The sequence below is a fragment of the Lithobates pipiens genome, unplaced genomic scaffold (genome assembly GCF_037356315.1).
Source record: "Lithobates pipiens isolate NorthernLeopardFrog02 unplaced genomic scaffold, aLitPip1_a1.2 Scaffold_16, whole genome shotgun sequence".
Taxonomy (NCBI): Eukaryota; Metazoa; Chordata; class Amphibia; order Anura; family Ranidae; genus Lithobates; species Lithobates pipiens.
In genome coordinates this window covers 407,190,915-407,335,093 of record NW_027507748.1, presented here as the reverse complement: position 1 = coordinate 407,335,093, position 144,179 = coordinate 407,190,915, and the positions used below count along the sequence as shown (strand labels likewise).

At 45.2% G+C, this 144,179-nt stretch overlaps 1 protein-coding gene across 2 annotated transcripts; it reads right to left on the bottom strand.

Annotated features, from left to right (window-relative positions):
* Window positions 1–39,733: 39,733 nt before the first annotated feature.
* On the bottom strand, window positions 39,734–132,641 carry AKAP1 (A-kinase anchoring protein 1). Of its 2 annotated transcripts, XM_077482418.1 has the most exons (12): window positions 132,487–132,641; window positions 106,287–108,420; window positions 104,027–104,143; window positions 77,902–78,035; window positions 76,279–76,405; window positions 72,940–73,058; window positions 72,182–72,359; window positions 68,474–68,624; window positions 66,736–66,803; window positions 63,718–63,791; window positions 51,527–51,592; window positions 39,734–40,833 (listed from the first exon to the last, which is right to left on the bottom strand). In XM_077482418.1, the coding sequence occupies exons 2-12, from the start codon at window positions 108,394–108,396 to the stop codon at window positions 40,771–40,773; spliced, it is 3,207 nt and encodes a 1,068-aa protein (XP_077338544.1). In that variant the 5' UTR covers window positions 108,397–108,420; window positions 132,487–132,641; the 3' UTR covers window positions 39,734–40,770. The 2 variants fall into 2 exon arrangements, with proteins under 2 accessions (XP_077338544.1, XP_077338545.1); XM_077482419.1 differs by lacking the exon at window positions 104,027–104,143.
* Between the last annotated feature and the right edge of the window lie 11,538 nt (window positions 132,642–144,179).

The window sequence follows — 144,179 nt, the reverse complement described above, 5'->3', positions numbered from 1 at the left end:
CCCTTGTAATAGGAATATGGGGTGACAGGTCCTCTTTACAGTGAAATCTGGGGGGTCAATATGAGCCCACATCTCACCTCTAGGCTGGGAAGCCTGAAATAAAAAAAAAAAAAAAGATTCTGGCTTTGATCGTACTGGCGAGTTGGTAGAAGCACCGGAGGGCGGTGAGGGGTGGGGGGCGTCTATGGCTGGGTATTTCAGGGTATCACCGAGTATGGCTGGGTATCTCTGAGTATGGCTGGGTATGGCAATTTATGGCAGGGTATTACAGAGTATTGGCGGGGTATTGGCGGGGTACTACAGAGTAATAGCAGGGTACTGCAGAGTATTGGGGGGGTACTACAGAGTAATGGCAGGGTACTGCAGAGTATTGGGGGTACTGCAGAGTAATGGGGGGTACTGCAGAGTAATGGCAGGGTACTGCACTGTACAAAAGGTAAACCGCGCTACTCAAACAACAAAAGAAAGCAACCTATAAGCAGCAACCCTAATCGTAATACTCCGATATCAAACTAAATAGGTGAACAAAATGAGCTGCGCTAAAAACAATGAAACTAGAAAATAATCAAACACCAAAAAACCTAATCAACCTATACCAATAGACGTAAAAACAATATTAAATTGACAGAAAAATGTGATTAGTGAATAGTATACATGAATACTAACGTATCGTCATAAAGTGAATAAAGTGTATACTAGACCTAAAATGACATTGATGTGAATATTACAAAGAAAACCCCCACAATAATTAATGTAGATTGACACAAAAAAAAAGGGTTATAATGTGTGCTAGATTTAAACGAATAGTATTAACTAAAATAATATTCAAAAAACCATAAAAAGTTCATATGTGATGAAAAAAATATATTTATATATAGTCCCAAGATTAATATTGGTTCTTCAAACTTGACATAAAGGTGCAAAAATATCCGCAAATGCGTGTATATAAAAACAAAAAAAACAAAAAAAATTTTTTTCAAAACAATCCTCCACCAGTGAGAAGAGGGGCCGCTTACCAGAGCTTTAGATCCCAGTGTTAGTGAGATCAGTAAGGCAACAGCACAGAGGTTTCTGGGTGAACCGTCACAGGCATCCCACCATCTCCATCTCCAATATGAAGCCTCCAATCGAGAAACGAAGGTGTCGTAGATTGCTGACACCACGCTGTCTCTATCTCCAATACGAAGCCTCCAGTCCGGGAACGAAGGTATCGTGGATCATATAAAAAATCAAAGACACTCGCATAGCGTAAAACCACTTGGTTTAATAAAGTATAGTTTAAAAGATTTACACTCACATGCGTAAAGAAAAAACGATCATATAAAAACGAGCCGGCCGGACTCGTGTGCCGCCCGCACTTCCTGGTTGGGCGTAGAACGCGTAGAAGGCGTTCTGACGTCTCCGCGTTCTACGCCCAACCAGGAAGTGCGGGCGGCACACGAGTCCGGCCGGCTCGTTTTTATATGATCGTTTTTTCTTTACGCATGTGAGTGTAAATCTTTTAAACTATACTTTATTAAACCAAGTGGTTTTACGCTATGCGAGTGTCTTTGATTTTTTATATGATCCACGATACCTTCGTTCCCGGACTGGAGGCTTCGTATTGGAGATAGAGACAGCGTGGTGTCAGCAATCTACGACACCTTCGTTTCTCGATTGGAGGCTTCATATTGGAGATGGAGATGGTGGGATGCCTGTGACGGTTCACCCAGAAACCTCTGTGCTGTTGCCTTACTGATCTCACTAACACTGGGATCTAAAGCTCTGGTAAGCGGCCCCTCTTCTCACTGGTGGAGGATTGTTTTGAAAAAAATTTTTTTTGTTTTTTTTTTGTTTTTATATACACGCATTTGCGGATATTTTTGCACCTTTATGTCAAGTTTGAAGAACCAATATTAATCTTGGGACTATATATAAATATATTTTTTTCATCACATATGAACTTTTTATGGTTTTTTGAATATTATTTTAGTTAATACTATTCGTTTAAATCTAGCACACATTATAACCCTTTTTTTTTGTGTCAATCTACATTAATTATTGTGGGGGTTTTCTTTGTAATATTCACATCAGGGTACTGCACTGCAGAGTAATGGCATGGTACTGCACTGCAGAGTAATGGCGGGGTACTGCAGAGTAATGGCAGGGTACTGCAGAGTATGCACTGGTATTGCAGAGTATTGGCAGGGAATTGAGGGGTTAAATTCGGTGAGCAGCGATGTGGGCACTGCAGATGCAGCCCACATCGCTGCTGACACCGATCTCTTTCCCCTCCGCTGTACCGATCGGTACAGAGAGGGGAGGGAGGAACAGGCGTCATAACATGACGCCGGTTTGTTTCCAAGTGATCACTCCGTCATTTGACGGAGCAATCACGTGGTAAACGGCCGCTATGAGCGGCCGTTTACCGTGATCCGTGATGCGACCCGGCGGTCACGGATGCTCTCGAGTATTAACGGCCTCTCAGAGTTAAACAACCCCCCTGAAGCCGTTAATCGGCAATGGGCAGTTGTTAAGTGGTTAAAGCTAGATCACTAGCTATATAGGTGAGGTGAATATAGTGGTGTATACTGCAGTCAGGGCACAGACAACAACCACTACACAGCAGCAAGATAGGATATCAGCCAAAAACGATTGGTGTGTACTGTGTTGAAGGTACACAGAACACCCACTGCTTCAGATGCTAAGTAACACACTACACGAAGCCGCCTCAAAGGCGGCCTTATATAGTGTGGGGCGTGCACTACACAGCCTGAGCTATGATTGGCCACAGGCAGGATGCCTGTGGCCAATCATGGCTCTCCTCGCTGCCGGCGCTGCGATTGGCCAAGCATGCGGGGTCACAGTGCATGCTTGGCCAATCATGGGGCAGCAATGCACTGCGCCACCGCAGTGCATTGTGGTCCGCGCGCGCGTCACTCGAATTTTGACGCGAACGGCCCAAACGTTCGGAATTCGCCGAACAGCCAATGTTCGAGTCGAACGTACGTTTGACTCGAACACGAAGCTCATCCCTATTCCTGACACAAGCATGACAGCAGACACGTATGGGCTAGGCTCCACCACTCACCCAATCAGGACCGGTTATACTATATTTAAATAAGTCGCCTCCCCCTGGGCAGCATTCTCTTTTTGTTCCTCAAATGCTCAACTGGTTATGGCTTTGAATCAAAGAAGATTTTTATTTTTGCCCTCACCTTGCCAGATTTATCTGGCCAGCCATACAGGTTCAGCCTCTTTCCTGTGACGAAGGTTGTAAAACTTCCATATAAGAAAGACCCCCCACCCAGGCCCGGATACTGGGGGCTGGAATACTGGTCGCTGGATGCAGGTAAAACAGTTCTGCCTTGTGGTAGGTTGGGACTGGGGGTGAGCTTTGTGTTCGCGTTGAACCCATGTTCGACTCGAACATTGGCTGTTCGTGCGTTTGGCGAATTCCAAACATTATGGGTCGTTCGCGCCAAATTCGAGTGGTGTGTCACGGCTCATAATTCAATGAGGCATCTCAGTGCATTGCTGGCTGATGATTGGCCAAGCATGCACTATGACCCGCATGCTTTAGCCAATCACAGCGCGGAAATAACGGAGAGCCGTAATTGGCCAAAGCCAGGGTGGCTTTGGGCAATTATGGCTCAGGGGATTTAGTACATGCCCCACACTATATAAGGCCGCCTACGTGGCGGCTTGGTGTAGTGTGTTGCTGCAGGGAAGAGAGATAGACAGAGAGACATTGTGATTTAATTTCATTTGAAGCTGTTGCAAATACAGTCAGTGTATTGTGCCATCTGCACAGTGTACACCTAAAACTACCCAAAATGCTGGTGTTCTACTGATCCTATCCGCAGGCAGCTGTAGCAATTACAGTCGGTGTATTGTGCCATCTGCACAGTGTACACCTAAAGCCACCTCAATTGCTGGTGTTCTGATGATCCTATTCGCAGGCAGCTGTAGCAATTACAGTCGGTGTATTGTGCCATCTGCACAGTGTATGCCTAAAGCTACCATAATTGCTGCTGTTCTGCTGATCCTATCCGCAGGCAGCTGTAGCAATTACAGTCGGTCTATTGTGCCATCTGCACACTGTGCATCTAAAGCTACCCCAATTGCTGGTGTTCTGCTGATCCTATCCACAAGCAGCTGTAGCAATTACAGTCAGTGTATTTTGCCATCTGCACAGTGTACACCTAAAGCCACCTCAATTGCTGGTGTTCTGCTGATCCTATCCGCAGGCAGCTGTAGCAATTACAGTCAGTGTATTGTGCCATCTGCACGGTGTACACCTAAAGCTACCCAAATTGCTGGTGTTCTTCTGATCCTATACCACAGGCAGGCAGCTGCAGTAATTACAGTCTGTGTATTGTGTCATCTGAACAGTGTGCACCTAAAGCTACCCCAATTGCTGGTGTTCTTCTGATCCTATACCACAGGCAGGCAGCTGCAGTAATTACAGTTGGTGTACTGTGTACTCTGCACGGTGTGCACATAAAGCTACCCCAATTGCTGGTGTTCTCATACTGATAATACTACACGCAGTATATCAGTATATCCGTCCCAGGTTTGTGCAGCTACATCTCCCTGCAGGCCATTAGTATGTCTGGAAGGCCAGCAAGGAGAGGCAGACAGTGTGATTTAATTTCATTTGAAGCTGTTGCAAATACAGTTGGTGTATTGTGCCATCTGCACAGTGTACACCTAAAGCTACCCAAAATGCTGGTGTTCTGCTGATCCTATCCGCAGGCAGCTGTAGCAATTACAGATGGTGTATTGTGCCATCTGCACAGTGTATGCCTAAAGCTACCCCAATTGCTGGTGTTCTGCTGATCCTATCCGCAGGCAGCTGTAGCAATTACAGTCAATGTATTGTGCCATCTGCACGGTGTACGCCTAAAGCTACCCAAATTGCTGGTGTTCTGCTGATCCTATCCGCAAGCAGCTGTAGCAATTACAGTCAGTGTATTATGCCATCTGCACAGTGTGCGCCTAAAGCTGCCCCAATTTCTGGTGTTCTGCTGATCCTATCCGCAGGCAGCTGTAGCAATTACAGTCAGTGTATTGTGCCACCTGCACAGTGTGCACCTAAAGCTACCCCAATTGCTGGTGTTCTGCTGATCCTATACCGCAGGCAGCTGCAGTAATTACAGTCGGTGTACTGTGTCATCTGCACAGTGTGCACTTAAAGCTACCCCAATTGCTGGTGTTCTTCTGATCCTATACCACAGGCAGGCAGCTGCAGTAATTACAGTCGGTGTATTGTCTCATCTGCACAGTGTGCGCCTAAAGCTACCCCAATTGCTGATGTTCTTCTGATCCTATACCACAGACAGGCAGCTGCAGTAATTACAGTCTGTGTATTGTGTCATCTGCACAGTGTGCACATAAAGCTACCCCAATTGCTGGTGTTCTTCTGATCCTATACAACAGGCAGGCAGCTGTAGTAATTACAGTCGGGGGATTGTGTTATCTGCACAGTGTGAGTCTAAAGCTACCCCAATTGCTGGTGTTCTGCTGATCCTATACTGCAGGCAGCTGCAGTAATTACAGTTGGTGTACTGTGTACTCTGCACAGTGTGCATATAAAGCTACCCCAATTGCTGGTGTTCTCATACTAATAATAGTACAGGCAAGCAGTTGATTCTGCTAGCTGCAGTATATCAGTATATGCGTCCCAGGTTTGTGCAGCTACATCTCCCTGCAGGCCATTAGTATGTCTGGAAGACCAACAAGGAGAGGCAGACAGTGAGATTTAATTTCATTTGAAGCTGTTACAAATACAGTTGGTGTATTGTGCCATCTGCACAGTGTACACCTAAAGCTACCCCAATTGCTGGTGTTCTGCTGATCCTATCCGAAGGCAGCTGTAGCAATTACAGTCGGTGTATTGTGCCATCTGCACAGTGTGCGCCTAAAGCTACCCCAATTGCTGGTGTTCTGCTGATCCTATCCGCAGGCAGCTGTAGCAATTACAGTCAGTGTATTGTGCCATCTGCACAGTGTACGCCTAAAGCTACCCCAATTGCTGGTGTCCTGCTGATCCTATCTGCAAGCAGCTGTAGCAATTACAGTCGGTGTATTGTGCCATCTGCACAGTGTGCGCCTAAAGCTACCCCAATTGCTGGTGTTCTGCTGATCCCATACCACAGGCAGGCGGCTGCCGTAGTTACAGTCGGTGTATTGTGTCATCTGCACAGTGTGCGCCTAAAGCTACCCCAATTGCTGGTGTTCTTCTGATCCTATACCACAGGCAGGCAGCTGCAGTAATTACAATCAGTGTATTGTGCCATCTGCACGGTGTACGCCTAAAGCTACACCAATTGCTGGTGTTCTGCTGATCCTATCTGCAAGCAGCTGTAGCAATTACAGTCGGCGTATTGTGCCATCTACACAGTGTGCACCTAAAGTTACCCCAATTGCTGGTGTTCTGCTAATCCTATACCGCAGGCAGCTGCAGTAATTACAGTCGGTGTACTGTGTCATCTGCACAGTGTGCACTTAAAGCTACCCCAATTGCTGGTGTTCTTCTGATCCTATACCACAGGCAGGCAGCTGCAATAATTACAGTCAGTGTATTGTGTCATTTGCACAGTATGCGCCTAAAGCTACCCCAATTGCTGGTGTTCTTCAGATCCTATACCACAGGCAGGCAGCTTCAGTAATTACAGTCGGTGTATTGTGTCATCTGCACAGTGTGCACCTAAAGCTACCCCAATTGCTGGTGTTCTTCTATCCTATACCACAGGCAGGCAGCTGTAGTAATTACAACCTCCTTGATCCACGTTACAAGGGTAAGGTTGCGCACCTTATCTTGCCGTCGCAGAGGGAGCAGAAGATGAAACTTCTTCGGGAGGCCTTGCAGAAAGGTCTGTGCAATGCATTCCCAGAGACTGGGAGGTTACAAATTCCTGGTCCTGGACAACATTTTGCTGAGGCTTAGGTCAGTCACAGAAGGAGTGGTGGAGAAGGTGGCCGTCTGACCGATGCATTCAGACAATTTTTTAGTCTGCAGCCCCAAGGTATGATCGGTCCCAGCAACCATTGCCAGCGTCTGATTTACATGGTGCAGAAATACCTAGGGGCAAGATCAGACTTGGACACCTTTCCCACCGAAAATCCTCTGGCTTACTGGGTCTTACGGATGGATCACTGGCCAGAGCTTGCACAGTATGCAATTGAGCTTCTGGCCTGTCCTGCATTCAGCGTTTTTTCAGAATGCACATTCAGTGCTGCTGGAAGCTTTGTAACCGATCACAGGGTGCGCCTGTCCACCGACTCGATTGATCGACCGACCTTCATAAAAATGAATCAGTCTTGGATCACCACCAGCTACCAAGCACCTGATGCTGATGTAACCAAATTTTTTTTTTTTAAATGTCGGATCTCTTCAAGACTGCCTATGCTGATTCTGAGTGACTATCCTGTTATCCTGAGTGACTATCCTCTTCCTCCTCAATGATCATGCTGATAGCTTGTAAGAACATTTTTGGTTCTGGGCGCCGCCATCAGTGGCTAAGGCCCAATTTGTCAGCCCCTGTTTAACAGGGGCGTGTAATTACAATTTTTGATGCAATGATTTGCAGGAGGGTTCATTGCTGCACTCAACTACAATATTTGTGAGTGGTTGCAGTGTTGTGGCACCAGCACCAGTGCTTAAGGGACAATTTTTCAGCCCCTGTTTAACCACTTCAGGACCGCCGTATTGCCAATGTACGTCAACACAATGGCACAGGCAGGCACAATCACGTAAATCTACGTGATTGCCTTCCAGCGGGTGGGGGGTCCGATTGGACCCCCTCCCGCTGGTTACGGCGGTCCGGTTCGCTCCAGGAGCGCTCCGTGATGAGGGGATGGCCGTTGGTTTTCGGCCACCCCCTCTGGATCGCTCCTGGCCAATGAGAAGCTTCCTCCCACTGTGAATTGTTTACACAGGAAGGAGGAAGTGATGTCATTCTACTCGGGGCGGTCTTTTTGACCGGACTACGAGGAGAAGACTAATAGTAAGTGTGCACCAACACTACACTGACATGTAGGTACACACAGGCACACAAACCCCCCCCCCCGATCGCCCCCCGATCCCCCCCCCGCCCCCCCTCCCCCCCCAGTCACAGTGTCACTGATTGCATTGATCATTTCTTTACTGATCAATGCATTCAGTGTCAGTTGTGACAGTAAAAACTGTCAGGACAGTTAGTGTTAGGTCCAGGGTAGCCCCCTATCACCCCCCAATAAAGATTTAACCCCCTGATTGCCCCTAGAGTTAACCCTTTCACCCCCTTTTGCCAGTGTCACTAAGCGATCATTTTTCTGATCGCTGCATGTGTCGCTAGGTAGCTAGTTATTTTTTTAGGTTCACCGCCAGGTTTTTATATCGCTAGGTACCCCGATATACTACCCAATAATGGTTTTAACCCCCTGATTGCCGCTAGTTAACCCTTTCACCCCCTTTTGCCAGTGTCACTAAGCGATCGTTTTTCTGATCGCTGCATTAGTGTCACTACAGTCGCTAGGTAGCTAGTTATTTTTTTAGGTTCACCGCCAGGTTTTTATAGCGCTAGGTACCCCGATATACTACCCAATAATGGTTTTAACCCCCTGATTGCCGCTAGTTAACCCTTTCACCCCCTTTTGCCAGTGTCACTAAGCGATAATTTTTCTGATCGCTGCATGTGTCGCTAGGTAGCTAGTTATTTTTTTAGGTTCACCGCCAGGTTTTTATATCGCTAGGTACCCCGATATACTACCCAATAATGGGTTTAACCCCCTGATTGCCGCTAGTTAACCCTTTCACCCCCTTTTGCCAGTGTCACTAAGCGATCGTTTTTCTGATCGCTGCATTAGTGTCGCTACAGTCGCTAGGTAGCTAGTTATTTTTTTAGGTTCACCGCCAGGTTTTTATAGCGCTAGGTACCCCGATATACTACCCAATAATGGTTTTAACCCCCTGATTTCCGCTAGTTAACCCTTTCACCCCCTTTTGCCAGTGTCACTAAGCGATAATTTTTCTGAACGCTGCATCAGTGTCGCTAGTGTCGCTAGGTAGCTAGTTATTTTTTTAGGTTCACCGCCAGGTTTTTATAGTGCTAGGTACCCCGATATACTACCCAATAATGGTTTTAACCCCCTGATTGCTGCTAGTTAACCCTTTCACCCCCTTTCACCAGCGATCACAGTATAAGTGTCACTGGTGACGCTGGTTAGCCAGTTAGTTATTTAGGTTCCCCGTCAGGTTTTTATATAGCGCCAGGGACCCCCATATACTACCTAATAAAAATTTGAACCCCCTGATTGCCCCTAGTTAACCCTTTCACCACTGATCACCGTATAAGTGTTACGGGTGACTCTGGTTAGTTTGTTTTTTATAGCATCAGGGCACCCACCATTTATTACCCAATAAAGGTTTAACCCCCTGATCACCCGGCGGGTGATATCAATTAGGTTTTAGGGTCAGGGTCTGCGTCGCCCCAGGCAGCGCTAGGTTAGTGCCAGTACCGCTAACACCCACACGCAAAGCATACACCTCCCGTAGTGGTATAGAATCTGAACAGATCAATAGCTGATCTGATCAGATCTATACTAGCGTCCCCAGCAGTTTAGGGTTCCAAAAAAACGCATTGTTAGCGGGATCAGCCCAAATACCTGCTAGCACCTGCGTTTTGCCCCTCTGCCCAGCCCACCCAAGTGCAGTATCGATCGATCACTGTCACTTACAAATCACTAAACACATAACTGCAGCGATCGCAGAGTCAGGCCTGATCCCTGCCATCGCTAACAGGTTTTTTGGTAGCATTTTATATTCAAATCCGGAAGGCAGCGCTTGGTTTTCGGGGTCCCGTACGTGGCTAGGCTCCCAAAAAGTCCCCCACATGTGGTATCCCCGTACTCGGGAGAAGCAGCAGAATTTATTTTGGGGTGTAATTTGACTTCTGCCCATAGCATGTGTGAGCAATATATCATTTAGTGACAACTTTGTGCAAAAAAAAAAAAGTTTGTAATATTCCCGCAACTTTTGGCAAAATATAAAATATTCCATGGACTCAACATGCCTCTCAGTAAATAGCTTGGGGTGTCTACTTTCCAAAATGGGGTCATTTGGGGGGGTTTTGTGCTATTTTGGCATTTTATGGCCTTCGAAACTGTGATAGGTAGTGAGGAGTTAAATCAAAAATTTGCACCCTTAGAAATCCTGAAGGTGGTGATTGATTTTCGGGGTGCCGTGCGCGACTAGACTCCCAAAAAGTCCCACACATGTGGTATTCCCGTACTCAGGAGAAGCAGCAGAATGTATTTTGGGGTGTCATTTCACATATGCCCATAGCATGTGTGAGCAATATATCATTTAGTGACAACTTTTTGTAAAAAAATTTTTTTTTTTTTTGTCATTATTCAATCCCTTAGGACAAAAAAAATAAATATTCAATGGGCTCAACATACCCATCAGCAATTTCCTTGGGGTGTCTACTTTCCAAAATGGGGTCATTTGGGGGGGATTTGTACTGCCCTGCCATTTTAGCACCTCAAGAAATGAGATCGGCAGTCATAAATTAAAAGCTGTGTAAATTCCAGAAAATGTAATCTAGTTTGTAGACGCTATAACTTTTGCGCAAACCAAAAAATATACGCTTATTGACATTTTTTTTACTAAAGACATGTGGCTGAATAAATTTTGCCCTCAATGTATGACTAAAATTTAGTTTATTCGATTTTTCTTATAACAAAAAGAAGAAAATATCTTTTTTTTTCAAAATTTTCGCTCTTTTTTCCATTTATATCGCAAAAAAAAAAAATCGCAGAGGCAATCAAATACCATCAAAAGAAAGCTCTATTTGTGGGAAGAAAAGGACGCAAATTTCGCTTGGGTGCAATATTGCATGACCGCGCAATTACCAGTTAAAGCAGCGCAGTGCGAAATTGCAAAAAGACCTCTGGTCCTTAAGGTGTTTATTGGTCCGGAGCTGAAGTGGTTAACAGGGTTGTGGAATATATGCCATTTTTCAAAATTTCGCCAAATTTCGATGCAATACTTTGCAGCACGGCTTATTTCTGCGCTCCAACTAGAGTATCTGTGAGGGATTTCAGTGTTGTGGCACCAGCATCAGTGCCTAAGGCCCAATTTTTCAGCCCTGGTTTAACAGAGGCGTGTAACAACAATTTTTGATGCAATCTTTTGCAGGAGGGTTCGTTGCTGCACTCAACTACAATATTTGTGAGTGGTTGCAGTGTTGTGGCACCAGCACCAGTGCCTAAGGCCCAATTTTCAGCCCCTGTTTAACAGGGGTGTATAATTACAATTTTTGATCCAATACTTTGCAGCAGGGCTCATTTTTGCTCTCCAACTAGAGTCTCTGTGAGGTGTTGCACTGTTGTGGCACCAGTGCCTAAGGCCCAATTTTTCTACCCCTGTTCAACAGGTGCATGTAATTACAATTCTTGATATAATATTTTTCACAGCAGGGCCCGTTCCAGCCCACCAAGAGTAACTGTGAGGACTTACAGTGTTATGGCACCAGCACCACCAAAGGCCCAATTTTTCTACCACTGTTCAACAATGGCATATAATTACAATTCATGATATAATAGTTCACAGCAGGACGTTCCAGCACCCACCAAGAGTCACTTTGACGGCTTACGGTGTGTTACAGAACACCAACACCTTAGGCCCAAATTTCTGGTGAGCATATAGGGCAGGCCCCTACTTTCAAACATTCAACTTACAAACGTCTCCTACCTGCAAACGGAAGGAGACAACAGGAAATGAGAATAAATCTACCCCTAGAAAGGGAAATTCTCTCCTGTAAGTGTTGATATGGAAAAAAACGTGTCTCCTCTCCACTGATGCTTTATCCCAATCCTTGTTTTACTAAAAAAAAAACATTTTCCAAAAACATTTGTCATTGGGACAGAAAGTGAGGTGAAAGAGGTGCACAGACAGCAAAAAAAATGTTACAGGGGTGATAACCCTTCCCTATGTTTTCGAAAAAGCTTAAAGATTGATTTTTTGACTGGAGCTACACTTTAAAAATGCACAGTTCAAAATTACAAACAGATTCTACTTAACAAACCTACACAGTCCCTGTCTTGTTTGCACCACCTGTACATCGCTGTTCTGAGTATATAGGGCTTGGGGGCCCCACGCCTTTTTTTAATTTGGGTACGGGGTTCCCTTAATATACATACAAGACCCAAGGGGCTAGTAATGGGCAGGGGGGTACCCATGCCATTTTTCTCAATGGGACCAGACATTACATTAAAACCGCCAAGCAGTTTTAAATTACCTTTTTTCTGTTAGAAATGTCATTTTGTGCAGGGACTGTTCTAAACACGGGAAACACGTGCCACTTCACAGGCATACTATAGACACCCCCCAGGCCGGATATTTAAAGGAATATTTCACTTTTTTTAAGCATCATTAAAATCAGTGCTCCCAGAAAAACGTCTTTTTTTTTAACTTTTTTTTTTGCATTGATACTTGTCCCCTGGGGCAGGAGCCAGGTCCCCAAACCCTTTTTAGGACAATAATTTGCATATTAGCCTTTAAAATTAGCACTTTTGATTTCAAAGTTCGAGTCCCATAGGCTTTAATGGGGGTTCTAAAGCTGGTGCAAATTTCCAGTCCGTTCGCAGGTTCTGGTGCAAAATGAAACAGGGGTTGTTCGGCTCATCCCTACTCTGCAATCCCCAGCCATACTTGGTGATACCCAGCCGTACCCAGCCATGCTCAGCCATACTCGGCCGTGCTCGGCCTCTGTATGTGGCCAGGCTGTGGAAGTCTCACACACGTGGTATCGCCATACTCAGGAGGAGTAGGAGAATCTATTTTGGGTAGATGTTGATGGTGAATGCTGGAGATGCCGAACATGTCTTTTGGAGTTGCTCACAAATCCAGAGTTTCTGGTCTGGGATACAGTCCTGCCTATCGAAGGTACTCAGTGTCCCAATCCATACACCAAGAGTATGCCTCCTTGGCCTGGTAGAAGAGATGGTACCCTCTCCAGCACACCGCACCTTGCTAAATATAGGGTTGTTTTACGGTAGGAAGGCTATCTTATTAAACTGGAAGAAGCCAAATGCGACTATGATGTCATATTGGAAGGGACTGTAAACTCTCTGATACATCTCTACAGAGCAACGTACATGTCAAGGGGCTGTGGGAAAAGATTCCAAAAAGTATGGCAGGCATGGCTTGACTTCATCTACTGTGGGTTAAATGACTATGTAGGAGCAGGTGACTTGTTCCCAACCTAGATGACATGGAATAGATTATCCTATGAACGAATAGTGATTGCCTCAAAACATACTTACCTATCTATTCCCTCAGCTAGTGTTGAACATCCAGTTCAAAGAAGGGCATGGTAAAACTCTGTAGTACTACTGGGTGCTGTTAATTGAGATTTCCTGGATTTGGCTGTTGGTCAGAGTTGGGGGGTGGGGAACATTGACTTTTGGTAAGTTGAACTATGTTAGTTCCCAGATACTGGCCCTGTGTGGCTGCTCGTCTGAGCAGGTATGTTACCTGCTCCAGTTTTGTATTCTGTTTGTACTGTATGAAAAATGTAATAAAAAATAAAAAGTATGGGCTCTTTCCAATGCAGGTATGCTGGGGCAACCACAAGCCTGGAGTCATGGACTAGGGATGTTAGGGGAATGACTGCACTTTATTTCAGACAGACAGTTGTCTACATTTGTCATCATGGTAATGCTTTTGAAACTTTACCTTTGGTCTGAAGTTACTAAAGGGGTGTAATGCAAGTAAACAGTGCTTATAGTCTGTAGCTTGGGTCACTAAACACATTGGGGTATGAAGGTAATGGTACAGGAGTTCATACAGTGGTTACCAAAGTTAACAAAGGTCTATCTAGCAGCCTGTTGTGTGTACATGTGACAGGTAGCCTCTTGCAGCGAGGGAGATGTTCTCGGCACTCATTTTGCAGAAAACCATCTCCCATAGCAACAGGAGCAGATCTGCAGCACCAGGGGCCCTCATTCTGTACATAGGTACCGTAGAGAAAGAGTTAAGTGAAGTTAACACATGGCGTCCACACTTGGTGCACTCCTATATAGTTACTGAGTGAGGTAGCAGTGATACACTGCACAGGTGGAGAGAGCAAGGGCTCTGCATGCCCCCTCTAAATTCACAAACAACCATAATGCTGTTTAGTACATCAAGATTTTATTCAAGTTCAGTCATCTGTTCCAGTAAAGGTACCCCATGTGCGATGCAGCGACTCTAACCAAATTACCTATGGTGGCCCAGAAGAACCCACCCTGGGGTAGGCCTCTCATGTGACCTTTGCTTGGTGCCCAAGGAGGTGAACATGGAGGGCTTGACAACCCACCCCATAACCCTACCCCTTACAACCTGACCAAGAGATGCTGCTGTGTGCACTATGGTGTTCTGTAGAGAAAAGGAGAGACACAAGGCTGCTGTGTTGTGAGCTGTACTGTGATGAGCAGAGAGCCAAGAGTGATGGAGAGCTGTGCAGTGCTACAGAACTTCTTCTGAACTGTGGAACCCTGACTGACAAAGCCACAAAAGGACAGTGATAAAAATCTTCAGAGAAAATGCAGATGCCAGAGAAGGACACAGAATCTAGCTGGCAGCTGGCACTGGCTTCGGGGGGGGGGGGGGGGGGGGGGCACTCCGAGTGTGGCATGACCCCTTGTCTGGCCTTTGAGGAACGGGTTTGGACCAGAACTTGTAGTGAGAGACCTCTTGGCAACCTGAGTTTACTGCACTTTGCTGCCTCCAAGATTGAGTGCTCCAAGGGTGGAACCTATGCACCATTGCCAGACTGCATTTAAGACAACACTCTCTAGCGACATAGAAAGGATGTGTTGTTTGTAGATAGTGAAGACATTTTGTCCTTGATAACAACATTTGTACCTAAACCATTGCAGTTTTGGAGCTTTAACAAAATTCCTTTTGTGAAGGACTTATTGTTTGTGTTGAATAAAGTCCCCTTAATGATACAGATAGAAAAAGAAGAAATAGCCCATGGGACTTTAAATGAGTACCGTAGATCACTGAGGTTATAACAAATGAGTAGAGTAAATTAATTAGAATTTATTACAATTCCAAAGACATAATCATAAAGGAGCATAAAATCATCATAAGCCATAATACATTTGATACAATTTGGAAAGTACATAAATATACATAGACATCTTTTGCACTTGACACGTTTCGCAAGCGCTGCTCACTTCCTCAGGAGTAGATGGATGCATAATTATCTAAAAAATAGTAGATATCAGTAGGACATAAGATTCAGTGATGCTTGAAGTTGGAGAAAAAGCATGTGACCTCGAATGAGGTACCCCATACTTACATTATAGTTGGTTAATCCAAAAAAGCTGATCCCAAATGGTGACCATGGAGAATGATCCAACCGGGAGCTGAAGAGGCGTGACCCACATCAACCAATCGGGGACCCAGTGGGGGGCCGACCATGGCAAAAGAAGAGGTGAAGACAGCGTGTGTGTGTTTTGAATTGTCACATTAGCCATATATATCATGACAACTATAATAAAAGTATATATGTATCTAAATTAATAAGTAGTATACTCAGTAATAACCTATAGATAAAGGTAAAGTATTGCTATTGTATGATAGAGTCAATGAGAATATGGACAGGGATGCAAACAGAAGAAAGAAAGGGGAAGTGAAAAGAGTGGGAGAAAAGGGTGAACAAGTGAAATAAAAGGGGTGATGAGGGAAAGGAAATAAAAAGGAAATATGAGTCTCTTAATATGCCTTAATAGCCAAATGCACCATGATAACCATGGCATGATCAAGATGTATAGCCAAATCTATTGTAAGTAATCAATAATATTTTAACAGCACAGTAGTAGTAATGCTATAGGTATCTATTTCATGTACATATAAAGAGAGTGAAAGGGGAAAAAATATAAAAAAAGCGCAGGCTCCTCCAGCCAGTGGAGTGACGCACTGAACACCCAACGTGGAGACGCTGCGTCTTCGGAGTCTCACTCCGGGTGCAGAAACATGGCGCCGATGTACGGGTGGCCCCACCCGTCCATCATATAGAGGGGAGGGGACAGCATGGAAGTAATTCCCGCTTGTACATCGCAGCTCCCGGAAAGGAACATTTTTGAATGTAAAGCCAGGCAGATTACATGTTATGGGTATTGTTAACACCTTCCCCAAAAGAACAAACTTAAACATCCTCTGTTTGAAGTGATTATACCAGGACCTCGGTAGCAGTCCTTTCAACCAGCAATGCTCTACAATGTAAAAGTAATCCTAGCCACTAAAAAGCCACTGGATTGCTTTTACATGTAGCGAAATGGGTCCCCCTTCCCCTTCCTGGGCCACAGCAATAAAGGAAAAAAAAGAAGAGTGAAAAAAAAAAATCCAAAATAGAATAAAAACATTTAAGTGGCAATGTACTTCCTATGTTCGCACGCAAAGTCAAACCCCTATGTATGTCGTGCATATGTAAACCGCGTTCACACCACATGCGAGGTTTCGCCACAAACATTATAACGAGAGCAATAACTCTAGCACCAGGCCTCCTGTGCAACTTTAAACTGGTAACCTGTAGGCTTATAAAGCATTGCTTATGGAGAATTTTAAGTACCGCAGTTTGGCACTGTTCCACAAGCGTGCATAATTTTTAAATGTTAACCAGTTGACCACTGGGCACTTAAACCCCCCTCCTAACCAGACCAATTTTCAGCTTTCGATGCTCTCACACTTTGAATGACAATTACTGTACTCATAGGAAATGTTGGTCCTTTTTTCACTGAAATAGAGCTTTCTTTTGGTGGTATTTAATCACTGCTAGGTTTTTTATTTTTGCAAAAAAAGACTGAAAATTCAGTAAAACAAAATTTTATTGGCGAGTATTGGCAGAGTATTTCAGAGTATTGCAGTGTTGCAGAGTATTGCACAGTGTTGCAGATTATTGCACAGTATGGGCAGTGTACTGCAGAGTATTGGCACAGAGCAGCGCTGTGGGCACTGTACATCCACCCTACAGCGCTGCTGTAATCTCTCCCACTCTTCCCTTGCACTGTACCGGTCGGTACAGAGAGGAGAGGGAGGAACCGCCGTCATTACATGATGCCGGTTTGTTTACAAGTGATCGCTCAGTCATTTGATGGAGCGATCGTGTGGTAAAGGGCCGCTACCATCGGCTGTTTACCATGATGCGCCAGGTCTTCCAGACCCGAAGGTCATGGATATTTGCAGGAGCGTGCCCCAGGGGGCGCGCGAGAGCAAGATTCTGGGAGGACATCCAAGGACGCCCTCCCAGAAAAAGACCGCGCTGTAGCCGTCTTTCGGCTATGGCCTGGTCGGCAAGTGGTTAATTATCAATTTACTCTGTGTAACAATATATTTTAGCAAACAATTGGGTATAATATTGTTTTTGTGCATTAAAAATCACTAAAGTGTATTTCTTGATCATACATCACGGGACACAGGAGCTCATTACATAGTGGGTTATATAGGCACCTCTGGTGATTGGACACTGGTTAACCCCAATTAAGGAGAATTCCTCCCCTATATAACCCCTCCCATATGGGAGGCACCTCAGTTTTTTCGCCAGTGTCTATGGTGGTTGGTCACGTAAAACATGTGCTATGAAGAAAGCTCTGTGCAGGTCCCTGCGGCGGCCTAAAGGCTACAACAAAGACTCCCAAGATGGTATGGTACCCGGGCCTCGTCATCCGAAGAAACGAGGTTTGGCCTGTAAGTCCTCTCCTATTGGAAGACTGGGCTCTGGGAAAACCAGACTTGATGTACTGTTTACATAGTGGCACGAAAGTTTCTGGCAGAGTCTTTTACAAGGTCCAGGTAGGAGGTTCTTCTGAGAAAGAACCCCAGAAAAACCTGAAGGTTGGCACAACTCTTCCTGCCGTGATGGGTGAAGGCTGGAATCTGTCTGTTTTCAGCAATTCCTGCGGCGAGGACAGGTAAGGGAAGTTAATCCTATATATAATTATATTATGGATTTCTTCATTTGAGTAGTAGTATGTCTTACCTGGTTTCCACCACTAGAGGGAGTAAGAGCAGCATGATGCATACTTACATGCCTTTCAGTACACACGCTCAGTGAAGCCTGGTTCTCCAGAGGTCTCACATCTCCACTGCAGTCCCTGCCACAATAAGGTAATATAGGGGTCCCACATAGTCTGGGGGTCCCACGCAGCTCTGAGGAGATTCCTTTCCCCCCCTGGATTCCGGCGGTCCTCGCGCACGCGTGCGCAGAGCGCGCTCCCAGGCTAATGGAGGGGGGAGTGTGGTTGTGAGCCGTGCACGTTGGTGTGCACGGCGCTGTACTGCGCAGGCGCCAGTTTTAAAAGCCCAGAGCGTCAGGGGACTGTAAGTGAGAGACACAGGAGCTGTGGGCAGTAAGCATCCCAGGGGATTGGATCCAGGCAAACCTTAGACACCTACTCAGCATCAGGCTGTGCAGTATTAAGCATATATATTTTATTGTGAGACTTTTAGCACAACAGTGATTGCACTTTGTATTAGTACCTCTGCTCTGTAGCTTAGGACTATGTCTCCTCGTAAGAGGGTCTCAGGGGGAGGTAACAAGAGCACTGGTAAATCACCGCCTAGGTCCAGGGGTTCTAAAAATGCCTGTAAGTTACCATCCCCCCCTGCAAGACTGGAGCCAGCCTCACAGGATGAGTCAGTGCCCCTGTCAGGTTTTGCAGCCTCTCCTAATGTCTCAGCCCCGGTATACGTCACTGAGGACTCCCTTAGGGCTACATTGGAGGGTTTTGAAGGAAGAATCATGAATTTTATTTCTGCTTCCCTGAAAGATAGCAGGAAAAGGGGTAGATCCCCTCCCTCTGCTGAGATTCCTCTTTCAGATGATTCTTCTGACAATGAGGAGAGATCCCTATCTTGGGACAGGGATCTTGAGCAGTCGGAGGAATCAGAGGAAGAGGAGAGAGTCCCCTCCTCCCAGGCGCTCAGAAAGCAGGTGCAGTATTATACTGAATTGATGCGTACCACATTCAGAATGCCTGCTGCTGAAGTCGCTACGTCCTCTGTTTCTTCCCTGGGAGTCAGGAAAATCCCACAGACTGCTTTTTCCTTTCCAATTCATCCCTTAATGGATAAATTGATGTATGAGGATTGAGGACATCCCGATAAACTGTTTGCTCCTCCTAAAAGGTTTTCTATGCATTATCCTCTGGAGGAAAGTTTCACCAAGAAATAGGGGGTCCCATCTGTCGATGCGGCTGTTTCTTGCGTGAATAAAAACCTGACCTGTCCGTTAGATAATGCTCAGGTATTTAAAGATCCAACTGATAAGAGGTTGGAAACATTATTAAAAGCCTCCTTTTCCATGACTGGTGCTGTAGTGCAAACTACAGTCGCAGCCGTGGGGTTGTGTCAGTTCCTCAAGGAACAGGTTAAGCAGATGCTTGGCCTCCTTCCCAGTGAGGAAGTGAAGAATTATGCAGAAATACCTCAAATTCTGTGTTTTATGATTGATGCGATTTTGGATTCTGTTCAACAAGCATCTTGTTTGTCTCTCCTGTTGGTACACATGCGAAGGGCCCTATGGCTAAAGAATTGGGCAGCTGAGTTATCATGCAGGAAGCATTTGATTGGGTTCCCGTTTAAAGGGGAACGTTTGTTTGGAGAAGAATTAGACAAATTCGTCCAAAAAATTTCAGGGGGTAAATCTACTCTCCTTCCAGTCAAAAGGAACAAACGTCCATCTTTTAGGCGTTCTCTCTCTCCCGGAGCATCAAGCTCTAAGCAGTGGCGACGGCCTTCTTAACCCTCCTCTACAGGAAAGGTTCAGGGCCGAGCACAGGGGCAGAAAAAGACTTGGGGGCGAAAGCCTGCCAAGCAGAGCCCAAAAGCTTCCTTGTGAAAGGGCGCCCCCGCTCGGCCGAGTGGGGGGAAGGCTTCGGCAGTTTGCGGAAGCCTGGCAGGAAGAGATCCGGGACAAGTGGGTGATTTTTTCGGTATCTCTGGGCTACAAGCTAGAGTTTCAGGAGATTTCACCTCCTCACTTTCTAAGGTCAAGGATCCCCAGGGACCCAGTAAAGCAAAAACCGCTATTTCTGGCCTTAGATCATTTACTATCCCAGGGGGTGATAGTAGAAGTGGACCCAAAAGAACAGGGTTCAGGGTTTTACTCAAATCTCTTCACCGTTCCAAAGCCAAATGGAAGTGTCAGACCTATCCTGGATCTGAAGGATCTGAACAGGTTTTTACGCATCCGGTTCTTCCGAATGCAGTCAATTCGCACTGTGGTCTCCTCCCTGCAAGGGGGAGAATTTATGGCATCAATAGACATCAAGGATGCATATCTCCATGTGCCAATTTTTCCCGCACACCAAAAGTATCTAAGGTTCGCGGTAGAGCGGTGCCATTTTCAATTTGTGGCCTTGCCGTTCGCGCTCGCTATGGCCCCTCGAGTCTTCACAAAGATTCTGGACCCTCTCTTGGCAAACCTAAGAGCTCAGGGTATAGCCAACATGGCTTATCTAGACGACTTGCTTCTTATGGAGAAAACAGTAGCATTCCTGAACCACAGTGTTTCCACCTGCAGTGCCTAGGTTGGATTATAAACCTAGAAAAGTCGTCCCTACAGCCTGCTACCAGGTTGGAATACCTGGGTATGTTTATCGACACCGCTCAGGGCAAGGTGTTTCTTCCAAGGCCAAAAGCCTTGGCCATCAGGGATCTGGTGCGCCTAATTCTGAGCATGAGATCTTCCCCCATTCGCTTGTGCATGAGACTGTTAGGGAAAATGGTCACCTCCTTCGAGGCCATTCCATTTGCCCAGTTCCACTCAAGGCTTCTGCAAAGATGCATCCTTGCGGCTTGGAACAGGAAGCCCCAATCCTTGGATCTTCCTATGCGTCTATCCCCAGGGACACGCAAGAGTCTTGTCTGGGGGTTACAAACCGAGAATTTGCTGAAAGGCAAAACTTTTCTTCCTCTCCCATGGAAGGTTATTACGACAGATGCCAGCCTGACAGGCTGGGGAGCAGTGTTAGAGGAGACATGCTGGCAGGGGAGATGGTCTGCGATCGAGAAGCTATTGCCCATAAATGTCTTGGAGATCCAGGCAGTTTACATGGCTCTCATAAAGTGGTCTTCCAGACTACGGGGTCTCCCTGTTTGGGTTCAGTCCGACAATGCCACAGCAGTGGCCTATATCAATCACCAGGGCGGTACCAGGAGTCTAGTTGCGCAAAAAGAGGTGAATCGCATACTTGTCTGGGCAGAAAAGCATGTTCCATGCCTTTCTGCAGTCTTCATTCCAGGAGTGGAAAATTGGCAGGCGGATTTTTTGAGCCACCAGCGGTTGTGCCCAGGAGAATGGGCTCTGCACCCCGTGTTTTTGGACATATGTCGCAGGTGGGGTACTCCAGACGTAGATCTGTTTGCGTCCAGGTTCAACAGAAAACTGGACAAATTTGTGTCAAGAACAAGAGATACGCTTGCTTAGGGGTCAAAAGCTCTGACAGTTCCCTGGGATCAGTACAATCTGATTTATGCCTTCCCCCCGTGCCCGCTTCTGTCGCGGTTCCTGGGAAGAGTCAAGAGGGAGACAAAATCGGTCCTTTTGGTAGCCCCGGCTTGGCCCAGGCGACCGTGGTATGCAGAGATCATGAAGTTGGCAGTAGGCAGGCCATGGATCCTCCCTCTCCGGCCAGATCTGCTCTCACAGGGTCCGATTTACCATCCTGCTTTACACAGTCTGAATTTGACGGTTTGGCTGCTGAGACACACATTCTGAGAGACCGTGGCCTTTCGGGGCCAGTCCTTTCTACTCTGGTTAATGCCAGAAAGCTGGCCTCCAGGCTTATTTACTACAAAATCTGCAGGGCATATGTTTCCTGGTGTGAAATGGCATCCTAGAAAGTATGTCATTAGCAGGATCTTGGCCTTCCTCCAGTCAGGCCTAGAAATGAATTTGGCCGTAAGCACTATCAAGGTGCAGATTTCGGCCTTGTCAGTGTTTTTTCAGAAGCCACTTGCATCGCATTCCCTGGTGTGGGCTTTCATCCAGGGGGCTATGCGGATAAGGCCGCCAGTCAAACCTCCGGTATGCCCATGGGATCTGAATTTGGTTCTCTCGGGTTTGCAGGGGCAAACTTTTGAACCTTTGCATCTGGCTTCATTGGTTCTTTTGACCAAAAAATTGGTTTTCTTGGTAGCCATATCCACGGCTAGAAGAGTGTCAGAACTAGCAGCTCTCTCCAGCAAAGAGCCGTATCTACTTGTTCATAAGGACGGGGTGGTCATGCGCCCCAACAGGTCCTTTCTACCTAAGGTGGTTTCGGGATTCCATTTGAATCAAGATGTAATCCTACCATCCTTTTTTCCGGACCCACAGTCCGCAGAAGTAGAATCTTTGCACACTTTGGATGTGGTTAGGGCAATCAGTATCTATCTTCAAGCAACTGCTCAGATAAGGAAAACTGATTGCTTATTTATTTTGCCGGAAGGCCCTAGGAAGGGCCAGGTGGCATCAAAATCCACTCTCTCAAGGTGGATTAGACAGACTATTTCTATGGCCTATAGTGTTAAAGGGAAAATCCCTCCTTTTCAAGTGAAGGCACACTCTACTAGGGCTGTAAGTGCTTCTTGGGCAGTGCATCACCAGGCCTCCCTGGCTCAGATCTGTAAGGCTGCAACTTGGTCATCAGTCCACACATTCAGAGGGCAAGAGGATATCGCCTTTGGGCGCAGTGTACTGCAGGCTGCAGTTTAGGTCCTCCGGCCCATGGCGGTCTATAATTATGATCTGTGTCTCCCTCCCCTCAATCTGAGCATTGCTTTGGGACATCCCACTATGTAATGAGCTCCTGTGTCCCGTGATGTATGATCAAGAAAATAGGATTTTTATATACAGCTTACCTGTAAAATCCTTTTCTTGAGAGTACATCACGGGACACAGGGCTCCCGCCCCTCTTGGGTTTTACGTGGTTTCCTATTGCTTTGCTACAAAACTGACGTGCCTCCCATATGGGAGGGGTTATATAGGGGAGGAATTCTCCTTAATTGGGGTTAACCAGTGTCCAATCACCAGAGGTGCCTATATAACCCACTATGTAATGAGCTCCTGTGTCCCGTGATGTACTCTCAAGAAAAGGATTTTACAGGTAAGCTGTATATAAAAATCCTATTTTTATTTTGAAAAAAATTGGGCTGATTTCTACACCTATGTCAGAATAGACCCAGAATGTAAGTGGTTAAAAAAACTAGCATGAGAAAAGGCCTAAGAATTACCTGTTAAAACATATCATGTAAGCGGAACAGTAGGTGGCAACCTTGCAACCATGTAAGCAGAACAGTAGGTGGCAACCTTGCAATCTGCCTTCTGCTGAAAAGCTCACAATGCACTAAACAGGTCCAGTTGAGTGTGCTCGAACAGGTAAGGGGGAATCCTAGACCAATGGTTCTCAACCCTGTCCTCAAGTATCCTCAATAGGCCATGTTTTCCTTTATCTTGCACAGGTGCTTTAAATCAGAGTCAATGGCTTGGTATTTTGGACAGCTATTTTATGTGGGGGCATGAGGGGAGAGCCAATACTTTGCAATTCATTTCCTGGCCAAATATAACAGCCTCAGTATCGCTATGTATGTCTGAGGGAGATACAGGTCCTCCTCTAGTCCTCCCAGCAGGCTGGTGATTGGATCAAGTTGCAGCTGAGTAGTATAAGTAGGGTTAATGATGTCCAGTATCGCCTGCCAATATCTGACTAGTTTGAGGCATTGCCACAGCATATGAATTAATGTTCCTTTGTGTAACTGACATTTTGGTCATAAAGGAGAATCTCTTCTACCCCACCTGTGCAGTTGTTTCAGTGTCCTATAGGAGCGATGCAAGATAAACAAGTGCGGCAGCTGACACAGAGACTGGCCGTCAGTATTTGATCCCATCTATGGGGCCTATATCAGCCGCCCATTTTCCTTGACAGGACAGCAGATCAGGAGCATGAATATGGGTAAGTAAATAAGCATAGATGTGAGATAGAAGAGAAACTTCAGGCCTTAAGCCAATCTTATCCATATGTAACACTAAGAAGGGGTCTTTGTAGGAGAAGACCATTAACTTGGGCTCACCTCGTAGAGGAGAAACCAACAAGGAAGACAACCTTGTGAATACGGTTAGCCAGGAAAGAGAATCTCCCTGACAAGTTAGTGAGAGGCAATTTAGAAAGGTGGTCTTTCAAAAAGATAGCTAGGTTTGAGATCGGACCCTTGAAGGTACTCAGAGCCAAAGTTTTGTTCCAGACCTGAGCGAACACAGGATTCCTCCCATCGGGTGCATTCTTAGCCCTTGTACACACGGTCGGAGAATCCGTCGGAATGTGTCCTATCGGACCGTGTTGTCGGATAATCCGACTGTGTGTGGTATGCATCGGACTGATTCCGTCGGACCCAATTTTCCAACTTGTTGGAAATATTTCCCGACCAACTGGGCCGATCGGACATACTCCGATCATGTGTAGAGAATTTTGATCGGACCAAGTGCCACGCATGCTCAGATCAAATTCCTACATCAAAGCTATTGGCTACTAGCCTGAATGTAGTCCCATCGTAACGAAATTACGTCATCACGTTCTGAAAGATCGGATTTTTCGACAACTTTGTCCAACCGTGTGTATGCAACAGTTTCGGACAAGATCCGACGGACAAAATCCGACGGATTTGGTTGTCGAAATCTCCGACCGTGTGTACAGGGGCTAAGATGGAATTTCCTAGCCTTGCACCAAAAAAAAAGAAGCCTTCCAGGTATAATAGTCAACTTTTTAGCTTCCAAGAGCACAGAGATGGCAGAGTTTACTAGGCCCCACCCTTCAGCATCTGGGCTTCTGCAGTAAAGCTGTTGAAACCAGAAACCAAGGAGCAAGGTGGTGAATAGGTCCCTGAGACAGAAGATTAAGGAGGGTCCACTGATTGTCTGCAACAACTTTGTGTACCATGCCCTCTTGAGCCAGTTTACTGCAACGAGAATCACTGGAATGCCCTTTATCTTGATCCTGCAGAACAAACAAGGAAGGGACTATATTGGGGGAAAGATGTAGATCAGTTTGGAGTGATCAAAGAGTTGCCAGCGTAGCCCCCTGCCAAGGCCCATAGAGTCCTGGTCCTGTGGATATACTGGTCTAGTTTGTGAGTGAACATGAACACCATGTTCACTCACATCCAAAGTTGACCGCCTGTGAAAAAAAAACACGAAAGCAACTATTTCCCGGGTTTCAAATGTAGAGATTACTGCCTGACAATTTTCCACACCTGGAATATGCACTTCTGCTGCCTTCCTTTCAACTGACCGAGACCCTCATGCAGGCACAAAAAGAGGCACAACCCTGGGACCAAAGGGCCCAGGCATGAAAGTGAAGGGACAGATGTTTGTCCCAGGGCAGGAAGATCCATGCCCGGGTCCTATCGAGTCAGTTCCAGCAATGATTTCCAAAGATTCAGGATCCAAATGAATCCCTGCAAAGCCTGCACTGCTGGATATTAGTGCTAAAGTTTTTTTTTTTTTAATTACTAGTGCCACTACTAATAAAGAAAAAAACCTCATTAAAAAGTGTAGAAAAAAACAGCTGCTTCCCAATAGTGTAGGAGATACCTATACTGTACAACCAATAAAAGCGTAAGGGGGCACCAAAAAAGACAAAACAAACATATACTGTGGAACAATTGAAAAATAAGTAGAATACTTTCTTGGAATGTTAGGGGTATGAACAATGCTTTAAAAAGACAATCTATATTTGACTATATTGCTTTTTTTCGTCCTGCCCTCATCTGTCTGCAGGAGACACATGCCACATCTAACAGAGGGGGAGGTTTGTAACCAGACTAGTTCAATTATATCTATCTTTAAGTCCTATTATCAAGATGTATATAATTCCAGGGCAGATTTTACCCTTGCAGAGCTATCTAGTTACATGGCCAGTATTGATCTCCCAGCTATTTTAATAGAAGAGAGAATTTCTCAATGCCTCACTCACTTTAATGGAAGTAGAAAATGCAGTGGCTAGTTTTCCCAATGCCAAGGCCCCAGGGACCAATGGCCTCCCTATTGAGACCTATAAAAATATAATAAAGAATTACTTCCCGCTCTTCTTAGCACACTAAATGAGGCTTTTCATATGGGCCAGCTCCCAGACTCTATGGGACAATCAGTAATAGTAGTCATACCCAAAAAGGATAAAAATTTGCTACACCCTGAATATTATAGACCAATTTCTTTATTATCTACAGATGTTAAAATTCTTGCTAAGATACTTGCAACTAGACTAAATAAGTGGGGCTGTGGAAATTAAAGATTAATTTCTTGATTAATCGTTAATTTTTTTGATTGATCAAAATTCTTTTGATCTGTACTCACCTCTCCACCGGCTTCCGGGTCCTCAGGGAATTCTGTTGGAGATCCGGTGATGTCACGGACATCAACGTCACCGGACTCCTCCCCGTTCCACAAGTGCCTCCATCTGCTAACGGAGTCCAGTGACGTTGAAGTTCTGATTGAACGTAACGCATACAGGGGAGGAGCTACACATGACGTCACGCGCTGCTGCCCTACGGAACTAACACGATTGTCGTCTTTACATGCTGTGTTTTTATCATCTTTATGTGAGTAGTTTGCGTTTGAACACAAAAAATAAATCTTAAATCTTCTGGCTCCTCAGGGAGTTCCGTCGGAGATCCAGTGACGTCACGGACATCAGTCACCAGACTCCTCCCCCCCTCCGTCTGCTAACGAAGGGAAGGGGGAGGAGTCTGGTGACGTTGAAGTTCTGATTGAACTTGCGTATGCTGTGTTTTTATCATCTGTTCTGTGTTAAATCTTATACTTAAGCGGTGAGCACTTTGATCTTTTCTTTCTACCCATGACCTGGCGTCCTTGCTGAGATCTAAGGAGATGTGAGAGAAGTTTATGGTCCATGTTAACCCTTTTGATACCCGCTTGCATGACCACCTGTTTGCACAGGGTTACATGCCATAAGGTGAGAGTGATTAGTTAGACCGGAGGTGGAGGGATTGTCACTGTGGGAAAAAAAATTGCTTACGTCAGTGCTACAGTTTGAATGTAAAATGTATTTGTGTGAACTGTGAAGTTAAGTCATGGATTGTGGAAACTAACTAGTGTTGGGTGATTATATACAGTGTATGCCACATTTACCACTCACTAATGCAGAGTTGCAATGCAAGGAGATCAGCTAAAAGTAGTTGGATCTGTATGTGTGCTACAATTAATTGAAATTAGTTGATTAATCGATTTAAAAAAAAAGATTAATGGAACACGAAAATTTTAATCCGTAACAGCCCTATAAATAAGGTTATTAACAGTATTATTCATCCAGATCAGGTAGGATTTATGGGCAACAAATCAACTGCATTTAATATCAGACGTGCATATTTAACCACATTCAGACCGGACTATTTTGCTGGCTTAAGACCAGAACACTTTTTGCGATTTGGCCCTACGTCACTTTAACTGACAATTGCACGGTCGTGCGGCGTGGCTCCCAAACAAATTTGACATCTTTTTTTTACCCACAAATAGAGCTTTCTTTTGGTGGTATTTGATCACCTCTGCGGTTTTTATCTTTTGCGCTATAAACAAAAACAGAGCGACAATTTTGACTTTCCTCGCCCCCTTTCCTGACCAGCCTGAGTGCTCGGATAGGGGTCTGGTATGGACTTTGGGGGGACCCATGCCGGTTTTTTATTTAAAATTTGGCATGAAGTTCTCCCTTAAGATTCATACCTTTTTTTTACATTTTTTACTCTTTGCTATAATAAATATCCCCATAAAATATATAAAAAAACATTTTTTTCCTTAGTTTAGGCTGATACGTATTCTTCTACATATTTTTGGTAAAAAAAAATCACAATAAGCGATTATTGGTTGGTTTGGGCAAAAGTTATGGCGTTTGCAAAATAGGGGATAGTTTTATGGCATTTTTATTAATAATTTTTTTTTTACTAGTAATGGTGGTGATGAGCGATTTTTATTGTGACTGCAACATTATGACAAACACATTGGACATTTTTGGGACCATTGTCATTTATACAGCAATCAGTGCCATACAAATGCACTGATTCCTGTGTAAATGACACTGGCAGTGAAGGGGTTAACCAGGAGGTGACAGAGTAGGCATTGTGTCCTAGGGGCGTGTTGCTAACTGTGGGGGGGCGTGGCTGTATTTTACAGATCACTGATCTCTGCTCCAATCACAGGGAGCAGAGATCAGTGTCACTTGTTGCTAGGCAGAATGGGGAGATGTTGTTTACATCGGCATCTCCCCATTCTTCCTCCCTGTGAGACGGTAGCCCATTTGCCTGTCCGTGCCATTCTGCCGGCGTACATGGTCGTGCGGCGGTCGGGAAGCAGTTAAATATGTAGGTTCCGGCCCCAAGCCTTTCAAACTGTGCTTTCTTAGCACTAGACGCAATAAATGCCTTTGATTGTGTCGAATGGCCATATTTGTGGGCTATTCTTGATAAGTTCGGGCTTGGCTCTGGTTTTTGTAAGAGGGTCTGGTTGTTATACACTGCTCCGGGGGCATCGGTTAGGATGAATGGCTTTCAATCTCCTAGTTTCAGACTTTTCCGGGGCACTAGACAGGGGTGTCCGTTGTCTCCCCTGCTTTTTGCCCTGGCCATAGAGCCTTTGGCATGTCTTATACAGGCCTCTCCTGATGTTACTGGTCTGATTAACCACTTACAAACCGGACCATTTTGCTGGTCAAAGACCAGACCACTTTTTGCGATTCGGCACTGCGTCGCTTTAACTGACAATTGCGTGGTCGTGCGATGTGGCTCCCAAACAAAATTGACGTCCTTTTTTTCCCACAAATAGAGCTTTGTTTTGGTGGTATTTGATCACCCCTGCAGTTTTTATTTTTTACACTATAAACAAAAATAGAGCGAGAATTTTGAAAAAAAACGCATTATTTTTTACTTTTTGTTATAAATATCCCCCAAAAATATATAAAAACATTTTTTTTTCCCTCAGTTTAGGCCGATACATATTCTTCTACATATTTTTGGTAAAAAAAAAAAATCGCAATAAGCGATTATTGATTGGTTTGCACAAAAGTTATAGCGTTTACAAAATAGGGATAGTTTTATGGCATTTTTATTAATAATTTTTTTTTTTTACTAGTAATGGCGGCGATCAGTGATTTTTATTGTGACTGCGACATTGTGGCGGAGACATCGGACATTTTTGGGACCATTGTCATTTATACAGTAATCATTGCTATATAAATGCAGTGATTCCTGTGTAAATGACACTGACAGTGAAGGGGTTAACCAGTGGGTGGCAGTGTAGGGGTTAAGTGTTCCTAGGGCTGTGTTACTAACTGTGGGGGGGTTGGGCTTTCATTTAGTGAACACTGATCTCTGCTCCAATCACATGGAGCAGAGATCAGCGTCACTAGTTGCTAGGCAGAATGGAGAAATGCTGTTTACACTGCATCTCCTCCATTCAGCGGTCCCGTGAGACGATCGCGGGTATGCCCGCGGCGATCGAGTCCGCGATCGGACTCACGGGGGTCCCGACCGGCGGTGCGCTCGCGATGGCAGGGCGGCATTGAAGATTGGACGTACCTGTACGCCAATATGCCTGCCCGTGCCATTCTGCCGACGTACATCGGCGTGCGCTGCTTGGGAAGCGGTTAAGGGACACATGGAGGAAAAGATATCACTATATGCAGATGATCTTCTCTTTTTTTATGTCTAATGTCTGTTCATCCCTGCAGGTAGTAATGGAACACATTAAGGCGTTTGGAAGGTTTTCCAGATCCACTACCACCTATACTTTTTCATTCTAAGGTTGTATCATCTATAAAATACTTAGATATAACTATGTCAGACTCCCCACAGTCTTATATTGTAGATAATATATTTCCATTACTTATTAGATTTCAAAATCAGAGTAAAACCTGGACTAAGCTCCCTTTATCGCTAATAGGTATGATATGGATGCCTCAGCTTCTCTATTTTTTTTTACATAATTTCTAGATTTAGATCCCTATCCGGATCTTTATTAAGATAAACACTATATTTAGGCAATTAATATGGCAGAACAAAACCCCTCGTCTCAAACTGGAGACTACAGCATCCCACAAATACCGGCGGTATGGCAGTTCCTAATCCAAGGATATAATTTTATCACCCCCCCCACTTACAGCATTTTGCTGGATGGGAGTCTGAACAGATATCCTTTCCTGCTCAACGATTATTTTCTTTTGCATTTAAGGGTTGGTCTCCACTCTTTGTCCTCGATGGTGAAAGAGGGGGGTGTCTCGCTTGCAGATATGCCTACTTGTATGTTAATCTGTAAAGTATGGGATATAGTTAAAAAAAAAATGTGTCTCATATCCCAATAGATACACTCCCATATGGGAAAATGATAGACTTTCTCAAATTTCGACTCTTAGAGGCTTTCAGAGATGGGCAAAACTAGGAAAAATAGTATTTTTTGTACTCCCTGTTAAATCCTTTTCCCTGTAATTCACCGACCGACACAGCTCCTCCCTGTAACTAAATGGGTTGTACAGCCTGCCATTAGGAGAAACTAGGAAAAATTGTTACACAATACACAGAACTTTAATCCCGCCACAGGGGGGGAGGGCCCCATGCTATCAACCCTTCCCACTGCTCCTAGCAGCTTCAGTAGGTCAACAAGCAGTATAACGTATAAAAAAGGAGTGCTGTGTCGGTCAGTGAATTACAGAGAAAAGGATTTTACGGTGAGTACAAAAAATCCTATTTTCTCTTATATTCACCGACCGACACAGCTCCTTTCTGTAACTAAATGGGACGTCCCCAAGCAGTGCCAAACGAGGGGTGGGAAAATACAGCATAAAAACTTCATCCACCATGGCAAGTGGGAACTAGTGAAACTAAACCCACAAAAAAAACAGCAGTGTGTGGAAAAACACCACTATATAACCGGGTATCCTCAACAGGAGTGATCCCCAAGACCGCAACATTGCGGAAGTAATGCAACAGTGCATTAACCAAAACAGTACTGCGTTTTTATCGAAAAAGACAGGAAAAATTTAATTGCAACTACACGGCCGCCTGCAGAACTTTTCGGCCAAAACAGGCTTTAGCCGATGCACTGACGTCTACGTCTGTAGTGACCACCGTCCATTTCAGAAGGAACGATTTTACGGACTGAATCACCGGGGACCTCAACCACCAGATCAGGGAGTCCCTGACTGGCTGGCTCACCTGGATCTGCCGATCTAGGGACAACAGAGATTTGTCCCATTTTGTCAAGATCTCCTTCTGCAGGACTCTGGTGTGGAACTGGGCATAAGGTACTGCCTCGAAGGAGGCTACCATGAGCCCCAGCACATGCATGCAAAAGCGGAGTGACAACCACTTGCGGTTCATCAGTAGTTTGACTGCAGATCTGAGAGTCAGCAATTTGTCTGAGGGGAGAAAGACCCTCGCTTCCCTGGAGTCCAATAGTAACCCCAGGTACTCCAGATGCTGAGTCGGTACCACCACCGACTTCTTTAGGTTCAACAGCCACCCAAATGCTTGCAGGGACTGCAAGGTGATCGCCACCTCCTCCTCTAATTCTGAGGCAAAAGAAGCTCTCAGGAGGAGATCGTTCAGGTAACCCACAATCGCGATCCCACGTTGTCTCAACAACGCCAACACTGGAGCCAGTACTTTGGTAAAGACTCGGGGGGGCTGATGCCAGGCCAAAAGGAAGAGCCACAAACTGGCAGTGGGCTTCCCCGACTGCCAACTGCAGAAACTTTTGATGCCAAAGGCATATGGGTATGTGCAGGTAGGCATTTGTTCATCCATAGGGTCTATAGAACTCCGCAGTTTCTCTATGCAATTGGACTGAAATCTGAGCCAGCCTGTGCTAGATGCGGTAACACAGATACATTAATATACATACATAATTAATCTTTTGTGGCAATGTCCAAAACTTCAAAGATACTGGGTGGAGGTGATTGATACCTTAAAAAGGGTATTGGATATTAATATTCTGGTTGAACCACATATATGTATATTAGGTTCCTGTGACACCTCCCCTACTAGGTAATACTATAAGGTGTGCACTTTGTTGCCCGTAGACAGATTGCTCTTAACTTGGAAATAAACCCATCGATTTAAACTGTTTAAAAAAAAAAGGCATGCCAGGAATGCTAACTGCACATTGGCTATGCTCTCAGCCAAACTATCACACCATCCAATGGCTGGTGTCATAACGAATCACATGTGCTGCACCATAGCAGTTGAAGATTAAACACAGGCAAAGATGGCAGCTTCCTTGGCTGCAAACGATAGGGGAGTTTACTTCCACTTTAAGTGGACCTCTCCACATCCACCGACTGTGTCGGACTGGATTGTAAATCTCAATAGCATCATTCTTTTTGAAAAGCATACATAGTCCCTAAAAAAAACTCCCTGAATAAGTTTTAGGTCATCTGTGCTAGACGTCTTAAATCTGACTTAGGTATCATGTCACTCAATGTGTACTGTGTAATGCTGGGTATTGTTATTCCTTTTTATTTGTGTGTCACATATTCATATACACTCCAGGCTTGTTGAAGGGAAGTGGTTTGGGGTTTATTTGTTATTTTTTGGGGGTGGAGTGGTGTGATTTCTATTTTTGTGGTTCTATCTGTATTGTGTCAATGGGGTTTTCATATAAAATAATAAAAAAGATTTGAGTAAAAGAAAAATAAAGTGAAACCCACAATAAACCATTCAGTTCAAATAATGCCAACGTAAAGTCCTTCAAAATACATTTCATAATAAATCTATGGATTCCTTCTTTCTTCAACAGTAAATACTGCCGTGCACCATTACCATCTATTGCTTATTCACTCAATAGTATCCAACTGGATGTACACTCACCAAATAGCCATAACCTCTAACTAAAAAGGTCTAAAATCACCTTGATTGGAAAGTCTCTTTCAGGATCTTCTTACACCTGTTAGGGGTCCTACGTAACTCTCCACCATAAGCCCATGTAATAAAAAGGAAACTGATATAGTGCAATACCTTTTATTCTCACAAATACAAAACAAGTGCTTTCATTGTAATATCGCCCTCCCTGGGACTAGAATAACTTGCATGGATTGTTGTAAGGGAACGCCACTCTGCTCACACTCTAGAGCCAGCGTGTGTTCCACTGACTGAGTACTGGAAGGCAGGGACTCGAACGTGACATGACCAGTAATCTACGACTCAACGTACATTTCGTTGGACGTCATCAGAAAGTATCATTATAGGCCACATCTTTCCAGGCATTGTCCCAAAACACTCAGCTGAGGAGTAAATTTAATCTTTTGCAGATAAATAGTTAAGCTACTCAGTGTAGAAAGGGGATGGCCAACACGCAATGACACTTGTGAAAAATGAAGGCTAAAACACCTAATTATATTTGACATCACACTTCATTGTTTTATGATGTGTACTGGCTTATGCCACTTTGTGCCACAAGGTTCTCAATGAAGCTTCTATACTCTTGTGAAATGCTTAAAGTGATTACAAACCATCACATTCAACATAAAACTTACATCATCATAAATAGATCTAATTTAATAAATAAAAAAAACAACAATGTCGCCTCTCTAATGGAGCCGGTGTGGCTTTAAGGGTAACACCCCCCAAAACAGCATGAGGGGCCCCCCCCCCGAATACATTCCAGACCCCTATCCAAGCACACAGACCGGCCAGTTAAAAAAAAAAAAAAAAAAAAAAAAAAGGGGGGGTGGGGACAAGCTCATCCCCACCCCCTTTGCTGACCAGCCTGTGTGCTCGGATAGGGGTCTGGTATTGATTGTGGGGGACCCCCCCCACGCCACTTTTCGGCGTAGGGGGTTCCCCCTTAAAATCCATACCAGACCTAAGGGACTGGTACACCTCTGGAGGGGGAAACCATGCCTTTTTTCATTTAAAATTTGGCGGCGTTCTCCCTTAAGATTCATACCAAATACAGTGCCTGATCCGTGTCGGAACCCCGCACCAGTGTGAACCCAGCCTCAATGTCAGCAATGCTTGTCGCGCATCAGGAAAGGAAAAAAAAACATTTTCTTTTCCCGATGGGAGCCGGCTCCCGCAACGGGGCTCGCAGGGTGTCAATCTCGCTGATAAAAGCAGGGAGATTGACACAATATCGCGGACACCTACTGTAGCTGTGATTGGTCACAGTAATCACATGGAACAGATGGGGCCCAATCAAAGCTAAAACAAGTGTCTACAAACTGTCATTCAGTAAAAACATTTGCTTATAGCAATGAAATTCACCATTATAAGCAAATCAACTGTCCAGAGTGGGTACAGTGTTACTATGGTAACACTGTATTGCTCTGGTCACAGTAATTATATTTAAAAAAAATAGTTTAACAACATTTCCATTCTAACTTTTCAAACTATTAAAATATAGGATTTTTTTTGTACTCGCCATAAAATCCTTTTCTCTGTAATTCACCGACACAGCTCCTCTTAGCCATTGGGTTGTTATGCCCACCACTAGGAGAACACTAGGCATTACTTGTTATGCAACACTCAGAACTTTCCAGTTCCACCCAGGGGGCAGTCCCTTGAGTAACAATCCTCCAGCCTGCCATGCAGTCACGAGTACGTCAACAAGCAGTATAAAAACGGGGGGGGGGGGGGGGGGGGGAAGACGGAGGGGCGGGTGCTGTGTTGGTCGGTGAATGATAGAGAAAATTACAGACAAAAAAAAAAAATCCTATTTTCTCTTATATGCACTGACCGACACAGCTCCTCTTAGCCATTGGGACGTCCAAGCAGTGCCAAATAAGGGGTGGGAAAACAAGCATAAAACTTCAAGCCCCATGGCAAGTGGGAACTAGTGAAAACAAACCTTTACCCACAAAAACCAGGGTACACCTCAACAGGAGGAAATACCCTCAACCGCAACAAAACCTGTGTTACCTAATGCAACAGTGCATTAACTTAAAAAGGTACTGTGTTTTTGCCCAAAAAATAAATAAATATATATATATTGCATATTCAATTGGAACTATGCGGCCGCCTGCAAAACATGCAGCCGATGCACTGACGTCTACCTTGTAGAACTTGGTAAACGTGTGGACAGATGACCAGGTCGCCGCTTTACACACTTGAGCGACAGACACTTGGTGTCGGAAAGGCCCAAGATGTTCTGATTGCCCTTGTGGAGTGGGCCGTGACCAGAAAGGGAGGCACCTGCCCCTTCAAGGCATAGGCTTGCATTACAATCTATCTGATCCACCTGGAAATGGTGGCCGACGAGACCGCCATGCCTTTCTTTGGACCAGCCACCGAAACAAAGAGGGAGTCTGACTTCCGATAGGAAGCTGTGGCAAATACACCCTTAGAGCCTGAACCACGTCCAGAGTGTAAAGGCCACCTCCTTAGGGTGTTTTGGCTTAGGACACAGATGGTAACACAATGTCCTCATTGATATGAAAAGCCGAGACCACTTTCGGTAGAAAAGACGGTTGCGGACGCAACACCACCTTGTCCTTGTGAATAACCAGATAAGGCGACTTGCGTGACAAAGCCACTAGTTTCGAAACCCTCCTGGCTGATGTGATGGCCACTAGAAAGACCACTTTCTATCTCCCTGATATTTTCAAACAGCGTTCTTTTAAGCGCCGATAACACCAGGTTCAGATCCCACGGGGGTAACGGTGGACACACCGGAGGCACTACATGTCGCACCCCCTGAACAAATGTACTCACTAATGAGTGAGACGCCAGGCAAAAAAAACAAAAAACAAAAAAAAAACAAAAAAAAAAAAACAGCCAAGGCTGATATTTGCCCTTTAATGGTGCTTAATGCCAATTTCTGGTCTACTCCTTGTTGAAGAAACAGCAGGATCCTGGATATAGCAAAGGAGCGCGGATGCCATCCTTTCTCCTCACACATGGAGATGTAGGCCTTCCAGGTACGATGATATATCTTCCTAGATGAAGATTTCCATGCCTTCAGCATAATCCGACAGACCCCGGTTCCTCAACACCTGGCTCTCAATAGCCATGCCGTTAAAGCCAGTGATGGTAAAGCAGGATGGAAAAATCGGACCTTGAGACAAAAGGTCCTCTCGTAACAGTAGTCGCCAGGGGGCGTCTGCCACCAGGCGCACAAGGTCTGCATACCAAGGTCGTTGAGGCCAATCTGGGGCGACCAGAATCCCTGGGATCCCCTCGACTTCCACTCGTGTCGCAGGTGTGGTAACGGTTTCAGTGGAGGAAAGGCGTAGATCAGCTGGTACTGACCCCACAGAGCCACCTAGTGCGTCTGCCCAAGGATCTCTTGTCCTGGACACGAATCTCAGCACCTTCCGGTTGAGACTGGAGGCCAGAAGAGCCACGTCTGGAGTGCCCCACCTCAGGCACAGTAGCCTGAATACCTCCGTACGCAACACCCATTCTCCTGGGTCCAGCATATGACGACTCAGTCCGCCTGCCAGTTCTCCACTCCCAGGATGTAAATGGCCAACAGGGCCGGTACGTGTCACTTTGCCCGCCGAAGTATGCGAGTAAACTCCCGTGCGACGGCTGAGCTTCTTGTTCCCCCTTGATTGACGTATATGTCACAGCCGTGGCGTTGTCTGACCGGATCCTGATTGGACGCCCCTGTAGTCTCATCGACCATGTGGAGGAGAGCCATAGCCTGATCGCTCTTAGCTTAAGCAGATTGATCGGCAACTTGGATTCTTCCATCAACCAGAGACCCAGAGCCGACTGAACCCCCATCACTCCACCCCAGCCGGATAAGCTGGCATCCGTTGTGATCACAGCCCGTTTCAGAGGTAGGAACGACTTCCCGGAGTGAATCACCAGGGACCTCAGCCACCAGATCAGGGAATCTGACTGACTAAGTAGGTCACCTGGATCTGTCGATCTAAGGACAACTGAGATTTGTCCCGATTTGACAAAATTTCCTTCTGCAGGACTCTGGTGTGGAACTGGGCATATGGTACTGCCTCGAAGGAGGCTACCATGAGTCTCAGGACTCGCATGCAGAAGCGGAGCGATGACCACTTGCGTTTCATCAGCAGTTTTACCGCGGATCTGAGTCTGCAGTTTGTCTGAAAGGAGAAAAACTCTCGCTTCCCTGGAGTCCAGCAGCAAGCCCAGGTACTCCAGATGCTGGGTGGGTACAATCAACAGCCACCCAAATTCTTGCAGGGTCTGCATGGTGATCGCCACACCCTCCTCTAATTCTGAGGCGGAAGATGCCCTCAGAAGGAGATCGTCCAGGTATCCCACGATCGCAATCCCACGTTGCTGCAGCAACGTCAAAACTGGAGACAATACCTTGGTAAAGACTCAGGGGCTGATGTCAGACCAAAAGGAAAAGCCGCAAACTGGTAGTGGGCTTCCCCGACTGCAAATCGCAGAAACTTTTGGATGCCGGAGGCATATGGGTATGTGCAGGTACGCATCCAGGATGTTCAGGGAGTCCCCTTGGAGTGCAGCGACCACTGAGCGAACTGATTCCATTCTGAACCTCTGCACTTTCACAAAGTGATTGAAGGCTTTTAGTTACAAGATTGGACGTACCCCTTCCTTCTTGGGAAATACAAACAGATTTGAGTAGAATCCCTGGAAACGTTCCGATTCTGGAACAGGTACAACCACCCCGTGACTCTACAGGTCCCTTACTGCCCCCAAGAGGGCCTCCCGGTGAGCCAGGGATACAGGTATGCTGGAGGGGAATCTGTTTGGTGGCAAAGAGAGAAACTATCTTGTAGCCTGAGGAAATCAGATCGCAGGCCCATTGGTCGGATAGTCAAGAGAACCACCGGGCTGCAAACTCCCGAAGGCGACCCCCGGTGGTTGTCTTGTCAGGCTGGGGATGTTTAGCTGAAGCTCTGGTCAGACGAAAAAGCAGTTTGAGCTGAAAAAGAGGGCAGTAGCCTACGGCGTGGCTCCTTAGGCTTCCTGGCCTGTGGGAGTAGGGTACTCTTATCACCGGTGGCATTTTTAATAATGTCATTTAACAAGGCTCCAAAAAGCCGGTCGCCAAGGAAGGGAAGATCCGTCAGGGCTTTCTTAGATGCCTGGTCAGCAGACCAGCATATTAACCAAATCAGGTGCCTCAGCACCACTGCTGACACCGAAGCCCTGGATAACAGAGGAAGAGTATCCAGGGCCGCGTCGCAAACGTACTTAAGGCCTTGCACTAGTTGGTCTGCTAGTTCCAACTAGTTCTGCGCTATCCAGCAGGTAGTGCCTGTAGTCTGTTGGCTCCCAGGTGCAGAGGAAACAGTGCTGTGTGTCGGTGGAAGCAGCTGCTAATGGTACTGAAACCACTCTGAAGTGTGCTCAGGCTCCAATAAAATGCCTGCCCAGCATCCAGCATAAGGACAAATAACACAGGGAAAATGGCCGTCAGAGCACGGGAGAACATGCTGCCGCTAGAGAACACTGAAAAACATGTTCAGGCTTCAATAAAATGGCCACCAGCGTCCTGTATAGGGACAGTCACAAGGAAAATTGCCGCCGAAGCCCAGGAAAGCACGATTTCCCTTGCCCACACCCAAGACAGCCGCCGAATGCACGAGCCATGAGGGACAGGGAGAAACAATGGCAACGAGTACAGCACTGCACAGGACACCAGCATAGCCTCACAGAAAAACAGACATGAAAAACAGGACCCAGGACTCAGCCAGCCAGCGCCACCCCCCATGAGAGCCCCTCCAGAGAGCCCCTGCACAGACACACACACACACTGCTCAGTAGCATCCCCCCAGGGAGGGGGAAAGGGACAGGGAGAGAAGAAAGGGAGGTGAGGGACCCCGGATCGACCTCCCAGGGAATGCCCAGCCCCAGCGAAGGCAGGGAGAGCTGTACTTACCAGTCCTGCAGAGCTGGGAGACATTCCATTACAGACCCCCTCACTGATCAGTACAGGGTGGCTGCACACTGACGCATGTGGGGATACAAGGATAAGACGGTATCAAGCCCGTCACCCAGCCGGCTGTTGATAGCAGATCACAGGATCGATCAATCGTGTGCAAAAGTCAAGCTTCTGCAGAAAAAAAAAAAGCCCAGATTGGCCCGCAGGGTTCCTAGGTCTCTCTCCTTCACTAGGCAAAATAAAAAACTGATGACTGCATGGTAGGCTGGAGGGTTGTTACCCAAGGGACCGCCCCCTGGGCGGAATTGGAAAGTTCTGAGTGTTACATAACAAGTAATGCCTAGTATTCTCCTAGTGGTGGGCATAACAACCCAATGGCTAAGAGAGGACCTGTGTCGGTCGGTGAATATAAGAGAAAGCATTTTTTATTTTTTTAAACATACAGTCACCCGTCAGTGTCCCTGGTCCCCACCACACCAGTTCTGATGCTTTACTGCACTGGGGACAGTATGTTAAAAAAAAAAAAAAAAAAAGAAAAAAAAAGAAAATGTTTCTTAATTTTTTTGGTCGTTTTTTGGAAAATGAACACGACATTACTAAATACCTCCAAAAAAAAACAAACAAACAATCCTGTCCTGGCATCTTTAGGTCTCAAGAAATGAGGCCGTCAGTACATCAGGATTGATGTATTTTCAGAGACATAAATCACACACACACACACACACACACACACACACACACACACACACACACACACACACACACACACACACACACACACACACACACACACACACGGTTTTTGAGAAAAATATGCACTTTACAATACTTTTCAACCGGATTTATATTACTTTTACAGGTTCAAAAGTCCATTTGTCATGAAATAAAAAAGGGCACACCGATGCAATAATTCATTTTACTTTTTACATTTGTACAAAGTAGCAAAAAATGTAATAGATCACAACAACAGTCCATATGGCAAATCTAAATATTATACAGGTTTGTGCCCACAAAAACATTTAATATTCTGTAATGGGGTCAGTAGCATAAAATGCAGATCTAATTTAGGGCAACTATTATCCACAAAAGATCAATGTATATAATCTTGACATCAGATATTTTACTTATTTCCTATGCAAACGGGTGTAGCCTACTTGCTTATCTGCATAAACAGGCCAAGTAATTTAATGCAAAGTCTAAAAATGGGATTTAAACAGTACAACATCTGTGCATAGCAAAGAGTTATTTTCCGAGATCAAATATTTTAAATCGTGAAAAGCTCTCGACAATATGGATTTGTGAATGCTTTGCAGATTCTTCCATTAACAGAATTTGAATTAAGGCACGCTGGCCATTAAATGCATTTGTGCAACAAACTAGTTTGAGCAAAAGTTGTGTGGAAATTGTGACGTTCCCCCTTTTATTCCAGTGTTCTCATACAAAATATTAGTGATCTCACTTAATATATTTACAAAGATTTCAAAAGGTACAAAACGATAAATTACACATCAGGCTTGGCAAACAGGATGTTCAAAAGAGTACAACACACATGCCCAATTTAAGTGATGTCCTTTTAGTTCTAGCTGTACTCATAATTGTTAAATAGTTCATGTAAACTCGCTCTATAATCAAACCAGTTACTGGCGAATTCAGGATACAAGTCATCATACTGTGCTATTAGAAATGTAATATCTATAACACATGGGAGTAGCATTTGGTTCATGGCAGGTGAAACTTGCACAAAAAATTTAAAAAAACAAAAAAAAGTGGGGGGTATGGCTTTGTGATCTGTTCTCTAGACAGACTATTGCTGTGAATTTTCACTGACCAAAACAACCATGCCATCAGATGAACATGAGATGAGAGAGTTGATTTTTCAGTCATGAACAGTCTCTATGCCAAGCCTAATACAGTACAAAATGGATATACTGAAATGTCATTAATAATTGTCAACCCATTCAGCGAAGCCTCTTTCCACAAGCGTCCTGTTGACTGACACCATCTGTAAAAAAAGAAAATAAATAAAAAAAGTTTACAATCAAATTCTCTCCACAATACAAAATTAGTCAAGGTCACTCATTAAAGTGTCATTAAGCTCAAATTAAACTGTCAATTCATGCTATATAAACATTGTGTTCACTCACTTTACCACTAGAGCAGAGGTCTCCAAACTGCGGCCCGGGGGCCAAACGTGGCCCTTTCCTTGCCTTTATCGGGCCCTTGGACACAAAAAATGGGGCACCATTTTCTCCAATGACGGGGCACTATTCCATCCCCTTTTAATCAACAATTGGCAATATTCCACCTCCTAATACATGGGACTAATCCTCAGGCTGACACCAACAATGGCACACCATTCCTCCCACTGACACCAGTGATAGGGCACTATTCCTTCCCTTGATACCAACAATTGGCACCATTCCTCCTACTAATACCAATGATGTGGCACTGTATACTTCCATTGATGCCAAAGCGTTTCTACTCACATTGGCTACATTCTGGTCCCCAGAGAGTCTGATGGACAGTAAACTGGCCCTTTCCATACAGGGCAGCCATCTCCTTGTTACCAGCTTGCGCAATGTGACCGGAGAGGTGGCGACCGATGCAGGGAGGGAGGTGGGACCCCTTACGCTACCCACAGAAGCGATTGGCTAATTAGCCACTCAGATCCCTTCTGTAAGAAAATTGCTGGCTGAAAAATTTACATACTGTAATGCTTGTAGGCATCATTCTAGTATAAACCACTGAAACTGGGGGATGTCCTCCCGGCAGGAATAAAAAAAAAAATTGGATTTTTTGTACTCACCGTAAAATCCTTTTCTCTGTAATTCACCGACCGACACAGCTCCTCTCTGTAACTAAATGGGTTGTATAGCCTGCCATTAGGAGAAACTAGGCAAAATTGTTGTTGCACAATACACAGAACTTTAATCCCGCCCCGGGGGGGCAGGCCCAGTCCTATCAACTCTTCCCACTGCTCCTAGCAGCTTCAGTACGTCAACAAGCAGTATAACGTAGAAAAAAAAAAAGGAGGGGTGGGTGCTATGTCGGTCGGTGAATTATAGAGAAAAGGATTTTACGGTGAGTACAAAAAATCCTATTTTCTCTTATATTCACCGACCGACACAGCTCCTCTCTAAATGGGACATCCCCAAGCAGTGCCAAACGAGGGGTGGGAAAAACAGCATAAAAACTTCATCCACCATGGCAAGTGGGAACTAGTGAAACTAAACCCACAAAAAAGCAGTGTGTGGAAAAACACCACTATATAACCGGGTATCCTCAACAGGAGTGATCCCCAAGAGCGCAAAATTGCGGAAGTAATGCAAAAGTGCATTAACCAAAACCGTACTGCATTTTTATTGAAAAACCAGGAAAAAAATTAATTGCAACTACACGGCCGCCTGCAGAACTTTTCGGCCAAAACAGGCATCAGCAGATGCACCGACGTCTACCTTGAAGAACTTGGTAAACGTATGGACAGACGACCAGGTTGCTGCTTTACACACCTGAGCAACAGACGCTTGGTGTCGGAAAGGCCCAAGACGTTTCGATTGCTCTTGTAGGGTGGGCCGTGACTGGAAAGGGAGGCACCTGCCCCTTCAAGGCGTAGGCTTGGACTATAATCTGTCTGATCCACCCGGAAATGGTGGCTGACAAGACCGCCATGCCCTTCTTGGAACCAGCCACCGAAAAACAGTGAGTCTGACTTCCGAAAGGAAGCTGTGGCAGACAAGTACACCTACAGAGCCCTAACCACATCCAGAGCGTGAAGGACCACCTCCTTGGGGTGCTTCGGCTTAGGACACAATGATGGCAATACAATGTCTTCATTGATATGAAAGGCCAAAACGACCTCCGGTAGAAAGGAAGGTTGCGGACGCAACACCGCCTTATCCCCAAGAATGACCAGATAAGGCGACTTGCAGGCGGCTTCTGAAGCACCAACACTAGGTTCAAATCCCACGGAGGACGCACCAGAGGAACTACATGTCGCACCCCCTGCACAAAGGTACTTACTAATGAGTGAGACGCCAGGGGTCTTTGAAAAAAAGACAGCCAGAGCTGAAATCTGCCCCTTGATGGTGCTCAACGCCAACCTCTGGTCTACACCTTGCTAAAGAAAACAGCAGGATCCTGGATATAGAGAAGGAGTGCAGATACCACCCTTTCTCCTCACACATGAAGATGTAGGCCTTCCAAGTACGATGGTATATCTTCCTGGAAGATTTCCGCGCCCTCAGCATAGTTGGAATCACCGAGTCAGTCAGACCCTGGTTCCTCAATACCTGGCTTTCAATAGCCAGGCCGTTAAGGCCAGTGATGGTAAAACAGGGTGAAGGATTGGACCTTGAGATAGGAGGTCCTCTCTCAAAGGCAGTCGCCAGGGAGCGTCTGCCACCAGGCGCACCAGGTCTGCGTACCAGGCCCGCTGAGGCCAATCTGGGGCAATCAGGAGTACTGGAATCCCCTCGGCTTCCACTCTGCGAAGCAGACGTGGCAGCAGTTTTAGCGGAGGAAAGGCGTAGATCAGTTGGTATTGATCCCACGGAGCCACCAGCGCATCTGCCCACGGATCTCTTGTCCTGGACACGAATCTCTGCACCTTCCGATTGAGCCGGGAGGCTAATAGATCCACATCTGGTGTGCCCCATTTCAGGCACAGCAGCCTGAATATCTCCGGATGCAATGTCCATTCTCCTGAGTCCAGCATCTGTCGACTCAGATAGTCCGCCTGCCAATTTTCCACCCCCGGGATGTAAATGGCCGACAGGGCCGGAACGTGTCGCTCTGCCCACCGAAGTATATGAGCAACCTCCTGAGCAGCGGCTGATCTTCTTGTTCCCCCTTGGGGATTTATGTACGCCACGGCCGTGGCTTTGTCTGACTGTATCCTGGTCGGACGCCCTTGAAGACACGTCGACCACGTGTGGAGGCACAGTCTGATCGCTCTCAATTCGAGCAGATTGATTGGCACCGTCCATTTTAGAGGAAGGAACGATTTCCGGACTGAATCACCGGGGACTTCAACCACCAGATCAGGGAGTCCCTGACTGGCTGGCACACCTGGATCTGCCGATCCAGGGACAATGGAGATTTGTCCCATTTTGTCAAGATCTCCTCCTGCAAGACTCTGGTGTGGAACTGGGCATAAGGTACTGCCTCGAAGGAGGCCACCATGAGCCCCAGCACCCGCATGCAAAAGCGGAGTGATGACCACTTGCGGTTCACAACCGCAAGATCCGAGAGTCAGTAATTTGTCTGAGGGGAGAAAAACCCTCGCTTCCCTGGAGTCCAATAGTAACCCCAGGTACTCCAGACGGGTAGCACCACCGACTTCTTAAGGTTCAACAGCCATCCAAATGCTTGCAGGGACTGCAAGGTGATCGCCACATCCTCCTAATTCTGAGGCAGAAGCAGCTCTCAGGAGGAGATCTAGGTAACCCACGATCCCGCGTTGTCTCAACGCCAACACGGGAGACAGTACTTTGGTAAAGACTCGGGGGGGCTGATGCCAGGCCAAAAGGAAGAGCCAAACTGGTAGTGGGCTTCCCCAACTGCCAAAACGAAGAAACTTTTGATGCCGAAGGCATATGGGTATGTGCAGGTGGGCATCCCGAATGTCCAAGGACGCCAGGAAGTCCCCTTGATGGAGTGCAGAGACTACTGAGCGAACTGATTCCATTCTGAACCCCTGCACTTTTACAAAGTGATTGAGGGCTTTTAGGTCCAATATTGGACTTACCCCTTCCTTCTTGGGAACCACAAATAGATTTGAGTAGAATCCCTGGAAGCGTTCCGATTCCGGAAGTGGTACAATCACCCCCTGATTCAGCAAGTCCCACACCGCCCCTAACCGGGCCTCCCGGCAAACCGGGGACACGGGAACGCTGGAGAGAAGGAATCTGTTTGGCGGCCAAGAGAGAAACCATCTTGTAACCTGTGGAAATCAGATCGCAGACCCATTGGTCTGATAACTGGGAGGTCCAACGGTCTGCAAACTCCCGAAGACAACCCCCCCACCCAAGACATGGGTGAGGGCCAACCTTCATGTGGTAGCACTTTTGTTCACAGGCTTGCGATTCCAGGGACACTTCTGACCATCCGTGGGTGTCCTGTCGGGCTGGGGACGTTTTGCCGAAGCACCGGGCGGACGAAAAAGCCGATTGTGAGCGGAAAAGGAGAGCCCTTGCCTGCAGCGTGGCTCCTTAGCCTTCCTGGCCTGTGGGAGTAGTGTACTCTTACCACCCCTGGCATTTTTAATGTCATCCAACGAGGCTCTAAAGAGCTGTTCACCAAGGAAGGGAAGATCCGACAGGGCTTTCTTGGATGCCTGGTCAGCAGACCAGCATTTCAACCAAATGAGGCACCTCAGCACCACGGCTGACACTGAGGCCCTGGATAGCAGAGGGAGAGTATCCAGGGCCGCATCACAAATGTATTTAAGGCCATGCACTAGTTGGTCTGCTAGTTCCACGCAGACAGGGGAGGCATTCTGCTCTCCCAATTCGCGGGGCAAAAGAAGTTTTGCCCACTCAGTCAGTGTCTGCGACACCAGTGCGAATGCCAGTACAGGTCGCACGGCTGACCGCCACAACCGTAAACAAGGAACGAGCCATTGCCTCGCCCTTCCTGTCCATGGGGTCCTTGAATGCAGGAGTCCCCTCACCCGGGATCGTGGTTACTTTAACCTAGATACTGGGGGGGGTCCACGACCGGAGGAGCCAACCACTTTTTCAGAAGGCTTTTCTCAAAGGGGTAACGCACCGCCAAATTTTTGGGGACTGAAAAGGTCCGTTGCGGGCGACCCCATTCCCTGTAGATGAATTTGGCAAAATAAGTCAAATACGGGAACACCTTAGGTGAACGTACTGGCTTGCAGGACCCAAAAGGGACAGATACATCAGCAGAGGAATCCGCTGGCTCCTGAATCTTCAGGGTATCACGCACAGCTGTGATAAGTGATCCAACAAGCGCCTTGTCGCACCCGGACGGGGAATCATCCTCACTATCCGAATGGTCCTGGTCAGCCACGTTTGATAGGTCAGAGCAGGGATCTCCAGCCACAGCAGGGCCCGAGTCTGCATCAGAGCCAGAGTCTGCATCAGAGCTCTCCCCAGAGGACGGGGGGAGGGGGGCAGAGGCCTCTTACGTGCACCTTTCCTGCCACATGCTGCCTCTATCTTAGCAACATAGGAGTCAAGGACCGCCATCAGGGTGTCCATGCGCACCGTGCTAACTGTAGGTGACCCGGTTGCTATAGCCTGGATTTCAGGGGAAGAAACACCAGTTTCTGAAGCCATGCTGACCCTAGCCTATCTGCCACCTGCAAGGGGACTTAGGACAGTGAAGGTCCCACCCTCTTGCTGCCGCCGCGTGGGGGGGTACTTAGCGCTAGACTCACTACCCTGGGGCATTCTGTGACAGCCTCAGCAGTGCCTGTAGTCCCTAGGAGGTTCCCAGTTGCAGAGAGGAGAAAACTGTCAGCAGCAGCATGGCACTTTGTATGTCGGAATTCTCTACAAAACAATCAGAAAAAGTCAGATTGGATTTTTTTGTCGGAAAATTTTATATTCTGCTCAAATTTTTTCCGTCTGCATTTCCGACCGAAAAAGTCTGATAGAGCCCACACAGGATTGGATTTTCACACGATATAATCCGATCGGACCTTTTCTGTCAGAATATCGGACCGTGTACAGGGCATTAGGGATAAGGGTAGGTCATTAATCACTTAAGTGGTTAAAAATCAAATCGTGCTTAAATAACCAACTGCTATACAGCTGCCCCATCATTTTTACAAATGCATTAGTGGATGATCAAAGATTATAATAGGGAGGGCGGGGACGACGACATACCCCACACAATTATATACAAGCTGGGTATTTATTAAAAACTGCTCTCCAATTAAAAGCCTTAGAACTTCATGCACACTGACCTAAATTTACAGTGGCTAAGAGAAAAACTTAAAAACAGGGCATGTTTTTGCTGCAGATGGCAGTCAAAATATTCCTATCCTGAATGGGATTCTTCCACATTCAGGAGAGGGAGGTTGAAGCTCACCTAAACTCTGTTAAATGCCTGTGTGTACATGAAACAGGCTTTTATGGAGTCGAGGTTAGGGGCTTTGGCAAAAACACTGGCAGCTCCTAAGTTTGAGCTTAGGAGCTGTTGGTGTTAAGCTAGTGTATATGAAGCCTTAGATGTCCATCAAAACACCCCATCTAAAAATTGTGGCAGGCAAAATAGTGTGTAGCAGGTTACATGGACAAAGCTAAATTTGGCCTGAGTACAGAGGTTTACACGACACTTGGTTATAAAAGTCAAAAAAGTCTTATGGAATATGGCAAACTTTACCATTCCACCACATTAAATCTATTACTAAACAAGCCTCGTTTCATATATGGTCAAAATGTAATCTTGCGATAGCAGGATAAGCAAATATGATCAACCATGTTGCTGGAGTTAACTGTTTTAACTTATCATGCTCTCAAAACTGGTAATTTGTTCTGGGACTGTCAAAAGACTTAAGTACAAACTGTAAAAAATAATAAATTGTTTGGGCACAATTAAAAAAAAAAAAAAAAAAAAAAAAAAAAAAAAAAAAAAAAAAAGGGGGGGGGGGGTGGTGGGCGTACATCATATGGTGTAACCCTTATGGGAGGTATATCAAAGTGTCAGTGCATCAAAGTTTAAAGAACAAGACAATTTTGAACACCGCAAACATGAACTACACAGGTTTTACTCTAATCATTTTTCTACCTAAAATACTGCTTTTTGCAATATGTAAAAACGCCAAGTAGCAAATTACTAAACCAAAACAATGCAACAGCTCAAGATTGAGCATTTGGGGGGGGGGGGGGGGTTTGCTAAATCTACGCCCAAGACACTACACTTGTCGTTTACTCAGCTCCTCTGGGTGTCCGGCAGGAGAAAAGCAACTTCAAAAACGTGCCAAAAGCTGCATTTTGCCAATGCTTTTAGGAGTGTCAAGCATTTAGGGGTTAATTTCACTGGCTAGATTACATTTATTCTAGAATTTAGCACTCAAGCGGTAAACATATCAAGCTCGTTTTTGCGCAACCACTCCGCTCCTGAATACGAAAATGAATTTTCTCCCCAGCCTTAACCACTTCAGCCCCAGAAGGATTTGCCCCCTTCCTGACCAGGCCATTTTTTGCGTAGTCCTGTGACGCTGTAACCAAATCTGACATCCTCCCTCCCCCTCCCCCCCCCCCCCACAGAGATTTCGTTCTGTGCTATTTGATCACCTATATGACTTTTTTTATAGCGCAAAAAATAGAGTAATTTGGGGGGGAAAAAAAAAAAATTGTACTTTTTTGCTATAGCCTCAAAAATAAAAAATAAATCTTCATCAGTTTAGGCCAATATATATTCTTCTACATATTAATTTTCTTTTTACCAAAAACATGCCATGAGCATATATGGATTGGTTTGGGAAATATTTATGCCATTTTTAGTAGTAATGGCGGTGATCTGCGATTTTTAGCAGTACTGCGATATTACAGCAGACAGATCGGACACTTGACACATTTCTGGGACCATTGACATAAGAATGCACCGATTACTGTGTAAATGTGACTGGTAGGGAAGGGGTTAACACTAGGGTGCGATCAAGGGGTTAAATGTGTTCTTTCATGTGTGTTGCTAACTGTATGGGGGCAGACACAGATCGCTGTTCCTACTTAGGAGCAGATCTGTCTCCTGACAGAACAGGGATTTGTATGAAAATAAAAATTGCATATACACACTATATCTATAAACACACACACAGTGTCTGCTGGCCAAGCACATCGGGTCCCCTATCGAGCAGTGGGCGCGCCTGTTATAGCCGTTTAAAGAGTCGGTTACAGCTACTTGGGAAGAGGGCCAAACTGCCGCAGTATAATGGTGGCGCCTAGTAGTTAAAATGCCTGTGTGCAAAAAAAGAAAAGAAAAAAAAAACCCCACACCAGCCCCGTCAGTCTCTTTGCAGGGCCTGGCATACAGAGGGAGTTGGCCATGAACTAGATGAGATGGCGTAGGAGCTGCCAAAAAGGTGACTGCCTAGCAAACCAACCAGCCGGCTTAATTGGAAAGTTAACTTTGGCAGCTCCCGCTCCCCTGTCCTTCGCTTTAAGTCTCTCTGCATGATAAACCTGTCAAAGTGTCATTCATTGGTTTTAAAAAATAAAATTAATGCTACATTTAATATAGCTTTAAAATATTAACAAGGCAGTAATGATATGTACAGTGCCTATTGTAGCCAATCATATTTATCAGTCAGATCAATGAAATATGCTTTAATATGGTGAGTTGTCCTCAGAACAGAAAGAGGGGAAATCTTCCAAGGGTAGGGGACACTAATTGGTACCCTGGTGCCAACCAGAGATTATCTTTCATTGGATGGATTTCCACTTTGTTGTGGCCACATAACAGGAAGGGAACAGTAATTTTCATAACGCACTCAGATGTTCAATAGAAAAAAAAAAAAATTGGATTAAATACCTCCCCCACTTTATCCAAAATGAGGGATGCCTTTAGTTCTACTTTAACATTCAGGTTATACTGCTGCCTAGCACAAACCCTCCACCTCAAACTGTATGCCAGCCTTCCGATTACCAGAATGCCTCACTTTTCTACCAATGCAGTATTGAGATCATAAATACACAAGGGTGGAACCTGTGCTTCAATGAATTCTGAAATTATTTTTATGGTGAATACAAAAATCTAATTTTCTTCCTGCTTTTTCCATTGAAGGATACAGGAAAGCCTTTAGGCTGGATTGACACCTATGCATTTTTTTTTGTGTCCAACTGGTTCAAACTGCAGCTATTGAAGATCAGGGGAAAAAAAAAAAAAAATTCACAGCAGATCCATTAAAATTGAGACTTGTGTTTCTCTTTAAGCATTCCCGTTTTTTGTCTTAAACATAGTTTTAATTAGATCGATTCTGGGGAAGTGTGTGGGCTTAAGACCAAACAGCGGCGTTTGATTGTTCAGTTCCAACTAAGAGGTGGCGGGGGACAGCTGCAGCCATCTAGGAGATTATTACGGGTTTTTGTGCGTTTTTTTTTTTTTTTTTTTTAAAGCCATACTTGGCAAAATACAGATTTTTTACAAGATTCCTTAGAATCCCCAAATATTTCAATTAAAGCAGAGGCCCTAGAGAATTGGTGGGTTAAAAAAAAAAAAATAAATAAATAAATAAATAAAAATAGTTTGTAATTTTTGGATAGAAAATTATATATATCCATCCTTTACTAAACTCCTAATTCTTTTCATTTCTAACCAGGTTTTATGAATTAACACAAGGGTCAGGTAAAGTGGGGCGTCAGCCATGTTGCTCACTTCCAACTGTGCAATAGAATGGTATTTAACTGCTCAAGTCAGGAGATCAGCCCAAATGGGATTTTCCTCATTCATAGTCCCCCAATCAACCAGCAAGGTGTTGCAGCTGTGCTGCTAAAAAATTGAGTTTAGCATTAGGAAACGCCAACTACCCCTCTGTCCTTTGGAAACTAAGACTGTTAACCTAATTTTAGAATTCTCTCTTCCAGATCAAGATCCTAATTAAATGATTCTATTTTCTCAAACCAAGATTGGGTAATCCATAGCAACAAATTGTGTAGCACATAAAAATTGAGTGTCCAAACACAGAGGCATCAGCCATACCCAACAGAGTTTAGGACTTAGAGAAAATTCCCAGAGCAGAGGGCATCATCCAGGCTCTAGTCGGTGTGCAGCAAGCAGCGACAAAGCTGTTTAAAGAAAGTAAGCTAGAGACACCAAGTACTGTGGAACTAACCTCTCCATTTCCACAATCCGAAAACGTTGCGACTGTATGGCATAAGAAAATTCTAGGCAAAGGGTAAGGGGCAAGGCCTCAAGTACTCCCGGCATTCAGACAGCTGGTAGCAAGTAAGGGTGGATGGCCAAAGATAATACTGTAGGCAAGCAGCAGACACGGATTGAAAAATTTAAGTTTTATGTGGCCATTTGCAAGCAGGAGAGGCATTGGAGAGATAATTACCAGACTGTGGCAGGAAAGCAAGCAAAAAGCACGCATGCAAAACTCCACCCAAAAAATAATGTCAGCACTTGAGCCCACAGTGTGTTAGACACTTCTGTGGCAAAACCGGTGGGGAAACAGAATGGTGCCCAGCCCAAGCAGCCTCATCACCTAATGAATCTTTAGAGTCAGTGTAACTGCGAAGACAACTCCAGTAGCTCTGGATCTGGAAAGCACTCTGCTGCCAATTTGTACCAGAACAGAGCAAGGAAATTGCCCTATGTGGAACCTAGTGCCCAATGGCCACTTCCAAGCTATCCCCTCAATATTCAGTCAGGTCCAAAAATAAAAAAAAATAAAAAACTAGACCAACTTCGACCATGATGTAAAGCTACAATTGGAGAGAAAACTCCAGCAGTGATGTAGAGAGGAGTTTTGATTAAAGAGAACATTGAATAGTGGAAAGGAGGAAAAAAAAAAAAAAAATAAAAAAAAAAAAAAAAAAAAAAAATAAAAAACACACCCCTCCATCCAAATAGGATGGATGTAACTGAGGGATGCTGGCATTTTTTTGAATTTCAGCATCCTATGCTGTAGGTGTCAGTACAACCTAAAGTTAAAGAAATTAAAGCTTAACGAAAATAGAAATGTTTTTCATAACCCGGTATCAATTTGCCATCCTTACCTCATCAGGATTTAAGCGCCATAATTGGACAAGTGGAAGTCTAGTCGCCTCGTCATAATTTGTAACCTGCATGAAGATATATTCAATGAAAGTACAGCAGAAAATAGTTGTATAACTGGAAATGCTAATTATTTTTTCAATAAAGCAAAAAGATTTAGTAACCACTTTAAAAAACATAGATAAGCAAGGCTACATTCACACTGTAGATTTAGGCCGGTGCAAATTGTAGCGGTGAGCAATCAGATTTCTGCTGCAGCTGAGCAGCTAGGTGTGGCCCCTGGCCCAGTTTGCTATATTGACAGGTCACCAGCAGCCACAGCTACCCACAGCAGTCTGTCGAGCAGTGATCACTGCAGGTAATTGCTGGCTATGCAGTGTGTTCAGCAGAGATCACCGCAGGTAAAACAGCGAGCTGCAAATAGCTGTGGCCATTTGTTACGCGTCATATTGAGCAGGGCTGGCAGCCACATGGAACCACAGCAGGAATCCTGCCACTACAATTTCAACAGGCCTAAATTGCTGGTGTGAAAGTAGCTTAAGAGGACAGTATAGGTAAAATGCTAGAAGTCAGCATTATCTCCAGTGGATAATTAGAGAAAAAAAAAACCTAATGGGTGGAAACAAGTACTCGCCGCTAGTTACTACGCAATATGCATGGTCTAACCTTGCCCATGTCAAATGAACTGCCAGGATGAATACAATCTCAAATAAAAAAAACAAAACACACACACACACACGTTTCTCCATTAGGCCTGTTTCACATCAGGTTTCAGCTTGTATAAGAGCAGTGTGAACAGCAAGTTTTTACAAATCATTTGCAGAGCTTTCTCCAAGCTTTGCTGAAGCTTTTGGGGCTCATTCACACATTTAAAGATTATGAAAACAAAGCAACGCTCACTAAAAGCTCCATGGCTTTGTATGATACATTTATAAGGAAGGGGTTTTTGGAACTTTGACTGAGGCACAAGACACATGGTAGGAGAAATTGTAAAAATTAACTGGCATATAAACAAAGTGTTAAACATGACTATCTATATACAAGGCAATTGCATACAAAAAATATAAAAAATTAATTTGAGATTTCCCATCTCCTCGCTTCGTCAGGTCAATTAATGCATGCATCTGAAATTGCATAGTATCCCATGGAAGTAACTAGTATAAAAAGCCAAATGCTTATTGGGTAATGGATACAAATGAATTGCAGTTGAGGTCAAGCTATGTGTTCGGAACATGACAATGATGGGCTCAACGCATTTTGTGGCCCGTTGCCATTCATCAGGAGAAAACGCATAGCGTATGTGAAAAAAAAATTAAAATAGGATTTTTATAACAGCTTACCTGTAAAAGTCTTTTCTTGGAGTACATAATGGGACAGAGCCACAGTAATTACTGTATGGGTTAAATAGGCACCTTCAGGTGGTGATGACACTGGCACACCCTAGACAGGAAGTTTGATTCCCTATATAAAACCCCTCCCCTTACCGGGAGTACCTCAGTTTTGTAGCAAAGCAATACATGTGTAACCAGAAAGAAGGGTTGGGCCTCTGTGTCCCATGATGTACTCAAAGAAAATAGGATTTTTATAACGGGTTACCTGTAAAATCCTTTTCTTGATCGTACATCACGGGACACAGAGCCACAGTGATTACTGTATGGGATGTCCCAGAGTAATGCTATCTGAGGGGAGGGAGACGCAAACAAAAGTAGGGTGCAATCAGACCTGAGGACCTATACTGCTGCCTGCAGCACACTGCGCCCAAAGGACATATCCTCATGCCTTCCTACATTCACCTGACAGAATCTGGTGAATGTATGGATTGAAGACAGAGTTGCGGCCTTGCAGATTTGAGCCATAGAGGCTTGGTGATGCACTGCCCACGAAGCACTAACAGCTCTGGTGGAGTGTGCTTTGATTTGAAAAGGTGGAACTCTCCCCTTCAAACCATAAGCTTGAATAATTACTTGCCAAATCCACTTAGCAATGGTAGATTACGACGCTGCCTGTCTTTTTTAGGACTTTCAGGCAACATCCGTTTTCCCCAATCTGAGCAGTTGCCTCTAAATAAATTTTGACCGTTCTCACTACATCCAGAGAATGCAGCGACTTTTCTTCCGTAGAACTGGGTTCTGGAAAAAATTAAAAGGTAGAACACAATAGCCTGGTTTAAATGAAAACCTCAAACCACCTTTGGAAAAAAGCTAGGATGAGGACACAATACCACACTATCCTTGTGAATGATTAAATAGGGATCTTTACAAGAAAGAGCAGCCAATTCAGATACCCTTCTTGCAGAAGATATGGCTACCAGAAAACCTAGCTTCCTTGTCAAAAGGACCAAGGGAATATGTCATATCAGCTCAAAAGGCTGTTTTTGCAATGCTGACAGAACTAAATTCAAGTCCCAAGGGTTCAGGGGTGACCTAACCAGTGGATTAAGCCATGTTACCCCCTGTATAAAGCTACGGACCAAAGAATGCGAAGCAAGTGGTCGTTGAAACAATACTGATCAAGCAGAGACCTGGCCTTTGATAGTACTCAAGGCCAGCTTCATCTCCAATCTCATTTTCAGAAAGGCAAGGATTCTACCTATAACATACTTTCTAGGATGCCAACCTCTGGATTCACACCAGGAAACACATGCCTTCCAGACTAATAAATGACCCTGGAAGCCGGCTTCCTTGCATTAAGCAATGTATATATCCCCAAGCCTGCAAGCACACAATTCTTCAGAATGTGGGTTTCAATTGCCAAACCGTTAAATTTAGTGTTTGTAAGGCAGGATGGAACACTGGTCCCTGCGATAGCAGGTCTGGACATGGTGGTAGGGTCCATGAGGCCCCTACCGCCATCTTTACAATCTCTGCATACCAAGATCTTCTGGGACACGCTGAGGCCACAAGAACTACCGACTTCATTCCTGCTTGATCCTGCGCAGAAGCCAGGGTAGCAGCAGAATAGGAGGGAACACAAATCCATAAGAACTGATCCCACGGGGTCACCAAACCATCTGTTCCGTAGGAGAGTGGATCCATTGTTCTTGACACAAAGTTGATGACTTTGTTGAACCTGGGCGCAAACAGATCTACATCCAAGATCCCCCATCTTAGGCATGTAGCCAGGAAGATGTCGGGGTGAAGAGACCATTCTCCGGGAACAACTGCTGGTGACTTAAGTAGTCCGTCTGCCATTTCTCTACCCATGGAACGAAGACTGACGAAATGCACGGCACATGCTTTTCTGCCCAGGTTAGGATATGGTTTACCTCTCCCTGGGCTGCACGACTTCTGGTTCCCCCTTGGTGATTGTTACAAGCCACTGCTGTGGCATTGTCGGATTGAAACCTGACAGGACAATTCCACAACCTGAACGTCCAGGCCTTTAGGGCTTGGTGCGCTGCCTGACTCTCTAGAATGTCGATGGGCAAGGTCCTTTCGGTTCTGGACCATTTCCCTTGGACAGTCACCTCTTCCAGGACAGCTTCCCAACCCAAAGGCTGGCATCTGTTACCACCTAGGTAACTGTTAAAGATTTCCCACACCAACTGAGGGTCTAGCACACTTTTGGCGACAAACGCATCAGAAAATCTAGCGATTGGACTTTCTTGTTCCAGGAAGACCGGATACTGTTTTGCAGCATTCTCGAATGAAACTGAGCATAGGGAACTGCTTTGAATGAAGCCACCATCTTTTCCAACAACATCATGCAAAGACAAATAGAAGGACCCTTCTCCCTGACCCCCTGAACCAGCTCCCTTATGGCACTGATCTTTGCCTGGGGTAAAGACACCCTCTTCTGGGCTGTATCTATAACCAGACCCAAGTACTCTAGTCTTCTTACTGGCTTTAAAGAAGATTTCTCTAGGTTGAGGACCCAATCTAGGCATTTCAGGTAGTTGACTGTGGTGACCACGCTTTGGTCTAAGCGGGCTACCGACAAGTCTATCAAGGGCAGGTAGTCTAGGTATGCTATAATTGTTATACCTGAGCCCTTAATCTGGCCAGAAGTTTTGTAAAAACCCGAGGTGCAGTAGCTAAACCAAGAGGCAGCACTACAAACTGAAAATTAAGTTTTTCCACTTCGAAAAACGCTGATATTTCTGATGAGCGGGGAAAATAGGTACATGCAGGTATGCTCTCCCCCTTGTAGGACGGAGACTACTGATCGGATTGATTTCATGCAAAGAGTGGATTTTCAGGAAAGGGAGAGGGAGAGAGACTTCTGTCCAGGCAGGGATGTCTAAAAGAAAAGCCCCTCTTCAAAACATCTTTATCTGAGGCTTGGGACTGGAGGAAGCATGCAGCTTGTAGCAACAGAGCGAGATCTGACGAGCATGGAACAGGTATGTGCTCTGGACAGCCCCAGTGGCGACTGTAGGCATGACAACATTTACTTAAAAAAGGAGAAACCCCATAAGAATTAGAAAAATTCCTTAGGAATTTCCGCTTAACTTATCCTGCTGCAGGGTTCTGTGGTAAACCAGACAGACCCAATCTTCACCACGGGCTTCATTAAACCTTCAAGGACCGGGGCCCCTTTTTATCGAGGGTTCCACCCCCTTGGACCCATAATGCACCCCACCAGGAAATATGGCTGAAAAAACCCAAGCACTGGATTCCGGGGTCCAGCTCTATAAAAAAAAAAAAAAAAAAAAAAATAGGATTTTTTGTACTCACCGTAAAATCCCTTTTCTCTGTAATTCACCGACCGACACAGCTCCTCTCTAACAAAATGGGTTGTCAGCCATATCACTGGAGATTACTAGGCAAAGTTGTAACACAACACTTCAGAACTTTTAGTTCTGCCCCCAGGGCGGTCCCTAGGCTACAACCCCCACAGTCTGCCCTAGCAGACTCAGTATGTGAACAAGCAGTATAACGTAAAGAGAAAAAAAAAGGAGGGGCGGGTGCTGTGTCGGTCAGTGAATTATAGAGAAAAGGATTTTTTGTACTCACGTAAAATCCTATTTTCTCTTATATTCACCGACCGACAGCTCCCCTGTAACAAAATGGAACGTTCCCAAGCAGTGCCAAACGAGGGGTGGGAAAAACAGCATAAAAAAAAAAACTTCATCCACCATGGCAAGTGGGAACTAGTGAAACTAAACCCACAAAAAAAACTGCAGTGGGTGGAAAACACCACCATATAACCGGGTATCCTCAACAGGAGTGATCCCCAAGACAGCCACATTGCGGAAGTAATGCAAACAGTGCATAAACAGTACTGTGTTTTTATCGAAAAACTAGGAAAACAAAGCTTGCATATCCAACTGCAACTACACGGCCGAATGCAAAACTTTGCGGCCAAAACAGGCATCAGCCGATGCACTGACGTCTACCTTGTAGAACTTGGTAAACTTATGGACAGACGACCAGGTCGCCGCCTTACACACGTGAGCGACCGACGCTTGGCGTCGGAAGGCCCAAGACGTTCTGATTGCCCTTGTAGAGTGGGCCGAGACCGGAAAGGGGGCAACTGCCCCTTCAAGGCGTAAGCTTGTACTACAATCTGTCTGATCCAACTGGAAATGGTGGCCGATGAGACCGCCATACCGTTCTTTGGACCAGCCATCGGAACAAACAGTGAGTCTGACTTCCGAAAGGGAGCCATGGCAGACAAATACACCTTCAGAGCCCTAACCACGTCGAGAGCATGAAGGGTCACCTCTTTGGGGTGCTACGGCTTAGGACACAACGATGGTAATGCAATGTCCTCATTGATATGAAAAGCAGAGACCACCTTCGGTAGAAAAGATGGTTGTGGACGCACCACCACCTTATCCCTGTGGATGACCAGATAGAATTGGCGGCCTTGTCTTGCAAGTTACCCTAAAACCCTCCTGGCCGAGGTAATGGCCACTAGAAAGACCACTTTCTGGGAAAGAGTCAACAGAGGAATCTCCCTGATATTTTCAAATGGCGGGTTTTGAAGCACCAACACCAGGTTCAAATCCCATGGGGGTAACGGTGGGCGCACCGGAGGGACTACATGTCGTACCCCCTGAATGAAGGTACCCACTAAGGAATGCGGTGCCTGGGGTCGTTAAAAGACAGCCAGGGCTGAGATCTGCCCCTGGATGGTGCTCAATGCCAATCTCTGGTCTACTCCTCGCTGGAGAAACAGCAGGATCCTTGCTATGGAAAAGGAACGCATATGCCAACCATTCTCCTCACACATGAAGATGTAAGCCTTCCAGGTATGACAGTATATCTTCGAGAAGATTTCCGTGCCCTCAACATAGTTGGAATCACAGAGTCTGACAGACCCCGGTTCCTCAACACCTGGCTCTTAACAGCCATGCCGTTAAAGCAGGATTGAAAAAAAAAACGGGACCTTGAGCCAGAAGGTCCTCTCGCAACGGCAGTCGCCAGGGAGCATCTGCCACCAGACGCATCAGATCTGTGCACCAGGGATGCCGAGGCCAATCTGGGGCAACCAGTATCACTGAGATGCCCTCGGCTTCAACTCTGCGAAGCAGACGTGGCAACAATTTCAGTGGAGGAAAGGCGTAGATCAGCTGATACTGATCCCACTGGGCCACCAGCGCGTCTGACGCGTCTGCCCACGGATCTCTTGTCCTGGACACGAATCTTGGCACCTTTCGATTGAGACGGGAGGCCAACAGATCCACATCTAGTGTTCCCCACTTCAGGCACAGCAGCCTGAATGTCTTCGGATGCAATGCCCATTCTCCTGGGTCCAACATCTGCAGACTCAGTCCGCCTGCCAGTTTTCCACACTCGGGATGTAAATGGCCGACAGGGCCGGAACGTGTCGCTCTGCCCACAGATGTATGTGAGCGACCTCCCAAGCAGCGGCTGCACTTAGTTTCCCCTTGGTGATTTATGTATGCCACCGCCATGGCGTTGTCCGACTGAATCCTGATCGGACGCCCTTGAAGACTCACTGAGCACGTGCGGAGACACAGCCCGATCGCTCTCAATTTGAGCAGATTGATCGGCAACTCTGATTCTACCATCGACCAGAGGCCCTGAGTCGACTGAACCCCCATCACTCCACCCCAGCCAGATAGACTTGCGTCCGTAGTGACCACCGTCCACTTCAGAGGAGACTTCAACCACCAGATCAGAGTCCCTGACTGGTTGGCTCACCTGGATCTGTCAATCCAGGGACAACTGAGACTTGTCCCATTTTAACAAGATCTCCTTCTGCAGTACTCTGGTGTGAAATTGCCTTGAAGGAGGCTGCCATGAGTCCCAGTACTGGCATGAAAAACCGGAGCGACTTCTTGCGGTTCATCAGCAGTTTCACCGCAGACCTGAGAGTCTGCAACAAACCTAGGTACTCCAGACGCTGGGTCGGCACAATCACCGACTTCTTTAGGTTCAACAGCCACCAAATTCTTGCAGGGTATGCATGGCGATTGCCACATCCTCCTCTAATCCTGAGGCAGAATATGCTCGCAGGAGGAGATCATCCAGGTAGCCCACGATCCCACGTTGTCTCAACAGTGCCAATACTGGAGCCAATACCTTAGTAAAGATTCGGGGGGCTGATGCACAAATTGGTAATGAGCTTCCCTGACTGCAAAATGCAGAAACTTTTGATGTCAAAGGCATATGGGTATGTGCAGGTATGCATCCTGGATGTCCAAGGACGCCAGGGAGTCCCCTTGATGGATTGCAGCGACTACTGAGCGAACCGATTCCATCCTGAACCTGAAATATTTTTTCCCCCCAGTGCAATCCCGCTTTAATAATGTCATCCAATGAGGCTCCAAAGAGCCGCTCACTAAGGAAGGGTAGATCCGTCAAGGCTTTTTTTTTAATGCCTGGTCCGCAGACCAGCATTTTAGCCAAATCAGGCACCGCAGCACCACTGCTGACACTGAGGGCCTGGACAGCAAAGGAAGCGTATCCAGGGATGCGTCACAAACATACTTAAGGCCGTGCACTAACTGGTCTGCTAGTTCCACACAGATGGGAGTAGCCTGCTGCTTCTCCAATTCGCGGTGCAAAAGTTTTGCCCATTCAGTAAGTGTCTGCGACAAGTGCTGTAGCCAGTACTGGTCGTATTGCTGACTCCACAACCGTAAATTAACGGGCCACTGCCTTGGCCTTCCTGTCAGTAGGGTCCTTAAATGCAGGAGTCCCCTCTACCGGGACCGTGGTTGCTTTGTTTAACCTGGATACTGGGGGGGGTCCACGACCAGAGGAGCCAACCATTTTTTATTTTTTTTAAAGAAGGCTTTCCTCAAAGGGGTAGTACACCGCCATTCTTTTAGAGACCGAGAAGGTCTGTTGCGGGCTTCCCCATTCCTTGTATATGAACTTGTCGAAATAAGTCAGATATGGAAACACCTTTAGGCGTATGAGCTGGCTTACAGGACCCAAAAGGGACCACTACTTCAGCAGAGGAACCTGCTGTATCCTGAATTTTCAGGGTATCACGCACAGCTGATAAGTGCTCCAATTAGCGATAAGTCTTGCGTGGACCTGGATGGGAACTCATCCTCACTGTCCGATGGATCCTGTTCAGCGTCTTTTGAAGCAACAGAGCAGGGGCCGCCAGTCCCAGTAGGGCAGAGTCTGCATCAGAGCTCTCCCCAGAGGATGGGGGGAGGCCACCTTTGCGCCCGCACACCGCCTGCCCCCTGGCAACGAACGTTTCAAGGACCACCGACAAAGCGTCCAAAGGCACTGCACTGTTTGCAGACAAGCCTTTTGCAACTGCATGGAGTTCTGGGGGGGGGGGGGGGGGGACACCAGTTTCCGAAGCCATGCTGACCCACCCTGTCTGCCACCCTTGCAGACTTAGGAGAGGTGCCCAGTCCGACCCTCCTAGCTGCTGCAGACTGAGGGGCCCCCACCGCAGGAGTCACCACCCCGACCTAGTGCTGCGCCGTTCAGTTATAGGTGTCTGCATCCAGCATCAGCTCCCAGGTGTCCTGGGAAAAAAAAAAAAAAAAAAAACAGCGCCGAGGATAAAAACCACGCTGGGCTACAACAAAATGGCCGTTGGCCGCCCTGTATAAAGGACAATCACAAGGAAAATGGCCTGACCATGCTTTCCACTGAGACACCAAAAATGCCCGACAAACGACTGTACACAGTAAAAGGACAGAAAATGGCGGCAGAACATCGATACAGCGATCAGCACATGCAGACCTCCAGACACCCAGCGCAGTCCCCAATCTAAGGTCAGAGCCCCCCAGGGGACCCTTGGCTACAGGTACACACAGCGCTCGGCAGCCCATCATGCAGCATCCCCCACAGGATGGGGGGAGGGAAAATAGGCACAGGGAGAATAGAGAGGGAGAAGAGGGACCCCCTAAATAGACCTCCCAGGGAATGCCCAGCTGCTCAATCCCGCCAAGGCAGGGAGAGCTGTACCTACCATCCGGACAAGCTGGGGACATCATCACAGACTCGCTCTCCGAGCAGTATGGGGTGGCTGCTGGCCAAGGCACACTGACATGGACATAGTTCGTCCGGTCATATGTGTGCCCTGAAGCGTTGCGTTCACCGGCCGCCCATGGAGCCTGAGGGGCATGTCGTGGCCGACCCAGTATGTAGCTAGGGTCTGCACACGCTCGATGGCCAGACTACAAGGATCTAGGATATCCAGACTGTCACCCAGCCGGCTGTTGATAGCAGATCACAGGATTTTAAAATATTGCGCAAAAGGCAAACATTCAGCAAAAAAAATATCCCAGGACTGATGGTCCCGCAGGGAGCCTAGGTCCAACTCCTTTACTAAATAAAATAAAAAATATATATATTTTAATGCAGGAGGCAGGCTGAGGGGTTATTACCAGAGTGACTGCCCCCTGGGCAGAACTGTAAAGTTCTGTTTTTTTCCACATGTTCTGCCTAGTCCTCTCCTGAAGGTGGCGTAATAACCTACGGTCAAGACTAATGGAGCTGTGTCAGTCAGTAAATGAAAGAGAAATAGAATCTTTCATAGTGTCAACTGTAAAACAGAACGCTTCTGATATGCCGGCCAAACTCTGGGCCTGCTGATATACATTTTAAAAGGAACCCCAACATCTCATCTGTTGGACCCTTTAGCATATCAGCATTGTCTACTGGAAAAGTCAGGTTTTTTTTTTTACAAGGATTTAGCAGCGTTAATTGTGGAACTCCCCCATAAAAGTTTATCTGGGTGCTCTCACTCAGAATACATAAGTTTTCTTAGCCATGAATGAATACAAAATGCATGAACAGATTGGGGGGCTTTTAGTGAACCCAAAGCAGAAGTGGGCCCATCGACTGACTGCGTTACTGGCAGTAAAAATGTGGAGCGGACCAATTCAGTGAGCGACTGTAAACAAGCTTTATTGCGAGCTTGATACTTCGCCATCAGGTTCCTCAGAAGAGGAGAAATCAGCCTTTTCCTGGTGCTCGAGAGAAATTCACCATCTCTTGCTCCTTGTTCCTCAGTATGCGGGTCCTGAGCAATGGACAGGGACTTTTAATGCTTAGTCCCATTCTGGGATGCGATTAAAGCATCAAACTTTTACTTCAAGCTTAAAATGGTTGAAGAAAAAAACCTCCTTAGTAATATACACAGGGCCTGCAGTGTTTAAGAGCAGCTGCAACACTTGCCCCTCCTGACGGCTCACTGTGATCAGCCATATTACTCTCAGGGGAGGATGCCATCTTACTGGGATGGGTCTAGGCTTCCGTGTAGCTAAGTCTTTCTAGAGCCCTTTGAGGTGTTTTTAATCCCCTTCTGCCATAGCACAAAGCAGAGGTAATACCAGAAGGAATGCATATACTGCTTTAGCTATAGTCCAGTACAGTTGCTGCCAATGGCCAGCCTGATGTTGCAGTAAAAATGTGTCAAAGGAAATGCCTGCATCACCAAACCTTTTGCTCTTGTGACTTCCTCCACAGCCTGTAGCAACACAAAAAGGTGCTTTTAATACCTTGCCTCCTCGTGTTTGGCGTCTGAGGATGCAGACGCCGCTAAGCCCCACCCCTCCACGTTGCCTACATCTCTTCCCCCTTTCCTTTTAAAAGAAAAATGTTCCAGCGCAAGCGACTCACTACATGTGGGGAGAAGACCCCCCTGCAAGCTTACCAGAGGTCCTGCTGTCTGCCTAGAGGAAGAAGCATCTCAGCTCCCTGACACAGCGTGTTCTCAGTGTGAGGCAGTGAGTGCTCAATACAGCCCCCAGTGGTGAAACATAGGCATGACAACATTTACTGATCCTATAAGGAGACATAAGAAAATTCCCAAAATTTCTTAGAAAACTTCTTACCTTTCCCGTCACAGGGTTTTCTGTGGTAAACCAACAGGCCCAAACTTCAGCCTTTACGGTGGGTTCCGTTAAACCTTTAGGAGCTAGGGATCCTCAGGAAACCCTCTATCCTGGACCTGTAACAGCACCTCCGCCAGTAAAACTTTATGGCCTTACTACCAAAAAGTACTGGATCGGTCCAGCTCTCTAAAAAGAAGCATTTACAGGCAAAACCTTGTTTCTTCGGATACGAGGCCTGGGTACAATTCAATTTGGCCAAAAGACACTTTGAATTGATCTGGTCAGCATGGCTAGCCCCAGCAAGGATTGCGCCAGAAGAGCTCAGCACAGCACATCTTTGTGACCAACACCTTAGAGACTGGCGTAAAAAACCCAGGTACTCCCACCAGTGGGAAGGGTTATATAGGTAGTGCCAATCACCTGAAGGCGGCCTATAGCCCAAATAGTAACTATGGCTCTGTGTCCCGTGATGTACAATAAGAAAGTATGCTACTGCTCCTGTGTGAGCAGCACTCTGCAGCCACTGTAATATTCATGGCAGGCACTGAAGGATGGTTATGACACTGAAAGAATGCAACACATTGTACTTTTTCACAAGTGTCAATACCATCAGCTCCAGTTTGTAAATGCCGAACACAAATCCAAAATTTAGTGCCGACTCACTTTAAACAAGCTGCTAGCAGTAGTCAACACTACCTGAAGCTTGTTGAGTCTCCTGAAGCTTTCTAGCTTCTTTAAAGTGACAATCAGTACTCCCATTACAATCTGTATTTAACATTTCCAAACAGGAGCTGAAGGGCACTTTAAAAAAAGGTTAGAAAAAGCGGTTTGAAGCTTGCCGAACATTTGGCGGAAGCTCCCTTCTAGTTTAAAAAATGCTTGCTGGTCACAATGCTCTTATACAAGCTGAAACTCATGAAACAAGCCTAAAAAGGCACATAAAAATAAATAAAAAGGCGGAATTACCTGTGTAAGCATTGGTGCACCCCTTGTTAGCTCCTTTACAGCAGCATCAGCTTCTGTTGAAAAGTGATCTTCATCTACAAAACGGACAGGTCTAGTCAGTAATGCTAAAGTGAAAATATACAATGTCAAAAGTACATCAATTTATAATAAAAAAAACAAAAAAACCTGTAAGGCCTCATGCACACGAGACGCAGGTGAAAACTCTGCTCAAAAAAAGCTGAAACGCGCGTTTAGCCGCGTTTGCATGTGTTTAGCCGCGTTTGCGTTTATAAAGAGAACATCATGTAGACCCTCTCCAAGCTCTCAAAGCATTTTTTAACTATTTCTGCTATTTTCATCAGAGTGAGCAGCAGAAGCATAGAGAGCAGTTGTACACTTGCATTAGCCTCTCTTTCTGTGGTATATATTTTGAAATGGATCCCATATTGAATATATATGTCAGGAAATGCTCCTGATGAGACAGCAACGTCGTCGCAAATTTCGCGAGAGGTCCAGAGTCAGAGCTCGTCAATATTGGACCCATCCGTTGATGGGACAGCGAATGTCTATTGGATATTTCCCAAACATGTATGTGCAGGTGCGTACCTACCCCGACAAGTCGGGTTACAAAAGGTCATTCTCTGATGCAGAAAAGTGCATGACATTTTGCGACCCGATTTTGGGGCCCCCCATGTCGGGGTCACTTGGCGATAGGAACCTCAAATTTGTATATGTTGTAGTGCTAGTTCCACAGTGTCTGCATACCGAATTTGGGGTTCCTGGCAGTAAGTGGCCCCAAGATATGGGCCCCCAAAGCCGGATCACAAAATGTCATTCTCTGCTCATATTTCTGAGTTTTCAGGTCCAAAAAAATTGGTTTTTAAAAAACGCTTATAAACGCAAACGCGGCTAAACGCGGGTGCCGCGTTTAGCTCCGGAAACGTGGAAATTTTCGCATCTGAACCCATTTTTTTTTTGCTTCTGGAAAAACGAGGTTAAAGGCAACTGCATAAAAACGGCAAAAAACTAGACTGTGTGCATGGACACATAAGGATAACATTGAATGAGTTCAGGGGCAGTTGAAAAAAGTGTCCAACTGCATCTGAACACGCGTTTAACAGCGTCTCGTGTGCATGAGGCCTAAGTCAATTCCATCAAATTTGTTTCTTTTTAAATTACTACATACTGGGACCAAGTAAACTGGAGTATTTAGACTGGAAAAATATTCCAGACACCAGATTATCTGTAATGGTTCTACTGCAACAGTGGAAATTGGCAGAGCAGACTTACTGGCTAGATCACAGGTGAAAAATAAAGGAAAGAAAGCCTAAAAGAAAGAACAAATCCAGCCACCACAAATAACTGTTAAGCTGCAGTATACTTAATGTTTGTGTTTAATACCTCTACTTTAAAGTGGAAGTAAACCAGATTCATGAAATTTGAGCTGGGCACATATCTGCAGTGTTGTCTTATCTCTCTTCAAAGCACTATGTCCCATAGCCGTCTCCTGCTCGTTCTTCTGTTATCAGCCTGACAACTCCTGGGTCACATATGATAAAACACAGCCAGAGTTGTGTTTGGGGGGGGGGGGGGGGGGGGAGTGCTATAAATGGATTAGCAGAGAGCTGAACAATTCAATGATCAGCTCTTAAAGTCTCTACCTATGACGAGAGGGTTGTGCCTTTCCTTTAAAAAGCTGTCTGGGCTGTGCCTTTCCTTTAAAAAGCTGTCTGGGCTGTATGCCCAGACTTCACTCCAGTGTTGAACAAGAAGAGAAAAAGCTAACATGACAGTATATAAAAGCCGAAGACCGCAGATATACATGTAAATTGTATGTAGGGAGATTTGTTTCACCTCTGCATCTGGGGATGTTAACTTCACTAGGTATATGTGAGAGTTTACTGTATATCCACTTTAGTCATTTTTAGCCAATGTCTAGTAAGCTTGGATTTGGGTATGCTTAAATGTTTACACTAGTTTGAGGCTTTCTTGCCTATATTTTCACCTAATGATGCCTTCAGTGAACATATTTCCTGTCTTCGGATGACAACATTCACTCCCCATAGTTAACTCATGGAGGAGCAGTGTTACCATTGGTTGCTCTAATTTGCACTACACACATCATCATCAACTCTCCATTATATATGGAGAAATGGTGGGAGTAGTTTACAGATTATAGCGGGTAAGGTTGATAACACGTTTGAGATCTCAGCACACAGGAAGTTAAGGGACACTGCATTTCTGGCAAGATCAACCTCATTTCTTGCACTTTAACAAAAAGTACTTAGAAGCTGAAGGCTAGGAACCTGCAATATAAAATACTTCTTAGCTTGAGAGGTTAACCACTTCAACACTAGGCACTTCCCCCTTCTTGCCCAGGACAATTTTCAGCGCTGTCGCACTTCGAATGGCATTTGCGCAGTCATGCAACACTGTACTCAATTTTTTAAATATTTTTCCCACAAATAGAGCTCTTTTGGTGGTATTTGATAACTTCTACGGTTATTTTTTGCGCAAAAAAAAAAAAAAAACCGACAATTTTGAAAGAAAAACTGATGAGTTACCGACAGGCATGACTGAGTGGCCTCAGCACCAATTGCCACATTTGTGGGCACTGGCAGGAGTTTTATTATGGGGCACATCCTAGGAGCTGCACTGATAATCAATGTGCCGATTATCAGCGTAGACCCTCCAACACACAGCACCCCCATTCGCTGTGCGCCAGGTTGTTATCCTGATAACGTCATATGACGTTCGATCAGAATAAATAAACCACTTTGCCGCCGTCATATTGCTGTATGGCGGGCGGCAAGTGGTTACATAAAAAACAAAAATGCAGGATGGCAGTACCCGTTATTTGGTTACAGAGCCATATATATATATATATATATATATATATATATATATATATATATATATATATATATATATATATATATATATATATATATATATATATATATATATATATATATAATTTACATTTATCTGAATATCTGAATTCTGGAACAGAACCGTTTGTGTATATGGAACACTCACCTCCAAGTGGAATTACATTGTCGAGCAGAACCTCTACGCCTTGGAAGGGTAGGGAAACAAAATCTGACCTAGAAATAAGACCGGTTGTCAGATGCGTGTGCAGAAACCATTCTAGCTGGTAAAATTAAACATTTTAGTCACTGCGGATTCTGAACAAAGCAAACAAAAACTACTTTACAGAACATCTCTGATGAAGTTGATTCAGACCTCAATGGAACACTTTATAAACTTACCACAAACTGCATCATTCTAGCACAATGTACCAGAATTGTGGATGAAATGAAACCAGCGATACATAGCCTCCCAATGGGACACTATCCAGTCAGTCATACTTCCAGATTAGCGCTATCCAGTTTTGTACAGTAGATGTAGGCTGTATAACCCAGAGGTCCCTTGAGGCATCGTTACAGTTTAGCTCGGTTGACACTATGAACCGCGCGGTATTTCTGTGCAATTCACTGAAGTGCAACTTGAGCACATTTACTTTAAATCGGCTCAAATCTCACATCACACCAAGACGTGCATGTACTTTTTTGGAGCCTCACCAAAAATTGATCACATGGTTGTTTTGTACCGTGTGATCTGATGCAGGCAACCGCAAGGTGCTTGCAAATTGCACTTGGAGTGTCGTTAACTTTGTATTGACACCTGCAGGGGATCGCAAGGGCAGTGCTATTGGAATGCGGTGTGGGAAAATGCATTTCCCACACTGCAAAAGTGTGAACCTAGTAGAGCTGCACAATTAATCGCCAAGAATCGCAATCTTGACTAAAGTGTTTCATAATTCTTTCAATACAAATAATTCTCTCTGCTCTTCTGAAGCCATAGCCCTCAAAAGAAAGGAAGAGAAAAACTGGGCATTCTGCCAAGAATTAAATCATTCAGTTGAACTCCAGTACAAACACTAACAATTTATCAATGGAATAGACTATATGCAAGTGAAAAAGTTTACCACTTAAGCACTAAACTTTTTTCTGACATTTGTTGGTTTCAAGTTAAAAAAAAAAAAATTTGTTGCTAGAAAATTTGGAGCCCCTAAACATTATATATATATTTTTAGTAGACACCCTAGAGAATAAAATGGTGGTTGTTGCAATATTTTATGTCACGCTGTATTTGCGCAGCGGTCTTTCAAATGCAATTTATTTTATTTATTTTTTTAATTACCCACCACCCACCAATAAAGTTAGTCCATTTTTTTTGTATAATGTGAAAGATTGTGAGAATCGTGATCTTTTTATTCTATTCTAAAAAAAAAAAAAAAAAAAGTCATGATTCTCATTTTGGCCAGAATCGTGCAGCTCTAGAACCTAGCCAGGTTCTGTCGATCATAGAGAGATGATCATGGACTGGAACATCCCCAATCACCTGTATGGTCTATAGCGCCATACACACGGGCTGAATATTAGCCCAAATTAACCACTACAGTAGGAGCAAGCCAACTTTTGACCGAAGTGTAGAGCCCTTTGTGCAACAGAAGTTACCCTCACGACCTATCACATCTATAAAGCACTAGAAGGAATAGATTTACTCAAACTATGGATGTGCTTCTGTAGGATCTAAAGGGAATGTATATATGGCTAAGAATAAGCATTAGCAATATGGGAGCACAGAAAATTATTTTGCACAGATTTAAATGTACATGGCCACGGATCCAGTGTTTTAAATGTCAAACGCATAGAAAAATTTGATCTTATGAAAAGAGATTCTAAGAAAAAAATAAAAATAAAATACTAACCTGATTTGTCTGAGGGTCTCAATCTTGACTCTATTGTAGCCACCATAGTCCACATAGAGGATCTCAACTTCTTCAGTGTCTTCAAAGTAGGCCATCACTTGTGCTCTCCACCAAACACTGGGCCCAACAGGTGCAGCACAGAGAATCCCAACTATAAAAAGATTAAAATACGTTTAGGATTCATTTGACTAGGACAGGCTGCTAGAGGGCAATATAGTCACGATTATATAAACAGCAAATGTATACCTTGAGTTATTTTTGCAGTTTAACTAAGATTTTATGAACCACAAGCTTATAAGCCTTGGGCCATGGTTGGGTGAAAGCAGGGGGTGGGGAACAGGCGTCTCACACACTGCACAGCAGAGAACTGAATTTAATCTGAGACCTGAGTGGAGGGAATAGACACATCAAACAGCTGAGGCTGCCAATCACCTGCTCTGTGCTTCAGGAGGTGCACTAGATCAAGGCAAGTACAGAATATAGGAGATTCCATGCTTATTTCAGAGATTTACAACTGCCAAGGGAATTTTATTTTTATTTTATTTTTTAAGCCGGCATCCTCTCTAGACAGGAATTCTCCAGTTTTGCAATGGGAACACCTGTTCTGGCGAGAATTGTATATTTACCCCATCTCTTGTCTTGGGGATAACTCCGTAATTTTACAATTGCCAAAAAACCACACTACTTTGGCAGCCCAAGTCTCCTACACCTCCCTCTGTTCTAGCACCCCAAAGTGGTGTCACCAAAAAAAAAAAAAGTTAGGGAGCAAAATCTCAAAACCACTCAGACAGAAGAGATATACTGTATATACTATTAGAAAAGATACTGAATTTACTATGGGAGGAGATATACTGTATATTCATAGTATATACTATTAGAGGATATACACTGTATATACTATTAAAAAGGGTGAATCTGGTAAATATCAGACTCAGATCAAAGGTTTATTTAAAAAACAAATGTCTTCCTTAAAAAAAAAAAAAAAAAAAAAAAAAAAAAAATGTTCGTTCAATTTTCTAATCATTAGTGGGGTCAAATCGACGTTCAATTTCAACCACAGCAAAATAGAAAACTTCTTGGTCAAAGGAAATTTCAGATAGTGCATGTGGTTTTCTTTCAGAAATTATTATTTTTAAAAGCAGAATGTTAAAAACAAGTGAAAATTTCAAACATTCTTTCATTCAGCGAACGTACAAAGCTTTTTTGTCTGAATAGTCTTGTGTGAAAATTGATCCGTGTGGCCAGCATAAGGCTTTTGATCTGTTTCTGCAGTGCGTTTTGATTTTCACTACACTACAGTAAGGGGTTAATTTTTTACTGTAGAACTGTGTAATTTACAGTAGCGATTTTCTCTTTTTGTACTATAAAGGGCTAGTTTTAGTTTTTTTAACCCCATTATGTTATTGGCCGATTAAATCGATTATGAAAATAGTAATTGATTGCATAATCGATTAGTTGTTTCAGCCCTACATTTGTTAATTCTGGAAGTGGTAGATACCCATATCACCTGCCGCATTAAGGCTGCTTTCACACTGGGGCGGTATTCAGGCGTTACAGCGCTAAAAATAGCGCCTGTGTAACGCCTGAAAAAAACCGGCCCCTTTAACTCCAGTGTGAAAGCCGGAGGGCTTTCACACTGGAGCGATGCGCTGGCAGGACGGTGAAAAAAGTCCTGCCAGCCGCATCTTTGCAGCGGTGAAGGAGCGGTGTATTCACCGCTCCTACCCATTGAAATCAATGGGACACCGCGGCAATACCGCCGGCAAAGCGCCGCTGCAGCGGCGCTTTGCGGGCTTACTCCCTTTTCGGCCTCTAGCGGGGGTTAAAACCACCCCACTAGCGCCCGCACACCGCCACTAAAACGCCGCTAAAAATAGCGGCACTTTACCGCCGACGCCGCTCCCGCTGCAGTGTGAAATCAGCCTTAAATACTCCTACAGACATCCTGCACTGTCCCAGAAGAATTTAGGCAGCTGCCCCGGGGGAGGGGGTGGGAAGACACTCGAGAGTGAGCAAGTAAAAGACCGCAAGCCACAGGAGCAAGAGAGAGATATACAGAACGAGAGAGAAAACTGAATACTGGAAGAGAATGAGAATATGGTAAAAGATCCTATTCTATTGCCAAGAACTGGCCTTTAGGATTTATTTATACATTTTTTTTAAGCTATATTCCTTACTCTTCAGCTCTCTAGTCTGGAGCTCCGGGCAGACTGCTGACATTTTCAACCGCATGGCTTCCAGGTTTTAATCCATGCCCATTTTAATTGGCTGGACCAAGATAGGTCATCACTCCCATTCACATGTGATATTTCAGTCATCTCAGCATTGCTTAAATTTGACTGAGCTGTGCGTGCACATCACTGGAATGCAAGTTTTAGCAGCTTTAAAGGTGGTGTTTAAAAAATTAAATTTTTGCGTTTATATTGACAACATTTTAAAATGAATTTACTCACAAAAATGAATCTCCTACAAGCAAAATAGGCTACATTCATGCTAATTAGGGATTACATATCTGTGTAAAAAGTTAAAGGGCAAGCTAGCTTAACCGGTTCCCAACCAGCTCCTGTACATATACGTCGGCAGAATGGCGCGGCTGGGCAAAGTAACATACCCGTACCTTAAATTTCCCGCCGGCAATGCGCACCTGCCGAGTGCTCCGTGACCGTAGTCGCTGGTCCCACAGACTCAATCGCCACAGGGATACACGCGACCGTGTCACGGAGCTCTAGAACGGGGAGATGCCAATGTAAACAGCATCCCCCCCCCCCCCCTTCTGCCTAATGACAGCACACTGATAGTTTGCTCAGTCATCGGGGGCAGCGATCAGTGTGGTTTCACACAGCCCCACCCCCATACAGTTAGAAACACGCCCCTAGGAACACTTAACCCCTATAATGCCACCTAGTGGTTAGCCCCTTCACTGCCAGTGCCATTTTTACAGTAATCAATGCAATTTTATAGCATCAATCGCTGTATTAATGCCAATGGTCCCAAAAATGTGGCAAAATTGTACGATGGGTTCACCAAAATGTCACAGTCATGATAAACGCTGATCGCTGCCATCACTATTAAAAAAAATTTTTTTTTAAATGCCATAAAACTATTTTGTAGACGCTATAACTTTTGCACAAACCAATAAAACCTTTTGCGAAATTTTTACCAAAAATATGTAGAAGAATACGTATTGGCCTAAACTGAGGGGGGGGGGGGAAGAGTTTTTTTTATTTTTTGGGGGGATAGTATAGCAAAAAGTAAATAATGCGTTTTCAAAATTGACGCTTTTTTTGTTTATAGTGCAAAAAATAAAAACCGCAGAGGTGATCAAATACCACCAAAAGAAAGCTCTATTCGTGTGTGTGTGTGTGTGTGTGTGTGTGTGTGTGTGTGTGTGTGTGTGTGTGTGTGGGGGGGAGACGGCAATTTTGTTTGGGAGCCACATCACACGACCACGCAATTGTCAGTTAAAGCGAGGCAGCTCCGAATCGCAAAAAACTCTGGTCGGGAAGGTGGTAAATCCTTCCAGGGCTGAAGTAGTTAAAGCAGTTTCAGAAGAGCGGTGGTCTGAGCTTTGGATCACTGTGGCAAACAACTTTCATGCAAAAGGGAAACTGGAATGTGGGAGGCTTCTGCAATGGAAAAATGTAGATAAAAAAAATAATAATTTGGAAATTCTGAACCAGCGTGCGAGACTGAAGTGCGCCAACTTACCTTCTGCAGGTGTGGGCAATGTCGGAATACCCGGCTGTGAGTAACACAGGCTCATGTGCTGATCCAAGCCACAAAGTGCATGAAAAGTAGGGTGCGTGCGCTGCTGGACAAACATGTGCCCTGCATTCACTACATTAACCACAACCACTTCCACGGAGACATTATTTGGTAGTGTGAGCTATATATAAAAAAAAATAAAAAAAAAATAAAAATAAAAAGAAACAGGTGAAGTAGTATACAATTGAGCTACATAATACATAGAAAAAAATGAAAACATTTTTTCCTCTAAATTTACCTTGTTACATTGAAAACTACTCACTATTAATAAATACATTCAAAAACACATACTAAGGCTGCATTCACACCTGAGTTTTGTTTTCAGGCAGAAAGTCACGTGTTTGCTTCTTTTTGCACAAGTCATAAGGTCGCCAATGTAAAAAAAAAAAAAAAAAAAAATGAATAAAAAAAAATAAAAAAGCTGAAAAATGTCTAATCTGCCCAAAAAGAAGCTCATGTACTTTGAACTTCAGGCGTTTTTTAAGCTACAAAATGCTCAGATGCGAACAGAGGCCATTTAAAATAAATGGAATTTTGTGTTTGTTGAGCGTTTTTCTAGCTGAAAACGCTCAGGTGTGAATGCTGTGTAAGATTCACATATACTAAATGTTAGTCTACTATGTTTGGTGTGTCCCAAATGCAACACAAGTACATGTAAAATGAACCCATGTGATCAACCTCTAAACCATGAAGAAACATACCCATGATGCAACAGGAAGAGGGATCAGAGGAGGAGGGGGCGCAAATATATTTGTCAGATTCAAGTCCTTGAATTTCTTTCGGATTAGACTCAGAGCTCTGTCTATCTGTTGTTGAGAACCTGTTGAAATGTTGAAGTTCATTAGCAGTGTCCATATTCCATAATACAACAAGTGTCTAAAAATACAAGGCAAATTCAAAACACTAAAACCAATTAAAATTTCACTTGCGTAAAGTGCCAAATAAAACTATACCAAAATCTAGGTTGCTGCAGCCTAAATGGTGTGGTAAACCCATCAACATAAGGATGTCAAATAAATACTGTGCTACCTTATTTGAATGCACCGTGAGTCAACATGCTAAGGTGCTTATGAGATATTCTAATTACAATACAAAACCAAAATGCTAACACATACTGTACTTGTGTAGTGCTGTTCACTTTTTGAAATCTTGCAAAAGAAAAAAAAAAGTTGAATGAACAGCACTACTCACATTAGCATTTTGCAATGAAATGGTTATATATCAGTTTATTGTAATTCAAATATCTTATAAGCACTTTCCATTGCATATTGACTCACGGTGCATTCAAATGCAGGTAGCACAGTATTTATTAGAAGCCAAAGTGTGTTGCACATTCGTGTTTCGAAACGTCACAGGGCAAATGCTTGTTCCAGGTCAGTAACTCACTAGGAAGTGAAGAATGAGTATGACCACTCTACAGATTGAATGCTTAAAAATGGCACATTAGGTTAGACCCCTAGGGCTCAAGCACATGGATGCATTCTCCAGTACAGCATACACAAACTAGTGTATTTCTGTGCCCAGTAGTTTCTGGTGCTCCATACAGCCACCAATTGATATGAATGGTTTGAAGTAGGCTGTATACAGGGCCGTCTTTAATATTGGTTGGACCCTGGGCAAACATCTTCTTGCGCACACCTGAATTCACTTAACCAGCAGCAGCCAATGTATGCTCAAGGGGCCCCCGTTCTGTACTACGGAACCGTTCTAAGAGGAGCGACTCGAGTCGCTCCGACTTAGATAAAAGGTTCTTGTACTACTTTTGGGCGACCTCGGGCGACTTGCATTGACTTCTATACAGAAGTCATTTGCAAGTCGCCGCTGAGGTCGCGGCACGGCAAGTCGTGTCGCCCCCTGTGTGAACCGAGCCTTAGTCCCCACAATGACTGGGCCCGGGGCAGCTGCCCTTTTTGCTCTGTGTTAAAGGGGGGGCCAGCTGAATTTTATTTATTTTTTTAACCACTTTGCATCCAGGCCAATTCCGACATTTCTCTCCTACATGTAAAATTCATAATTTTTTTGCTAGAAAATTACATAGAACCCCCAAACATTATATATTTTTTTTAGCAAAGACCCTAGAGAATACAATGGTGGTTGTTGTAACTTTATCTCGCACAGCATTTGCGCAGCAATTTTGCGAACGCGTTTTTTTATTTTAGAAAAAAAAAAACAGTAAAGTTAACCCAATTTTTTTGCATAATGTGATAGATGAAGATACGCCGAGTAAATAGATACCCAACATGTCACGCTTCAAAATTGCACGCGCTCGTGGAATGGTGACAAACTTTGATATTTAAAAATCCCCATAGGCGACGCTTTAAATTTTTTTACTGGTTACATGTTTTGCATTATAGAGGAGGTCTAGAGCTAGAATTATTGCTCTCGCGCTAACGTTCGTGGCGATACATCACGTGTGGTTTGCACACAGTTTTCATATGTGGGCGGGACTTGCATATGCGTTCGCTTCTGTGTACGAGCTCACGGGGAGAGGGGCACTTTTTTTTTTTTACTTTTTTTTTTCGTTTGACAAAAAAAAATGATTACTTTTATTCCTATTACAAGGAATGTAAACATCCCATGTAATAGAAATATGGCACAATCGGACCTATTTACAGTGAGATATGGGGTCAATAAGACCCCATATCTCACCTCTAGGCTGGGAAGCCTAAAATCAAAAAAAAAATAAAATAAATAAATGGATCACGGCTTCCCAGCCAAGGTGGCGCCATTATTTTGAATGCAGAGGCCGGATGTGCCATTATAACATTGCGCCTGGCCTCCGAACGATCACAGAGACAGAGACGGAAATAACTATGGTATCATCCGGGGGCCAGCAGATCCTGTGACCGACTCACCGATGGAAGCGGTGAGTCGGTAGAAGCACCGGAGGGCGGCGGGAGGGAACATCCGTCACGCCGCCAGTAAGAAAGATCAAGCAGCGGAACAGCCGCTATGATCGTTCTTATGGTGCAGAGAATCGCCGGCTGAAAATGCCGTTACCTGAATGAGGTCTGTGGCCTCAGGGGTGCCTGCGATGTCGGCCGTCTGAGGCCGACCCGTCCCTCGGCTCTCGTGTCCCGGCGGCACCATTCTAAGGGAAACAGGCAGTGGAGGCTTGCAGCTTCACTGACAATTTCCTACTGCGCATGCGCGAGTCGCGCAGTGCTTTGTGAATGGGGTGCACTGTGTTGTAGGACACACACAGTTCCCAGAACACACAGGGCACCATTACCCAGAAGACAATGCAAGGAGGAGAGAAGACCGAAGATCACCGGAGTAGGAAGAGGAAGATTAGGACGATTTGCATAGCAACAGGCATTTCTGGTTAGTTTAAAAAATATATATATGATTTTTTGCAACATTTTAATGTAGCTTTGTTTTTCAGGGTGCCCCTCCACTTTAAAGATGGCCCTGGCTGTATGTGGTTATGCACTGTGTGCATGCAAGTGTCCACATGCCGCTATCCTGGGTTAGGGAAATTAACATACAATATAAAGTATAACATACACAACAAGGCCATGGTTTCAGAGTCAACATTTATCTTTTTCTTTACAATTTTGACATTTTACCTAAAAGCAAAAAAAACTAAATGATCTACCCCTTAATAACCCAAAGTCAAAACTGTTCTAGTTTTATATCTCAGTGCAAAAGGCCAATAGATGTAAGAATGTAGTGAATAAAGGCCAGTTATACATGAACTAATACTTTATTCGATTGTATATTTTCCAGCAAGATGAATTTTATGCTGGCCTCTTGGCAATCCCCAACCTTCTGAAATTGCTGCGACAATTACTAAACCAACTGATGGCATCACCCACTCAAACATATCAATGCAGAGGATGCAGTGTACAAGAGAGTAAGCCCTACTGGGGAAGAAACAACTTTTGGGAAGCCTTACAACTAGAACCACAAAGAAATTCAGAAGCCAATGGGCGATTCCGCCCACATGTGCCAGCTGAAAGCTAAAATAATCACTATCACAACAGATCCCAGCCAAAAAAACTGATGTAAGTGCACAGTTTAGTATGTACAACACTCACCTTCCAAATGACAGATTTGGATATCTTGTGTGTAAGGCACAGTAGAGATATATATTTTGGCACCTGATGACTGCTTCAAGAAACTCACAAACCTGCCTTGTTTCCCAATTAATCGGCCAACCAAATACTTTGACAAAAGAAAAAAAAACAAGGAATTAGCATAAAACAAAAATATAAACAAACAGACACACACACACACACACACACACACACACACGAAATGGGGGGGTGGGGGGGGACAACACAAAAAAATTTATCAAATTAGAGCTGCAACTAATGATTATTTTCATAATCGATTAGTTGGCCGATTATTGTTTCGGTTAAAAACCTTTAAAAAAAAAAAAAAAAAAAAAAGTGTGGTATATAATTTAGTGAATATGTAACGTTAGAAAAAAAAGCCATTTATTCTTAAATAGCTCTAGGCAGTGGTAAATATAAATAACCAACTATATGGTTAGAAAGCAAAATCTCGAATCCACTCCGAGAACAACAGACAGAAGAGATATACTGTATATACTATTAGAGGAGATCTTCCCTCAAATAAAATAAAATGTAATGTTAAGAATGTTTGATTTACTAATCGTTAGTGGGGTCAAATTGATGTTCATTTTCAACCACGGTGACGGAAAAATTTGGAAATAGAAAACTGCCAGGTGAAAAAAAAATTCAGATAGTGTATGTGGTTTTCATTTAGAAAATACATTCATTTTAAAAACAGAATGTTAAAAACAAGTGAAAATTTTAAAACATTCTTTCATTCAGCGAATGTACAGAGATTTTTCGTCTGAAAATTGATCTGTGGCCAGCATAAGGCTCGGTATGCAGTTTGCTTTTGATCGTTTCTGCAGTGCTTTTTGCTGTGCATTTTGATTTTTGCACATGCGATTTTGCTGTGATTTCATTTTTTGCAATTTTTTTGGCCAATTTGTTGTTGGGCAGATTAAAAAATACAAATTGCTGCAAAACCCATTACATGCTTTTCTGCAGCTTCTCCATTGAAGTACATTGAACCAAAAAAGCATTGTTTTGCGTTAAAAAAAAAAAAAAAAAAAAAAAAAAAAAAGTCCCTCACCGTTCCCAAATACACAGCGGCTGAAAAAAGCTGAACGTGTCCCATAGGAAACCATGTGAATGAACTGTAGTGCGTTTCTGCAAAAAGCACCAAACACATAGATGTGAACCAGGTCTAAGACGTTTAGTAACATAATGGGGTTAAACAAAACAAAAAAAAAACCTAAGAGTAAACCTTTATAGTACAACAAAAAGCAGATAATCACTACTGTAAGGAGTTAGTTTTTTTTAACTGTAGAACTGTGAAAGTGGTATTTACAGTAGAGATTTGCTATTTTTGTACTATAAAGGGCTAATTTTTTTTTTTACCCCATTATGTTACTGTTGATTAATTGATTATGAAAATGATAATCGATTCATTTCATAATCAATCGGTTAGTTGTTTCAGCCCTAGATCTAAATCAATAAACAGGTTTATACTTACCTTCTCTGTACAATGGAAGTGTACAGAGTGGCCACAAAGTTCCTCTTCTCAGGTTCCCCACCGGCGCCCCTATCTGATATTCAACTAAGCTGGAAAGAACACCAAACCATAAAAAAGTTACACACTACCTTTGGCACTTCAAACTCCCAAATGACAACATCAGCCTTTTTTGCATCCGACTTCTGCTTCATGTTTTGAAACTGCTCACCATTTCCCAAAGCACAACCACTATCCACAGAGTCCATGCTGTTTACATCTGATCCTAAATGGAAAAAACAAAAATGTATTTGTCATAAAACTAATAGCAGCACCCCCAAGCACAACATAGGAGTTAAAAATCACACTATTTCCCCCTATATAGACTTGGACAAATATTTTTAAGCAATTTTGGGTTACACTGCCACCTATAATAGAATTGGACATTAGGTACATAGAAACTGAAGGCTGGCCCCTTCAAGAGGCTATAGCCCACCCTAGTCACCTGCCCAGTTGTAGCAAGACATCTAAAAAGCAAAAACCTGAAGCACATCTCTCCCTTACTCAAAGTGGCGAGTTGGTTGTACGTTGAAAGTCCACCCAAAGCTCAAAAGGATCAATCATATGCTGCACATTGGCTGCCAGGGTGATCTTATAAGAGAAGGTTGTCCAGATATACGGTGGCTTCCCATAGGAGCGCAGTAGTGCCAGGTTTGGAGCAAATTGGTGAAAACCAAAGGGGCCAGGGGACAGGACAAAAAGGCAAATTGCCGGCAATGGAGGTGAAAAGACCAAGTTAGACTTACCGGTAACTTGTTTTCCAGAAGTCTTTCAGGACAGCACCTGAGAGATAGCAACTCCTCCCTCCTCGTTAGGAAACACCTTCTTCCTCCAGACTTTAAAGGGAGGCGCCTCCCTACCACACCTCAGTTGTAGAAGAGAACCTCCGGCCCCGGCTGGAACACATAAACACATACGTTAGTCACAGCGTAGCATAATACAATACCATAGGGCGGGATGTTTGCTGTCCTGAAAGACTTCTGGAAAACAAGTTACCGGTAAGTCTAACTTGGTCTTTCCCAAGGCGTCTTTCAGGACAGCACCTGAGAGGATAACAGATTTACCCCTTAGGGCGGGACAACAGCTTGCAGGACCTTTCTGCCAAATGCCTGATCGCTGGCCGAAGTGAGGTCCAGTCTATAATGTTTCACAAATGTGTGAAAACTCGACCATGTCGCCGCCTTACAGATCTACTCAGGGGTGGCACCAGAGCCCTGGTTGAGTGTGCACAAATTCCTGCTGGAGGGGGTAAGCCTGCCTGGGAATATGCCTCCGAGATAGCTAATTTCAGCCATCTAGCTAAAGTAACTTTAGAAGCTTGAAAACCCTTTTTTCTTCCTGAGAAAAGTACAAACAGTGAATCTGAACGTCTGAAGGACTCCGTCCTCTTTAGATAACTCAGCAGAGTCCTCCTGACGTCCAAAGTATGGAAAAGAGTCTCCTTATTTCCTTTGGGGTTAACACAAAAGGTTGGCAGTACTATGTCCTGTATACGGTTCTGAACTGAAGCTACCTTCGGTAAGAATTTTGCATCTGTTCTAAGAATAACTCTGTCAGGAAAAATGGAAAGATATGGTTCTTTAACTGACAGAGCATTTAGCTCACTGATCCTGCGTGCAGAGACAATGGCAATCAGAAAAACGGTTATTAATGTGAGAAACCTAAGGGAAGCCTCCACAAGAGGCTCCAAAGGCCCCTTTGTTAGAGACTGTAGGACTAACGACAAATCCCATCTAGGAAAAACCTTAATCGGAACTGGCCTAGATCTTTTAAGGGCTCTAAAGAATCTGATCACAAGCGGATCTGAGGCCACAGATTTCTCTAAGAACACTGTCAGAGCTGCTACCTGCACCCTCAGGGTACTAACTGCCAGTCCCTTGTCTGCTCCATCTTGTAAAAACTCCAAGATGGAGACAAGGCTCCCTGGCACCTGGGCGGCTGAAAAACACCAAGTTTTATAACGCTTCCAAACCTTAGAATAGATGGCCCCCGTAACCCTTTTCCTACTTGCCAAAAGGTTAGAGATCAAACGGTTGGAAAACCCCTTGCTCCTAAGGAGCTGCCTTTCAGAAACCAGGCTGTGAGGGCCAGGCTGGCCACGCCTGGATGGTTTACTGGGCCCTGCAACAACAGATCGTGCCTGAGGGGCAGATGCCAACAAGGCTTGATTGCCAGACCTAGACTGTCGAAAATCAGGCCCTTTTTGGCCAAAAGGGCGTGATTAGAATAACTGGCACCTTCTCCTTTTTCTTAAAATTAACGGGATTAACTGAAATGGGGGGAAAGCGTAGCAAAGACGAAATTCCCATGGATAAGCTAGCGCATCTGTGCCCAGCGAGCCATCGCGACTGTCCAGGGAAAAGAACTGGGGAACCTGGGCGTTCACCCTTGAGGCGAACAGGTCCACCTCTGGTAAACCCCATTTCCCACTGGACTGCTGGCATTGTTGAAGTTAGAACCCCCAAAGCTGACATAACCTGTCTTACTGTCAGATTTTGGCTGGTCTGTAATAAAGACACTGCACCGGAAATCCTGTCCTTTTTGTCTAAGGGAAGGAAGATTTTTTGATCCACCGAATTTATTAGATACCCTAAAAACCGAATCTCCTGAGATGGGTTTAGGGACGACTTTTGGAGGTTCAAAATCCACCCCAACGCCTCCAGATGGCTGCGAGCCTTGCCTAGATTGGTCTGCAATTCCTCGCTGGATGGGGCGAAAAACAGCAGATCGTCTAAATAAGGAATAACTGCGATTCCCTGAAGTCGCAGCGGCGCTAAAGCTTCTGCCATTACTTTGGTAAAAATTCGGGGAGATGATGACAGGCCGAAGGGTAGGGCCCTGAACTGGAGATGATGAACCACACCCCCCAACCTCACCGCCAGCCTGAGGAACTTCTGAGACTGGGGAGAGATTGGAACATGTAGGTATGCGTCTTAAATCTACTGACGCCATAAAACATCCTGGCGTCAACAGATTTCTGACTGAAAAAATTGAGTCCATTTTGAACTTCCTGTATCTTATGGACTAGTTTAACGGTTTCAGGTTGAGAATCAACCGAAATTTTCCTGTCGGTTTCTTTACTAGGAAAACATGGAAATAAAACCCCTCCTGCTGTTCTTGCAGGGGTACCTGTACTACTACACCCTGTTGCATCAGTTCCTCTAGAGAGGACTTCATGGCCAGGGCCCTTACCGGGTCCCGCGGGGTGTTGGTAATCAGGAACCTCTTTGGAGGGTTGTTGACAAACTTGAGTGAGTAACCCTGCGTGAGAGTGGTCAGGATAAACTGATTTGAAGTTATCCCTGACCACTGCGGAAGAAATTCTTGTAGTCTTCCGCCCACCCGCAGAGACAAGTCATTGCGATTTTTTGGCCTGTGTAGGAGGACGGAAGAGAATTCCGCCTCTACCCTTCGGCTTCGGGGCGGACCAACTTTTCCTTCTCCCCTGCAACTTGCTGTCCTGATCCTGAGTTTTTTGAGGTCGAAAAAGACGTTTTGGTACCTGCTTTTTCTTTTTGACCGGAAAGGATCTTTTTTTTATCGGCTGTCCTGTCAAGAATATTATCGAGGTCAGGGCCGAAGAGCAAGTCCCCTGAAAAGGGTAACCCACACAGCTTATTCTTTGAAGCCGAGTCACCAGGCCAGGTTTTAAGCCATAAGGCTCTTCTTGCAGCATTAGTTAGAGCTGCTGACCTGGCTGATATCTTAATTGCCTCAGCTGAGGCATCTGCAACATAAGCCACTGCCGTAATCAGGGTAGGAAAAGAATCTAAGATTTCCTGTTTGGGGGAATCTGCAGCTATATGTGACTTTAACTGGTTAATCCAGTATTCTAAATTTCTGGCTACACACGTTGTGGCCATTGCTGGTTTTAAATTGCTCATAACTGATTGCCATGATCTCTTGAGCAAAAGATCCATGCGTTTGTCCATCGGATCTTTCAAAACTCCCATGTCCTCAAAGGACAGATCCGTGGACCTTGAAACCTGGGAAAAGGCGGCATCCAGTCTGGGCACCTTGTTCCACACTGCTGCAGGGTCCTCCTCAAAAGGAAAACGCTTTTGTGGGCTTTGGAGAAAAAGGGCTTTTTCTCTGGATCCTGCCATTCTTTCCTAATGGCCTCAGAGATGACCGGATGAACTGGGAACGTTCGGCCCTTAGGCACATCCAACCCAGCATACATGCGGTCATGGCGTGATAATTCCTTTTTCTCCTCACTTAAACCAAGCTTAGCATGAATGGCTTTAAGGAGCCCATCGACCTCTTCAAGGGACAGTTTGAATTTAGAGGGGGCTACCTCAGAATCCTCCAACTCCTCTTCCGAATCTTTAACGGAAAGAGCAGTGGACTGCTTTTCCCTATCTGAAGGGTCTTCAGGCAGAGATTCCAACACCGGGATTGAGAGAGACCCCTGGGAAGACTGAAGTGGAAGGCTGACTAGCAGCCGGGTTTGCTAGTGAGTCACGAAAATTCTGAATCGTGGCGTATAGCTCCTTTACAGAGGCCACCAGATCCTCACATACAGAGGCAGATTCCTCCTTAACTAAAGAAGTAATGCAGGGACTGCATAGGGTTTTCTTCCAATTTTCTCCCAGCTTGGCCCTGCAAGGAGGACATCTTTTCTTTGGGTCAGAGCTCTTAGCCTATGAAGAAAAAAGACAAAAAAAAAAAAAAGGGGAAAAAACTAGGGAACCCTTAGTGAGACCCAGTCTCAGCCTTGATAGGGATCACCACACAGGTGCACTGAGAAGAAACCAGTCAGCTTCTAGTGCCCAGACAGGCCCCTTGCCACCAGGGGGGAAAGAAAAAAAGAGTGAGACCAAACGCCAGGAAATAAAAGAAGGCAGACTTTAACCGCTGCCTCTTACCTGGGCTTTGCTGGTGCCTGTGCCTGTCCCCACCGCTGCAGACGCTGAATCTTCCATTACAGGTGTGCAGAAATCCACTTGTGGCTACACGCCGCCTCCGGACTCCAATAATGCAGCTGCACCGGACCAGAAGCGGAAAAAAGGCACCAGCACCTGTCCTCCCTCCTCCCCCCTGCGTCCACGCCGGAAACAACGTTTCAGCCGACCCGATGACCCGCTCTGTCACTTCCGGCGCGACCGTCGGAAAAAATATGGCGGCGGCACACGCGCGCCTACGAACGTGCGGGCCACCGAGTCTCCGGTTCTCTCCGAGCACAAGAGGGGAAGAGGAGCCCGCTTGCTACCGCTGCCGAGGCCTGGGTAGGTCGGGAGGACAGCAGGTCTCTAAAGGAGGAAAAAAAAGGGAAAGAAGCCTAGTCCCTCAGGAACACCTGAGAGAAACTGACTCCCTCCCAGAAGATGTTCGTTCCCTCCGGGCCGGAGGAAACACAATAACTGAGGTGTGGTAGGGAGGTGCCTGCCTTTAAAGTCTGGAGGAAGAAGGTGTTTCCTAACGAGGAGGGAGGAGTCGCTATCTCAGGTGCTGTCCTGAAAGACGCCTTGGGAAAATAGGGATTTGATCAGGATAGACATCCTTTATGTCCAAATAATGCTTAAAGGGCAAGTTCACATTTACAGAAAAATCTGTAAGGTGAAATTACACACAGACCCCCAATCTCCCGCCGAGCAAAAGTATAGTCGCCTCATGGCTCAATCTCCTAAATGTAACCCCAGAAGAGACGTTTAGGAGCCATTCTAATTGGTCTGCGCTGTCACATGGGCAGCGCCGATCAATCAGAACCAGTGTAGCCTATCCTGTCAGCAGGGAAGAAGAGTGAATGCTGAGGGGATTTATAAGCCCCGGGCCTCTGAGGTGGCTATACCGGGGCTCAGAACGGCAGATACCATGCGGTCAGCAAGACGGGGGTTCTGCGTAAGTTCACCTTACAGATTTATCATTTTAAAATTCTCCTTGTCAGAGTCATGCTATCACAGATTGGACAGATTCTATCCTGAACATTTATGTCTAAGGTGGTGTGAAAGTTGCTATTGGGCTTTGAAACCAAGTATGTTTACCACTTGAGCCCCGGAAGGATTTAACCCCTGTCCTTTTTATGCACTACGTCACTTTAACTGACAAAAATTTGTCTAGTGTCCAGTTTTTCCACTGCAATATTGCAGTCCTGATTTTTATTTTTTTAAATTGGGATTATAGCAAAAAGTAAATCTCAAAAAAATTGTCGCTTTTAGTGCAAAAAATAAAAAAAACGCAGAGATGATCAAATACCAAACTTTGTGCGAAAAAAGGGCAAAGTTGTTTGGGTACAACATTGGATGACCGCCCAATTGTCAGTTAAAGCGACACAGTGCCATACTGCAAAAATGGCCTGGTCATTGAGCAGGGTGATGAGGGAGAAAGGAGACGTGTGACCTAACGCATGAATTAAGTTGATAGCGTTTATTCTAAACAAATGAATACAACGAAAATTACTACTTGTTCATAAAAACAGGTTACAATATTCTCATTTAATAAAATATTGGAAATGATAAAAAAAAAAAAAAAAAAAAAAAAAAAAACCCCATGCAAGGGTATAGGCTGAATCAACGGCTAACGCATTTCGAGGAGATTCCTCTTCATCAGAGCCTTGGAAGACAGAAAATGGTCTGTATCATATGGTGGATTTATATAGAGAGCGATGACTGCGTGGGAGATGTGTCACATGACAGATGGTGGATTCTGTATAGCTTTATCTGGTGTTGACATTTATTTAGCGATCAGTGCTATAAAAATGCACCTTACTGTGCAAATGTCACTGGCAGGGAAGGGGTTAAATGTGTTCCTTTGTAGAGCTGCCACGTCGGGTCAACATAATCGGCTACGAAAATACGTTGACGTGCGTGAAAGGCGTGGACGCGTCACACTCATTTTGCGGTCTCATCTTGCGGGTAATGGCGGCTGCTGCTCCTGGGAATGGAGAAAGTTCCAGTCTAGCACGAAAAGCTAGACCGCGACTTTCAAAAGTATGGGAATGCTTTAAACAGAGGCCAGATAAAATGGTCCTTTGTTCTCTTTGCAAAACTGAAATGGCGTACCATGGCAGCACAACTGCGATGCACGAGCACCTCAGAAGAAAACATCCTGGTGCACTCCGACCTCAAATGGACGAGACATCTTTGTAAGTACTTTAGTTTTGGGAGTAATCACTACAATTGTGTTTTGGTCAAGATTAATATATGCTAGTAATTATGGATATATCATTTATCGGTGCATGCTCAGGGGTACTCATTTGTTGCTGTGCTGTGTGCTTTGCCAATTGCTTTTTTGTAGTGGCCATCTCATGTTTTTTTTTTTTATGTTTCACAAGGCACTTTGAAGCCCTCAGTGTCTTGCTGATCTGGGGATCCCTCAGGGCATGGTTGACAACTAACTTTAATGTATGACCAGCACACCTGAGAGAAGAGATGCCTTTTTCTAATAGATGAAATACATTATAATCATAATTAAACGGTTATTAATCACAGTCAGTTCATAATATTATGCAGATTTACTACCCTACCCTCTTTGAAATACAGTACATTATTAGCATTGAGCATTCATAGGTTTCATGTTGGTTAAACTTGGTTCCTACTTCCTAATATTGTGTGTTTTTTCTCAGGAAGAGGCAAAGCTGTGTACAGGAGTTCTTTCATAAAAAAAAAGCGGTCACTGTTTGCACACCCCAAATGGCCGTTACACATACCAATAGCATACTCAACATGATTGTAAAAGATAGGAGACGTCTTTCTGTTATAGACGGTCAAGGATTTTGTGAAATGATCAACACGTTTTACCCAGGATACACACTTCCCTCCAGGTCCCATTTCACTAAGCTGATGGAGAAGAAATATGAGAATTTTGAAAGATTGAAAGCACTCAAAGATGTGAAATCAAAAATAGCTCTCACCACAGACGCATGGACCAGCATTGCCACAGAGGCATACTTTGGGTGTCACATGCCACTTCATCAATGAAGACTGGAATCTTACATTGTACAATCTGACCACTATGCCACTTGAAGATCGGCACACAGCTGTAAACATTGCTAACCGGGTGGAAAAAGCAGCTGAAAAGTTTGAGGTATCCATGGCCAATGTAAATGTAGTTGTCCATGATAACGCAGCAAATGTCACTGCTCTGCGTATTTTGGACTACTGTGTATTTTAGACTACTACAAAGCTTAAAGCAAAGCAGCTACAAATGGGTAGCCCTGAGCATGCACTAATAAATGATGTATCCGTAAGATGGAACAGTACTTTACACATGATCAGCCGCCTGCTTGAACAGAGGAGGCCTGTGACTACAACTCTTTCCGATCCTGATGTCACACCATGAGGGAAATCGCTTCCTAGATTTAAAACATGATCAGTGGAGCTTACTTGAGGAAGTGGAACAAGTCCTGAGGCCTTTTGAGTGTGCTACTGTTTTGAGTGGAGGGTCCTGTGTGACTGGTTCCACTCTACCTCCTCTGGTAAAGGGCCTCCAGAAAATCAATATAGAGCACAATTTGCGAGACAGCAGCAGTCAAGGCTTTGCAAAGTGTTTCTGCACAGGAGATGACATCAAGATGGGAGCGGGAAACTAAATTCAGAGATGATGGTGGAGAAAATATATATGTCCCCAGATTCTGCAAACTGGACCCCCAGATTCCGCAAACTAAAATTCCTGCCAGCAGAGGACGGTTTAAAAGTTCACCTCAAGGTCCAAGCTCTTGCTCTTGAGTGGAGGACTTTGCTTTTGAGTCTGAAGTAAGGATGAAGTGAAGTCTTCTGAAACCCACAACTGGCAGACTTTGGAATGGGTGTTTTAACTTTTTTTTTTTTTCTTACTGGGCTGGATTGCCTTTTCTGCCTTCTTAAAAAAAAGGGCAAGTAATTCGCCATCAAACTGAAACCTAAGAAGAATGCCTTACAAATTGTCTGCATAGACCAATTTGGCATCCAGATAAGCCTGCAGATCTTTTGCACGTTAGTGCAAGTCTACAGGGAGGTGCTCCAATTTGTGGATTGCTGAGCAATCCCTTAGGATCCATTCAGGGTTGCATGCAGGCCATGCGTTTGGGTCAGACTGCCAGTTCTGAAAATGGCCATAGACACCACTGATGGTTGCATGGCCAGGACGAGAAGATTTAAGCAGGGGCTCCATTCTCTTGTTCAAGATCTTTAAAGACTGGGACATCCCTCAACTGTAGCCATAAAGGCATTTGCTAAGGCAGGAAAAAGCCAGACACTTCACAGGCACTTTTGTGGAAAGCCTCCTTCACTGCTGCGCAAACCTCTTTGGAAATGTATACATTTTGTCTTTCTGCAGATCTTCAATTGACTGTAGTAAAAGGGTGAACCAGAAAGGAATGATTAGGTTTCTTAGTTTTGGGAAGGGAACGCATAGTGGTGACCTTAGGTCACGCAGGTGGTGATGAATCCAATGTCAAAAAACAGGAGTACACCTCATGCCTGCCAAACCTTAAAGTAGATGTGAATCCTCTCCTATACCCAGGGAAGTGAACAGCCTTAGATGATACACGGCTGAAACAAATCTGCCTACTTAAAGTTCTACATGTATATCTGCAGCCTCTTTCTATATTCTTTAGAAAGTGCACATTGTGTCACAAATCTTTCTTCCAGTTTCAGCAGTGGGAGGAGAGTCTGGGCATACACTATGAGCCAATAGGCAGAAAAGGCACACACCCCCACTCCACATAGGCAGAGGAACAAACAAACTTGCAGTGCTGTACTCTGAATAGACTAGCTCTCTGCTCATCTCCTAAGCACCCTGCCCAACAAAAATGTAAAGCCGCTTTCATCTCCTGTGTCAGAGAGCTTGTCAGAAGTTCCTCTGTTATCAGCATGAGAACAAAGCAGATAGAAAGCACTTAGGGCTTTAGAGAGACAAGTAAACACTACAGATATAGGTGCCCAGGTCAGATTCCATGAATGGGGTTTTACAACCACTTTAACCTCTTGCCGACCAGCCACCGCCATACTGTGGCAGGTCGGCTCACCTGTGCAAACCGCCGTAGGTGCAAGTTGGTCTGTGCAGGAAGGCTAGCGGGTGGGAGCGTGCCCTCGGACTATGTCTGCCAGCGATCGTGGTGTACAGAGGCAGAACGGTGAACTGCCTATGTAAGCAAGGCAATTCCCTGTTCTGCCTAGTGATAAGTCAGATCTTCATGTCCTAGGTAGCCCATTCGCCCAGTTAGAACACACCCAGGGAACAGTTAAGCCCTTGCTCACCCCCTAGTGTTAACCCCTTCCCTGGCAGTGACATTTAAACAGTAACTGGCGGCTATTTTTTTTTTTTTTAGCTCCGATCGCTGTATAAATGTCACTGGTCCCAAAAAAAAAAAAAAGTCAGTATCTAATCTGTCCATCGTAATCCCAGAAAAATAAATGAATCTAATCCCTATTCTGTAGACGCTATAACTTTTGCGCAAATCACTATATGCTTATTGTAGGGCTGAAACGATTAAATCGATATTATTGATAAGCGATAATAAAAATCGTTGTCAACGATTTTCATTATCGATTAGTTGGTCCGCATCAGTGCCATCCGGAGCATTCCGTGGCCGCGGCCTTAGGAAAGGCTGTGGCTTTGGCCTAGCTCCGGAGCTGGCGGCCATCTTGGTACACCTGGCGGCAGCGCGCTGACGTCACCCCCAGCGCGTTGTTCAGCCTGTGTCAGCTCAAGTGAAGGAATTCTAGAGGAGTCACGCTGGATGCCTTGCCTGCCCTCATTCAAAACTTTTTTTTATGCAGGTACCACTACATTTATTACCTAATCTAACCTAATAACTACTATCCATTAGATAGTAGTTAATTATCTAATCCTATCTAAGCCTTTCCACTTGCTCGGCACAGCCACATTGTTGATTTAAATAAAAAAGGTACAACACCATCTCCCCCCCCAATAAAATGCAGCTTATTACAAGCATAAAAACATAGCATATCACTGACGATTTGCGCCAATAGGCATCCCGGTCTGTTTGGAGGAACTTTGATCGGTGGTGAGCTTAGCGCAAATCATCAGTGATATGCTGACTATGTTTTTATGCTTGTAATAGGCTGCATTTTATTGGGGGGGGGGGGGGGGATTGTTTAAATAAAAAAGGTATAACACTATGTGGCTGTGGGGGGCGGGGATAGCGTTTTTTTGCCGATCCGAAAATTGATCCGTGACTCTGATCCGAGGAACGATCCGATCCATGAGTTTTTTGATCCGTTGCACCCCTAGTCCGCACCTTCGCCCCCTGCCGGTCCGTTAGAATCCTGTGTATCCTCCCATGTCCTACGCATGCACCACATCCATGAGCACGCAGCTACGCTTGCTCGCATTCCCCACAAAGCTGACGTCCCGCCAGCAACGCACCTGCGCTGCTTTCGGCTCCTCCTCCCCCCTCTACCCAACAGCCTTCAGATAGACCTGCCACAGACTGCAGGTGCGGCAAGCCCTCGCCGGGCCGCTTTCCAGAGCTGCTGTGATTGGAGGTTGTGCTCTGCATATGCGTGCATCTCCCAGCTTCAGGGTGCCCTTCGCTCCATTTGGAGGAGTCGGCCGAGACACGTGTGGTGGGTCCGGACTGAGACTCCGCCCCACACCACCCCGGCACACCGAGGAGGAGCCGCTGTCACCATGAAGGGGCGAGAAAACCCGAGACACCGGGGGGGAAGCAATGTGTCATCTATGTGACCCCATCGCGACTGCCTGCATCAATCAACTAGAAGAACTGGGCCTCCAGCAACTGATAAAGACTCCCACGCATGGGTCAGGACACACCCTGGACCTCATTTTCAAACAGAACATTGACGTCAACATACTCGACAACATAACTCTGCCATGGACGGATCACCACGCCATCAAATTCAAAATAGCTACCAACATCACCAACGAAAAACGGAAACCTGTAACAATAACACACTGGACCAGATAGCATATAAAAAAAAAAAAAAAAAAAAAAAAAAAAAAAAACTGTACTCCGAATCCTTCAAATCCACTCTGTCCAACAAGATAACTACAATAACCTTAAACCACTCTACGGAGGAAACACTCAACTCCCTGAACAGGGCATTGCTACAATCAGCAGACTCGGCAGCACCAAAAACGCAGGGCTCTCATCAGGAAGAAAAACTCTGGATGGTTTAATAGCTCCCTCGCCTTACTAAAGCAAGAACACAGAAGAGCGGAAAGAACATGGAGAAGAAATACCACAGAGGAAAACCACTTTAACTACAAAAGGTCTCACAGAGAATTATCGGAAAGCAATCTTCAAAGCCAAAAAGGACCACTTCTCATATACAATCTCAATGGCCGCAAACCAACCACGGGAATTGTTTAAACTGGTTAATCAAATCAATGAATCCGGTGTGCCTAGAACCCCCAGAAAGCGAATCCCAGGATTACTGTGACAAACTGTCGGATTTTTTCCATCGATAAAGTCAAAACCATCAGGGAAACAATTTGTCAGAAGAAAACATCCAACCTCAGCCAGCAAATACATAAAGAGGATGTCTGCACCAACATACCACAACAGCCAAAATTTTCACTATCCCCAATTACCGTAGACACCGCAAAAAACATCATTAATAAACTGCGTGACAGTACCTCACCTATTGACATCATCCCCACAAAACTACTGAAAGAATGCCCAGACATCATGGCTCCAACCATAACCCACCTCAAACCGATCATTCCACGAAGGGATTGTTCCCAGCATCCTCAAACAAGGCATCGTCAAACCTCCACTCAAGAAACCAAAATACTGGACCCTCAGGATCCAAACAACCATAGGCCAATTACAAGCCTCAACACCATTTCTAAGATCATGGAGAAAGCTGTAGTACATCAGCTACGTCACCTGGATACTCAAACTCCTTGACCCGCTGCAATCAGGCTTCCGCCCGGGTCATGGAACAGAAACAGCTCTCCTCAAGATTTGGGACGACACCCTCGAAGCAGCAGACGACGGAGAGCCGTGTCTCCTCGTACTGCTAGACCTAAGTGCAGCGTTTGATACAGTAGATCACAATACTCTACTCGTCCGACTCACAGAAGTAGCCAGAGTCCAAGACATAGATCTCCAATGGTTCGCGTCCTTCCTAGGAAAATCGGTCACAGACAGTGAAACTAGGAAAATTCCTCTCCGAAACTCGGGCAGTCACCTGCGGAGTCCCTCAAGGCTCTCCTTTATCACCCGTTCTCTTCAACATTTACATTCGCCCACTCCTCCAAATCATCAGATGCTCAGATCTCTGCTTCCACTCTTACGCTGATGACACGCAACTTTATTTCCGGCTCAATGGAAAAAAAGATCACCAACAACAACTTGAAAACTGCCTCAAATCAATAGAGGACTGGATGACCACTAACTCCCTCCAGCTGAACGAATCAAAAAAGACAGAGCTTCTTATCTTACACCCAAATCATAAGCCTGCAACCAAAACCTCCTGGTCTCCACCAACCGTCTTTGGGCAGACTATCTCCCCAAAGACCAAAGCGAAGAGTCTCGGGGTTATTTTAGACGCACAATTGTCAATGGATGCACAAATAGGATCTGTAGTCAGTGGATCTCCCCATCTGCTACGTATGCTTCGCAGACTCATCCCTTTTATCCCAAAGAATGACAAAGCAGTGGTAGTTGGAACAATTATTAATTAACGACTGGACTACGCAAACTCGCTTTACATAGGATTACCACAATATCAACTTGCGCGATTACAACTGATCCAAAACAAGGCTGATAACAGGAAAAAAACCCTGGGAATCCATCTCTCCTTCGCTGAGGAGCTTACATTGGCTAACCGTAAAAAATCGGATCACGTTCAAGACCCTTTGCCTCACCCACAAATGCGTGCATAGAGAAGCTCCGCAATACCTAATGGAGAAAATAAATCATTACACACCAAACCACAGTCTTCGATCAGCCAACAAAAACCTCCTCCTCGTGCCCAAAGCCCGGTATAAATCCAAGGGGGAATCGGAGATTCGCTGTCCAATCGCCTCGGCTATGGAATGCTCTACCAATCAACATCCGCCTAGAAGAAAATCACCTGGCTTTTAGGAAAAAACTCAAGACCTTCCTCTTTTAGCAGATGATCAAAGCTCGCCACAGCGCCTAGAGGCGATTCAGTTTGCATTGTGCGCTATACAAGTATTTTATTCATCTATACGGGGGGGGGGGGGGATGCGCACGCCCCCTTTTTCATTTTTTTTACCTTTACACATAAACAATATTTATTATAATTTTTTTATATTGTCCTCGAGGTATACCTTCTATGGAATAAGGGGGAGGCGAGTATTTTATAGGGGTTCTCTCTCTCCACACTTGCATGAATAAAGCAGGGAATCTGACATTCACCATACTTTTTTTGCGGGTAATAGTACCCCATCATTGGCGTTTTATTCAGCAGTTTGAGTGTAACACTCAGTTTTTTCATTACTACATTTAAATAAATGGAAAAAAATGGCATATTACGTTTGTTTGTTTTTTATCCGATCGGAAAAATAATCGGCCGATTAATCGATTATGAAAATAATCGTTAGTTGCAGCCCTAGCTTATTGCGATTTTTTTTTACCAAAAATATGTATTATATACATTGGTCTAAACTGATGATTTTTTTTTTTTAGTTTATACCGCAACAAATAAACAAATTTTGTTTGGTTACAGCGTCGCATGACTGCACAATTTTCAGTTAAAGCAACTCATCGCTGTGTCACAAAAAAGGGCCTGGTCATTAACCCAGAAGATTTGGCTGCTCAATAAGGCCACTTAGTATGAATACATGATCTGTCTACTCCCCTGAAAGAACCAGGATTTGTGAACACAAAACACACACAGATCCCGGTTCTCGCTCTGTCACGAGCGATTGCCCGGAAGGCACAGCTCTGGGCACGCGTTCAACGTCATTTCGACCAGCCGTGCCATTCCGTCACAGTAAAACTGCGGCAGCTGATCGGCAAGCAGTTGAGGGGGCAAATCCTTCCAGGGCTGAAGTGGTAGAAGTAAACCTACGGCAAAACTCTCCTCTCCCCCCATAACCCCCCCCATTTTGGATAGAATAAGGAAGGGTTATAACCCAGTTTTTCTTGCCATTTGTTTCCCCTTTAGTACTGTTCAACCCACCATTTGGGATTTTCTTTACTTTCCCCTTAAATACTAAACCGGACAAATTTAGGACAGAACAAGTAGAGGGTGAAACAGGGGCACATTCAGCCATTAAACTTACAAAATGTTCTAATCCCTCACCACGCTAAAACACATTTTTCATTTATAAAAATTGTTATATTTTAATAGTCTTTTAGATCAGGAGATTCTCAGGAGAAACCACTGAAGTGACCTCTGATGTAGGCGTGCCCACTGGATTGCAGGAATAATTGCAGCCTAGAGACCAAGAGGTGAGAACTGTCCTTATCGAGACAGAATGGTTGCACTGAAGACTTATAGATTAAAGGGAAGAAAAAATAAAAAATAAAAAGGGAGAAGGGTGTGGTTTAAAATTCTCTTCTGAAGGAAAATTTTCATTTCCAAGGTATTCAGAACATAACCTAGGAACAGAATCACTGAAGGATTTAGAATTTATTTTTTTCAGGCTCATCAACTGCCCAAAATTCTTTGACCAGGACTGGGTGAAATGAATATCTGTTAAAGCCTGCAAGGAGGCTGTTAAAATGAGATTGTGCAAGTCATGTATTGCTGATGGGATGCAATCTTAAAAAATAAATAAAAACAGGATTTTTAAAAACAGCTTAATTGTAAAAGCCTTTTCTTTGATGTACATCAGGGGACACAGAGCCATAGTACTTACTATGTGGGTTATAGGGCCACTGATAGGTGATGGACACTGGCACACCCTAAGGCAAGAAGTATACTCCCTATATAACCCCTCCCACTACTGGGAGTCCTCAGTTTTGTAGCCAAGCAATAAAAGTGTATACCAAGGGAGGGAGGGACCTTTGTGTCAAAGAAAAGGATTTTACAAGTAAGCCGTTTTAAAAATTCTGTTTTCTTTTCTTACATCAGGGGCCACAGAGCCATAGTAGTTACTATGTGGGATGTCCCATGGCAATGGCTACCAAAGGGAGGGGAGACAAAACAGAAAGCAAGAGGACTCATGTTGCAGCCTGCAGTATACTGTGCCCAAAGGCAATAGCCTCATGGCCTTTAATATTGATTTGATAAAATCTGCCATCTTTATGATCTCGGTGAATTAAGATCTTCTGGGACCCACTGGGGCCACCAGAACCTCCTCCTTTCATTCCGGCTTAATCCCACGGAGAAGGCGCGGAAGTAGCAGAACTGGAGGAAATGCATAGATCAGTGAAAACTGATCCCATGGGGAGACCAATGCGTCTGGTCCATCTGCTAGCGGATCCCTTGTTCGACACAGTTGTGGACTTTGTTGTTGAATCTGGACCGCGAATAGGTCCATGTCCGGAATACCCCATTTCTGACATATCACTAGGAAGATGACGGGGTGAAGAAATCATTCTCCAGGAAATAATTGTTGGCGACTCACGTAGTCCGCTTGCCAATTCTCTAGTCCTGAAATGAAAAATTGCCGATAGGCAAGGAATGTTGTGTTCTGCCCAAGCTAGAACATTATTCACCTCTTTTTGAGCTGCACGACCTCTCGTGACCTCTCGCCCTCCTGGCGATTGATGTAAGCCACCGCCGTGGCCTTGTCGGACAGAATCCTGACAGGACAGTCCGTAGTCTGACCGTCCCAGACGTACTGCCCGAATCTTCCAAAAAGTTATTAGGCAAGGTCCTCTAACCTGCACCATCGCCCCTGGACAGAATCTTCTTCCAGGGCTGCTCCCCAGCCTAGAAGGCTGCCATCTGTTAACACCTTCCAGGATACAGGTAGAAAATATTTTCTCTTTTGCTGGATAACCACCAATTTAGGCTCAGACTTAAGCTGGGAGCCAAGCGTATTGGAAACAACGAAGGCCTGAATCTTTATTCCAGACCGACAAGATGGCGTTTTAAAGCAGTTTGAGTGAAAATTGCGCGTAAGGGACACCCCAAGTTGAATTAGGCCTACGATGGAACAGATTCCTGTCTGGGGTAAGAATACCTTCTTCTGTACGGTATCTATAACCAGCCCCAAGTACTGTAATCTCCTTGATGGTTTTAAGGAGGATCCTCCTAGGTTGAGTATCCAACCCAGAGATTTTAGGTAGTTACAGCTGAGATCAGACTCTGGTTTAAGTCTCAAGACTGAATGATTAAAAAAAAAAAACAAAAAAAAACGTATTTATCGGCGTATAACACGCACTTTCCACCTTAAAATCGGGGGAAAAGTCGTGGGTGCGTGTTATACGCCGATCCCCACTGTCTGCGAGTCAAAAATACAGAGCGCCGCCGAAAAATACAGAGCGCCGCCGAAAAATACAGAGCGCCGCCGAAAAATACAGAGCGCCGCCGAAAAATACAGAGCCGATTGCTCGGCTCCGCTCGTAGTTCCGCCTCCCTGCTGTTTCTCTAGCGAGCGCTGCCTAAAAAGACCGAGCCGACTGTACTATGTACTCTGCTCGGCTTGCAGTCCCACCCATACTGGGCGGGACTGCGAGCGGAGCCCAGCCGAATACACAGTACAGACGGCTCAGTCTTTTTCGGCAGCGCCCGCTAGAGAAACAGCAGGGAGGCGGGACTACAAGCGGAGCAAGTCGGCTCAGTCTTTTTCGGCGGCGCTCGCTCAGTCTGTCTCAGCGGCGGGAAATTTAAACATGGGCAAGGCTGCAAACAGCGCTGGCCAAGCTGCAAACGACACTGCAAAGCTGCAAACGACACTGCAAAGCTGCAAACGACACTGCAAAGCTGCAAACGACACTGATCATTCTGCAATGATGGACAAGGCTGCAGATGCACACTGATGAGGCTGCATTGACTGGCATTTAATTGTAAGTTTTTTTTCCCTTAAACTTCCCTCCTAAAACTTTTTTCCTTAAAATGCCCTCCTAAACTTGGGGTGCGTGTTATACCCCGATAAATACGGTAGATCTTCTAAATAGGCTAGGACCATTATGCCTCGAGCCCTTAATCTGGCTAAAGGAGGTGCCAGAATCTTTCATAACACCCGTGGTGCTGTGGCTAAACTGAATGGTAGGGCCGCAACTGAAATGATTTTATATTTCAAAGCGCAGAAATTTCTGGTGAGCGGGAAAATTTGGCACATAGATATGCATTTTTGATATCGATTAAAGCCACAAAACTCCCCTCCTTGCAGGATGGACACAACCTATCGGATTGTGAAAGGATCGGATGTTTAGGTGCCGATTCAGATCTTCGAGATCTAGAATGGGTCTTACCTCTCCGCTTGGTTCTGGAACCGTAAAAGGTTTGAGCCAAACTCCATCACCCACTGGGATAATAGATGATCCAAAAAGACTTTTCTCTGGATCCTTGGGAACATTTTTCCTTAGAAAAAAGGAGACGGAGACTCTCGGAACTCTAGTCGTAACCTAGAGAAAAAAAACCTGCAGAAATCCATCTCTTGACATTGTTCCTGCCAGATCTTGAGAATTGCATGAGCATTTCCCCCCATCCGAACGAGTAGGGGTGCCCCTTCATGAGAAGGATTTAGCATTTCTGCCCCAAGATCTCTTCTGACCCTGGTGCTGCCCTTGGGGACTTTCCCTTGAACCTCACGGTTGAGGCCATCGAGACTGCCTAGAGCAGTGATGGCGAACCTTGGCACCCCAGATGTTTTGGAACTACATTTCCCATGATGCTCATGCACACTGCAGTGTAGTGGAGCATCATGGGAAATGTAGTTCCAAAACATCTGGAGTGCCAAGGTTCGCCATCACTGGCCTAGAGGCAGATGCCCCTAGCATAGGAGAGGCCGCATGATTAACCACTTGCCGACCGCCTCACGCCGATGTACGTCATCAGAATGGCACGGGCAGGCATAAGCACATATATGTACGTCCTTTGCCTCCCGCGGGTCGGGGGCCCGATCGGGCCCCCGCCCGGTGCCTGCGGCGGTCGGTTTTCGTTCGGGAGCGATCCCGGACGAGGGGACGGCCATTCATTCATGGCCACCCCCTCGCGATCGCTCCCGACGAATGGAAATCCCCGGTGACATCACTTCCTCTCCTGTAATGTAAACACAGGAGAGGAAGTGATGTATTCTCTCCTCCGTGTCGGTATTTTTCGTTCCGACACGGAGGAGAGCGGATCAGTGAGTTGCACCAACACATCCCACACACAGTAGAACATGCCAGGCACACTCACACCCCCCCTTTACCCCCCGATCACCCCCCCAATTACCCCTGCCCCCCAGTCACAGTGACACCAATGTCATTTTTTTTTTTTTTTTTTTTTTGCATTGGTGTCATTTGTGACTGTAATAACTGTTAGGGCAGTTAGAGTTAGCCCCCTTTAGTTCTAATGTACCCCCCTAACCCCCCCAATAAAGGTTTAACCCCGTGATCACCCCCCGTCGCCAGTGTCACTAAGGCTGGGTTCACATTGCAGCGGTTTATGAGAACGAATGTGATTCGCACCGCACTGCAGTGCAAATCACATCCGATCTCTGTGCGATTCGAGTTCAGCCATTCGCCGCACCCGCCGCACCCGCCACACCCGCCGCACCCGCCGCACCCGCCGCAAATTCGCACGGGACCCTTTTTTTGGCCCGCAGCAGAATCGGATCGCATGGGTGTTCACACCATGCGATCCGAGTTTGCAGATCGCACTGCGATATGCGAACTGATCTGGGGGTGTCAGTAACATTTCACTGACACTCCCAGCAGTTCGCATAGGGCAGTGTGAACTGCCGCCGGGAGGCATGCGATGCGGGAACCCGCCGCGGATTCGCGGCGTTTCCGCATCGCTCCAGTGTGAACCCAGCCTAATAAGCGATCATTTTTCTGATCGCCGTATTAGTGTCACAGGTGACGCTAGTTAGGCAGGTAGGTATTTAGGTTCGCCGCAGCTTTTTATAGCGCTAGGGACCCCCATATACTACCGCATAAAGCCCCCTGATTGCCCCCTAGTTAACCCTTTCACCAGTGATCACCATATAACTGTTACAGGTGACGCTGGTTGGTTAGTTATTTTTTTATAGTTTCAGGGCACCCGCCATTTATTACCTAATAAAGGTTTAACCCCCTGATCACCCGGCAGGTGTCATTTGTGACTAATAACTGTTAGGGCAGTTAGGGTTAGCCCCCTTTAGTTCTAAGGTACCCCCCTAACCCCCCCAATAAAGGTTTAACCCCGTGATCACCCCCCGTCGCCAGTGTCACTAAGGCTGGGTTCACATTGCAGCGGTTTATGAGAACGGATGTGATTCGCACCGCACTGCAGTGCAAATCACATCCGATCTCTGTGCGATTCGAGTTCAGCTATACAGATAGTATGGCTGAATTCGTGTCGCACCCGCCGCAAACTCGCACGGGACCCTTTTTTTGGTCCGCAGCAGAATCGGATCGCATGGGTGTTCACACCATGCGATCCAAGTTTGCAGATCGCACTGCGATATGCGAACTGATCTGGGGGTGTCATTAACATTTCACTGACACTCCCAGCAGTTCGCATAGGGCAGTGTGAACTGCCGCCGGGAGGCATGCGATGCGGGAACCCGCCGCGCATTCGTGGCGTTCCCGCATCGCTCCAGTGTGAACCCAGCCTAATAAGCGATCGTTTTTCTGATCGCTGTATTAGTGTCACAGGTGACGCTAGTTAGGCAGGTAGGTATTTAGGTTCGCCGCAGCTTTTTATAGCGCCAGGGACCCCCATATACTACCGCATAAAGCCCCCTGATTGCCCCCTAGTTAACCCTTTCACCAGTGATCACCATATAACTGTTACAGGTGACGCTGGTTGGTTAGTTATTTTTTTATAGTTTCAGGGCACCCGCCATTTATTACCTAGTCTCACTAGTGTACCCCTAAATTTAGGGGTGTCTACTTTCTAAAATGGGGTCATTTGGGGGGGGGGGGGGTTTGTGCCATCTTGGCATTTTATGGCCTTCAAAACTGTAACGCCCTTAGAAAGCCTGAAGGCGGTGCTTGGTTTTTGGGGCCCCGTACGCGGCTAGGCTCCCAAAAAGTCCCACATATGTGGTATCCCCGTACTCAGGAGAAGCAGCAGAATTTATTTTGGGGTGTCATTTCACATATGCCCATGGCATGCGTGAGCAATATATCATTTAGTGACAACTTTGTGAAAAAAAAAAAAAGTTTGTAATTTTCCCGCAACTTGTGGCAAAATATAAAATATTCCATGGACTCAACATGCCTCTCAGCAAATAGCTTGGGGTGTCTACTTTCTAAAATGGGGTCATTTGTGGGGGTTTTGTGCCATCTTGGCATTTTATGGCCTTCAAAACTGTAATAGGTAGTGAGAAGTGAACTCAAAAAATTACGCCCTTAGAAAGCCTGAAGGCGGTGCTTGGTTTTCGGGGCCCCGTACGCGGCTAGGCTCCCAAAAAGTCCCACATATGTGGTATCCCCGTACTCAGGAGAAGCAGCAGAATTTATTTTGGGGTGTCATTTCACATATGCCCATGGCATGCATGAGCAATATATCATTTAGTGACAACTTTGTGAAAAAAAAAAAAAAGTTTGTAATTTTCCCGCAACTTGTGGCAAAATATAAAATATTCCATGGACTCAACATGCCTCTCAGCAAATAGCTTGGGGTGTCTACTTTCTAAAATGGGGTCATTTGTGGGGGTTTTGTGCCATCTTGGCATTTTATGGCCTTCAAAACTGTAATAGGTAGTGAGGCGTGAAATCAAAAATTGACGCCCTTAGAAAGCCTGAAGGCGGTGCTTGGTTTTCGGGGCCCTGTACGCGGCTAGGCTCCCAAAAAGTCCCACATATGTGGTATCCCCGTACTCAGGAGAAGCAGCAGAATTTATTTTGGGGTGTCATTTCACATACGCCCATAGCATGTGTGAGCAATATATCATTTAGTGACAACTTTGTGTAAAAAAAAAAAAAAAATTTTTTTTTTGTCATTATTCAATCGCTTGAGGCAAAAAAATAAAATATTCAATGGGCTCAACATGCCTCTTATCAATTTCCTTAGGGGGTCTACTTTCCAAAATGGGGTCATTTGGGGGGGTTTTGTACTGCCCTGTCATTTTAGCACCTCAAGAAATGAGATAGGCAGTCGTAAACTAAAAGCTGCGTAAATTCCAGAAAACGTACCTTAGTTTGTAGATGTGACAACTTTTGCGCAAACCAATAAATATACAATTATTGACTTTTTTTTTACCAAAGACATGTGGCTGAATACATTTTGTCCTAAATGTATGACTAAAATTGAGTTTATTGGATTTTTCTAATAACAAAAAGTAGAAAATATCATTTTTTTTCAAAATTTGCGGTCTTTTTACGTTTATATCGCAAAAAATAAAAATCGCAGAGGCAATCAAATACCATCAAAAGAAAGCTCTATTTGTGGGAAGAAAAGGACGCAAATTTTGTTTGGGTACAACATTGCATGACCGCGCAATTACCAGTTAAAGCAGCGCAGTGCCAAAGTGTAAAAAGACCTCTGGTCATTTACCAGCAAAATGGTCCGGTCTGAAAGTGGTTAAAAAAAAAAAAAAAAAAAAAAAAGAGAAATGTTTGAACCTCTTTACCGGTAAAGAGCTTTTCCCATTAGAGGTCCTTTGGATGTACTTATCCAGATCGTCTCTAAATAGCCGTACACCACGAAAGGGAAAAAAAATGGCTTTTTACATGGTGCTTCGGCTGATCAATTTTTCAGCCACAGAACTCTGCAAAAATGCACTAGGCCAAGCATAAGCCATGCGGCTTAAATGATAGTGTGTCAGATACACGAGCCCATTGCCAGGCCTGGCGATCAGGCAGAATTTCAGGCATCTCCACAAACTGTTCGTTAATGGACTGAGATACACCAATTGCAGCAAGAACTGGCTGCGCTACTGAACTTGCTAAACACCAACAACTTAGACTCCGGTGGGGGGGGAACACACAACTTAGGACTCCCAGTAGTGGGAAGGGTTATATAGGGAGTACACTTCTTGCCTTAGGGTGTGCCAGTGTCCATCACCTACCAGTGGCCCTATAACCCACATAGTAACTACTATGGCTCTGTGTCCCTTGATGCAAGAAAAGAAAACCCCCTTCTTTTACAACTCCTTTATCTTAATACATTCTATTAAAATAAAGCATTCTGTGCAGCAGCCCATCCCAATACTTACCTGAGGTTCCTCTGTCCACAAGTCTCTCTCTCTCTCTCTGATTGGCTGAGATACAGCAGCGGCACCATTGGCTTAGCCAATCAGGGGAGAGAGGGGTCAGGGCTGAACAGCAGCTCCATGTCTGGACGCACGGAGCTGCAGCTAGACTTAGGTGCCCCATAGCAAGCTGCAGGTAAGTTTAACACGTTAGTGTTTTATTTTTTCCCCATAAACTTTTGAGGCAAGCTCCGGTTCAGTTAAAGTGATTGTAAAGTCTAGTTGTGATTACAAAGACCTCATGCACACAGACATTTAAAAAAAAAAAAAAAAAATAAAAAAAAAAAATTAAAAAATAAATAAAAAACACCTGTAAAGCTAGTACAGACACCAGGAAAAAAGCAGCGTTAAAAACCCCAAAGCACCTTGTCCCCATGTTTATGAGGACAAGAGCCGCTTCCCAACAACCCTGGCCGTTCGATTCCTGGGTCTGCGGGGGCCTCATCAGAATCTGGGAGCCCCCAGATCCTGGCCCCCCACCCAGGGGAAAAGTGTCATTATTAAAAAAAAAAAAACAAATAACCCCCCCCGCACACACTACACAGGTTTTTAAAGCAAAAAGGCAGCTCCGGGGGTCTTCTTCCGGGCTCCTCTGCTATCTTCTTCCAGCTCTTTTACTAGCGTAGGCCTGGTCTTCTCCGTTGCCCTCTTCTCATGCTTTCTCCCGCTGTAATGCAGTGTGCACGGATTTTATATAGGTGTGGTCCCCGGGTGATGTGACCCCGCCCCTTATGACATCACAGCCCGGGGCATGATGGGACTGACGTCATAAGGGGGTGGGGGGGGGGTCACATCACCCGGTGACCATGCCCCATGCCTATATAAAGCTTTGCGCCCCGCATACACTGCATTACAGCGGGAGAGACCGTCGTGTCAACATTGGAAGAGGGCGGTGGCAAGGGAGAAGACCAGGCCAATGCTAGTAAAAGAGCTGGAAGAAGATAGCGGAGGAGCCTGGAAGAAGACCCCCGAAGTCAGAAGACCCCCAGAGCTGCCTAATAAAAAAAATTACTTAAAAAACCCATGTAGTGTGTTTTTTTTTTATTGACACTTTTCCCCCCAGGTGAATGGGTAGGGTACGATTCACCCCTTACTCATTCACATAGTGTGGGGGGCCGGGATCTGGGCCCCCCCCTTATTAAAGCCCCCTGCCCGGAGACCGGGACAACCAACAGCCAGGGTTGTCGGGAAGAGGCCCCTGTCCTCAACATGGGGACAAGGTGCTTTGGTGCACCCCCTTTGACCGCCCAGGCTGCGTGCTCGGATAAGGGTCTGGTATGGATCATGGGGAGGGACCCGCGCCATTTTTCGGTGTGGGGGTTCCCCTTAAGATCCATACCAGACGGAAGGGCCTGGTATCAGCTTGAGGGGAACCTCACACCATTTTTTTTGATTTCCACGGGGTTCCCCTTCAAGATTCTCAGCACACAAGTCGCACCAGTCAGAACCATTGGTTCTGAATAGAGACAAATGCCAGACGAGGCTCAACACAGCGTTAAGCCTTGTTAATTCACGTTTAACACCTTTTGCCAGCGTCTGACGTTTTTACAGCTCTAACGCTGGAGCCTCAGAACCCAATTTTTTTTTTTTTTTTTTTTTTTTTTTTTTAACAGCCTAAAAACACCTATGCCATTTGCAGCTCCAAAACACCATGGTGTATATGAGCCCATTGAACATGGAGTGGCGTTCTTAAGCAGAAAAAAAATAAAAATAAATAAAAAAGCTCAAAAAAAGTCATTGTAAAAACGTCCATGTGTACGAGGCCTTAATGTTGAGGATAGGCCAAAAAAGGAAGTGCATTGAATATAGTGTACCACACATCCAATCTATACAACCAGATGCAGAAACTTCAGGGATGTGGGGTCCCTGATTAGAACACAAAGATGAGCACGATAGGATTTTTTATTTTTTTTTTAACATAGAAGCGTTTAGACATGGACATTTGTTCCAGGCAAGACCTGGATATAAAAAAAATAAAAATAAAAAAATAAAGTGGCGTCAGATTTGGTGGGGGGGGACCCACAGCATTTTCTCTGGGTCAACCCATTCCTTAAGTATGGAATCTGACAGGAGCAACCCTAGACTTTCTTCAGTAATCCTTGATAAAATTTGGTCATGTCTGGAGAGTGGAACTCTTCAATCTCCGAAGTCTCGTAGATTGCTCCAAAACAATAAATTTTAAATCTGTGGTAAAGAGACCAGGAGGGAAATTTTACTAAGCTTTCCAGAAGTCTGGCTGGAAGAACCATGGCCACAAAAAGCTCTAACTTGACGTTCTGCAAAACTTGATCTAGACAATATTATTAAGTTAAGATGAGCACTGTAGAAGGCTGACTAATGGAAGCAAATAGGGTTTGCATGCTGGCCAAGAGAAATCCCAAAAATATGGAAGCTCCAGCGTGCTCCTATTTAACCAAGGCTAAGGTAGTTGTCTCCTTCAGAAAGGCTGCCTATGCAGGAATAAATTAACTGTTTAGCCTCGGATGAACTTAGCTTTGCTGAGCAGACCGCACACATGCTCGTTAGAGAGAGCGGGGGGCTTGGGGAAGAGTGCGCCTCATGGCGGATGTCCCTGTCAAATGGTGCCCGCCAGCTCTGTGATCAATCCAGCAGGCCCTGGTGCTTCTTTCTTTGCTCGGTCCTTCTGCTGTGTGCTGTGCCTGAGGGTGCTTGAATGGCCGAGCTGCGACAACCTCACTCCCGTGAACATGCACAGGAGTCGCATCACCACAGCAGAAACCTGGGTCGGCAAGTGTACAGTCTAGGAATTCCAACAAGAGGTCTGCGTTGAAGGGAGGAAATCAACTGAATACATTCCACCCAAAACTTTAGCACCAATGAAGGCATTTGAGATCTTCCTCTGAGAAACTGGTGGGGGCAGACCTTCATGCAGTGGGAGATTTATCTGCAGGCTTGGAACCCTTATGTTGCATCAGATGTTAAGAATCCCCTGAGCCTGAGGGAATGGGAGGGAAAAAAAAAAAAAACCAAACACTTTGATGCAGAATTAAGTGAAGACTTCTAGTGTTGATCAAATTTGCATCGAGTACTTACCCCCCATTGCAACTTTAAAAGGAATACAACCTGTGAAGAACTCAAAAGAATGTCTCCCATGAAGGGTGGGCGTAACAAGGTCACACATGCAGTCCAAGTCCAGCTTGCACAAACAACCTATAGAAAGGCATGCAGAGCTTTAATTCCCTCGCCAAAGGCCATGCAAAAACTGTCTCAGACAAAATAGGAGGAAAGAACGCTTTGCATAGCATACAACCGGCTGACCACACTCAAGCAAGTCTTCGGAGATGGTCAGTTCAGCCACAGTTTTAATCTGGATAGCCCTACATGAAACCTCCAGGATATACTGGCCTGTCCAGATAGGGACAACCTTTGTTAACTTGAAAACTGACAGGATATCCCTACACACTGCAGAATGGTTCGACAAAGCACTAGAAAACATAACGAACAGGGAAAACATGCACTCAATGCCCAACAGACATTCAGTATCTGGCAAAAAATGTACCATGTTATTTCTAGCATAAAAAAATAAATAAATAAAAAAATAAAAAACTTTTTCAAGTAAAAAAGACAGCAGAAAAGGGAAGACATTTATTCTCCTGAGGAGAATAAAACAAATGGGCAGGAATGTACTTGCGGGGGGGGGGGGGCAGTTGCTGGCCTTAAGACCCCTTTCACACCAGGGCGTTTTGCATATTTCTAACGCTATAGTGCCTGCAATTGTCCTAAAAAAGCTGCACCATTGCCTGTAGTGTGAAAGGCGATGCACTGGCAGGACGTCAGGGAAAAGTCCTGCCAGCAGCTTCTTTGGAGCGGTGAAGGAGCCGTGTGTTTAGCGCTCCTCCACCGGTGCTCCCAATTGACATCAACTGGGCAGTGCTGTAATACCGCCGGCAAAACGCATTTTGCGGCGTATTGCTGGCTGTTTTAACCCTTTCTCTGCCGCCAGCGGGGGTAAAAGCGCCCCAAATCGCTGTAAAATATAGCGCGATTTACCGCCAACGCTATGGGCAGTGTGGTGTCTATGCAGGGCCAAATCTGGCATCCTTCCAGATGAGTCAGGGCATGTCACTGCATTTGTCTGGAGAAAGATAAGCAGAGAACATGGAGAGGGGATGATTTATCTACAGCAATTGTTCACAACCTCAGTCCTCAAGTAGTGCCCCCCCCCCCCCCAAACAGGCCATGACTGCAGGTGTTCCCTTCATCTTGCACAGGAACTTTAAATCAGAGGAGTCATTGGCTTGGTATTTTGGACAGCTATTTTATCTAAGAAATTCCCAAAACGTGGCCTGTTGGGGGTACTTGTAGACTAGTGGTTCTCAACCTCAGTCTTCAAGTTTTCAGTCAGACCAAGCAGCTAGGTACTGAGCAAAGTGCTCCCTCCCCCCATTGATTGGCAGTGCCCCCACTAAGCACCAATGCACCCCCACCACCATTGACTGACAGTTCCCCCAATTTGCCACTAGTGAGCCCCAGTGCCCCATAACACCCCCCCCCCCCCCCCCCAGCCCCACTGTGTGCATTTACAACTGAAGCATAGTAAACCATTTACTATGTTTCGGTTTGTCAATGAACAGGAAGCTGCTCAGCACAGAGCTGGCAGTTCAAAGACCCAACAGGGCAAATTGTAAAAAAAAAAAAAAAAAAAAATCTAAAATATACAAACACCATCCACTGACCTACTAACACTGTTGTCTTCAGGGGGAGGGGGGGGGGGCACCAAGCCGAGACTTTGCCCCAGGTGAAAATGTCTAGCTTCACCAGAGATTCTACATGTCTAGTGCCAATGTATCTTGTATGCAGCAGTATATCCCTAAGTTGCTTATTATCCATTAAGCTGTGTTCCTCGATAGACAATTGAGAAGCAAGCAAGCCGTTTAATGGAAACCAGTGCATAGAGAAATGTGGAGACTGACACCGTTTCCTATGATAGTTGCCTGGCTGACAAACGGCTTCAAAAATCCCCAAGTCACAGACCATGTTTAAAGGATAGGGAGTTTTGAGTACTAGCAACATTAAAGTCAGTTACTGGGACAGTAATAAAGTCAGAATCATGACTGCCAGGCAAATAGCATTTTAGAAGCTCAGAAATTGCAGTTACTGGATTTTTTTCAGTACGGCTTTTCTTTAACTGGAGCCTCTTTAGTGCAGTATGTTAATAGCCGGTACAAGCTCTGTAGCCCGCCGACTATTGCTTCTGAAAAGGCTAGTTAGCACAAAGTTAGTCATTTTTAATTGGATATTTAAAAGATTTCACAATTTATTAAAAATTAGGAACTGGTGATGAACATCTCACCTCCTGAATGATCTGCCTCTGACTCAGCAGTCAAGGGTCCTTCACTGTTTATGTCTGGAGAACCTCTCTTTATATCTCCATTACTGTAGAGCTCCTCGTTTTCTCCACACGTTACCTTCTTTGGTTTGTCAATGGACACAAAGGTTTCCCTTGATAGCTCAATCCCTGAAGAACTCAGCGAGTCATAACCAATACTAAGAGTTGATAACACTGTGCTTTGCAATGGCTCATCCATATTGATGCCTTCTTCAGATGTACATACACTAAGACTGGAATCCTCCAAGGCATTTTGACACTCTTCAAAAAAATCTGTTCTTCTATGAAATGGACTAAATTCTGACTCAGATGACCTCTGATAAACTGAAGTATTAGGCATCGTGTTTTCTTCCCTTTGGTGTTCTAGACAGAAATCATTACTTGTCAATTCTGTATTTCCAGGGTTCTTACTTTGTGATAGCTCAGACTCACAAGTACAGTCAAAATCTATTAAACCCAATGTAAGGTTTGCAGAAACAGAATCCTCGTCATTTTCTTGAACCAACTGCTTACTCTGTGCATCACTTGTTCGCACATCCCTATTCTCATCAAGAACTTGACAACTGCCATCAGACACATTAACCGAGCTAGACAAAATTTCTTGTCTAGCAGCTACAATCACTTTTGAAATTATGTTTATGGCTAGTTGTTCAACTATCTTAGCCTCATAGTCTCCCAAAAATGTCTTAGTATTAGTTTCTTTTAAACCATCAACTATTGGACACACATTCTCAAATTCTTCAGTCCTTTCAAGACATTTGGAAAATGCATCCATTAAATTAGTACAATTATCCTCTCTGACCACTTCAGTGATGGAGGAGGTTTCATAACTTTCAGAGGGCTCACCTGACGTTACAGATTCTACATCCTGCAAAATAGCTTTTGCTTCCAGAGGAATCTTGGTAGTCAAGTCCAAAGTATTATTCTGCGTTACCTGCTCTGACAGAACACTTTCTAAAGACTGGGTTTCACAGAGTGCAACATAACCTTTATAGTCTAATCCGATTTGATCATGTATGGACTGGCAGCACTGTACTGCATGGCTTTCTGCATCAGCTAATTGTGTTTCAGCCACAGAGAGCTGCATATCTAGGTCTTTGACAGAAACTGCACTGGTTATATCAGACTGTGTAATGTCCTCACTGTGGGAGTGTGGTTTTCCAGATCCAAGTTCATAGACATAATCGCTCTGCTGATTTGGGGCATCACAGGCGATTTCCTGAATTTGAGTCTGATCATGACATGCTGGTACTATCAATTCTGAAGATTCTAAAACATTTTGTTCTACTTCTGTGGAAACTAAACCCCTCTCTACAGATCCTGCCTGTGGTAGGGGTGACATTGTATTGACTGCTTTTATTTCATTAACATAAAAATGAACACACTGCTCTTTAACAGGCAAATAATTCTCAGAGGCAAAAATTGCTTCAGTCTGGGCGCATATTTCTTGCAATTCAGATTCCTCAATGACCCTGCTCTGCTGATCAATTAGGGGAAACTCATGAATATCACCTGCCTGACTACATTCACAAGGCTCAGTGGATATTGGACACACTTTTTCTACATCATTTAGCGCAGTGTCAGAATTAAGTTTTGCAGCTTTATTTCCATCAAGCAACTGACTGAGAACTGAAGATGTGCAAACCCCTACTTCCTGGACTTCAGCTACTTCATTTGCCCTGAGGCGGTCAGTGTTTTTACTTTCAACAACTTCCTGTGAGATGCCCACTTTTATAGTTTGTAAGTGGGATTCTTTCACCAAGTCATCCTCAACCCCGCAGCTAGACTGCATTCTGTACAAAGAAGGCTCTTGTGCACCCAAAGAGATGGAGCATGCGCTGTCTTCTTCCAATACAGTTTCCTCCTCTTTGTCCATCTGCACAAGTTTAGCCCCAGAACTGCTGCAATTTTCTTCCACGACATAATCTGTCTCGACCTTATCCACACATGCCGGTATCTGATCAGGTTTTGTACTGCATTTGTCTTTCTTTCGTGAGAAGAACCACCAACAGGCAAGGAGTGCCAGCACTCCAGGTAGAGCATAGGGTGTTATGGTGCGCACATGTAGACCCATCTTTTAAAGTGCTCTCTCAGATACCTGGGGAATAAGAAGGAAAAAAAAAAAAAAAAAAAAGGTCAATGTAGCCAACATTTTTGCTGGTCATTAAACTCAACATTTCATATTCCTGATATGTGCCTGCCCCTCTTTGTATTGCTCCCTTTGTGTGAAAATCCCTGGTGTTCTTGCCAGTCCCTCCTCTTTCCTATTAAAAAACTGGCCACACTAGGCAGGACAGCAAAACATTATCAATTTTATAGCTGTGCTGGAAACAGCCTGCTGTCCTCCAATGACCAGACTTGAGGCGACACGCTTTCCATGCACAGCTATTTACTGGGAAGACCAGTGTGATACTGTTTCTAGTCCTCTAGCTCTCAATGTAGCTGAGAACAGAGGGTATGAGAGATCTATCCATCTATAAAAAAAAAAAAGGAGGGAGGGGGGAAGCATTTATGTTTTTTTTATATGCACGTTATGCTGTTCATTTAGGTGATAAACAGAATAGGCTGTACCATGCTGACAGTTTAGCATGCCATATTTTAATTAATTTCACCCCCCCTTTTCTGTTCCCCCCCCCCCCCCCCCCCCCCACAAACATTTTTTTTTTCCCCATTCTGAAGCTTCCCTCCAACCACTTTACAGAATCATGGTAAATATAAAATATGCAAATGCCAAATATGCTGCAGAAATCTACCTCCACCGAGTCTGGCTGCAATCATTTTAACCATGGGCAACTGAAGCCGCTGCCTGCTCACTTCCTGGATTTACACAGACACACCTTCCAGCTCTGAAGCCCTCATTGACCCTCTTGGGGGGGGGGGGGGGGGGGGGGTCAAGCCACAGCTCTGTGTCTGAATGGAGAGAGCTACAGCTTGGCTTGGGTGCCCCAATAGCATGCTGCTTCCTGCGGGGGCTCTTAGCAGGAGCATCAGTGGGGGATCCTAGAAGAGGTGGATCCAGGCTGCTCTGTACAAAACCCCTTCACAGAGAAGGCAAGTGTAACCATTTTTATTTTGTTGTTTACATACACACACACACACACACACACAAAAGACAAGACTCGAAGATCATTTTAACAACCCGGACAAACCAACACCGATAAAAGTCGGCCCTTTGAAGAGGGATATCTTTTTTATGGCAGCCGCTAGCTGCCAAAACCCTGATATCCTCTTCAGTGAGTGGTCCAGTTTCTGATAATAGTCTCTGCGCTCTCCTCCGATGCCCTCCACCGCTTACAAGGGCAGTTGGTAGTGGCGGAGACAATGGGTCCTCTCCCTGGATTGGTATGGAGATGAGCGAGGGACGATGGCCCCCACCCACCCTAAGAGGTCCTGTCATGCTTTTTGTTCTATTACAAGGGATGTTTACATTCCTTGTAATGGGAATAAAAGTGAAACATATGAAAATTGTGTTGAAACCACACGTGAGGCATCACCACGATCCGTAGAGCGAGAGCAATAATTCTAGGACTTCCCCATGGCAGGGCCACGCAGTGACGTACCCGGATGGCCCCACCGCCCTCTAATGCTACAGGAAAGTCCCCGTGTGTCAGAGTGGGGGAGGGGGGGTTGTCACCTGGGTACATCACAGTGTGGCTCCGCCCTCAGTTATATAAGAACTGTCACCTGCGAGGACATGTCAGACAGCGGGAGCATCCCATGAAGACGGATCGGTAGTGGGCCCCCCCCCCCCCCCATATCGGTGGAGCAATAGAAGATGAATGGACTTCGTGGGACATTTTAATCTTTATTTTTTTAATATGGCTTGCCCCAAGCTGTTTTTTTATTATTTTTTTAAACATTGACACTTTGTGAAATAGTACAGCGTACCCATTACGATTTCACACGGGAGGGGGGGCGTGTCAGGAACGTCCTTCAGATCCCAATGTGCTTGTGTCACCCGGACACGGCGCATCTCGGATCGGCAGGAGGGCTCTGATTGGCCCTCCTGATCACATTACGGTCGTGTCCAATCACGGCCGTCATGTGATGTAAACAGCCCGTTGCTAGGCAATCGGCTCTCCTCACACGGAAGTTGCCGATGAGGAGAGAAGATCGCTGCAGCTGGCTGGTGATCAGTGAGTATGAGCTGTTTTTACAGCTTTTTACTAACTGATTACCAGTCTAGTATAAATCTACAGTGTAAACACACGTCACCACACATGTCCCCAAATAAAAATAAAAAAATAAAAAACTCCACACATGTCCCACTAAAAATCACATGTTCCAATGATTATCTGCACATATATGTACATGATCATTTGCGTACATATGTCCGTGATCACACAAACCAATTATTATACACTTTTTTTTTTACCAAAAACATGTAGCAAAATACATTTTGGCTTAAATTTATGACAAAATTTGATTTTATTGGATTTCCTTTAAAATAGAATAAAATATTGTTTTTTTTCCCAAATTTCCGCTTTTTTTGCACTTATATCGCAAACAAAAAACTGAGCCGTGAATAAATAGCACCAAAATAAAGCTCTATTTGTGCAAACAAAATGATAAAAATTTAATTTGGGTACAGTGTAGCAGGACCGCGCAATTGTCATTGAAAGTGCGAGCGCGATGAAAGCTGAAAATTGGGCTGGGAAGGAAGGGGGCGAAAGTGCCCTGTATTGTAGTGGCTAAGCAAAAAAACAGCCGTTTTAAAAAACTTTTTTTTTTTTTTTTTTTGCATCGATACATGTCCCCTGAGGCAGGACCCAGGTCCCCAAACACTTTATGACAATAACTTTCATATAAGCCTTTAAAACACTTGATTTTTCATGTTGGAGTCCCATAGACTTTAACAGCGCTTCAAATTTTCCACGAACACCGCATATTGTTCGGAGAACAGCTGCACAAAGTTCAGCCTGAACTTATGCTTGCTACCAGGCTGTATCTATATACACATATAGCGAAAGAATCTACCATTTCATGCATTAAAACTGAAACCAGACGTGGTACAGGAGGCGGTCAGACAGAGGACGTGGTACAGGAGGCGTCCCCCATTGCAGGCCAGTGTGCCTGTGTCCCATTTTGCAGCCAGCCTGTGCAGGGAGGAGAGCCGCCTCCGTCGCCTGTTTGATCACAGCGCCGGGAACATCACAGCTTACATTTCAATAGCTGTGTGTTCCTGGCCGCGCGCCGTCACACACAGCCACTCCCCCTTGATAAGACAGATCATCCATCCAATCCTGCGGATGATCTGTCTATCTAAGTGTCCGGACAAGGGGGAGGGGCTGTGTGTGACGGCGCGCGGCCGGGAACACACAGCTATTGAAATGAAAGCTGTGATGTTCCCGGCGCTGTGATGTTCCCGGCGCTGTGATCAAACAGGCGGTGGAGGCGGCTCTCCTGCGTTATACGCCCCCCATGATGGGCAGCGGGCGGGGCCACGCCCCATTTTCGGCTCCATTATCGGCCGTTTTTCTCTTTCGGCAAGTTGCCGAAAAGGGCATTTTCGGCCGATGTTATGTTTCGGCGGCCAAAATTTCGGTGCATCCCTAAAATTTAAGATTGGTAAATTTTTATAGGCTGGGGAAGCTCCATTAGCATTGCTGGATGTCATACCAACGACCACCACAAGAGGGCGCCCGATTCCAGAAGGCCGCTTCCTTGACTACCGGCTTGCGGGGCCTGACGCGATCACGAACAGCGGGGGGGGGGGGGGGGGGGGGGTGTGTGTGTGTGTGTGTTTCTGCAAGGAGACAGGATACCCCAGGTCGCTAATGCGACCTGGGGTTTGATAAGGGATATCTCTATCTCCATCTCACACACACTTCACCCTTCGCAGTGGGCATCTCCCCAATGGAGTAGTTAGGTGCCGAGATCCATTGCGATTTATAGATTATATAGCAAAATTTACTGAAGAAAATTCAGAAAATAAGTAGTGAATCTGGATTTCTCCGGCAAGGGCAAGCGGGTGTGTCAATGGATGCTGCAGCAGGATTCAGGAGCGAGCCTGCACATCTACCTAATGGAAAGGGACATTTGTGTCGGCACCCAATGAAGAGGAAAAGCCAGGAGCGCCTTCGCGTCACCCCAGAAGAAGAGTTGTTCTGTGCACAGAGCAGGCAAGTAGAACAGGTTATTATCAAAAATAAATAAAAATAAAAACCACCTGCTTTTTGCTCCTTCACAGATACAGGTACACTTTCAACAGAATATGCTACATAACATCTGCTTTATAGCAAGATAATCTCATTACACTTCCTAAATCACAGATTTTTTCTGCACTCCTGCCTGCAAGTAGCAGATGTCAGGCTTCCAGACTCTTGTTACAGTAAACAGCCTTTGTACACATACCCTTGTAGGGGAGTGCTAGTTGCTGCAGCATGTGGTCAGTATCTGATCAGCAGTGAGCGAGTGGAAAGGGAGAGAGAAAAAAAAAAAAAAAGGGGACACCCCACACACCAAGTCCTAAAATTCTTGTTCTACAAAACTAAAGCAAAATGCAGCTAAAATTATTACCCTCGGACAACACTAAATAATGCAATAGTTTTAAAATTTCATGTTTAACCACTTCAGCCCCAGAAGGATTTACCCCCTTCCTGACCAGAGCACTTTTTGAGATTCTGCACTGTGTCGCTTTAACTGACAATTGCGCTGTCATGCGACATGGCTCCCAAACAAAATTGGCGTCCTTTTTCCCCCACAAATAGAGCTGTCCTTTGGTGGTATTTGATCACCTCTGGTTTTTATGTATTGTGCAAAAAAAAAACGTATTCTTCTACATATTTTTGTAGAAAGAAAAAATTGCAATAAGCATTTGATTGGTTTGCGCAAAAGTTATGGTGTCTACAAAATAGGGGATAGTTTTATGGCATTTTTTATTTTTTTTAAACTAGTAAATGGCAGCGATCAGGGATTTTTACTGCAACATTATTGCAGACAAAGAAAATGTTGACATTTTTGAGACCATTGGCATTAATACAGTGATCAATGCTATAAAATTGCATAGATTACTGTAAAAATGTCACTGGCAGTGAAGGGGTTAACCAGTAGGGGGCGGGAAGAGGCGTGTCCTGGGGAGCATTTAACCGTCGGGGGGGGGGGGGGGGGGGAGGGCTGTGTGACATGACACTGATCGCTGCTCCCGATGACAGGGAGCAGACAGTGTCCTGTCACTAGGCAGAACGGGGAGATGCTGTTTACATCGGCATTTCTCCATTCTTCAGCTCTGACACGATCGTGGGTATCCACACGGCTCTCGAGTCCGGGGGCACTAGAGGTGCAACGGATCGTAACCAATCCGTGATCCGAACTGGTTAACCTGTTCAGATCGGCACGCCATGCGATCCGCGGAGCGCTGTGCTGCCTCGGCCTTAGGAAAGGCCTCGGCTTCGGCCTAGCTACGGCCATCTTGGTACACCTGGTGGCTGTTTACCACGTGATCACCCCATCAAATGACAGAGCGATCACTTGTAAACCAACCAGCGTCATTTCATGATGCCGGTTCCTGTGTACTGAACTGTACAGTGGAGGGGAGAGATCAGATGGCAGCAGCGCTGTGGGCTGGATCTGTAGTGTCCACAGCGCTGCTCTGACAATTACAGTCAAATCCATCCATGCTCAGCCGTCACGCCATACTCTGCAATGCCCTGTGATACCCAGCCGATATTACAGTGGGGACTATATGGTGGCGGAATTTTCACAAGTTTTTGCAAATTCTATTAGCTGATCCGAAAAATGATCCGATCTGTGACACTCATCCAAGGAACGATCCAATCCATGTTTTTTGATCCGTTGCATCCCTAGTGGGCACAGTCACGGAGCGCGTGCACACACGGCAGTAAAATTCAATATAACGTACGGGTACATTACTTTGCCCAGCCGTGCCATTCTGCCAGCATATATATGCTGACAGCGGTCTGCTAGTGGTTAAGGCTGGATTCCTACCATTCCATTTCCATGTATTTTCACATGCTGCATGTGTTCAACTATATTGAAAATTTGGGGGCACTGGCCAAGGGGGAGGAACACCAGTGAGAGACCCGAGGAGGGTTGGGGCTGCTCTGTGTAAAACCACTGCATACAGTAGGTAAGCATGACATGTAAAAAAAAAAAAAAAAAAAAAAACCACCTTTAGCACAGGCACACATAAAAATGACAGATATCCTGCTTTCTGAAAGCAGGGAATTTTTTTTAACCCACTGAACACTGTGCAAAAATAAGCACAAGAACACATTTGTTATGCTCATGTGCATGGGCCTTAGGTTTAGTGAAGAGGTGAAAATCAGCCACCATGCAGTTTTGGACAGTCAGTGTATTTAAAAATAATTTTAGTTTATTATTCTCGCAGGCAGAAGAGCAATTTGACCCAACCTTTACTGATAATAAAAATGTGCCAAAACCTCACACTTGCAGCAGAGTTGTCATACAAGTAAACAGGCAGAGCAACGTGAAAATCTCACCATAAGTTTCAGCAAAAGCCAAATACCAACCTGAATTTACATGAACACCTCTACTACTTGTGTTTAAGACCACACACACAGAAAGACTTACTTTAGAGGGACTGGGGGAGAAGGCAGTGCCCTCCATGCCAACTGCTCACCTAAAAAGGGAGAACAAGCAACTGCTCAGGGCACACATTTCACAGCCGCAAGGCGACAGTGGCAAAAAATTGTAGTCTGTCATATTCCGCGGACAGTAGTGTCCAAAGCTGAATGTGGCTGGGCCACAACTGTAAGCCAGCAATTTGGCTTGCAGTTGTGGCCCAGGCACAGGTCAGTATTTTTTTTATAAAAAAAATAAATAAAATTGGCCTAAATATTTGTGATAATTTTTGCACCCTTACAACATACAAAAGCATATAAACCAGCAGCTGCCAAACATAATTCTTAAAATATACCAGTATAAAATTTAATTGTAGCACATATAGGGAGAAAATAACTCTTCCACCACTGTTTCTTGAACATAATGTCCCACGTATAGAATATAAAAAAAAAAAAATCAGTTAAGAGGGCTACTGCAGGAGTCAACGAGCCCTTACCCCAGTTCACACTGGGTGAGGCTTTGAAGTCGCACTACTTCAGTGAGATTTCAAAGCCGATCAGTGCGACGTCATGTGGGGCTTGCCAACATCTGAGCTGTCAATGCACAAATGTCAAAGTCGCACATAAGAAATCACACAAAAATAGTGCAGGAACCTTTTTCAATGTCCCACCAATTTGCCATCATGGCAAACAGGTTGTGACTTGTCACACCCAGTGTGACTGGGTGCTTCGAAACAATTGTTGAATAGGTATGGGCAAAACTTGGATGTTTCTTTGCAATTATTGAACTAAACATACACTAGAGCTCCAAGCAGGTCTACTAGGACGTTTTCATTCTTACAGGAATTTGTTAAATGAAACTTCTAGTGAGAGATGGAGGCGTTTTTGATCACAACACACTTCTATTTGACAGTCCAATATAATGCTACTTGAAGTTTCCTCTCATGTTGAGATTGCTGGTAATCTTACCAGAAATACCTGCATTCTTTGCAGCTTCTCTGTAAGCAGAGCTGAGTCTAGCCGAAGTACGCTCAGCTTTGTGTATGTCACCGGCGATCGCTCCTCTCCTCTGGTGCCAATTTTAAATGACACAAGGCTGCATAGGGACACTGGGAAGGCTGCAATGATGGACACTGATAAAGCTGCATTTAAATGCAAGTTTTTTTCCTTAAACTTCCCTCCTAAACTTGGGGTGCGTGTTACACACCAATAAATACGGTACTTCCTATACCGACTCAGTCTACTCTCAGCACCCAATTTGTTCATAAAGGCAGACTCAGAATGCCATGGCATTATAAAATAATATTATTCACGATTTATATAGCACCAAACAGTTACGCAGCACTTTACAATGTATAGGGGGACAACACAATTACAGTTGAATACAACAAAAAAAAAAAAAAAAGGTACAGGAGAGACCTGCTGGTAGAGCTTCCATTCTAAAAAGGGAGGAGGTGGTGGTACAAAAGGTAATAGCTGCAGAGAATGATTTGATGGGGGTGGCTCAGGGACAGTTAGGTGGGTGTGGGATAGGCTTCCCTGAATAAATTAGTTTTCAGGGATCTCCTAAAGGTGGACAGGGTAGGGGCTGATCAGATATACTGGGACGGTGAGTTCCAGAGGATGGGAGAGGCTCTGGGGAAGTCCTTAAGACGAGCATGGGAGGTGGTAAGAAGGGAGCTAGAGAGCAGGAGGTCCTGGGAGGAGTGGAGGGGACGATTTGGGCAATATCTGCAGATGAGGTTGGTGATGTAGATGGGGATGATGTTGTGAATGGCCTTGTATGTTATGGTCGGCATTCTGAATTTTACACGGTAGGGTAGGGGAAGCCAGTGAAGGGATTGGCAGAGAGGAGCAGCAGTCACAGATCGGTTAGTGAGGTGTATTAGTCTAGCAGCAGCATACATAATAGACTGAAGGGTGGCATAGCCTGCTTAAGGGTATGCCATTAAGGAGAGAGTTGCAGTAGTAAAGGGCAGGCGGGAAATAATCAAGGAGTGAATATATAATATAATGAATATGGCTCACGGAATTCAAGGAAGAAAAATGTGTGAGGATCTTCAAAGTGTTTACATACTTCAAAATAGGCTAGAAATAATTTAAGTGCAAATTGACCAGGGTCTGAATAAGGTTCAGGAGAACAAATTTCAATATGAAGCCAAGGTGTGGGGACATGACCTAACAGAAGGAAAGTTCTAAATTGATTTTATATAGTATTGATTTCCCAATAGAATACTTGATGCTTGGAACAGACTTCCAGCAGAGGTAATTAAATGTACATATATTTGGGACAAACCATATAATCTGTATTAGCGAAAAAGGGTTGGGGTGGGGCCAACTATGTGCTTTACACAGCTAGCTTCCTGAAAACATCTGAAGCCACACAGACATGAAAGGAAATCGCATGCAGATCACTTATCTGTCAAGAGAAACATCTGTACCTGCGATTTGCCAGTCAGCTTTGTAGAGACAGGGCTTTGCTTGCATATGTTAAAACATCCTTTTAATGACTGGTGGGGGAATACTCAAGCAGCACAGAACAGATTACTGTGCACAAATTTTTCTCTAACCACTTGAAGACAGGGCCTTTTCTGGCATTTTTTGTTTTGTTTTCAAGTTTAACTACTTAGACCCCTTTCACACTGGGTCGTTTTGCAGGTGCTATTAACAGCACCTGAAACAGCCGCTGCTGTGTCTCCAGTGTGAAAGCCCCAAGGGAGCGGTGTGCTAGCAGGAGGGGGGGGGGTCCCTCTAGCAGCAGTGGTTTTTAACCCTCTCTCGGCCACTAGCGGGGGGGGGGGGGGGAACCACCCCCACTAGCAGCCTAATAGCGCCGCAAATCCGACAGCTTACCACCGACACACCAGTGTGAAAAGGGCCTTAAGAACCAGCCACCATCGTTATACGTCGCTTCTTTCACATTAAAGATAATTATGGCAGCAGCTAGCTGCCATAGCGCTGGTATTTTTTAAAAACGGCGGACTGGCCTCTAAGATAAAAGTGGTCTCAGTGGCAGATTCGCCGCAAGATCACTTTTAAATCGAGGAGGCAGGAGAGGAGGCCCACCTCCCGCTCCAGTTGTCTCCGCCATTTACTGGAGCTGCCGGTAGCAGTGGAGACAGACAATCGCATCCGCTCCCCTCACTGACTGGATGCTGAGTGAGGGAAAGATGCCCCCCCCCCCCCGCTCGGTTCCATAGCATTGGAGGGCGGACGCTACTTTTGCTCTTAAAAAAGGGGGATTTTTTTTTTGGTATAAATGAGATTTGAGGTATTTTTGACCCCAGATGTCTGTTACATTTCAAGTGGTTGTAAACCCTTACAACGCACTTTGACCTACAGGTAAGCCTAGATTACGTGCCGCGGTCAACGGCGATATGCCTCAAGTGGCGGCTCCCATGCGCGGGAGTGACGTCATCGCGGCTTCGCCGAATGACAGCGGCAGAGCAGCGAGACCCACCGAGAAGATGGATGCGCCAGACTACAGGGGACCGCGGTGACATCGCTGGCTCCTGTGTCAGGTAAGTGACACATAATGGACTACTATGTGATGCATAGTAGTCCATTATGCTTTGCCTTTGCAGGGAATGAAAGAGGAAGTAAACTCATCAGGGTTTACTTCCTCTTTAAGAGGTCCTGTCATGCTTTTTTTCCTATTACAAAGGATGTTTACACTCCTTGTAATAGGAATAAAAGTGACCAAAAAAAATAAAAAATAGTTTAAAACGCCCCATCTCGTACGCAGAAGCATACACAAATCGCGCCCACATATGAAAAATGGGGTTCAAATCACACACGAGGCATCACAATAAAATTATTGCTCTTGCTCAAACTATCCCTAGGGTGTCTGAAATAATTCAAATTTTTTTTTTTTTTAGGGGTTCTAAGTAATTTTCTAGCAAAAAATAAATAAAAAGATTTTAAACACCAAGTCTGAAAAATAGGCCTGGTTCTTAAGTGGCAAATTCAGTATTTTTGGTAGAAATTTCCTTATAACCCCCCAATATTACTTTTTTTTTTACTAGCAGAGACCCTAGTTAAAAAGTGGCAATTGTCGCAATATTTTTATGCCACACGGTATTTGAGCAGCGGTTTTTCAAAACGCAATGTTTTTGAAAAAAAATTAAATAAAAATAAATCTTTAACTTCCTGCCAGTAGGACGTATATGGAGCCCTCCCGTTTCAATGGTTATACAAGGATGATGCCTGCACGCCTACAAGCATCATTCCAGCATCAAAGTTTTCAGCCAGGGATTCTCTTTAAGGCAAATGTGAGCGAGTGGCAAATTAGCCACCCAATCACTTTTGCGGGTGGCAAAAGGAGATCCCACCCCATCCTGCCTCTCTGGTCCCATCGTGGAGGACAAGAGTGATGGCTGCCCTGTACAGAGAGGACCTGAAGTCGTTCCTCTCTGTAATCCTGGAAACCAGGAGAGACGAGTAGCTAGTCACTTCTGGTTCTGCCCCTTTCTTTACCAGCAATGACTAGGTACGCAGCCGTTCAGAATGATCTGTGTCTGATCGGCTACATGGGAGGCCAGAGGAGAGATTTGGGCCTAATAGACCCCCATCCCACTGTGCTTACACGCAAATACGAATGCATATGTTAATCACACACACACAAAGTGATCGAATTGCACAGAATTATTGTGGCGAATGTCAGAGAGAGCAATAATTCTAGCACCAGACCTTAGCAAGCAAAAAAAGGGGGGGGGGGGGGGCGTTAAAAGCGTTGCCCAAGGAGAATTAAGCACCATAGTTTGCTGCCATTCCACAGGCAGACACAGTTTTAAAGCTTGACACATTAGGTAGCCATTTACTCTGCGTAACATCTTTCACATTAAGCAAAACAAAAACGATGTGCAAAATACTGTGACAAAATGACAACACCCACCATTTTATTCTATAGGGTCTCGGCTAAAAAAATAAAAAATTGTTCAATTGTTTGGGGGTTCAAAGTAATTTTCTAGAAAAAAAATAAATAAATAAAAAAAGAAGAAGATTTTTATATGTAGGAGCGATGTGTCAGAAATGGCCCAAAAGGCAAATGGTTAAAAAAAAAAAAAAAAAAATCCACACCAATTTTTTTTAGAGTAGGAAAGATGAGGTTATACCAAGTAACTAGAACATGTCACATTTTTAAATTGTAAACGCTCAGGCCAAAATTTGACTTGCCGAAGCAAGCATTCTATGGGTACCTCCAAATCTGCCATTACACCTTAACTTTTGCACCAAACCTGCAATTCTCCCCACCTACTCCATTTGAAAATGTCGTCCTGGCAGGATCCGCCCAAAGAGGACTGATCTCTGACATTTATAAAATTCTTAAAGAAAGACCTATTGCATCAATGGGCAAGCATGCATACATGCTCAAGTGGGAAAAGGCTCTGGGTGAGGAGATACCCATGGATCAATGGAGGATTATATGGACTCAGGCGGCCAAGAGCTTGATTTGCACGTTATACAAAGAAAACACTTACAAAATCCTATACTTTTGGTACATGACCCCAGATGTGCTTCATGCCATCTATACAACTAGCTCAGACCATTGCTGGCGATGCTTGGGAGTCAAGGGGACATTGTTCCATATCTACTGAGAATGCCCACGGATAGTCCCTTTTTGGAAAATAGTCCAGCAGCTTTTGACACGTCTCCTTGAAAGGGCAGTCCAATATCCCTAGCAAGAAAAGTTTTTCTTGCTAGGACTGTCTCCATTGAAAACACTGGCCCCACAGCAGAAACTAGACACGTCCTCACAGCGGCACGCTGTCAGGTGGCGCTGAATTGGAAGCACAGCTCCCCCCGACTGAAGGAGCTCTATACGCTAGAATAAAGAGATATAGAATTAAATGGAGAAAAAGATGGAGAGGATTCAGGACCGTCTAGATGCTCATAATATGATCTGGGAAGCTGTGGCATCGTCGGGAGGAACAAAGAGACCCAGACAGTGGCACAAGCCGACGATGGCCTGGCCTACCCTACCCTAAAATTGTAAATGCTCACGTAGTGGCGACAAACTATACAGTACTTAATATCTATAGGTGATGCTATAAACACCTTTACAGGTTACCCATTTAGAGTTACAGGGGAGGTCTAGTGTTAGAAAGATTGCTCTCACTCCAGCATTCACGGAGATACCTCACAAGTGGTGTGAACATATTTTTCATATGTGTGCGTGACTTACCTATGCACTCAATTCATATGCAAGCATGGAGGGATTGCTTTAAAAAAAAAAAAGAATTTAAAAACAGCCGGCAGAAACGGTAAGCCTGCTTCTGAAATAACACAATACAGGGTGTTATGGCTAATATCTTCAACCACAATCCCAGTAAACCACTTGCAAAGCGTAACGTATATATACACGTATTGCAGTTGTCAAGTGGCTAGAAATGAGAGGCGTAACACTGAAGTGACATCGACAAATTTCACTCCCAATCTCAATAGCGTTCAGAGGCACAGTGCCTTTCATGCTGCAGATATGCAGCCAAGCTATTGTATGCATAGAAGGGTGCACTGCTAATTATTATTATTATTTTTTTTTTTTTTTTTTTTTTATTTTTTTTAGGAGAAACACACCACACCCCTTCAGGGTACTGCTTAGGTACAATAAAACATTTGAAATGTTCATTATAACGTGGAAAGGCTTCCTTCTCCCTTTGGAGTGTTTAGGTCCACTTTAACTTAGCCTTCTCGTGTTAAAATGATTTCAGCAGTGCCACTCCTAAAGTCCTGGCCACCGGTGTCTCGAAGTTCTTTTCATGGATATGCATGTTATTTTATACGCCAGTCAGTTGCACGTGAATTGAAGTGCTCTGCCTAAACAGTGAGTTAATTGAAAAGGTTAGCAAGTTTGCACTGGCAGCTGGCAAACCTATTTCTGTTTGCTAAAGCCATCCAGTGCTACCTTCTTATCACAAGAGTGAAACCTTGTGCCGTATACTTAAGTAGATCTACTGTTCTGCCTCTGTATAGGAAGCATGAATTATACAGTGACTTGGGAGATAAGATGCTGAGAACGAAGGACATGCACATACACTGCATTAGCCAGTGTACTACTAGAGTCTCCTGTATTTTCTGGATAAGTAAACTTGTTACACTAATTAACCAAACTTAACACTACTTTCAAAATAATGGAACATCGTGCCATCAGTAACTTATACCTTAGTGTGCCAGCATCACCCCATTTAATTGTTAAAGCGGGAGTAAACCCGCTGACTCTCGTCACACACACACACACACACACACGTAAGGGCCGGTTCACACTGCGGGCGATGCGAGGCGACACGACTCGCCGCAGTGTGACAAGTCGCCCCCGTTCTGTACAATGGAACCGTTCTGAGAGGAGCGACTCGAGTCGCTCCGACTCAGAAAAAAGGTTCCTGTACTACTTCTGGGCGACCTCGGGGCGACTTGCATTGACTTCTATACAGAAGTCATCTGCAAGTTGCCGCTGAGGTCGCGGCGAGGCAAGTCGGTGTATCCTCGCCTCGCCTGCAGTGTGAACCGGCCCTAAGGCAAAAGGCATAAATGAACTAGTAGGCTGGACTTTGAGCGGAGAATCCCCACGGCTCATTGCAAGGGGAATATCTCCTAAACCATACCGATTTAGGAGATATTCTTTTTACCTAGAGGTAAGCCTAATCATAGGCTTACCTGGGAGGTCAAAGTTAAAAATGTATCTATACAACAACTTTAATATTCAAAGTGAACTCAGCCATCTATGTCTCCATTCTTTAAAAGCAGCAGTGGGGCTCAGGAGTGAGCACGCCCAAGTGTCCCCATGAGAAACAGCTTCCCAAAAGTGTCACTGGACAGGGAGGAGGGACCAGGGGCACCCAAGAAGAGCAGGTTAGGGGAAGCTCAATGCATTTCTGTTGCACAAAGCAGATAAGTATAGACATGTTTTTTTATTCCCCTTTATAGTCAGTTTGCTATACTATACAATAGTTAGTTATCGGTCATTTACATACCTCTTAAATCCTGGCGGAAAAGGTCCCAGAGATGGCATAATTCCATTCTGCCTTGTTGCTAGGACATTGCCAAGACACTTCCAGCCAACTCAACCCTACAAGCTTTCTCGTGACACAATAGTTCTGAGCTCAGCGATGTTGCGACGGAGATCGTGGACCAAAATATGTGAGGGGTGGAGGTGAGCAGTAATGACGGCAGCGTCTTAGCAACAAGGCAGGATGGGATAATGCCACCAGTGGGAGTTTTTGGGAGGTACATAAAATTACCTACACCTATAGCAGGGGCATTATGCAACTTTATTCAAGGCTAGACAGTAGGGCTGCAACCAACGATTATTTTCATAATTAGTTGGTCGATTAAATCGGTTAATAACCTTTAAAAAAAAAAAAAAAAGTAGGTCAAATAAACATTCATTTTCAACCACAGTGACGGGAAAATTTGGAAATAGAAAACTTCTTAGGTCAAAAGAATTTTCAGACAGTGGATGTGGTTTTCGTTCATAAATTACATTCATTTTAAAAACAGAATGTTAAAAACAAGTGAAAATTTCAAACAAAATTCTTTCATTCAGCGAATGTACAAAGATTTTTCGTCTGAATATTCTCATCTGAAAATGGATCTGTGTGACCAGCATAAGGATCGGTGCACACCTATGCAGTTTGCTTTTGATCTGTTTCTGCAGTGCTTTTTGCTGTACGTTTTGATTTTTGCGCACGTGATTTTACTGCAATTTGCATTTTTTTTGGGCAGATTAAGAAACACAAATTGGTGAAAAAACGCATTACATGCTTTTCTGCAGCTTCTCCATTAAAGTATATTGAACCAATAAAGCACCATTTTGCATTAAAAGTCCCTGACCCTTTCAGATGTGAACGTGTCCCATAGGAAACCATGTAAATGAACTGTAGTACATTTCTGCAAAAATCACCAATAAACACATAGATGTGAACCAGGTCTAATGTCCTGTACACACGGTCAGAAATTCTGACGGAAAAGTCCCGTCGTAACGCACAAACGTCATCAAGTTCCAAACTATCGAATTTTCCGTCAACTTTGTCCGACCGTGTGTATGCAACACCAGTTTAGGACAAAATCCATCGGGAAAAAATAAATAAAAAAAATCAGACTGATTTTGTTGTCAGAATGTCCGACCGTGTGTACAAGGCATAAGACGTTTAGTAGTATAATGGGGTTACAAAAGCTAAAATTAGCCCTTTATAGTAGAGAAAAAAAAAAAAAAAAAAAAAAAAGCACATAATTACTACTATAAGGGGTTCATTTTTTACTGTAGAACAGTGAAAGTAATTACAGTAGAGATTATTTGCTCTTTTTGTAATATAAAGGGCTCATTTTAGTTTTTTTTAACCTAGTTATGTTACTGGCCGATTAATCGATTACCATTTTCATAATCGATTAATTTCATAATCAAATAGTTGTCGATTAACCGATTAGTTGTTTCAGCCCTACTAGACAGTTTGTTTTTATCTACAAGCAACCCTTACCTGTATAGGCAGTTTTCTGGTAAATGGGATATAAGCTCTTTAAAGTGATACTAAAGTTTTGTTTTTAGTTATACTTATGTGCTCTGTGAAATGGTTTTGCACAGAGTAGCCCTGATACTCCTGTTCCAAGGTCCCTCTTCCACTCTCCTGCCCGCCCCCCCCCCCCCCCCAGCCAGTGCCCCCAGAGCAAGCAGCTTGAGCCACTGCTGTGTCTCCATTCAGACATGGAGCCTGGCTAGCCCCCCCCCCCCCCCCCCCAGTCTCCTTATTGGCTTACTGACAACAATGGGAGGCAACGGCACTCCACTGCTGTCTCAACCAATGAGAAGAGTCTCAGGCAGCATCGCTGGATAGAGGTGGGTTCAGGTAAGTATTAGGAAGGCTGAGATAGGGTGCTGCACACAGTTTTTTTTTTTATCATCTTAAGACAAAAAAAAAAAAAAATTCAGCCATCACATCCAATAATTGGTAAATGGCAATACATTACATTTTGTTCTGGGATTTAACACCACTTTATGTGAATTCTGTGTTCTAATACATGGGTTTTCCTCTCAATACATCCTTTATGCAGGGAGGTACACACATACTGCCGCTTACCAGATGTTAACCTTTTTAAAAGTCAATTTCAGACAGACATGCTGTATGACTATTAAAACAGTTTTTGTTATACATGTTTTGGGTTTTTTTTTTTTTTTTTTTTTTGATAAACAGGCTATACTTGCCTACTCTGTGCAGTGGTTTTGCACAGAGCAGCCCCAAACCTCTTCTCAGTTGCCCCAGTATCGCTCCTGGCCCCTCCCAAGTGCCCCCAAACCAAGCATCTTTCTGTGAAAGCACCCAAGCGACCTTGCTCCCCTCACCCGCTGCTCTCGGTGTCCAGTCACACACAATGCAGTAGCTCTGTCCCACCCCTCTCGTCACTGGTTGTGTACAGGATGCATGAAGCCTTTACAACCACTTTAATAACCCCTGTTGAAGCACCCAAGTGGATTCCACATTTCATGAGATACACTGGGATTAGGATCCTTCAGCCTCTCGACATAGCTTGGTATACAACACTTTGAATGCGCGTTTTAACTTTTTATTTTACAGACTTACAAATAAATATGCATGTGAACAAATCTGCACAAAACATAATGAATCAAGAAATAAGTGGTCTTAAACACAACAGATGCTTCAAATGTAATACATTCTTTACACACATTAATAACTCCAAATCCTTTCACAATCTACAACACCCACTTGCCTTGCATACAGCAGCAAACAGCTGAAGGCACAGGTTCTGTATATAGACACTATTTTCAGTATTTAACAGTGTATCCTGTTCACAAGGACTGGAGTAGAAACGTAGGGATACTGAAGAATCCTTAGCTTTCCCAGGACATACCATAAAGCGATGAGCAACAGCTGAGAAGCAACCTAAAAAAATTGTGCACTGCTCTCAACACTCAATGTTTTCTGGTCTCTTAGCCCCCCATTCACATTAGAGCGACTTGTCATGCAATTTGACAGGTCAAATAACATGATGACAATTCACTCTAATGTGAACGGGGACTAAGACCAGAAAACACTGTGGGTTGGCATTTCAAATCGCATCCTATTGCCAGTAATCGCACCACTCAAATTGGTGCGGTGCTGCATTGATTTGAAAAGATAGTACATGCACTAATTTTGGCAATCTTGGGTGTGACTTGAAGACATCTGTGCATGAAGCCACTCAGATGTATTCAAAGTCGCACTAACGTCGCTTTGAAATCATGCCATTTCAGATGTACGCTTTCAAAGTTGGGATCGACCAATATCGTTTTTCAGTGACGATATTTCAGCCACCTCTCATGCTCATAGCCAATATTCTGTACAAAAAAAAATAAAAAAATTGACACTATCATTTTACATTTTTGATTTATCACTGTTATTGCTGTCACAAGGAATGTAAACATCCCTTGTGACAGTAATAGGCATATAAGAGATACTCTTTATGGAGAGATCGGGTGTCTAAAAGACCCCAAAGCCCTCCTCTGCACTTCAAAAGTATTCAAAACGTCAAGATTGGCATTTTCGAATACTTTTTTTTTTTTTTAACCACTTACAGACCGGACCATTTTGCTGGTCAAAGACCAGACCATTTTTTGCGATTCGGCACTGCGTCGCTTTAACTGACAATTGCGCGGTCGTGCGACATGGTTCCCAAACAAAATTGACGTCCTTTTTTTACCACAAATAGAGCTTTCTTTTGGTGGTATTTGATCACCCCTGTGGTTTTTATTTTTTGCGCTATAAACAAAAATAGAGCGACAATTTTGAAAAAAAACGCATTATATATTTTACTTTTTGTTATAATAAATATCCCCCAAAAATATATTAAAAAAAAACATTTTTTGTCCCTCAGTTTAGGCCGATACGTATTCTACATATTTTTGGAAAAAAAAATAAAAATAAAAAAAATCGCAATAAGCGATTATTGATTTGTTTGCACAAAAGTTACAGCATTTATAAAATCGGGATCGTTTTATAGCATTTTTATTTATAATTTTTTATTATTTTTTTTTTAACTAGTAATGGCGGCGATCAGCGATTTTTATTGTGACTGACATTGTGGGGGACCCATCGGACATTTTTGACACATTTTTGGGACCATTGTCATTTATACAGTAATCACTGCTATATAAATGCAGTGATTCCTGTGTAAATGACACTAGCAGTGAAGGGGTTAACCAGTGGGTGGCAGTGTAGGGGTTAAGTGTTCCTAGGGGTGTGTTACTAACTGTGGGGGGGTTGGGCTTTCATTTAGTGAACACAGATCTCTGCTCCAATCACATGGAGTAGAGATCAGCGTCACTAGTTGTTAGGCAGAATGGAGAAATGCTGTTTACACAGCATTTCCTCCATTCAGCCGTCCCGTGAGACGATCGCGGGTATGCCCGCGGCGATCGAGTCCGCGGGTCCCGCGACCGGACTCACGAGGGTCCCGACCAGCGCGGGAGCGCGCCGGCGGCGCGCTCCCGATGGCAGGGCGGCATTGAAGATTGGACGTACCTGTACGCCAATATGCCTGCCTGTGCCATTCTGTCGACGTACATTGTCCTGCGCTGGTCGGGAACCGGTTAAACTTGCGCCTTTAAGATGCCAGTAATCCAGGAAGTGATGTCATGACATTGCTTCCGGGTTACTAGATTTGAGGCGATGCTTTCTTTAGGTCTTCGGCCAGCCAGTGGACATGCCAGCTGGGAGCTCCGTCCTCCAGGTGGGACGGGAGAGCCCTGGCAAGTGGCGGAAAGTGGTGGGAGGCGCCCTCTCACTGCTTGTAATTACAGCTGAGCGGCTGCTAAGACTCGATGTTGCGATCAGGCCTCTAAGATTCACCATCTCTTTCAGGACCCCTTGTTCTAATTTACACTGACGGTAATTCTTAAATGACATTGGCTGCATGTTTGGGGTCATTGTCCTGGTGCAGAATAAACTTGGGGCAATCGCTTATGATGATGTGGTATGATGGAGGAGTATCTGCCTGTATTTCTGAGCAAGTGCACCTAGTAGAATTGATTCCGGCTTGAAGCCAAAGAGAAGTCACAACAAATATTGATTTGATTAAATTTTTTTTTTCTGTTCGTTGGTGTTGCATTTTGTAAATTGATAATTAAAATTATATACTTTTGAAAGCATTCTTACTTTACAGCATTTCTTCACAACTATGTAAAACTTTTGTACAGCACCACAAATCAAATTGGTGTTCTTGCGACCATACACAGCCCTCAGGGCCAGTTCACACAATGTTCTGTTACCGGTGTTTCTTTATGGATTAATGCAGTTAACCACTAGGACACAGAAAACTGCGTCAAGTTCTCACAAGAAAGCAGTGTTTATGCGTTCCAGATCTGTACATTATGAAACATTTGCATAATGTCGCACTGCTCTAGATGGCCCTGCATGACACCATACTAAGCGCAGCACACTGCTGTACAGTGACATGAAGTGTGACTTTGTGCTCTGCACCAAAAACAAAATAAAAAAACTCACATCATTGTCCCAAGATCCCAAGTCAAGTGTAGTGTGTGGGCAGCAGCATTTTGTGGCTGCAAAGCTAGTGTAGTGTAAATGGGCACTCAATCCCTTATAGCCCTCAGTTGCTTTAAAGATTTACACTGAAGGAGGCCCCAACTGTTCTCACGTTTGTAAAATCTTTACTTCCCTACATATTTTTGGCCTGTGTCCTTGGAGTAAAATGTTATAGTTCATACTTTAAAGGAAAAATGTACCTTTACAAAAAAGACTGCCTATGCAGATAAAAATAAGCTGTACAGCTTTGACCAAAGTTGAATACTGCCTGTGCTATAGGTGTAGGCCATTTATTTACCCAATGATGCCTGACTGGAAAACTCTTAGGACATTGCTAAGAGAGGCTCAGCTATAACTGTTCACCTTCACAGGAGTGAGCCTTCTAATTCAAACCCACTCATATCGCCTCTCTCCCTGACGCTGTAGCTTGGAGTTCAAGGTTTGAGAGCTCTCTCCTGCGATGGTGGCAGTGATCAGTAACAGCTAGGTGTCTCTTAGCAACTTCCTAGGAGTTTTCCCATTCAAGCTTCCTGAGATACATAAATGGCCTACACCTATAGCAATAACATTCACATTCTGTCAAAGCTGCACAGCTTTTATGTACAGACTTTAAAGTTAACTGCGAACGTGCTCTAATCTTTTCTGGAAGCAAGAACGGCTCTTGTCTATCATGCAGTCGCAAGACAACTGCTTCAAGGGCACATTTACATTCTTATTGGTGCATGGAAATGTTTGGAAAACAAAAATCACATTTTTAACATGCTGTTAAACTTTAATACAACACATGCGTTTTACACACAAATTCACCCCTGCTCACTTGGAAAGAAACTGACATGACATAAATAACAAAAAAAAAAAAAAAAAATTCAGACACACCAAAATTTCGGTGCCCGAAACATATCGGCTCAAAATTTTTTTTTTTTTTTCCGAATTTTGCTGATTTAAAAAAAAAAAAAAAAAAAAAAAAAAAAGTGCAGAAAATGCTGATTTTTGCAGCGATTTTAATTGTGCGTATAGGTCGCATGACTCAGAAACCGCATCAAAAACGTATTCTTGCTTCATTTTCAATGCGCTTCAACCGGGATGCACGTTTTTGGTGAGGCTTAAACTGACCAAAAATGCAGTAAAGCAAGATTTTTAACACCATAACAGAACCGCAACAGACCAGAGTGAAGGCACACAATTTAAAGGGATGTTTTGTTTTGTTTTTTAAGCTTTTCTTGCACTAAAGGTGCCAATACTTGCCGACAAATTCATATTCTTTTAAATCAGTGCTCGACAAAACCCGGTCGCCAGGTCGCATTGGCGACTAGAATCAGCGACCTTGCGCCTGGGGCAGCATAGCTGGGGGTATCCCGTCTCCGTGTCCCTCTAAGAGCTATGGGCAATGACTTGGAGACAGGTGAGGGGCTGGGGGCTATCTTCCCCTCACTCGTCTCCATGTCAGGCCAGGGACAGGTCCAGATCGCCGTCACGGACCTGGCTCCTAACTTTTTTAGCTGGCTCCTAGATTCCAAGCAAATTTGTCAACCCCTGTTTTAAATTCTTGATATCAATTAAAAGGGTGAATACAAATACTCAAGAGTTTTGTCTGTAGAAGCAGCTCAATGTTATCCTGTTTACGTGCACATTAGGACAATTACAGGCATATTTTAAGCTCAACATTTAGAGGCAGGAAAAAAAAAACTTCTGGTTTGCGTTTCTGATTGGAGATTTCTGGCAGGAAAAAAAAAAAAAACGCAAGGAGCCTCCTACCAAAGAAAACGCGGGTTACCACGTTTGGCATCTGAAACGTGGAAATCTTCGGCGCCTGAACCCATTTTTTTGCTTGCGAAGAAAAGCTGTTAAACACAACTGCCTGAAAAAGGGCAATAAACGAGGCTCCATACATGGTCATGTAGGATAACATTGAATGAGTTCATGGGTAGTTAAAAAAAGCATCCAACTGCCTCTGAACGTACCTTTAGCAGAATCCTGTGTTCATGAGGCCTAAAGCTGCAGCAAGCAACCCTTTTTAAAAATGCAGTGCACAGACATGAACAGTAAGATATGATTTAAAAGGTGACTTTTCCCCACGTGCTTTTAAAGCACCAAGAATGTGTGTTTAGTGCAGCAGAAGTGCACCAGTGTGAACGGGTCATCAGCCCTTGTTCAAATTGGTGTGATTTGTCAAGCAATTTGACAGTTCCAAACCGCATTACAAGTCACACCCCACTGCCGGCAATGGAATCGTTCAGGTAGCAGTGACTTTGACAAAAGTTTCCTGGACTACTCCCCCCCACCCTGACTTGCATAGACTTCTGTTAAAGAAAGTCACGATCAGAAGTGCAGGTCGCACTGATCTGCTGAAGTAGATCTATTTAAAAACTGCACTAGTATGAACCAGGGCTAAGCCCCCCCCCCCCCCCCCCATTCACATTGGGCAGATCTCAGATTTGACATGTCTGTGTGGCGCTGCAAAGTCAACGTCACAATGATTGGGACGGTGCTGGCATTGCCAGTAGTGCAGGAACTACTTTTGGGAATCAGTGCGGTGCTGCAAAGTCAGCATCAGAATTATTCGGGCAGTGTTGGCACTGCCAGTAGTGCAGGAACTACATTTGAGAATTGGTGTGGTGCCACAGTCAGTGTCACAATGATTTTGGCGGTGCTGGCACTGTCAGTAGTGCAGGAACTACTTTAGGGAACCGGTGCGGTGCCGCAAAGTCAGCCTCCCACCGATTTGTGTGGTGCTGTCACTGCCAGTAGTGCAGGAACTTTTTGGAATCGGTGCGGTGCCGCAGTCAGCGTCACACTGATTCAGGCACTGCCAGTAGTGCAGGAACTGCTTTTGGGCATCGGTGTGGTGCCGCAGTCAGCGTCATACTGATTGGGGCAGCACCGTCCGAAACGGTGCGATGCCGCACCGGTTCCCATAAGTAGTTCCTCTACTTCTTTTGGTGACAATTTCAATAGACATCCGTGCAGGAACCTGAAAGTCACCGAAGTCACTGAAATTGCGTCTTAAGTCAGACTGCAATGAGGCTTTGAAATAGTGGGGAGTTCAGCTGAACTCCCACTAATTTCAAACTGCATCAGTGTGAACCCTGGATTTAGTATCATTTAGCTAAGAAAAAAAAAAAAAAAAAAAGCGCAAGAAAATCCAATGCCATACCTTAGGAAGTATATAAAAACTTTGCATATAAAGGAATGTAAAGCAATAGTAACAGTGTGCATTGCACTTTTTTTTTCACTTTGAGGTGCAACGTGACTTGTAACCAACCGCAACGCCTTAATTTGGTAAGACAAGCTGCTAAAAATAGAATGTGATCCAAATTTAAAAAGTGATCCGGAGACAGCATAGAAGTGAGCGAAGGCCGATCTACTTGAGGAGTATAGCACAGGGAGGACTGACACATGCCCTAGTACCTAGCTGTCACCCAGCACCCATGGCAGATCTGATCACCTGTAGAGCAGAGGAAGGAAGGGCGGTAATGACCTTTGATATAGAAGACTAGGGCGAGTTGGGGTGACCTTGGTGGAAGCACCTCAGGTCACACACATGCAGCACATGGAAAAGGCTCCTAGAATTCGTAGCCTGAAGGTTATATGGTGACCTCACTGTCCTGGGCCGTCTACAGAGGACAAAAGACAAGGCAGCAAGTTCACGGCCAGGCTCCCCATACACACACAGCACGTGCACACAAACTTCCATATATACACCGATATATATACACACAGCAGCAGACCAGAATAGCTTCCATGATGGCAGCGTGTATTTATAGCCTCCAGGCAGGCCATGGCCGCTCGGTGACCGATGGCTACACACAGCGCTTTCCCGGTCCCTGGACTGACAGGCGGACACGTGACAAATCTCAGCCGCGAGCTCATAGGATTGGCTGCGCTCCTCCGATACCACAAGGACGGCGGCTCCAGCATGAGGTCACACACGGGGCATGAGGGAGAAGAACACCAAGCACACACTAAGAACCCGACACCCTTCGTGCCCCCCCCAAAGTCCACCACCAAGAAAGCAGGCCCCGACACCTAGTCCGTCCGTCCTTCTCTCCCCTCCCGAACACTCACAGGACAAGCAGGCCGCCAACAACTCACCTAACCCAAGTGCTTGTGGCTACTACTCAGTTCACCGTCTGAGGGGCGGAGAAAACGGAGAAGAGGCGGAGCATGACGGGTCCTCTGCACGCCCCGACCAATCAGTAGCCTGGAGCGTCACTGCAAAGCGAGGCAGGCTAGAAAGAAGAAGAAAAAAAAAGAAACATAACACACGTTAGTACGGGAGCCGTGCTGGGGTCTATGATGTGCGTCACTTGGCACCCTCTGGATGACGTCGCTTCCTTTGACCATCCTGCTTTCCATGTGGGAATGTATGGGAGAAGTGCGACTGTGCCGTACTGAGCATGGCAGGAGAAAGCGGAGGCCACCCATCTTTAAAGGGACTTGTGTGCCTATGACTCTACTTCATGCTAACGTTATCTTCTCTGCTCACCTTTCACAGTTGGTAGACACATTTATTACAGACGGGGCGGCACTTCATTAAAGTAATATTATGCCCTGTTAAGTCTTCTGGTGCACGGGTGTTCTGGCTTTTTTTCTTGATGGGCCACGTCGTATATTAAACACACATTCGCATGCCAAGAAAAAAATGTTTATAGCTGCATCCACAACAGTAAACAATAATAGCATTTGACAGGCTGCTGGCAATGGAGCTCAATGGTACACACTTGTATCCTTATACACCTGTGTCCCCATCAGAGCCTTTCCCCACACCTATGTCCCCAACAAAGCCTTTCCACATACCTGTGTCCCCATCAGAGCATCCCCCCACATCTGTGTCCCTATCAGAGCCTTTCCTCACATCTGTGTCCCCACCAGAGCCTTTTCACACATCTGTGTCCCCACCAGAGCCTTTTCACACATCTGTGTTCCCATCAGAGCCTTTTCACACACCTGTGTCCCATTAGAGCCTTCCCCACACATGTAACCCCATCAGAGCTTTCCCATACATCTGTCTCCCCATCAGAGCTTTTCTACACATTTGTGTCCCCATCAGAGCCTTCCTCTGCATCTGTATCCCCATCAGAGGCTTTACACACACCTATGTCCCCATCAGAGCCTTCCCCCACACCTGTGTCCCTATCAGAGCCATTCCACACATCAGTGTTCCCATCAGAAGCGTTTCGCACACCTGTGTCCCCATTGGAGCCTTTCCACACATCTGTGTCCCCATTAGACCCTTTCTCCACATCTATATCCCCATTGGAGCCTTTCCCCACATCTGTGTCCCCATCAGAGCTTATCCCCACATCTGTGTTCCCGTCGGAACCTTTTGACACACCTGTGTCCCCATCAGAGCCTTTCCACACATCTGTGTTCCCATCAGAGCCTATCCCCACACATGTAAACCCATCACAGCTTTTCCATACATTTGTGTCCCCATCAGAGCCTTCCTTTGCATCTGTATCCCCATCAGAGGCTTTACACACACCTATGTCCCTATCAGAGCCATTCCACACATCAGTGTTCCCATCAGAAGCTTTTCGCACACCTGTGTCCCCATTGGAGCCTTTCCACACATCTGTGTCCCCATTAGACCCTTTCTCCACACCTATGTCCCCATCGGAGCCTTTCCCCACATCTGTGTCCCCATCAGAGCTTATCCCCACGTCTGTGTTCCCGTCGGAACCTTTTGACACACCTGTGTCCCCATCAGAGCCTTTCCACACATCTGTGTCCCCATCAGAGCCTTTCCCCACACATGTAAACCCATCACAGCTTTTCCATACATCTGTGTCCCCATCAGAGCTTTTCTACACATCTGTGTCCCCATAAGAGCCTTCCTCCGCATCTGTGTCCACATCAGAGCCTTCTCCCACGCCTGTGTCCCCATCAGAGCCTTCCCCCACACCTGTGTCCCCATCAGAGCCGTTCCACACATCAGTGTCTCCATCAGAACCTTTTCGCACACCTGTGTCCCCATTGGAGCCTTTCCACACATCTGTGTCCCCATTAGAGCCTTTCTCCACACCTATGTCCCCATCGGAGCCTTTCCCCACAACTGTGTCACCATTAGAGCCTTTCCCCACATCTGTGTCCCCATCAGAGCCGTTCCATACATCAGTGTCTCCATCAGAACCTTTTCGACACACCTGTGTCCCCATCAGAGCATTTCCACACATCTTTGTCCCAATTAGAGCCTTTCCACACATCTGTGTCCCAATCAGAGCCTTCCCCACATCTGTGTCACCATTGGAGCCTTTCTCCACATCTGTGTCCACATCAGAGCCTTTCTTCACATCTGTGTTCCCATCAGAGCTTTTCCACACATCTGTGTCCCCATCAGAGCCTTTCCACACATCTGTGTCCCCATCAGAGCCTTACCCCACATCTGTATCCCCATTAGAGCCTTTACCCAAATCTGTGTCCCCATTAGAGCCTTTTAACACATCTGTTTCCCCATTGGAGCTTTTCCACACATCTGTGTCCCCATTACAGCCTTTCCCCATACCTATGTCCCCATCGGAGCCTTTCCCCACATCTGTGTCCCTATCGGAGCCTTTCGACTCCTGTGTCCCCATCAGAGTCTAGCTTCACATCTGTGTTCCCAGCAGAGCCCTTCCGCACATCTGTGTCCCCATTATAGCCTTTTACGACATCTGTGTCCCCTTCAGAGCCTTTCCCCACATCTGCATCCCTATCAGAGCCTTTCCCCACATCTGTGTCCTCATCAGAGCCTTTCCACACATCTGGGTCCCCATCAGAGCCTTTCCACACATCTGTGTTCCCATCAGAGCCTTTCCCCACATCTGTGTGCCCTTTAGAGCCTTTCTCCACACCTTTGTCCCCATCAGATTCTTTCCGCACACCTGTGTCCCCATCAGAGCCCTCCCACACATCTGTGTCCCCATCAGAGCCATTCCCGACATCTGTGTCCCCATCAGAGCATTTCCACACGTCTGTGTTCCCACCACAGGTTTTCCACACATCTGTGTCCCCTTCAGAGCCTTCCCTCACATCTGTATCCCCATTAGAGCATTTCCCCAAATATGTGTCCCCATCAGAACCTTTTAACACATCTGTTTCCACATTGGAGCCTTTCCACACATCTATGTCCCCATTAGAGCCTTTCAACACATCTGTGTCCCCAACAGAGCCTTTGCTTAAACAAGTATCCCCATCATAGCCTTTCCTCACATCTGTGTCCCCATCAGAGCCTTTCCACACATTTGTGTCCCCATAAGAGCCTTTCCCCACATTTGTGTACCCAATCAGAGGATTTCCACACACCTGTGTACCCACTAGAGCCTTTCCCCCACACCTGTGTCCCCATCAGATTCTTTCGGCACATCTGTGTCCAAATCAGAGTCCTCCCGCACATCTGTGTCCCCATCAGAGCCGTTCCCCACATCTGTGTCCCCATCAGAGCGTTTTACCACATCTGTGTCCCCATTGGAGCCTTTCCACACATCTGTGTCCCAATCAGAGCCTTCCCCCACATTTGTGTCCCCATTATAGCGTTTTACGACATCTGTGTCCCCTTCAGAGCCTTTCCCCACATCTGCATCCCCATCAGAGCCTTTCCCCACATCCGTGTCCTCATCAGAGCCTTTCCACACATCTGTGTCCCCATCAGAGCCTTTCCTGAAACAAGTATCTCCATCAAAGCTTTTCCACACATCTGTGTCCCCATCAAATCCTTTACTCACATCTGTGTCCCCATCAGAGCCTTTGCACACATCTGTGTCCCCATCAGAGCCTTTGCACACATCTGTGTCCCCATCAGAGCATTTTAAAACACCTGGGTACACATCAGAGCCTTTTCCCACATCTGTGTCCCCTTCAGAGCGTTCCCTCACATCTGTATCCCCATTAGAGCCTTTCCCCAAATCTGTGTCCCCATAAGAGCCTTTTAACACATCTGTGTCCCCATTGGAGGCTTTGCACACATCTGTGTCCCCATTAGAGCCTTTCTCCACACCTGTGTCCCCATCAGAGCCTGTTCCCACATCTGTTTCCCCATCAGAGCACTTCCCCGCATCTGTGTCTCTATTAAAGCCTTTTCACACACCTGTGTCCCCATTAGAGCCTTTCCCCACACCTGTGTCCCCATAAGATTCTTTCCGCACATCTGTGTCCCCATCAGAGCCCCCCGCACATCTGTGACCCCATCAGAGCCATTTCCCACATCTGTGTCCCCATCAGAGCCGTTCCCCACATCTGTGTCCCCATTAGAGCCTTTTCCCACATCTGTGTCCCCATCAGAACCTTCCCCCACATCTGTGTCCTCATCAGAGCCTTTACACAAATCTGTGTCCCCATCAGAGCCTTCCCACACATCTGTGTCCCCATCAGAGCTTTTCCACACATCTGTGTCCCCATCAGAGCCTTTCCCCACACAAGTATCCCCATCAGAGCTTTTCCACACATCTGTGTCCCCATCAGAGTCTTTCCTCACATCTGTGTCCCCATCAGAGCCTTTCAACACACCTGCGTCCCCATCAGAGCCTTCCCCAAATCTGTGTCCCCATCAGGGCCTTCACTCACATCTGTGTCCCAGTTAGAGCCTTTCCCCAAATCTGTGTCCCCATTAGAGACTTTTACCACATCTGTGTCCCCATTGGAGCCTTTTCACACATCTGTGTCCAAATTACAGCCTTTCCCTATACCTGTGTACCCATTGGAGCCTTTTCCCACATCTGTGTCCCCATCGGAGCCTTTCCCCACATCTGTGTCCCTATCGGAGCCTTTCGACACCTGTGTCCCCATCAGAGTCTATCTTCACATCTGTGTCCCCAGCAGAGCCCTTCCGCACATCTGTGTCCCCATTATAGCATTTTACAAAATCTCTGTCCCCTTCAGAGCCTTTCCCCACATCTGCATCCCTATCAGAGCCTTTCCCCACATCTGTGTCATCATCAGAGTCTTTCCACACATCTGGGTCCCCATCAGAGCCTTTTCCCACATCTGTGTTCCCATCAGAGCCTTCCCCCACATCTGTGTCCTCATCAGAGCCTTTACACAAATCTGTGTCCCCATCAGAGCCTTCCCACACATCTGTGTCCCCATCAGAGCTTTTCCACACATGTGTGTCCCCATCAGAGCCTTTCCCCACACAAGTATCCCCATCAGAGCTTTTCCACACATCTGTGTCCCCATCAGAGTCTTTCCTCACATCTGTGTCCCCATCAGAGCCTTTCAACACACCTGCGTCCCCATCAGAGCCTTCCCCAAATCTGTGTCCCCATCAGGGCCTTCACTCACACCTGTGTCCCAGTTAGAGCCTTTCCCCAAATCTGTGTCCCCATTAGAGACTTTTACCACATCTGTGTCCCCATTGGAGCCTTTTCACACATCTGTGTCCAAATTACAGCCTTTCCCTATACCTGTGTACCCATTGGAGCCTTTTCCCACATCCGTGTCCCCATCAGAGCCCTTCCAGACATCTGTGTCCCCATCAGAACCATTTCCCACACCTGTGTCCCCATCAGAGTCTATCTTCACATCTGTGTCCCCAGCAGAGCCCTTCCGCACATCTGTGTCCCCATTATTGCATTTTACAAAATCTTTGTCCCCTTCAGAGCCTTTCCCCACATCTGCATCCCTATCAGAGCATTTCCCCACATCTGTGTCCTCATCAGAGCCTTTCCACACATCTGGGTCCCCAACAGAGCCTTTCCACACATCTGTGTTCCCATCCAAGCTTTTCCACACATCTTTGTCCCCATCAGAGCCTTTCCCCACATCTGTGTCCCCATCAAAGCCTTTCCACACATCTGTGTCCTTATCAGAGCCTTTTAAAACACCTGGGTACACATCAAAGCCTTTTCCCACATCTGTGTCCCCTTCAGAGCTTTCCCTCACATCTGTATACCCATTAAAGCCTTCCCCCACACCTGTGTCTCCATTAGAGCCTTTACACACATCTGTGCCCCATTAGAGACTTTCTCCACACCTGTGTCCCCATCAGAGCCTGTTTCCACATCTGTGTCCCCATCAGAGCCCTTCCAGACATCTGTGTCCCCATCAGAGCATTTCCCACATCTGTGTCCCCATCAGAGCCATTCCCCACATCTGTGTCCCCATCAGAGCCTTTTCCCACATCTGTGTCCCAATCAGAGCCTTCCCCCACATCCGTGTCCCCATTATAGCCTTTTATGACATCTGTGTCCCCTTCAGAGCCTTTCCCCACATCTGCATCCCTATCAGAGCCTTTCCCCACATCCGTGTCCTCATCAGAGCCTTTCCACACATCTGTGTCCCCATCAAATCCTTTCCCCACATCTGCGTCCCCATCAGAGCCTTTGCACACATCTGTGTCCCCATCAGAGCATTTTAAAACACCTGGGTACATATCAGAGCCTTTCCCCACATCTGTGTCCCCTTCAGAGCCTTTCCTCACATCTGCATCCCCATTAGAGCCTTTCCCCAAATCTGTGTCCCCATCAGAGCCTTTTAACACATCTGTGTCCCCATTGGAGGCTTTGCACACATCTGTGTCCCCATTAGAGCCTTTCTCCACACCTGTGTCCCCATCAGAGCCTGTTCCGCACATCTGTGTCCCCATCAGAGCCTTTCCCCACATCTGTGTCCCCATTAGAGCCTTTCAACACACCTGTGTCCCCATAAGATTCTTTCCGCACATCTGTGTCCCCATCAGAGCCCCCCGCACATCTGTGTCCCCATCAGAGCCATTTCCCACATCTGTATCCCCATCAGAGCCGTTCCCCACATCTGTGTCCCCATCAGAGCCTTTTCCCACATCTGTGTCCCCATAAGAACCTTCCCCCACATCTGTGTCCCCATCAGAGCCTTCCCACACATCTGTGTCCCCATCAGAGCTTTTCCACACATCTGTGTCCCCATCAGAGCCTTTCCCCACACAAGTATCCTCATCAGAGCTTTTCCTCACATCTGTGTCCCCATCAGAGTCTTTCCTCACATCTGTGTCCCCATCAGAGCCTTTCAACACATCTGCATCCCCATCAGAGCCTTCCCCAAATCTGTGTCCCTATCAGGGCCTTCACTCACATCTGTGTCCCAGTTAGAGCCTTTCCCCAAATCTGTGTCCCCATTAGAGACTTTTACCACACCTGTGTCCCCATTGGAGCCTTTTCACACATCTGTGTCCCCATTACAGCCTTTCCCCATACCTGTGTAACCATTGGAGCCTTTTCCCACATCTGTGTCCCCATCAGAGCCTTTCCCCACATCTGTGTCCCTATCGGAGCCTTTCGACACCTGTGTCCCCATCAGAGTCTATCTTCACATCTGTGTCCCCAGCAGAGCCCTTTCACACATCTGTGTCCCCATTATAGCATTTTACAAAATCTTTGTCCCCTTCAGAGCCTTTCCCCACATCTGCATCCCTATCAGAGCCTTTCCCCACATCTGTGTCCTCATCAGAGCCTTTCCACACATCTGGGTCCCCAACAGAGCCTTTCCACATATCTGTGTTCCCATCCAAGCTTTTCCACACATCTGTGTCCCCATAAGAGCCTTTCCTCAAACAGGTATCCCCATCAGAGCTTTTCCACACATCTGTGTCCCCGTCAGAGCCTTTCCCCACATCTGTGTCCCCATCAAAGCCTTTCCACACATCTGTGTCCAATCAGAGCCTTTTAAAACACCTGGGTACACATCAAAGCCTTTTCCCACATCTGTGTCCCCTTCAGAGCCTTCCCTCACATCTGTATACCCATTAAAGCCTTTTCCCACACCTGTGTCTCCATTAGAGCCATTGGAGCCTTTACACACATCTGTGTTCCCATTAGGGACTTTCTCCACGCCTGTATCCCCATCAGAGCCTGTTCCCACATCCGTGTCCCCATCAGAGCCCTTCCAGACATCTGTGTCCCCATCAGAGCCATTTCCCACATCTGTGTCCCCATCAGAGCCATTCCCCACATCTGTGTCCCCATCAGAGCCTTTTCCCACATCTGTGTCCCCATCAGAACCTTCCCCCACATCTGTGTCCTCATCAGAGCCTTTCCACAAATCTGTGTCCCCATCAGAGCTTTTCCACACATCTGTGTCCCCATCAGAGCCTTTCCCCACACAAGTATCCCAATCAGAGCTTTTACACACATCTGTGTCCCCATCAGAGTCTTTCCTCACATCTGTGTCCCCATCAGAGCCTTTCAACACACCTGCGTCCCCATCATAGCCTTCCCCAAATCTGTGTCCCCCATCAGGGCCTTCACTCACATCTGTGTCCCAGTTAGAGCCTTACCCCAAATCTGTGTCCCCATTAGAGACTTTTACCACATCTGTGTCCCCATTGGAGCCTTTCCCCACATCTGTGTCCTCATTACAGCCTTTCCCCATACCTGTGTACCCATTGGAGCCTTTTCCCACATCTGTGTGCCCATCGGAGCCTTTCCCCACATCTGTTTCCCTATCGGAGCCTTTCGACACCTGTGTCCCCATCAGAGTCTATCTTCACATCCGTGTCCCCATCAGAGCCCTTCCAGACATCTGTGTCCCCATCAGAGCCTTTCCCCACATCTGTGTCCCCCTCAGAGCCTTTTCACACACCTGTGTCCCATTAGAGCCTTTCCCCACATCTGTGTGCCCATCGGAGCCTTTCCCCACATCTGTTTCCCTATCGGAGCCTTTCGACACCTGTGTCCCCATCAGAGTCTATCTTCACATCCGTGTCCCCATCAGAGCCCTTCCAGACATCTGTGTCCCCATCAGATTCTTTCCGCATATCTGTGTCCCCATCAGAGCCCCCCCGCACATCTGTGTCCCCATCAGAGCCATTTCCCACATCTGTGTCCCCATCAGAGCCGTTCCCCACATCTCTGTCCCCATCAGAGCCTTTTTCCACATCTGTGTCCGCATCAGAGCCTTTCCCCACATCTGTGTCCTCATCAGAGACTTTCCACACATCTGTGTCCTCATCAGAGTCTTTCTTCACATCTGTGTCCCCATCAGAGCCTTTCACACATCTGTGTCCTCATCAGAGCTTTTCTACACATCTGTGTCCCCATCAGAGCCTTTCCACACATCTGTGTCCCCATCAGAGGCTTTCCACCCACCGGTATCCCCATCGGAGCCTTTAGACACATCTATGTTCCCATCAGAGCCTTTCCACGCATCTTTGTCCCCATCACAGCCTTTCCACACACCTGTGTCCCCCTCAGAGCCTTTCCACACATTTGTCCCCATCAGAGCTTTTCTACGCATATGTGTCTCCATCAGAGCTTTTACACACATCTGTATCCCCATAAGAGCCTTTACACACATCTGTGTCCCCATCAGAGCCTTTCCACACATCAGTGTCCCCATCGGAATCTTTGCCCACATGTTCCAATCAGAACCTTTTCCCATATCTGTGTGGAAAGGCCCATTAGAGCCTTTCCACACATCTATGTTCCCATCAGAGCCCCTCCACACATCTGTGTCCCCATAAGGGCCTTTCCATACATCTGTGTTTCCATCAGAGCCTTTCCACACACCTGTGTCCCCATCAGAGCCTTTCCACACATCTGTGTCCCCGTCTGAACCTTTACGCACACCTGTGTCCCCATCAGAGTCTTTCCCTACATCTGTGTCCCTATCAGAGCCTTTCCCCACATCTGTGTCCCCATCAGAGCCCTTCTACACATCTATGTTCCCATCAGAGTCTTTCCATATACCTGTGTCTCCATCAGAGCTTTTTCACACATCTGTTTCCCCATCAGAGACTATCGATATCACCATATCACACTATCCAGTTTCCTCTGTTATTTTCTATATAGATAAATGCACAACCAGAGGTGGTTTAAAAAGCATGCTTTTAACAAGCTTAGGTGTGAGGTCACACAATCTAAGGTTAGCACATATACCAAAGGGGGAGAACAAGAGTGGACACGAGCACTTGTTGTATCATCTTTAACCGCTTGAGATCCGCGCTATAGCCGAATGACGGCTACAGCGCGGACCTGATTTTGCAGGGACTATGAGACTCGCCTGATCACAGATCGGAGCAAGGGGTCGATCCCGACCACTTGCCACGTGATCAGCTGTCAGCCAATGACAGCTGATCATGTGATCACAGCAGAGCCGGTAATCGGCTATTTTTCCTCCTCGTGCTGACAGCGCAATAGGTGCCCACCTGCCCCCTGCCAGTGCCACCTAAAATATGGCAAAAAGTGACACCAATTAGTGCCCACAGTGCCACCCATCAGTGCCCACAGTGCCACCTATCAGTGCCCACAATCTGCCTCGCACACACAGTGCTGCACCTCAGTGCCACATATCCGTGCCCATCAGTGTCATGTACCAGTGCCCATCAGTGACGCCCATCAGTGCCCAGCAGTGCCACCTATCAGAGCCACCTATCAGTGCCTATCAGTCCCATCTATCAGTGGTACCTATCAGTGCCCATCCGTGCCACCCATCCGTGCCATCTTATCTGTGCCCATCTTTGCCCATCAGTGCTGCCTTATTTGTACCCATCAGTACTGCCTTATTTGTGCCTATCGGTGCCACCTTATCTGTGCCTATTAGTGCCGCCTTAACTGTGCCTATCAGTACCCACCAGTGAAGCCTATCAGTGCCAACCAGCGCCGCCTCATCAGCGCATTTCAATGAAGGAGAAAAATTACCTGTTTGCAAAATTTTATAACAAACTATTAAACATGATTTTTTTATTTTTTTTATTTTGCATCTTTTTTTGTTTGTTTAGCAAAAAATAAAACTCCCAGCTGTAATTAAATACCACCAAAAGAAAGCTCTATTTGTGGAAAAAAAAATGATAAAAAATGATAAAAATTGTCAGCTCCCACGCCGTGGATCGGGCCAGATGTCGGGCCTCGTTCTAAGGTAAGTATTTCATAATGAGCTAGTATGCGGTGCATACTAGCCCATTATGCCTTTTCCTTTGCAGGTGAGTAAAATAAAAATAAAAATTCAGCGGGTATACAACCGCTTTAAGCACTTTAATACTGTTTACGTATTTAATGTGGATGCACTTTATACAGATTCACATGCTGTCATGAGATATTATCGCATAGGATTGCAATATATTTACAACCAGATGTGTTGCGGAATCAGAGGAGATAACGTGTTATTTATTATTGGCCTTGGAGTTATTGCTTTGATCCAAGTCCAGTCCAGGAACAGGAGTAGGAGGAGTTCTTGGACCAAAAATTGGTTTCTTTATAAATTGTGACCAATTATGTCATATGCCTTTGCTGCGGGAGCTCCAGGAGAATAATCCAGATTTTTTTTTGGAATTAACTACGAACGACGGACCCCTGTTTTCACCAACTCTTGGCATTGCTGACCCCCTATATTAAGAAGCAGGACACTTGCATGAGGCTTTTATTTTATTTTTTGGTTGAATAATAATGATGATTTGATTTGTTATATTTTTTATATTTTTGGATGCATAGAATGCACTTTTTTGGTTAAGTTCTATTGGCAGATAGCATGTCTAATTTTATTTGTTTTCTTTTTTTAATGCCCACAAAAAAAAAATGTGGAGAATAATACTTGGCTATGTGTTTTACTTCAAATGACAGTTTGGGAGTAGGCAGTTACATTTTAAAAAACACAATGTAAAATTAACAAGGGACACCAACATAGTTGTATTTTTGATCTTAAAAACTACAGGATAATGGTGTTGTGGTAACTTGCTCAAAAAAAAAAAAAAAAAAAAGCATAATAATATTATTCTTGATATCACTAGAAAATAAAAGTCTTTGAAAATTTGTTTGCAATAACTCCATCAGTATCACCAGCAAAGCAGCTTCATCATTATTCTATTAACCGCTTCAGCCCCAGAAGATTTTACCCCCTTC

Bases quoted from the DNA above. Each gene is read 5' to 3' on its own strand.
- AKAP1 (XM_077482418.1), bottom strand. From the start codon at position 108,396: ATGGGTCTACATGTGCGCACCATAACACCCTATGCTCTACCTGGAGTG. The intron at 72,360-72,939 runs GTATGTTTCTTC...TTTTATATATAG, and splicing joins CTCTTCCTGTTGCATCATGG to CTCACACTACCAAATAATGT. The intron at 63,792-66,735 runs GTGAGTGTTCCA...TCCGTTTTGTAG, and splicing joins CAATGTAATTCCACTTGGAG to ATGAAGATCACTTTTCAACA.